Source organism: Sipha flava, unplaced genomic scaffold (assembly GCF_003268045.1).
Source record: "Sipha flava isolate LNK unplaced genomic scaffold, YSA_version1 235_pilon_pilon, whole genome shotgun sequence".
NCBI classification, from domain to species: domain Eukaryota; kingdom Metazoa; phylum Arthropoda; class Insecta; order Hemiptera; family Aphididae; genus Sipha; species Sipha flava.
The window spans coordinates 405186-519220 of NW_020272876.1; the positions used below are offsets into that span (position 1 = coordinate 405186).

Genomic DNA, 114035 nt, shown 5'->3' on the forward strand with positions numbered 1-114035 from the left:
TATAATTATACTTGAATTACAATTTTTTTATACTTATATGAAATAAAACCTTTTTTTAATGACTTTTTAAGTGCTATTTTTTTCTTTTTTAGAGCATATTTTTAAGTTTATTGGGTCATATATAAGCGCATATTTTAGTGCTTTTTAGTGCTATAAGTCCCGAACCTTGCTCATGATGTTTTTCTAGGATCTGTCTTATAGCAAAAATATGATCTGTGTTTGATTTTCTCTTCCTAAAACCACACTAGTAGTTGCCAATAATTTCTTCTGCATACTTTTGTAATTTTCCTAGCAAAAGAGACGACTAATGTTGTCTAATGCTGAATTAAATTTTTTTTTCTGCATATTTTCGCATATTTTGAACATATTATGTTGCTATAATGTTGTTATAATACATATTATTGCTATTGAATAACATCTCACAAGTTTTTGAGAGAATAACTTAATAACATGATAATATTAGAAAACAAACATACATCATGATACAACATTAAATATTTAAATTAGCACCACAATTTCACTTTCATCCTGGTCATAAACATACTAGGGTTCTGATAAATACTCAAAGCTGGGCAAGTTAGTCATTTTTTTCAACTAGTAGAAGTTTAGTTTTTTTTTTTTTTTTTTAAATCAGAAAAAAATGTATTTAACAATATACATATTAAATAAAACATTCGATTCATTTATCTATCTCCTATAAGCTTATGCTTGAGTTGGATATAGAGAGTTATAAAGCGATAAAATTAATTACATAGTATCATATAAAAATAAATATAACATTAAAAAAGAATAAATAATTATCAGGAACAAATACAAATAAAGATAAAATATCACAAATTGGTATAAAAATAATCATAAGAAGACATTTAACATTTATTACATTTATAATCTTATTTTTAGATAGTATAATAATTAGTAACCCTAGTACATGTATTAAAGTTTTTCCATGTTTGTAAATAACCAATCAGATATCAATTTTTTTGCATACTTAGGTGTTACACAAATTATATTTTTTAATTCATTATTCATGGATTTGAAGATAGTAGGACCTAGATAGTCCAGAAATCTTTGACCATATGAGGTATTTGTGTAGGCTACAAGGATACTACTTTTTTTATATTAAGCCAAGAATTTATATTTTTAACTACCCATAATATTGCAAATTTTTGGTAAATTAATTTAAAAGGCAAAACGTTTAACTCTTTATAGTTATGTACAGTTGATCCTACTAAATCTTTTTTACCCAGACATACTCTTATTATTTTATTTTGCTGAAGCTGTAGCAGTTTAATTACATTAGCAGTTGTATCACCCCAAATCTTTATACCATATGGAGAACTGCTTGATAAAATGACATGTATACTATTCTGATGAGGTGCTTAGGTAAAACTGAATGGAGTTTATAAAAATTATGTAATGAAATACGCAAGCGTTTAAGTAAATAATTTATGTGCAGATCCTATCTCAGATGTTTATCAATAGTTATACCTAAATATCTGATACTTTGAACTCTTTGAATTTTTTTACACGTATTATTGTTAGTACACTTTTCAGTATTTTCACAAAAGTGAATTTTTAAGTCACTTAGAGGGATTTGAGTACTATTTATAGTGAATGTCATATAAAAGGTCTTACTGGTATTTAATGACAATTTCCTATTTGTTAGACTTCGAACAACTTTATTTAGCCCATTTGTTGCTTTGTCGTGAACAGATTTCCATGTCGAGTCTAAAAAGAGCAAACATATATCGTCTGCATATGTGATCATCAGGCCATCTATTTTAGTATTGGAAACATTATTAATATATAATATAAAGAGGATTGGTCCAAGCACACTTCCCTGTGGTATACCACAGACAACACTTTTTTTTCACCTAGTATACCATTTATGTTAACTAATTGTAATCTATTTTCTAGGTAACTAGTTAACCAAAGTAGACTTTTGTTTGTTATTCCAAAAGTTGGAAGAATTTTTATTAATTCAATATGATTAACTGTATCAAAAGCTTTTTTTAAGTCTAAAAAGATTGCTAATGTTTTTTCACCATTGTCTAGAGAATTACTTATAAACTTAGTTACATTATATAATGCATCCTCTGTACTTAGACCTGGTCTAAAACCAAATTGATTATTCGAAAGTATGTTGTTAGATTCAAGGTATTTCATTAACCTGTTTTTAATGATTTTTTCTAACAGTTTGGCAAAATTAGAAATCATCGATATTGGTCTATAGTTATTTATTTCAGTTCGATTTCCTCCTTTAAATAATGGAGCTACTACAGCTATCATAAATTTTTCAGGAAATAAACAGTATTTAATACTTAGATTATATATATATATATATAGAAGTGGGCCTAGTATAGAATTAATTATGGTTTTTAATAATTTTACAATTATTTTATCAAATCCGGCAGCTGTATCATCTTTCAGAGTTTTTAAAGTTTGCAAGATATCTGTTTCTGTTATTTTTTCATTAATAATGTTTTCATACGAGTTTCCATTGAGAGGAACGACTTCCTCTGTAGGATTATCTTCTACTATATTATTTTCAGCTAATTTACTGTCTATATCGACGAAAAAAGTTTTGAAAATATTTGCGATATTTTGCGGTTCGACTGTGGAATTTAACATTTATTTATTTATTAGTATTGAATTGATTTATTTTATAAAGCTTTATTTAAGTATTATAGTTTTTGAAACTGTCCGAATTCCTAACTTAGTTAGAAGTTAGTTTTTTTATAGATTAAAAAACTTTTTTTATTGAAATGTAAATAATAAATAATCTAACTTAAATTATTGATTAAAACTGAAAAATTGAATTAAACACCTAATAATTTGATCAAAATGTTCTAATTAGGTAAGTTATAATTTCAATTAATTATTGGTATATCATTAATCAATTATTAGACCATAAAGGATGAAACAAAATAAAAAATATATATATAACAGTATGATAACTTAAAATATTAATATTAAATAAGAATACATGCATATTAATATTGTAATATATTGACTCTTTTTATTTCTAAGCCTAAAACTACATCACATGGTGAAATCTAACCGTGCCGATAAATACTTCTCGGGCACATATGCAATAAATGTGATTGCGATAATCAAACGCGTTAATGTTGGGAAAAAAAACCAACAGTCCTGATTTTTGTTATTTTCTTGGTCCGCATTCTTTATTTTCTTCAAATGCCAAACGGCCATTGACAGTTATTAATTAGTTTCAATTTTCAGCGAATAATAGCACTTTACAATTTAACGATCCGAAAATTACGGTCAACAATTCAAAACACGACGCCATCGGACAAAAAAAAAATGGCGTCGTAACGGTGCCAACGGTCGATATTTTGTTAAAACACGATGAAAAATCAAAAGCTCCGTTTCGACAGAACGAAGGGACATCTGCGAAACGAAGATACTCTCAATGAGTGGTAAGTGTCAGCAGCAACGAATTAGATTCTTTTTTCAAGTACAAAACTATATGACATAGTGTGATCGTTAACTGTGCCGATTTTCAAAACCTCGGACACATTTACGATAAATGTGATTCCAACAATCAAACAACGCGTTAACGTTGGAAAAAACCAATAATCATCTTTTATTTTTTTTTTTCATTCGCATTAATTTTTTTTTTTTTACAAGCCAAACGGCTATTTATAATTATTGTTTGGTTTAAATTTTCAGCGAATAATAGCACATTCAAATCAATAGTTCAAAAATTACAGTTAACACTTCAAAACACGACGCCGTCGAATGACCAAAAAAAAAATGGCGTCGTAACTCCACCAGCGGTCGATATTTTGTTAAAATACGATGAAAAATCAAAAGCTCCGCGTCAACAAAACGACTACATACTCTCAATGAGTGGTAAATGTCAGCAGTAACGAATTAGATTAATTTTTCATCCGACTACCCGACGCACTCCAAACGACTCGAAAATTACCTACCTACTGCACATTTTAATGGAATCAGAATATAACGAGACCATCAGGCGTTCTAGTGGTAAAAACGAAAACGTAAAAACAACGATGAAGATATCCACTCGGTTTAGGTTCAAGTATTATTGTTTTCCATAAATAGCAGAAACAAAAATAAAAAAGTTACAATTCAGCCGAACCACACGAGGACGGGCGACGAGCAAATGAAAAATGAACGATAACTGGTGTGCGGAAGTCGACCATTGTCCCACGATTGAAACGCCAAAACAAAAATTGCGAACCGTACATAACCCCAAAAATATGCGATTGATCACTCGTTATCGACCAGCCGGACGATAGGGCCGCGCTAGTATGCCGAATTTACACTTGTTCTACCAACAGATCGTGCTTTCTTATTACTATTATTTATTTATTTTTCCTTATCAAGATAAAGAATGCATTGAAGCGCGAATTCGTTAACAGAAAACGAGCCTCCGTCTCACAGTGGTATGAACTGTCTATCAATTATCAATATTTCAGCAATATTTTATTGGAATTTATAACATCGCTATGCGAATCGCATACATGTGAACAAAAATAATTGTTGCAACACTTAATGCCCTGTTTTGTTGACATCTATGAAACAGCCATAGGTATATTTTTTGAAACATTGGTGCAATATTTCACTGGAATATAAATTTAATGTTTTCAAGTAATGTGGGTGTATGGAATGTCAAAAATTACGTGCATATAATGTTATATAAATACATGTTAAAAAATAAGTATCTTACCTATAATGAAAAAAATTAAAAATACATGATAAATAATTTCGTAAACAATCTTCAATTGCCAGTCATACATTTCAGATAAATTTGAGTTGTATGTTGATTTATTCGGACCTTTACCATCTGGATGATATACCTTCAAGTATAATTTAGTTATACTCGATTGTTTCACTTAATTTGTATGATAAATACCTAAATATATTAATTCCTACAGGGTACCAAACATTATGTACCTAATGACCAGAATTAGATGACCTATTTTGCCATGACAATCATTATTATAATGACGATATATACGATCGATGGATTTACGCATACAAAACTGATGTATGTATTTGTTAACTGATTATTATTATTATATAAATGTACAAAACATTTTAAATTGTTTTTTAATAATTTATTTCCAAAATATTTAAAATACAGGACTTCCACTAGTATGAAATAGTATGAATATAATATTATTAATATAATTTATAGGTGTAAATGAATTCACTTCCTCATAATAATATTATACAACGCACATATAGTGTAATTCACACTGGTTCACGTTATTAGTTATCCGGAGTTAAATTGTATATTAGTAATTTAAAACAGATACACATTGACTCGGACAAATCATGTGTTTTGAACATTATAAAAAATAAATACTACTTATTAATACTGTCAAATAATTTATTTTGAACATCCGTAACTCGTAATGTACGTAATGTGCGTCTGACTTGGGTGCAACGAAACATTAAATCGAAACCACCAGTATCATTAGTACAATGGAAACATTCCCAAGAGAACTGATTCATTTGATGAAAGCGAATATATGTAGCTACACGTACATGTAACGTTTAGAAATTAACATTCAAGTAAGCATCAACTTTCCATATAGCAATTGAAATAAACACTCGATTGCGACGCACTCTCCCCATTAATCTTTAATCCAGTACGGAGGAAAGCAGTCTGAGGGATGAACACTACATTGTGAGTAGGGTGCATTATTAAACAAATCGACAATGTAGAGACCCCTTGCGTTCACATACGGTGTATTTCAATGTTTAGCAATAACGCAACAATTGAATAAAATTGACAAATGCAGTGGGGGAAAAAGTAAAGTTATATTTGAAACTATTGTTTACTCTACAGCCATGACTACGAGTCGCAATGTTGCGGTTGTTTTACGGGGTAAAACTGAATAATTACGAGAATAATAATACGCTGAATAATCATGTATGTCTAATACAACCAACCAAAAATCATTAGTAAAATTAATAATATTAATTCATTGATTTTTAACAATTATGCGTTTGTTAAAACAATAATAATTATGTTATATTTATTAAAGCATTGTTGAATGTGTTAACGATATATTTAAAATAAAGATTTTCAATCATTCAATTTAACAAGTAAACATATTACAAATTAAGTTAATTTAATTAACAGAATAAGTTTATTAAATCGAAAGACAAATTATTGTTTTAATACTAATATGTTTAAATAGTAGGTGCCAAATATATTTAATGAAGTAACTATACGTGAAGTTTCTACAATGATATGTTTAAAGCAACTTTATATTATTTAAAGGTTTATCGTACCTATATAGAAAAAATTTTTGATTTATAGTTATTACCCTTTCATCAGATAGGATATTGGATTGTATCATATATATATATATATACAGTGGCGTACTCACGAGGGAGGGTTCATGGGGTTTGAACCCCCTCCATTGGCCGTATTTTTTTAAAATTATTCCAATAGTTTAATAATAATTGATTATAATTTAGTGGTTTATACTAGAGATGTAAGCTCGGTAAATTTTTACCACGTAAATTTACCGGTAAGGTAAATTACCAGTAAATTTACCAATTATTTTTTTACAGGTAAATATTATTTTACCGAATATATTAGCATGTGACACCTTAAATTATACGTCTTAACGAGATGAATATTCTTAATATATCAATATAATGGAATAGTTGATATAATATAACTTAAAACATTAAACGTTCAACATGCTCACAACTACTGATAGTGTACTACACTATTACATTTACATAACATATTATCATACTAGCAATTATTATCGCTATTAATAGTACGGTTGTAGACATAATATTTATTTACAGCCGTGCTATTAATAAATTTGATTTTATTGACATCGGCACATCGCGGCCTATGGACTATGACAGTATCACTTGATTCATGGCTGTAGATACTATTATCAACTTTTATTATTTAAAACTTATTGATTTTACATTAATTTGCTTAATAATTTACTTTTTATTTAATTTGTGCCATTAAATATTAAAAAAGTTAAAATGAAACCGCAAGAAATTAAAAAGAAGTATTTTATAGAAGTTAAAAACAAGCGTTATAAATATGTATTTTGTAAACAAACATACAAAGAAAATGTGATTAAGAATGGTGTTACATTTTCAATCTTGTAAGAAAGTTCCTTCGTCCATTAATAAGACAACACCAAATCAGCTTGGTAAGTAAGAATTGGCCTAATTTTTTAAAATACTACACTTTTACTAAACTAAGCTACACTACCTATTAAACTATTAATTAAAAATAAAAATATGGTAATTACATTTTTACACATACCTAAAAATACAATTTAAGACCATTTAAAAATTATGTAAGTATATTGATGTGTTTTATTATTTTAGATACTTATTTTTTGCAACATCAAAATGAGAGTTCCTTGAATAGTAGAAGTGCTATTAAAAATATCCAGGACCAAAATTCTAATTTAAAAGAAGGAAATATAACATCATTTATGGATGGAATGAATTCAAACGAACAAGTAAGAATATTATTACTTTTTAATATAAATTAAAAAGTAATAATAATATAATAATAATAATTAATAATATTATAATATTTAATAATCAATATAAATTGATTATCTGTTACTTTACTTAATTTTATAAATTTTAAATCATGAAGATAAAAATGGATTAAAAATAAATATTCTAGAATTTATAAATTAACCATATTATACATACAAATACAGCTATAGCCAACTTATCTATTAAATATTAGTTAAATTTTTAATATTTTTGCATAGGTATTTATTAATATGACAATTTATAAAATCCAATACTTTTATAACAATACTTATAGTTATGAATATTAAATTATAATTATTAAACAAGTATATCTTTATACCTTTATACATAATAATTTTTGTCCATTTTTATAAATTATTGTATTAGTTAATATACCTAATAACTCTTAATTATATTGTTGAATTTAAAATATTTAAATGAAATCAATAATATTATGAAGATAGCATTGACTATAAATACTATATTATAGTATTTATAAATAATGATAATAGATATCAACTTACTGTATTGTTAGTTAGATATCTGAAATTTGTAAGACTTACTATATTAAAAGAAAAATAAATAAATACTTAGTGTATATAACTTAGAAAACAGTTTTTTTTTTACATACCAAATAACTTTTTAAAAGTATATTTATTAATTATTATTGACTAAATAGAAACATTTATGGAAACTTTTGGCAACAGCTATATATTCAACAGCAACTTAATTTTCCATTGTGGAAAATGATTATTGGATTACATTTTTTAAAGATTTAAGGCCAAGTTTTATTGCTCCATCAAGACATCTTATATCTAATAAACTTCTTGATGATGAATATATACAGATGTCAATTAATGTAAATAAAAAAGTTAATGAAGCTTTTGTGTTTGAAATACAGATAGACGGCTGGAGTAATATCAGGTATATTAATTGATACTATTTTAAATAAAAATGTATATCTAATTATATTTTATTATTTATTTTAGAAATGAACCTAGTATTATTTCTAATTATAACCTATTATTTCTACTGAAATAAAAAATTTAAATCCTTTCACTTGGTGGAAGGGAATATGTGGTAGTTCTTATTTAAACAAAATTGCAGTAGCAATTTTATCTTTGCCTCCATCTTCTGCTGCTAAAGAAAGGTCTTTCAGTACATTCTCATTAATACACACAAAATAAATGAAATAGATTAACAAATGAACATGCAGCAAAATTACTTTATATTCATCAAAATAGAAATAATTTTAAAAATCAAGTATTCCTAAAAATAAACCTTGCAAAGAGAGACAGGTAAGTACAATATACCATGACACTAATGAAATCGATTATCAATCTACACCTGGACCATCTACACCTGGACCATCAACATTCATGGCAACAAGTACACTAAAATCTAAAAATATGTTAAACTTAACTTCTAGTTCTTTCTCAGAATCTTCAGAAGAAGATTGGAATTCAAAAGATTTATTTGATGATTCAGATTCCACTCTATCCTCTAGATCAGACTGGGAAGAATTATATTAATATTTTTAATTTTTATTTTATACTTATTAATTATTTATTATTAATAAGATCTTTTTATAATTTTGGTACTCAGTGTATTTCACCATTTATCACACAATAACCAGATTGGTAAAATGTATTTATTTTATTTTTATTACTTTTTATTTTTATTATTAAATTATAATTTTAACTAATTATAACTCGAGGAAAAGACAAATGAAATATAAAACTAAAAAACTAGAATTTAAATTGTTTTGTTGTTGTTGATGTTATAGTTACCTAATGAATCTGATTTGATTAATTTACAATTTATTTTATTGGTAGGTACATTTATAATATTTTTATTCATAATATAAAGTAATTGAAAATACATAAAAATAAGTCAATAATATAAGTATCAATAAAATAAGTAATAACACTACTAGGGACTTATATAAAATCATATATTAAATTTATAATACCATGAACACCTCACTATCCAGTTAATAATAAAAATAAGCATTACAATAATTATAAGTTCATGGAAAAGTGGATGTGAGGAGTTCCTAAGGGTGTTCCTATGGCGACATACAAAAATTATCAAAATTTACCAAATTCACAAAATGTACGTAAATTTTTCTCTGTAAATTACCAAAAAAAAAAAAAATTTACGTAAATTTTACATCTCTAGTTTATACGTCATTAGTTACCAATATCACGGTTATCAAGTTGGATTGGAGCACGACCATAGAATATGTTCTATGACACGACCGCGCTATCAATTTAACATTTTGGTGACAATTTGTGATAATGTGGTTTTTTAAAACAGTACAAAATTTGAAATTATTATGACTATGGGGGGTTTTGGGGTTAGAGCCCCCACTTTTGTATTCTAGTAAATTTTCAGAGCCCTTCCCGTTGAAAATTCCTAAGAATTACTCAAATACTTCTATTTGAATCCCTTTTAACTTTTCTATGAACATGAAAATATTTGGATAAGTTGTATAAAAGCTGGAATTAATGTGAGAATAAAAAGACTCATATGCGTTTGTCGTTAAAGTTGACTTTGCTGATGCTTGAGCCCATATTTCAGGTGAATACTGAGCTTCTTCACTTATAATTACGTCAACCAAATAATCCGCAAATCGTATCATTCTTTCGTCGTCAGACTTTGATTTCATTAAAAATTGACAAAATACTTCCTGGAATTAGAAATGGTAAACCGTAACATTGAACTAACCATCTACTAATATCATTATTTTTATTTTTATAGTCATTACTTAAACCATTTTGTTAGAAACTTCTATTCCAAGACTGTGTTAAATGAAAGCGATATACATAGAAACTTTAATAAGTTAATAAGTCGGGCGCAGTTTATACTATACTTTTATAACATAGATAAAAATTTGGGTGCAGTTTACACTTTATCTTTTTAACATAGATAAAATTTCAAGTGCAGTTTACAAAAAAAATATTATTTGGGCACAGTTTACCTATGCCCATTATTTTATAGGCAGTCGTATAAATACATTAGAGATTAAAATTCAAAGTTGTAATTTCTATTATTCGGGGCCCTGAGCACGTGCCCCAAGTGTTAAATAGTAAAGATGGAACTAGGCACTTGTGTTGGTTTCTGAGAGTTACTGGGTGACGATGACGACGTCACGGCCCTTCGTCCCTCTCGTCGACGTTCGCCGGTCGATTAAAATAACTGCGCGGCGTATAAAACGCTGCACACTACGCCAACACGCACCACTGCAGTCTACGGTGAGTTCATCGTTTTGCACGCGCGTGTGAACGGAGTGACATTCCGCGTGCACTACTCCGTTGACGTTGTACGCGCGTGGCGGTATACTTTTTCGCGAGGAATTTCACCCCCGACCGGATAAAAATCGCTTTCACGCGCGTTTACGTTTCGCCCGCGGTGCAGTGCCGTCGTCTTGCGTTGCCAATCCGTCGCGCCCTTCCGCGCTCGTGTCACTCGTACGGTATAAATAATCGTAGCGCGCATCGGCGCGGTATTGTTCGTACGCGCGTTCCGGCCACCCCGATAAGTTGTTCGGTTTTCAAATGCGATTTTTTTTTTTTTATTTCGTTTTACGTCCGTACACGTTACGTACGTAGTTTTTTTTTTCTTTTAAATCTCATTCCGGAATTTAATCAACGACGAATTCCGCATGCGCGCTCGTTCCCGTGTGCAGCACGTATGTGTCGAACGGACCAATTGCGTGAAAAATTAAACTGCTCTGTTAAAACATTTTTCACGACCCCTATTGCGTATCCGGGACACCGGCGGGTGGCGTTTTATATTTCTCGAATGAACGGAAAAACACAATGGACGCTCTTCGAATTATAAAATTTAAACCGAAATCAGTCGTGGACGCGCGTTCCGCGATCAGAAATCGTTCGTGTGCCGAGAGTTCGGCGAGTCCAGGGGGAAAAAGTGGAGAAATATCCGTGACAAAGTTTTTAAACGAAATTATGTGTTCCAGGCGTACACCGAAAAACCACATTTAAGCGTTTTATTATCGCAGTTTACACTCGTATAGTTACAAAAAACACGAGACAAACGCCCAATTCATATAAATATGCGACATCGGATCGAACCATCTGCTAGATAAATCCAATTCTAAAAATAATTGTGTTATGGTTCTATACGAATAAAAAATATGAATTTTTAAGTTATGCGAACATTTTCAAACTGAATTTCACGTTAAAAAACGCATTCGGTGCTTATACATCGTGTGCAGTAGGATTGGACAGCGAATATGTTAATGATTCACGTAAAAACTAAAATATATAAATTATACCTATTGATTTCATATATTAAATACAAAACCAAATAGTCATATGCATACGTAACATAGGTGTAATACAGCTCCATTTCCTTGGTACCCCCATTTTGGAATTTCGAAAATCAAATTCGGTTATTCGTTTGTGCTTCGTTTGTGCTGGTTTATGCACTTATTCCCGACGTTTGTGCTTTCATCATTCCCGAGATATTCAAATTTTGTTGTGGGGGTGCCTAGGATATGCTCAGCATCCCCACTTTGGAATTTGAAAATCGAATTCAATAATTCGTTTGTGGTGGTCTGTGCTTCCATTCCCGAAGTTTATACAAAATGTCTGGAAGTTGCCGTCAAATAAGATTTGAATACATTTTTATGCCCACTACCAGAGCCGTACCGAGCTATTTTTTATCTTGAGGCAGAACTGAAGCAATGCGCCTCCTAGGTTCAGGGGCGGATACAAGGGTGACAATGAGGGAAGTTGCCCCTCCACCCGTTCAACAAAAAAAGTATCAAATTTGACTTTTGTAATTAATATTTCATTTTTAGAATTTGGGCCATCAAAATATTTATACCTATCATTCTATTACCCTTTCACTATTACAATTTACTACTGCATAAATAATAGGATTCAGTAATCGTTTTGGTTTTATAAATTAATATAATATTATAATGTAACACTTTGAGTATTAGGGGTAATACATTAACGAGACATTTTTTTCATTAGTTATTTGTAACTCTTCGTTGTAGGCCACAAATAGATTATCAAGTAATACTTTTTCACCATACCGATCTAATTTTAAAAATTCTTAATTTTCTTTAATTATTGTTTTATAAGAACTAATATTATTTCTCTTTAATCCATTTTACCTAATCTATCCTATTCTAGTCCTCCTAGTACATAAAATAATAATAATGATATATCTCAAACATTAATAAATGACAATCAAGAAATTTTGGAAAACTGGAAAGGTTTGGGTTATGATATAGGGGAAGAAAAAAAGAGAACATATCTTTTAGATAAAGACCCAACTATATTATTCTACAATGACTCCAGCCAATGGAAAAATAGAGATATAAAAGTTCTACGAAATGGGATGCATCATGTACAGTACATTATTTACTGGGAAAATTATTTCAGCTTTTTCCATCACTACAAAGATAATACATTGTGAAGAATGTAATTACAAGAAAATAAAATTCCATACTATAATAAATGCTCATTTGCCTACTAACAATTTAAATTTTATATTGGACATTATAAAAAGTACGTATGAAGATAATATTACCATTGGATGTCGGCTTAATGATAACCAAATAAATAATTTCTGGCTATCATTTAATAATTGAACCAATTTTATCAAAGACCAATTTGAAAAAACAAAAGGAAAATTTTGATGTACGAGTGACACTAAATGAAATTACTAAATCATTAAAAATATTTAAAAAAATATACTATCCCAGAAAAATCATGTATTTTATAACCCCTTCAAATAAAACCAACATGGAAGCTATGAGACATTATGTTTTGTTCAATTGGAGGTAAACAGAAAATATTTGGGAAAGATATGATGACTAAATAACAACAGTAGGTACGTCATGCCAGGCTTACTCTCATAAATTAAAATTTTTTTTAAATTAATTTTATTAATTTATAAGTTACTATTTGAGTTATTTTGCTTATGTATATTTATAGTTTCCATAATATACTACACAACATTATTAATATATTATGTTCATTAATAAGTTTTTATATTCTTATATTTTATCTTATACTTGTTTTTTTAAAGTACCTAATGTATGCAAAACTATTTTTTTTTAACTAATTGTATTAATTCCTAAGTGAATTGTCTACAAATGTAATAATTTTTAAGTAAATTTTATATTTTTCAAACTTACTGCATAACATTGTTAATGTCATATTAAATTCATTACCTATTGAGTTTTTTACAGTCTCATATATTATTTTATATAAGTTTAAAATATATTATAACAGGATAATAAAGAAATAATGTACCTACAGTGTATGAAAGTGTATTTTTTAAAAAATATAATTTTTGATTATTGATATTCGAAACATTTTAGTTTTGTTTATGAATATGTCTACACATTTATTAGCAATTCTCATAGTTGATTCAGTCATAATTGGAATTCATAAGAATTTAATCAATGATAATTTGATTATCCAACAAAACAAAAATTAAATTTAGAATAAGAGATTTAGAATAATTAATATTATTAGATTTATAATTTTTAAGCCGAAATACCATTGAATGTGAGAACATAAGGTATACATAGTTGCGATTTTATGGCGATGTAAAAATTTACCTTTTAATAATTTAAACATAATTTAATAAATTAACAAGAATCCTGGGTGTATATATCCATTTTCATATCAACACTTAATTGAATTTTCTAAATATTTAAAAAAAATTAAGTCGTACCAATTTACCGAAAACAGTTTTTTTTTTTAACAAATTATATAAACAACAATAATGAGTTATAACAATAACCATACAAATAATTAGTTGTAACAATAACAATAAATGTTTGTAAAATTTATGTTGTACCAATTTATCAACAACTTGTCGTTCTGCACAAATTTTAAAAATAGGTGAACAAACCAGCATAAATGCATTATAAAATTTGATTTTTGAAACTCTGAGATGAGGGTGCTGAGCATGTCCTTGCAATCCTCACAACAAAATATTAATATTACGGGAACGTTGAAAGCACAAACGTCGAAAATAAGTGCACAAAGAAGCACAAACGAATGACCTAATTTGATTTTCGAAATTCCAAAGGAAGCGGGAGGGGAGGTTCCAGGGAAATGGAGTTGTGTAATACTATACATCACGAATGATTTTTAATTTTATGAATAAAGTATAATAAAATATAAACATTTTGCGGCACCACTTCATAACGTTTTTACGATCATCTTTATAGTTACGAGAAGAATCAGATAAACAATATAAAAATAAAATTATAATTATTATTGATTATTAGACGTATTTAATACCGGTCCGTGGTATTTTTATACGTGTAAAAAAATATATATAATATAATAAGTAGTATACACAATTAAAATCTGCAAGGCCGATCAAACAATGTAAGTGCTTGGCATGACAAAATAATTTGTTAGTGGTTCTATTGCATTTTTGTCAATAGATCTTTTATAATGCGTAGGTACCCATTATTTGCTATGATAAAAAGTTTCCTGAAGCATACAACGAAAATATATATTCACTGAACCATTGTTTCACCAATACTCCAGTAGACATCATAAATGTACACGGAAAAAATAAAACAGTTCAACCCACTATTAAAATAGTAGATTTAACAGTATTTTATAATTGCTATAGAGATAGCTAATGTTAGTGATATTTACTATAATTTCCTAGTTAAGTTATTATAGTCATTCTTACAAGAAAATAAAGTAATTTTTACTAAAATTGTATAGTTAACTGTATATTTTAATTTAGTTGTTCAAACAGTATTTATAGTAGAACACACTGGAATTTATAATAATTAGAACTGGAAGGTTTAGTTCATATCACTGCAACAGAAATTTAATTTACTTTTTTTCGATATCGCGATTCGATATTGTATAAAACCAAACGATATCAATATTCAAAAAAATATCGTTGAAGAACCCTACTATTTACTGTAAGACGCATATAATTTAGACCAAGAAAAGATTTATGGTACTGTCAACTAAACGTTCTGATAGAGATTACCTTCCAAACAGAATTTTTGCCTACGCGAATAGAAATTACAAGCTAATTTGATAATATAGTTAAACGTAACCAGCGGCGGATTGGCCCACCGGCATACCGGGAAAGTTTCTGGTGGGCCGGTAGTCGTACTATAACACTGGGCTGATTTACTTGAATTAAAAATTATTTTATAAAAATGAAGCATTTAAGTATATTGTATTTAATTGTAAGATTTTAATAAAAACCTAGTGTAAACGTGATGTAAATAGTTCTACGAGCATTTAATCCATGAATAAAAGAGACTTTTATGGAAAATTATTATTATTGTATGGTAGGCCGGTCATACGGTTATTTCCTGGGCCGAAATGTTTAGCCAATCCGCCGCTGAACATAACTAATATAAATGAGTTAGTATCCAATAACAAAAGCTATAGTTGTTCCTGACCTAACAAGAAATCACAGTAATTATTACTGAATTTCAATTCCATAGCAGAACTATTTTTTTTTAATTTTTAGTAATTATTTATTATAAGTTGTACCCAGTAGTATATTTATTATAAATCAATTGATGGATATTATTATTTGTTTATGATATGTAGTCAGGGTCGCAATTTCAATGAAAAAATTGGGGGTACTGAAGCCCTTCTATCTTTTTTATGTTTCTTAATGGTTATAAACACCCGCAACCCGTACAATTCAACAGTTAGGTACTAAAATATTTGGTAAATATATGAATATTTCTAAATTTAAATTGTTCACTTTGATTTTATATTTTTATTGCGCATATAACGAATTACCTGTCTGTAAACACAAATGTTTCCTCATATGATCACTTTTAGATTCTGATTGAAGCGAAGGATATAATGGTTTTATAATGATATTTGTATTTTATTTTTTTAACACTTTCGGATAAAAATGCTGGTCCAAAAGTTTTTTCAAGGACCTTTTTTAGATTTTAAATCGGCATGCGGTAGTACTTTAAATAGATAATTTTTTAAATTTTTTTCAGGCGTGAAAAAAAGCTATAAATAAAAAAAATGAATATATTTATACAATAAAAACTCTGTTTTTCTATACATAACGAGTAATGAGTATTTAAATGTAAATTAACATAAACACATTTGGGGGTACTAATTTCGAAAATGGGGTGCTAAGCACACCCAAGCCCCTCCCAAATTACGCCTATGTACATATGTAGTACTAAATTTGTTTCGACATTCATTGTTTCGTCGTTATAACTTTGAACAGATATAATTTCAAATTCCGATTATAATAAAGGCACTCGTAGGAAAAAAATATAAGTATCAGGAACATTGGATGATTTATTTAAGACATCTGCCTAGATATAAATCATGTACCTACATATTAAATTAACAATCGCATATACCTATGTCGATGAATCAACTTAACTGAGACGTACCAAATAGTACAAACACAGCATAAGATGACTTTTGTTTTGAAGTAGATGAGTCCTGTAGTCGTCGTTGTGATTGTGTACATAGGAATAACACAAACGACTTGAGACGATGGTTTTAGTGCTGTATTGTAATCAAACGATTCCATGTACAATATTCCTGACTATTGTTTTTCACGCATATACGTCTACGAGTATTTTCCAGTTGTTTTAAAATACCACTTAAGTCTGGTACACAAGAACATTGTAAGGAAAATAAATAACAGTGTTAAGGTAACAAAATACAAATGAAAACAGTTTTAATTTGTAGAAGGTTTCTTTTTTTCCTTACACCGCACATATAAGATGATGAACGAATTATTTTTTTCTAAAAACCACGGATAATCAATTGTTGGCACGAAAATTATTCCGCTGCATATACCCACACACACACATATTTGTATATTTGTCTTCGTAAACATGTTACATGCCTAAATCACGAAAATATGGTATGCCTACGTAACTTCGCATATGCCGTTCGGTTTTACGAGCGTATACATGTTTATGAACGTGTGCGTGCCTATAAACATTAATGCAAGCAATTTCAACGCTTCTATTATTGAGATATCCGCCCGGTAGGTGCATGTACGCCGTATATTATAACCATGCATAACTACGATATATTCGGTGGATGAGTTGCAAAATTCAAAACGTTCCGATCGTTATCGGTGCGCACAACATGCGCGTTCCACTCATCGTGCCATTGCACAGACTTGGTACGCCGCCGTGCGCATCGCATTATGTATGTACATAATATTATATCCGTCTATTATGTGCGAACGGATCTCGAAGAAAAAAAAAACGATTTGTGACCGTTCGTTTTGGCTGGTGGAATAAATTCACATTCAGCCGCACGGTGCAGCCGGATCAAAATATTTATTAAACATTTAATAACACGTCGATGTCACGCACAGTTGGGTCGTCGTCTAACCTTCAACGCTATTTCAGTCGGACGCGGATTCGTAATGCACGTCATTACGGTTTCGTGAACCGTCGAAATAATACAATACCATACCATACACGCTGACCAGTCGGACGAACACCGTCGATTTGATAAATGTCATCGATTAATCGATTGCGTTACGATACAAGAATCAAGTATCGGTGCCCAGTGTAAACGCGATGATTAATTGTTTACCGATAAATATCGTTACCGTATTCGCGCCTTCATATACACATGTGTAGGTAAATCCACGTCTGCGTGGACACGTAGTTGTACCTAATACTCAGAGAAGGCGACCAGAAAACAATACAAAATTATAACGATAATTCTATTTGCGCAGTTGGCGCGCAACGTACTCGTAACCAACAACGACGACAACTCGTCCGCTCTTTCCGTTTGGTTAAAGCGATGTAAAAATATACTCTACATTATTACGGTACAACGATGATACTTGGAAAGTGTTGTGAAGAGCATACACTGGTAAAGTACTTTGGTAAATAATATTCAAATACTCGTTCTTTGAGTAAATATGAAATAAAAATAAACATTACGACTTCTAACGACAAACCGAGTCCAGATTACACTGTACTACACAAAGTGTTACTACTATCGGATATTCCGAGATTAAATTATTCGACGCGTTTATTTCGGAGATCCGTTCGAATGATTTACGACTCCAGCAGCATCAATTGCATAAGTAATTGATGACTTCCCACAAAAAAAGGCATACATAGTGTTTGACAAATACATGTTACCTTTTCTTTGTTCAGATTATTCTTTTGTGCAGTATATTAAACGTTTTTTTCCCCACCCACAATTTCTCGATGTTCAATCGATGAACATTGATTAGAATAATGAAAATAAACACAGAATATTTCAAAACCAGAAGAGGATAATGAATAATTTAAATACGCTTGTGTGGACGTATTTAACAGTGTGTATTTTAAATGTTAATACTAAGGATATTTTGTTCCTCGAAATAATATTAAATACACACATACTTAATCTTAGATTCCAAGTAAAACCACGACCTTGTAATTCTCTATCATTTTTTAATACAAAACCCAATCAAAAATGCGCTTTTAAAATAAAATATTGTACATTTTTTAAAAATGTATTGTAAGGCGTGTATATAAGAAAAAGGGTTTTGATTTTAAACCCTATCCACGCTCGAAATATTAAAAAAATTGTACATCCCCATTTTAACAATCAGTTAAAAATATGCGTTTTTATATGCACATGAAACGAATATATTGTTCTGTTTCCAATGTTCAAACGTTAACTGATTAATTTATTGTAAGTGCAATAGTGGTTCTATCAACATTTCGGTCACTTCAAGTTTTAAACATAAAAATACTGTTAATTAAATCAGGTTTATGCGACATAAATTAGAATAGGAATTTTTTTTATTTTTGTTTTTATTAAAATTTAGAAGTTATCAATCTCGTCAATTAAAAATAGCTAATAATAATTCAAACACAATTAATTTATACTATAAAGACTAGGAATTAATTAATGAAATACAATTAAAATGTATCAATTTATAATTAATATAGGTATAATATATATATGTGTGTGTAAGTACAAATATATATTTTATGTTTGAAATATATGAAACATATTTTACGTGTTTACTTTATGTTTGGTAAAATTGTAACAAATTGTACTATACCCATTTGTTTATTTCCTATTATTATAAATTAATTTCATTACTTTTTTGTAAATTGCCAACAAAGTATTGATAAAAGTATTATTATTATAGATAGAAAAAATAATGAGTAACTTATTATCAACATGGATAACAACAAAAGTATGATTTGATCAAAGTACGATAATATCAATGTATTCGGTACGGTAATTTATATGCACGGTCCCCTACAAGGACACAACCGGATAAAAGACATTGGCTACGATCTCAATTCGTACAATGCGTGACGACCGAATGCTCACTGGCCACGGGTCATCTAACACAGTTTTCCTAGAGTTCGTATTCAATTTCAGCGAGTTAGTGTTTTACATCAAAATAAAGACATTTAATTTTCACCACCGCTAGTAATTGAAAATGAGGGTACATGAACGTGCATTAAAAACCAACCTTGATTAATGTTGTAGTATGATTATTTTGAAAAATAGAGTATGAACTCGAAGCTGTCAACAATTGAAATATGAATTACAATTTTCTGATAATTGATAATTGATAATGTTATTGATTATTAATTTAAAGTTGTTATTTCATTATCAATATTAAAATAATGCTATTATTACAATTATTATAAGTACTGCGTTACGGTTGTGCGTATAATAAATTCGTTCTCATAAAAAAAAAAAATTATTTTTCTAATCCAAAGTATATTTGTTATAAAAGTGAAGCAAAGTAATTAATTTGCAACGCACAGGGGGTTTTCAGTGCGGGTAACCATGACTAAAATTGAAACAACCTTGTATGTGAATTGAATTGTATTAAGGTAGTGGTACTCGGATCGTTTATCGATATACCACTAAAAGTACGTTCAGCCGAAATTCAAAACCTAATTTTTTTATTTCATAGGTTAACCACTACGTTTTTTTCTTTCGGTATACTAGTTGGACAACTACTTATACCATACTTGATGCACTCTATTTTGGCCGATAAGTTATCGTGTACCATGACCGGTAAACCGGAGTTTACCGAAAAGTGCCCTGTATACCGAATACTGTGTACAAATACAAGCACGATTCAAACGCAGAAACATATTTCATAGTCCACCAGGCAAACAAATGTTTCAATCAGCCACACATCTAGCCCTCCTGTTCAGACATATTCGCTTTTTTGTTGTGATGGCTTGAACGGTTAACGAACCAAATGGTACGCGTATCGGTTAACCTGTCTAAGTTCCCGGACACACGTTCAAAGCCGGTGATTCACGCGTGTATTTCAACAAACATCAAAGGAAATGTAACCAGGTCCCGCTTAAATATTTAATCACATCAAGGCAAACTTAAGTTTTGCCACCCTCTTACTTGTAAATTCTACATTGAATATATTTAATAATATAATAAATGATAAATTATTTCAAATTAAATATTAGAAAATCATTGGAACGAATTAGAAATAAAAAAATATTAGGACAGCTGAAATCGTATGAAATATTTTTATTTAGACGTGAGCTATAACATTTTCATCGCCTGCCCGCCCACCTATTTACGATTTTTCCCTTGTTTTTTTAATTCGTAAATTGCATGACGGAAATCAAGAAGAAGAAGAAGTGGACATCGAACTACTCTGAGATGTGGAATGTTGCTGTCGAAACTTACCATGACCGGAAGAAAAAAAGAAGGTGTATAAATAAGTATTTGCCGAGTGTTCTGTAACGGGTTTGACGATAAGGATACAAGTGGAATATAAGTGAAATATAAGTGAAAACTTCTATAACGTATGTTACATCATTACCTACGTGTATTTTATAAACATCATAATATGCACAATAGACATATTATGCACTGATTATATTATATTAAGCTCCTTTGGTTTAGGTTTCACTTATATATTTTATTACTGTAAGGCTCCGGCCAATAGAGATATTTAAGAGAAAGACAGTTTTCCGCAATTACCATCACGAGCACCTGAAGTCCGTACAATCCTATATTTTCGATAACTTTATTCGTAAACCGTAAGTAATAATAAATTTGTTTGTATTAATAATAATTTAGATTAATTGTTATTTATTTGTAATATTAAGATCCTAATACTATTCATGCTCCCGAGCTATGGTGAAAATATATTCAAAAGAACTAATTTCTTCCCTGAATACCTTATATTTAACGGGTCATCCCCGACCACGTTACAGAACAAAAACAAAGAAAAGTAAACCCAGCGTTCGTTGAACGCGTTCCAACGTTGTAAAGCCGTTATTTGACGTTACGTGCATATTGAATGCTCGGCGGCCTCGCCAAGGTGCCGCGCGTTAAAACGACGCGGGTGCGCACCGACCTAAGTATTCGCAGCAAGTTCTCGCTCATCCACGCTTTCAATTAATCGCGTAGGCCATTTGCACGCGCGATGGCAGGCGGTACGCCCGACCGGCACAAGACCAGCAGCGGTGAATAGTAGAAACGCGCGGGGGTAGGCAAACAGGGTCGGAGGTGAAAACGTGCGCAGGACGATGGCGGGATAGGTGCGAGGTGGCAGCCCGTTCGACAACCCGTGCTAATTGAAATCGGTAACGTCACGTGCGGCAGGGCCACGAGTCGGTGGTCCTCGGTCGGTGGGTGAGCGAGAGGGGGCGGAGACGGACTTCTCTTCCGCGCCGTTTTCGCTTTTGCTTGACGTGCCCAACACCGACCACCATACATTTCTCGACGTAATAATAATTTATACTTCCACTGGTGGTCGTTTCAATAAGCGCGCGTGCGCAAACAACAATAGTTTTTATTTTACTCTCTATCTCTCTCTTTCTCTCTCTCTCTCTCTCATTCCGCGTTATAAACAATTCCGTTGACGGTTCAGAAACACGTGCCAACGACGCGATGCGCATTTTGAACGTCATTAATTTTAAAGCAGACAAAACCTGGCCGTGGGTTTCTCCAGACACATCGTTTTTGTAAAAATTACGATAGGGGAACGGATTTTGTAGTCGCACGGACGTCGAAACGCGTTGTAGAAAAATCAATAAAGCCTTTCGATCTCATACGAAGAAAATACCGAAAATATAGCGACCTAAATGGTGGTACTATATACGCGGTCAAACTCGTTGTTCCCTACACATTTATCCAAAGGTGTGCACGTGATATTATCAATCGCGAGCCTATTTATTTTTTTCCGTCTCTTTTAAGATAATTTATTGTAACATTGTGATTTTTTATTTTTATTTAAAAAAAAAAATGTATTTTCGAAATAACAATAAAGAATAATAAATCGATAAAGCCTAAATTTTGGATGCTACGGTTTCAAGGACGGTTTTTACCCCCTTCGCGTATCCGTAACTTTGCAACGCACGTCATAACTTATGCATAATATAATACTTCTGCTTATTATATTGTAAACGGTAGTAAGACAACATTGTTGTCGCTCGAACGGTTGTTTTTCCGTGTTGATCAAATAACTACTATTGTTGGTGTGTGGCTATTATATGGCTATATATTATATAGTAAATTTTATTTAAATGGCATCGGCTGAGCCGGGCCCCAAGTTTCTTTGGCCTTACGGTGTTGGTAACATATGTTTTTTTTATTAGTTGTGCGATCTAAATTATTATTATTATTATTATTGTTATTATTTTTATATTTTACTAAATCCTACTGTTATCCGACCTGATGGTCTCGCCGTGAAGGTTGACGACACTCATAAAAAGGAGAAGCTATGTAAGTTATGACGAGGTCCGTTACGAATAGTCATTCGTAATTATTTGATTTCGTTGTAACCTTACAGAATGACGTTATAGATATGTCGACCCACCCTTACTCACCATTTAACACTAACTGTTCTGTGCGCCCAAGCGTCATTCACAATCATATTACGTTGAAAAAACTCAAATTGTTTCTTTTTCATATTTTACTGACTTGCCTGATTTTAGTCCTACATTTTGTTGCATAAAACAGCTTATGTTATATACCTTTAATATTGTAATTATTAAATAAAATATTTCATTAAAAGTTTATTTGTTTTTATTTATCTAAAATATATATACACTACACTGGAAATGAATATAATTAATACTTAATTTTTACTCATTACCATTAAGTTGTAACAATTGAAATTTAAGTATATTTGTCTTGATCAATGATGGCTGCAAAAACATGAATGAAAAGAGGGAGCCAAGTCAAAAATAAAACATTTTTTTCTGATAAGCGTATACTACTTATATTATTTTTTTTTACAATTTAATTTATTATATAGGTAAGTGGTTTTCACAAATGAATTAATTTAAATATTTTTGTTATAGAACATTAATAGAACTAAAAAAAAATGTACGAGTCAATTTTTAAAATGCTGCCCTTACTAAAGTGCCGCTCTAGGCAGGTGCCTAGCTCGCCTATACTTTGAGCCAACCATGTACATATAGTTAAACTACAAAATGAATCTGAGTATAAGATAATAATTCAAATATTTTTAAATTGCTCAAATTGTTATTCTTCTCCCATACTATCATCTAATTTAGGAACTTTTTTTGTTGACAATAAGTGTTACAGATGTAAAATATAAATGTTATTTTGTACCAATATCATATAAAAAAGCAATTGTAACAACATTAGTTCGTAGTATATCTGAGTTCTGCTAGTTATTTATATAAAAATTGTTAAAATTTGGTATTTTTTTTATTTATTACATTATTATATTTATTTTATTGATTTATTATATTTAAATATACTATAACATAATTATGTATGTAAATATGTTTATAAAAATAAATAATATTTGATCTTGAAAACAGTATTGTAATTATAATACCTACAAGTTGTTAAGTACCTACCGTTGTCCTGTCCTTTATTTATTTAATTTTAAGTTATAATACTATCACTGACCTACATCAATATTTCAAAGGTCAGCAAAAATTCATGTTAAAAAAAAGATACCCACTTAAAAATCTTTTAAATTTTTGTGGGAATTCAGTAGGAATTTTACAAAAAATCTCAGTATATCTGATGAAATTAAAATCAGTTCATTAACCAGATTCTTGGATTCTTGGTTCATTATTTTAATCAGGATTCATCAAAATATTCGATAGATCAAATATTCCACAATATATCCAATACCTATACTCACTATATTTCTGTATCAGTAGTTGATATTAACTTTTAAAGTCGATGTTTAATAACCTTGTATTCGCTCATATAACGCATCTGATAAGTAGGGTAGGTTAACTATTGCGTAGGTTAGATAGGTATATTAAACGCGTAAAGATAGTGATCAACAGATCGAATCACGGAAGATTTTATAATTTTTGCTTTTTTTCATGTTTAAATAATAACTTGCATGCAACATTATTGTAGTAGTAACAAAAATGTATAGTTGATACAACTAAATAATTGTAACTAAACCTGAACGGTAATAACAACTAAATGAGTAGCTGTCGCTATGTTAACCCATAATTTTGGGTTATATTAACTATTTAAATGATTATCACAACTATTATTTTTTTCCGTGTGTATAACAAAGAGGTAATCGCAGTCGTGGTTATTCCACAGACTAAGTGAAAATAATTATTTATAGCCTATGGGTCTTTCTTGAAAATGTTATTTTCTACGTTTTAGATCAATATTGTAGTGTTCACTTTATTGTTGACTCGTTATAATTACACAGCATACGTTATAATTATTTGGGTAGGTTATTAGCATGATCCATTTTGGTGATCCTGAAATAGCTCGACACCATGACCGAGACGTAGTGAATTTGGTCAGGCCTCGGGGCTACAGCCCCAGCTGCCCTATATATATATATATATATATATATGTGTGTGTATAGGCCCTCTCATCAGGCCTATACATACAGTGCCATATTTAACGAGGGCACAGGGGGGTGAAATGCACTAGGGCCTCTAAAATTGAAAATTGGTCGTTTCGCTATTTTTTAATTTTTTTTAAGTTACTTAAGTTAGTTTTTAAATTTAAGATCTATCCATCGGCATTTTTTCTTTCTTTTCAACACTTTACTACATTATTAGACATCTTTCCCGCACTCGATTTAATGTTAGAGGACCGCAGCTCTGACACGTAGGCAAAGTGAACAGACACTGTTTCGGGCGGTCACCTAGGGGATAATCCCAAAATCAAGTTATCGATGTATTTGCGGATCGGAATAGCTGAAAAAAGGAAAAAAAATATCGACACAGATCGTACATATTACGCAAGTATTGAAGACTTTGCGTGCCATAGGATTTAAACACTTAAGTTAAAACTTTTAGTTTGTTGTGATCAAATATTCGATCGTATACTCGTCGTTCAAAAACCCATTGCATTTGTCCGTCATTGACCGATTGACGGCTCCGTGAATTCCTCCGACACTGTAATCCACCGCTATACAACCCTTCTCGGTATATTCAGTGAATGTAGAGAACTAAACGTAATGAACACATGTGATACAGTAGTGAGAGTCTGACGGTGTCCGTATATGTACGTGCTCAATATTTAATTTAATTTTTTTTTTATTTGAAAATATCATATGGAATATAAAAGTTATAATGTCATACCGTTATCTGTAATCGTGACAAAATGTCATAATATAATATGAAGAACGAAAGAAAAATAAAATATGGTTTCGTTAGGAAACAACACAACATTATCAATCGAGTATGCGTGTTTTACAGTGCGACCGAAGTACGTCACACGACTTTGAACACGATACGCGTATATGGTAAATAATTATATGGCATACAGTGTATGCTCAAAATGTTAGAATGATAAAAACAGAATCGTTTATGATATTTTTTTTTTTCAAGTAATTAATTATGTACATATTTCGTATGACTTTAATTAATAAATTTACGTATTTTATTTTTAATAGATAAATTCAAAGGCACAGACAATAGACAGAAAAAATATGATTATGATCATATAGCACTTAAAATCATTAAAATAAGCATTTAAAAAAGTGCTAAAAACATCATTATAAGCACTAAAATAAGCATTTCGAAAATTTAAAATTAAGCAAAAATATTTATTCAAAAAAAAAAAAAAAAAAAACTATAAAATAAATAAATCTTCACTTTTAAGACTTTAATGATTTTATGGATTTTCTAAGGGATTTTTCTGAAAAATAAAATGATCTTTTTGTTTTTGATCATTCTGATATTTGACACTCAGTTCTATTTTCAGCGTTGGAATATCTATGTGAACTTTACAACAATGCCTCGGACGGCGAATTATTTTTATTTTTAATTCTATAAAAAACGACTTTGCAGGAGAAAAATATAAAAATGTAACAAAAAACTGGTAAAATAAACAAAAATAATCAGAAAAACTGGAAATAATAATTTTTTTTAAAATTGCTGAAAAAAGCAAAAAAAGGCACTTTCAAATTTCATAATTTTACGTGTTATAACTTGACATACACTTCTATAGCACTCTACTACATTTTAAATCAATCCATAAAAATAAGCAAATGCTTTAACCCCCGAGCTCTGATTATGATCATAAAAATCATACACAATTACAATTATTGTAATTATTTTTAAGTGGTTTTTGTATTTTGAGGTTGATTTCATTTTTCTGGTGACTATTCTTAATGATTTTCTGATGGATGTCATAACTTGCTTTTGAAATTTGATATTGTTTTTTGTTTGGTAATTTTGTAGTCTCTTCTTAGATTCTTTCTCTTATTTATAGCTTTACTTTCATCGTGACTGGCAGAATGATTATTTAATGGATTTCTACTTTGAAGAGGATTTTCATTATCAATTTTAATTCTAAGAGCAACGGCAGCACAATTAGCAACATCAATTAAATATGATAATAATACGTGGATGAATGAAACTCAATGACACTTTTATTGGTTAAATAATTCATTATTCTTACAGCCTAACATTAAAGGTAACATTTTTAATATTGGATTTCGATAAGATTCTGGTATATAACCGGCAAACGGACTCAGTTCAGAATTACAATCCTGGTTCAGTTGCACATTTTCTAGAAGAGCATTGTTTTAAAGAAGTAGTTTGTCTAAATCAGAAAATGAAAAATCTATCATACCGGTCACCATCCGAACGATGAGATTTATAGAGTTTATGAATTTCCGGTAAGTTCTCGTAAATCGTATATCGTTCTCGGTATGATAGTGATTGCGTTCATTTGATCACTGGTCTCGACCCTATAACAGTTGACTTTGCCCATTTTCTTACCCATGATGTCCATTTTACGTTGCATCGAAGGTATTTCTTCGTACACCATTCGTCTATGGTTTTACGATCTCATTCGTGGAAAGAACCAGATTCAGACCACGAAACTGCCCAACAGAAAACGAAAAATAATAATTATATCCTCGAACAGTCCTCACGCGAAATGGGAACAATCAAGAAAGGTTAAAGAACGGGGAACACTCAATCGTTGCCAATGTCGTTTCTATCAATCTACGGCAAGCGATAATGCCGTCGTCACACGGTTGCTCGGAAGCGGAGACCCGTGACAGTTGACACGCAATACGAGCGAGCGAGCTCAGTGGTTTCTAACTAAATAATTGATACGTATGTACAATATACACAACACTTCATTATATAATGTACAAATCGTAATTGCTAACAAAACTAAGTGTAAAGGTTAATTTTATTCGTATCCAATACATAGTTTTTATGGTAAAATTTAACAAATTTATATTAATACAAAAGGAACTAATTTTTATTTTAAATTTATAAATAAACATCTTAATAGCAAGTTACACATTTTGATTAATGTTTTTCGTTTGTTCAATAATACATAATATTACTACTACTTTATTCCGAAAACGTAATAAAAACGCGTCGAACAATAATGTACCTACACATATTATATACACGTCATTTTCGAATCGGGCGATATTCTAGGGCACAACCGATCGTTTAATAAATATCTAATAAGAAAAAAAAATATTAATATTAATAAAAATTATAATAGATAAAGTTTCATTGAAAACACGTTTTCTTTAGCGAACAATACAAGACAATACAGATTCAGAGAAATACGAATAGTTCAATACATTTTTGTCGCATCTATTGAATCGTAACATAAATCAAGTATTTATACCTAATATATACATTATTATACATAAAAGTGAATTCTGCATCCGGGATATGGATTGTAGATCGGCATCGTTTAAGGCTAATGTATATATATATATATAATACATTATTGCAATTTAGTTAATCGTTGGTTTCCATGGCCTGAAATACAAATGAAACAGATTTTAATACACAATATATTACAAAAAAAAAATTGTTTTTTTTTTTTAACAAGGTGTGAAATCTTTATTTCACTGTCTAAATATTAATATAATATAATATAACACCTATATAATATATATAATATGAGTTACGAATTGACCGAAACGCGCAGATATAATAGCAAATGAATTATAATAATTCATGCACCCGACCAGCATATCGTTATATACACCTACACAATCATAGGCGAAGCTAAACACTTTTGTTAGATCAGGCCAAATGAAAAATATAAAAAGTATTATTACGTAAAATTAACTATTATTTCCTATAATATAATTATAAAAACAAACGTCAAATGTCTAAATTAAAAAATAACTAATAAAACCGATTATTTGAATACATAGAATAGACTTATTATGTTCTATTATAATCCTTATTTGTACTAATTGTACCTATATACTAGATTATATTATAGTATTATATGAAACGTACAAATGTATACGTTTACATGTATAAATATATTAGTCTAAATAATTATTAAAATATATAATATATACATATTTTTCGTTAGTATTAGGTCAGGCCATGACCTGACTGACCTGACCCGTAGTTTCGTCTATATACACAATAATAATATAATTTTTAAGTATACTGATTCGTTTCACGTGTGCGTGTGCATATTTATTTATGGATACTATAGACAATATGATAAAGTGGGCACGATCTTCAATGATTGTTGAAAAAAATCGAATGTGTATAGAGAAACTAGATTTCAATTCAATACGTACCTACTATATAGTTATGATACCAAAACACGAGGACACCGGAGTAGTTATATAAATGGATTGGATACATATAGACAAGTTGTACGATTAAATGTTCACTCAATATAAGTAATATAAGTAAAATTTGTAAGTATAAAGTTAGATATTGTGTCCATTCTTCTATTTTATACACATTCTATAACATCGAACCAATTTAAAATTTCAATTTACGGTATTCTAAAGAAAAAAGAAATATTACTGTGTGCGTCCAAATTTATCATACATACAAGGATATACAATATATATTATATCGTATAAATTTTATAATTTTTTATAATATCTTAAATATAATCTGCGGTGAAACTTGTACGCGATGTGTGTAATTTTTGAGACAAAAATCATTTTTTTAATGTACAGCTCTATTCGAAATTATTTCCATTACACTTTATGGGTATAGCCTTTGATTATATATTATATTTACATCGAATTATGTAGTAATTAATAAAAATTATAATTTATAAGATCCATTCGTTTTCCAGACGTTTTTTAATGTGTGGATCCTATAGTTAATTTTTTTGTGCATATTTTTTCATACTTAAATGAAAATGCATATTAATTGTTTATTTCTGGATATTGCATAGATGTTGCATATTCTACGATAATAATAATTATTATTATTACAATTCTATTTCTATTCATTAAAATACGTCTGTACAAATATCTACTGTTGGTCGTAAAATCACCATTATAATGTAAATCGATAAGTTATCAATGAATGACGAAAAGTATTGGATTTTCTCGTGGTAAATTTACAATTATCTACACGCGTTTGCAATGGATAACAGTAAATGTACACATGTTTTACTATACATATTGGAACACAGAATTTAGTTTTAGTTTGATCTGTCCATTAAATGTGGGTAGTGTATAGTGTACGGTATATTTTGTTTAAAAAATTATAATTACGCCTTATATTTTTATATAATGCCAAAAGTAAATAAGGTATAACAGGTATGTAAATTAATATCCAAACATATTTAAGACAGACAGAAATATTTTATTTTGCAACTTTTGTTGTGTAAATGTATCATATAACAGAAAATGTTAATTAGCACAACATTTAGAAACTATTTATAAAACATAAATCGAATTGCATGTTGAAAGAAGAAAATAGCTATCAACCTTTTATAAAAAATACATTTAGTCAGGTCAAAAACTAAAAATCAAAATACAAATTATTTTAACAAAGATCTATGTAACTTTATGGTGGTTAACGATATTTCACTTTTTAAATTAAATAATCCAAAGTTTAAATTGTTTTTTTGAAAAATATCTAAAACTTAAATTACCAGATGAATCAACCCTCCGAAAGATCTATTTACTATTATCCTATGATGATGCTTTATATAAAATTAGTAATAAGATGGGGAACAGCCAGATTTAGGTTTTACTCGATGAGACAATTTATGTATACGGACGATATATAGATAGTGTCATTATTGAGAAATTATCAACTGAAGAATATACAAAACCAATCGTTTTAACAGTTGAGCAATTACAAAAAATAATTTTTCGGAATGATTCAAAATCTGTGTTACGTCAACATACGTTAACTATCATAATTTGTTTAAGTCTGGTCAGTGACTAAAACAAGTGTTACAATCTCTGCAAAAAGACCAACTTGGAACCCAAACTTTGAAGCTAAGAGAAAAAAATACTTGACTGCAGATTCCATCTGCTTCGTCCCAAATTCAAATAAAAATTTTCAACAAAATAAAAACATTGATGTAAAAGTTATTACTACGGAGACTTTTTTTGGCATACGGTAAATTTCTGAAGTAAAAAACAACTTACAAACAAAAATGTAGCTATATCCGTGCATACGATGGAGACGTTTTCGATTGGCAAATAAAAAGATATTTAATTAGACTGGTCGCATTAAATGAACGTGCGTATACATGCCGACGACAACACATTCAATAACACCGGCGGACCGCGATGAGACAAACGTGTGTCCGCTCTGGTCATGCGCGCCCGCGCGTGTGTGGTCGCGTCGGTTGCAGCCGCCCGGTACGATCAAACCGCACCGTCGTCAGGATGACGAAAACGACGACGATCAATAGTACCTACCCAAACCAGTGCCGTTCCGAGGGCAGAGCAAACGGGGCACTTACCCAGGGCCTTGTATCTCCAAGGACTTTGCATTTATACAATAATATATATGTTACGGTGAATGATGTAAACGTGGTAAAAGACGTCATTCCCCGGTAAATGACATCATTTACCTAAAAATTGGTAAACGTTGTAAATGCAGACATTCTCCGGTTATTGTGGTCAATCACCAGTTTAATTGGAGAATGACGTTTAATACTTTTATGTCGGTGTGAACGATCAGCGATAAGCGTGTAGGTGCCGAATAAGCTTCATACAACTGTTCGTGTGCCAATACCAGATGTTGATAGAGCACGAGGTTCTCTGCGTAATTTACTTGCTGTTATTATTTCATGCGAAGATGACATGTATAAATTATGTAAGCCAATTTTAATTTGAAAATGTTTATTTAATTTAAATAAAATAAATACCCGAATGTCTGAACCAGGTACAGAATATGGGGTGTTGAAACACAAATATACATGAGCACAAATTTCTCCATGTAAAAAAAAATTTCTAGAGCTAGATGAAGCCATGAAAAAAATTAAAGACAGGGAAATAACATTAAGAGAAGAAGCAGGACATAAAATAGCTGGTCATCAAGGATTTAATCGATGCAACTGCAAAACTGGTTGTGGTACTAAAAAATGTGCTTGCAATGCAGCGGAAATGTTGTGCAGTTCAAAATGTCATAGTAACCAAAATTGTACAAATAAATAATTTGTAATATGCACGTATTTTATAATTTTATTATTTTTTTATTTTAACAATAAATCATTATTATAAATAGTACCTATTGTAAAAAAATCAGTGTATTATTTGAGAATTATCATCATTTACCACTAGTTTTGGTAAATGACATCAATGACCGGTGAAAGATGTACATTTGAATTTAAAATTTGGTTTTTTACATCATTTACCTACATAATCGAATCATTTTGGTAAAAGACGTCATTCACCGGAGAATGACGACATTCACCAATATTCATCTTTTACCGTAACATATATGTATACAACATACCATATATAAATAGATTATAGATATATGGATTGAGGATCGCTATTCTGGTGTACCTATGAATTTCGATATAATATTGTCGGGCCTTAAATTCTAATGATGCCCAGGGCCTTTCAAAACCTAGGAACGGCACTGACCCAAACAGCAGTGTTTATCGTGATAAGTTGTACGCACGAATTATTTTGATATGCGCGTCTTGATGGACTGACATCGGTCTGTTGACAGCACTCAGACCCGGCTCAAGTGTTTAAACAAACATAGGCGAAATTTAGTTTTTGCCGCTCCATACGTGTAAATATGTTGTCAAATATTTTTTTTTATATAATACATAAAAATAGTCCAGGAAAATGCCACTCTAGGCGTGGGCCTTTATCGCCTACCCCTTGAGCTGGGCCTGATAGCACTGTACATGTTAAATTTGAACACCTATGTATGCAGAGACATACAAGTCGGGATATGATGTGAACACACGAATTATATTGTAATTTTGACTTGTGTCGGATTATTTTTATGAAATTTCAAAAGTTTATCCATTATAAACGAACTTAGTAAAAACAATAAGTATTGTTTACGCATTTAAGTATTTGAAATATATTACTTGATTCCAAAAATATTATTTAACTACTGTAATAAGCCCAATGCTCAGCATGATCTAGTAATGTTATATAAAATTATATAAACTTTATATCACAAGTATTAAAAAAGATATTACGCGAAATACATTCAATACATTCAGGGCAAAGGTAAAAACAATAAGTTTTTCACCTCTTAACATGATGCTTTGTAATTGTTGAAACTAATTGTACCCACAAAGTTTAAATAAAAAAAAAAAAAAAAATGCTAAATCATTACATTACCAGTGGAAGGGAATCACACCACTTTGACTGATGTAAATATAGGTGGATCATTTGGCATTAACTAAAAGTAGATAGGTAGTTATGATATAACCAGTGTTAGACTGGTCATTTTCCCTTTTAAATAAATTATTACTCGTCGTGGACATTGTTACAGCCACATCGTCGCGAGTACATAATTCTTTACCCAGAATAAACTGTTCTTTATTTTTGTTTTTACTGTTTGTTATTTTTCTTATGGTAAATTAATAAAAACAGTAATTTTTATAAGTGTTAACATACAAGTGTTTAATTATTTTAAATACCTATCTCTCTCACCATTACGTCTCAAGATAATAACGAACGTGTTACGTCGTTAAATAATTAATGTGGTACCGATCGTAGTGTCCTGCACATGATCACTACACTACCTAATTTTATATATTATTTTATATTATATAATTCAATATTTAATGTATAATTTTTAAGTAGCTAATATATTACTTATAAATATTATAAACCGTAGAATTGAAGAAAAAACATTAGCAATTTCTTGTGGGTGGTGTAGGATGTGTCAAAACAATTATTTCCAACTAAAAACGTTAAATTTTAAAATCTAAACTTTTATTTTTTAATTTTCATAATTTGCTATTCAAATAATTTTATATATATACGGTTTAATTAAATATTAATCAAAAAAAATTGTATGAACTATAATGTTACACCTATTAAATTTATAATTCGTAGTCGTTAATTAATGTATCGTAAATCAATTAATTTTTTGATTAATTTTCGGTTTCTATGGTGTACTTAAACATTTGAGTTTAGTTTTTAATATAATATGAAAAGTGAGTTTCTTTTTTAAATATAGGTCAATTTTTAAAAACTTTATTGTTATTAATATAAAAAGACATGTTTGAATGTTTTATATGGTTAGCTGATTATGGATAATATTAAAACGTGTTTCTATTAAATAGGTTAGATAAGGGGATGATTAACTAGATAGATTTGATACATAAATATGTACACCTCTTTGCAAGACCGAATTTTAGTGAATATTGACCTACTGCAGTAATAGTTTTTAAATTGTTTTGACGTATTTTTTTTTCAAGAGAACTTATCTTAGCCAACAAACCAATAATGAAACATAATTAAAATGTATGTGCGAATAGCAAAATTCTGTAATGTGCATATCCATTGGCTAATGAGTTCACGTCTATATTTAAAATATAACTATTTATACATTATGAATTACAAAATATTATATTTGCTAGGGTGTAAGAAAAGTATAACGCCGTGTCCTACGTAAATACAACAAATCCGATTATTGCAATACGATGCAACCAATAAGAATATTAAAATTAATAAATTGCTGGAAACGAATCTAAGCGTCCAATGCGACTAATGAGACATGACCGTATTGGCTGATTTCATCGGACGCATTTAATCGTGTGTGTTTCAAAAACAAAATTTGTTTTTGATCGCAAATTCGTATGTGATTTTCACGCTTTGTCTGACGTACCTATTATTCAATACTATTATATTAAAATAATATTACATCATTTTTATATTACGTTATTTACTTAAGTTGCTATATTTTTTTATTTTCTTAATTTTAATAATGGAATTATTAATATCGAAAGTGCAAAAAAGAAATGTGTTGTTAAATAAATGGAGCGAAAAGTATGGGGATAAGATTTTCTGTCAGAAGCATTTCGTTTTGTATTGTTAAAGGTATGGTTAGTGTTAATTTAAGCGAATAGTTTATGATTAAATTTTAATTTAATTGCATAAAATAGGTTACAGTTAACAAAAAAAAATTAATATTAATAGTACGTAGTACAGTTAGAGATATACCTACGAATCGATCGTTCAACGAATTGATTAACTATAGCAGTTGTTCTCAACCTTTTTTTGTTCACGGAACACTATTATACATCACAAGTTTTCGCGGCACACCTACGCACTTGACACCAAAAACTTTGGCTACGCGCTAAGATATTCAGTTTCATCAATAGGTATTTTCAATATATTTCCGAATAACAGTACACTTCTAAGACTAAACAATTTTAATCTATACACGTATGATTTATCTGTACAGATAAACAAATGTAAAGAAATAAAATACATTGTGTTTTCAATATTTTTATATCAGACTTTTTTCGCGGTACACCGGTTGAGAACCACTGAACTATAGTATATATACTATATATAGTTAACCTACTGATACGATAAAAGAAAAACAACGAAAATCGGTAACGTTCTAAAGATGAACGTGGACGGTATAACAAAACTGAAATTTGAAAGAATGAAAACATAAATCACTTGTCGCCTTTTAATCGATCAACTATAATATAATATTAATTGGTTAGGCATATAGGCGTAGGCACTGCAATTACAACCGCGATGTACAACTACTACTACTACTACTACTACTACTACTACTACTTTAACTATAATATGATGATAATATAACAATAGCTTGTAAGTTTATTGCAGTAAGTATACATATTTTCACCATGTACATCGATGTTTATATACTCAGAAATACACACACACACACACACAAACATACATACATCCACGAACGTATATACAGAGTTGATTAATATGTAAGAAATATTATAATTTTCGGATTAAAACACCCACGAAACAGGTTTCAGTGGGAGTCGGATCACGCGCGTCGGTGGCTCGATGATAACGAAAAAAAGAATGTAACTTCGTGCTTTATTATTATTACTGCAGTCGTCGGTCGTATAGTGTCATTAAACGGACATATGCATCTAAATAAATCTTTATTATTGCCGTTACGTTAACCTACACGTGAATAGGAAAATCGTTATATACTTACGGCTTGTGCAGCCAGCTGTTCCTCTTCTTCTTTAGTAACCATGACCGTGCTGTGGTTGTACAGGCCTTGGGCCATCAGCTGCAGGGCTAGCGGGTTTTTGGTGCCACTTGCCTTCTTGATTTTCGCCCGTTTGTTCTGAAACCATATCTTTATCTGGGCCTCGTTCAGTCCCAGCTCGTTGGCTAACTCCTGTCTCCGTCTTTCGGTTAGATACCGGTTCTCCATGAACTCTTTTTTGAGTCGGGCCAATTGGTCGCCACTGAACGCGGTCCGTGGTCTCTTCTCGTCCTGTTGCTGCTTGTCCTTTTTCTTCACGCGCCTAGTCCGAGGACCTGCAGATAATAAACAACACCATTCCCGGTTAGAAATATGGAGGCAAACGCGACGGCAAAATCAAAAATATTTTCAGTTAAACACCTACACCAAACAAATAATTCTGTTCAATCTAAAATGTTTAACAACGTTATTGCTTCAACATTTTCGGATTAATTTAAGGACAAAGACAGAGTCCCAGCATATTGTACAATCAAATCTTACGGGTTTGAAACCGATCACTCTGATGCTAAATTTAATGCAATTTAAAATTCGTGTGCGTTTTGTTTGGACGTGTATCTAATTTATATATTATACCTATATATGCGCATGTTTATTATTATAAACGGGTAAAATAACCGGTCGGATGTATCGTGTGTGGTCACATGCGGAAGTAGGGTAATTATAAAATATTGAGATTACAATTTGGACGTAGAGTTTTTAGTAATGATATTTACAATGACATGTATAGTTTAACGTTTATCTCGTGCATAGTGAGTTTAAAAATTTAAAGTCTGTAAGAATCGCATTAACATGTAAAAATATGGTACATACGGCAATTGATAGATGTATTATATTGAGTTGGTGTATTTTATACTTCATCCCGTAAAGTTTAATAGCATCGTAAATGGTAGTAGGTATAATATATATATATAAATGAAAACATATAAATGTTTACATACATATAAACTATAATTGTCGTTAATTTATTTACATTATTATTTAACTTAAACTTGTAATGGTATAGTAAATATAGATAGTTAATGATTTAATCAAATTCTTGAAAAATATCTTTGCTACACCTATACGGTTGTATCTTTATACTTTGTTTTCTTTTATAACCATAAACTTATCATAACCATAGATCTCATAAGACCGTGGATCTCGTAAAAATAATTCAATAGACAGTCAATCTATGATAATTCGAATCTAAAATATATATAACCTAAAATGTTTTTTGAGTTATCTCTATTATACTATTATACATTTTGTATTTAATTTGTTTGTATATCAGTCGAGAACATATTAAATTAAACTGTTGCAATATCAAAAGTCTCACTATGCTACCTCAGGGCTCTGACGCTATTATATAAATCCAGTCTATTTGTTATATAAATTTCAGTACCTAATTTCGTACATTTTAATAAATTATTTATCGAAATTATTTCATTTAACGTGAACAAATATTCTAATATTCTTATAATTTAATAGCTAACTATAAAAAAAAAAATGTAATGGCAGTTCGAAGTTCATATTCATTAGCCAAGACACAAGAAACAAGGTTAATATTTAATAAATTAATTCACTTCAACTACTTGGCATGAATATGAAACAAAATGTTTAAGAAGGATAAGATGTTCAAAAGAAAAATGTGTTACAAGTGTGTAAGAAAGATTTATTTATAATAATATTTATTTCAATTTATTAACTAGTTGATATTTTAAATCTATTTTTGATGTACAAAACTATCTATACGTATAAACATATTCTTGGACATTTATGATATTTTTTTTAATATAGTACAAGTATAGTATTTATAAATAAATATGCGATAGTTATATTCAATTATAATACTGTCAAATCGCGATAATAACTCGAAATTCTCAAGCGGGCACTAGAACAAAATTGTTAATCAATTGTAATCACTTAAAATTTGTTTTCCCATTATACCCTTTTATTCACAACTGTTCTATTTAAAATTATTCTTTTAGTAAACATAATCAATACCAGAAAAATGTAATATAATATAATATATTAATGTAGAATATATTTATGTATATGTCAGAAATATTATGCGTTAAAAGACCTATACTTTTGTTGTCTTCAAATTTCACAAAAAGGATATGATTTTAGCAATTATATTTTATTAAATTATATATACTAGATAAAAAATATAACCTAGCTAATAGTTTATAAATAGAATCACTATGATTTTTCGCTTGGATAATTCTAATCATCTAATATTAATATTTTATTTCAGTAGAGTATCCAGAACTTGAAAAATAAAGTAATTTATCTTTTATTTTATTAATTAATATTTTATACTTGTCTTAAGTTTCGATTGATGAACATATTTCACGAGTGAATCGTTGGATGCTTAAAAACAAGTGCTATTCTATAATATTATCATATTGGTATTTCATTTGGTTTTTTTTTTTAGAATAATTTAATTTCTATAGAACCCTTGCGGTATTTATCACAGATTCTGTAAGCTAAAGGGTAACACCCACGTAAGCAAATTGTATAATTTTAAAGGCACATATAAATTAATATTATTGTATTACATGCTATTTTTTTTTAAGTCTACATACGTATTTAAATCGTAAAAGTTGTTTTCATTTTATAAATGTAAATTGAAATCGTAAGTTTGGTCGATACGCTCAACATGTACGCACGTTACTTGTATTGTCTCCGCTATCGCGTCGTTGCGATGACTACGATTATAATTACGATGTTTGCCTTTATACAACATTTACTTAGTACACAAAGTTCAAGAAATCGTTCTCATTGCGCCAGATATGTCGTGTTAAGGAATTCTATTTAGTTTCTCAAATTCGTCTAGAATTTGTAATCTAGACGTCAAAAATTAAAAAAAAACGTTTATTTCACTAAATCGGTTTGTTGTGCTAACTTCCGATGATTGAAGGGAAAAGTATATACGTAACATCCACAAAAATCTCGAATTATCATCAATGATCGACTTGCATCAAACACGACTTTCAGTCTTCGGTTTCATCGTTCTACATTAAAAATATTACAAATTTCTCTACAGACAAGAATGAATTAACAAGGATCAGCGGATCGCTAACACCTTTACTTGTAATTTTACTTCTTCTCAACTTATTTTACGTCCTAGGAATCGTACATTTATAATTGTAGAACATCTAATGTACACCTACTCTGGTTTCCACACAGTCTTACTTCGTCATCTTTGTCCTTATAGAATTAAAATAAAATACCTTCGCCATTTCATCCTATATATGGATATTTCTGCTGCCTTGTCGAAAGGATATTCAGTGAAACAAGTTTTCAATGTTAAAAACAAAAGCATATGTGCCTATCTAATATTTTTTTTGATCTAAATCTCCAAAATAATATTAATGATGTATATGATACCACATCCATTAATAAACACCAATGCAATCATGGAGAAAGCTCACAAAGTTCATTGTGGCCCTCCACAATGCCACCAATGTCAACCCTCCTACAATCACACAAGAAATGATTGTTACCATGAAATCAGATGCACCAAATGTGGCTATGATCACTTCTCTGAGGATTGTACAAATTACTAAAATAGCGCAGTTAAATGTGCCCTCTGCGTCGAGTGCTATACCGTCAATTTGAAAGGATGTCCAGTATTCAAGTTAGTGTTGGAGCGTCAGGACAATGACCTTTTAAAAACACCCAATCACTGTCTTAAGACAAAATACCCTGCCACAAAGTCTCTTTCAAACACTCCCGCTCTTACCAATTTTAAACCATTCTATGCTTCTGTAGTTTTTGAGTCTGATACTCTTAATATTTTTAAAAATAACAACAATAGTTAATAATCCTTTATCAATAGGTATCTAATTTTTTTTTCCGAACTACCTTCATTAATTAATTTCTTTCTCACTATTCTTACAGCCGTTTTCCAAATATTAATTATATTATTGTATAATGGGTTTTAATTATTTAATTATTCATAACGTCGCATGATTAGCTTATATCATAGTATATAATTTCAATTTTAATTATTTTCGTTTCCTTATATAATTATACTCAGATTTCGTGTGCTCATTATTACTACGCAAATTTTGTATTATACTAAGTCGTGTATCGTGTTATCTATACATATTTATGATACATATACATATATAATTGTTGAATTTAATAGTTTTTACTAAAAGCTAATAAATAACAATAAAAAAAATAATATAAAATTGAAATCGTTTAAATTACGACCTAAACAGAATGAAAAGAAGGTTATATTCGTTAATTATTATTTTATTTGTGCGCACTCGATATAGTTTAATATAATGTATACATTAATACCCATTATAATAATAAAAATAACAATAACAAAGAATGTCTCGTGTGGTTTATTTATTTGGTTTTATATCAAACAAAATATTTTATCCTTGCTATATCCTAATTACGATTGAAAACCTACGCAACTATTGCTAAGAACTAGTTCAATCTAGTTTTCTAATGTAATAGAAATAATAATAAATAAACTATAATCGACGGTACGTTGATTTATTGTCGTTGAATAAATTTTATCGGATTTTCAGTAAATCATTTAGCTCGATGTTTACGAGAAACCCACATCGGTAAAATATGCTGGATGAAAACATTTTTAAATTCAATAACAACTCGCAATGATAGAAACGCATTTCATAATATGAAATAATTTGAACGGAGACAATTCGATTGTAAAATAACAGAAGAGATACACGGAACATTTTTATTGTTAATTTAAGAAAATCAATTTGGTACACATCACCACGTAGTCACTTCATTACTTCGACACGCCTTAATTGCAATCAACAACAGCGAACGTCTTCTTCGTGCACAGACTACAGCTGCGGACACGCTCTTCGTCCATACGTCTTTCATACATCGGACGTATAAATATAAAATTTAATATTATGACAACGAAAATATAGTAATAATAATCGCACATAAGATTGCACGTACGTGTACCTACCTACCCGATAAATATTTACACTGGCTCAATAAATGTGCCTTAGGTTTGATTATATCTTACGATCATTAAAATAAATGTCATGCAGTCTGCGCATAACCATGGTAATGCGTGTACACGTGAGTAATAAAATAAATACACCGTGGTGAGTCATCAGCTATAGGTGTTATTCGAATGGTCAAAAAGAATGTATTACACATTTACACGGGTGCCGGCAATAACATTAAACCCGAGTGTTATAGGTGCATGTATATGTGTATATATACCTAACCATAAAATAGTTAGATAGAGAGAGAAGAAAAGAGACTTCTGGAAAGTTAACTTAAACTAGATGTATGGAGGTCCCCGGAGTAACGAACAGATTATTATTATTATTACATTATGCATGCTGCTTTTTTTAATACAATTTGGATCTTCGCGAGCATACACGGCGATCTGTCAAACCAACGAATCTCTCCGATTAAGAAATACTCGTATATTACACAGGTTCATCATATTATACGCAGTCCCACCCACAGCTACTTTTATTCTGTAGTTTCATCTCGCTTCTCGGCCCATTTTTCGTCACGCTGCTATATACACCATTCTACATATTCGTATGCATATATGATCTAGGAATATATAAATATGTACACGCATATACTTAATATAATGTGTTGATTATGAGGTGGAAAACGAATGATATAACGTGTTTAATGCACATGTTGATGATCACATAATAAGGCAAAATATATACATCTATGAGTATATTTATACATTGTATTTATAAATAGTTATATATTTCAACGTGTGTAGTCTCAAGAATACATTTTGTATTTTTCGTCAATTTCGTACCCGTAAACGTGAATGCAATATAAAAAAAAAAAAAATTGAAATGTAAGATTGATTTTAAACCTAAGCGTTAATCATCTCCCATTTGATTTAATTTTCTGATGTATTTTTAGAAATATACGCGTTGATTAGATTTAATAGGTTACAAAATCGTTGCTTGCAATAACTGCAGTTATTATTCAAACAGAAAGCGTTCATCATTTCCTGTAGCGAAAATAAAAAGCTTAAATAACAGCCCAACTATATTGTCATGTATACGATATACTCGCGATATATTGCCATAACCGTTTCAATGGGTCCAGAAATATATAGGTACATTTGTATCTGTGAATTATAAAATTGTTTGGATCTCACTTTTTTTATCGTTTGGTGTTGACAATCTTATTTTTTGAATATGTCTGCTTTTCATGTACTTACTTCTTCCTATATATGAATAAAACAAAAAAAAAAACAAATATTATAATAATGAAATAATTGGAACACTTAATAATATATAATATATATATATAGGTGGGGTATATCAGTTTATTTTTACTGAGGTAATTACAATTTCGAAAGTCTGATGTACGTATTGTGCGTATTGTATAATTTGCAACAAAAATAAATCTCAAGGATTTAAATGCTTACAAAAAATCGTTTAAATCGCTTAAAACAACAATTTTAATACACGCATGACCCAGATTTGTGTTTTATAATATCACTCCTATCAATATTCAAAATTTTAATTTCCGACAGCAAAAAACTCGTGATACAGACCTCGGGTTTTGGCAATTTAGTCTAATAAGTACATATATAAGTATATGATAATATGTAGAGTAAATACACACGCCGTACTTATTGGACTTATCCTTACACCTGAGTTATTATATATAATTATAGTTTCACGGCGGACGTGAAGGAAAAAAAATATTACTTAGTAATGATCAGGGCTCGTAAGTTGATGTATTTTGCATTTTTTTTTTTTTAACTTTTTAGACGATGTTCTCCTGGTCACAAATATGTTTCATTAGCATTTTTATTTTGTATTTTTTGATATTTTTAGGTCATTTTCCCACATATTTAGTCATTTTAAGTGATTTCACACTAGTTCATTTCTTATCGATCATTATGCTAATAACTTAAGACTTGTCCGATTTTATTTCGCGGATTACATTCGTCGTTGTCGTGTTGTAGTGATATTATTATATCTAAATTTTATTATTTTTTCGTAATATTTTCGAAATGGCGAAAATTAAAACGTCAGTTAGCGCTTGTTTGCATCTCCCAATCACTTCAATGGACGTGGCGAGTTTTTCCAATTATAAATATTTTTAAACAAATAATCGTCGTTCATTTACTTTTTATAACATCAAAGACGCTCTAATCGTACAATGCAATGATTTTGATTTTTGAGTAATTTGTAAGTTTTAATAAATTTATTTAGAATGTTATAGTAAAATATTTAAAAAAATGTATTTTTATTAATTTAAAACTAATATGTGTAATTTTTTAGGAAATTTTTTGTTATTTTTATGTCATATTTACATCTTTTTTAGGTCATTTTTAATGTTTTTAAGGTCATCAACTTCCGAGCTCTATGATATATAATGATATATAATACGTTCGGTTCTTATAATTACAGGTCATAATATTAATTAGTGCAATTTCGTATACACGCATTTATTTACACTAGTATATATTGTTATTATTATTATTAATGTCTATACATAATAATATATTTTGCGTCCGCTGTAAAGCATATACGATTTACTGTTAAATACCGCGATACTCTGCTGATCGGTGTACATAAATAACTAACATTATTTGTATTTTTTTTTATGTTTTTTTATTATTTCGATTTATAACAATAGACTGATTATAATTTTTATCACTGTGCGCGCACGCATTACCATTATAATATAATCAAGGCCGTATCTGGTGGGGGGGGGGGGGGTCCAGACACCCTGGACCCCCCCAAAATTTCTTCAATATTTTATAAATGTTTAAAATAATTTTTTATTTTTTATACTAACATAAATGTTTTCAGTCAAAAATGACTTAAGCTCCAATGATTGACTGTTTTTAGATATTTTTATAGTGTATAATAATAATAATCACAGACTTCTAACCAACTCGCGTAGTATATAGAAATCTGACGTGATAAGATGTCAAAGTAATTTTGCTTATTTGATTTTATTATATTTTAATGAAAGAAGACTAATAAGTCTTATTTTTAACCAAATATCAAAAGTCAAAATTTAAATTCAATAAAATTACAATATACATGTTTTGGACCCCTCCTCAAAAAAAAATTTCTCGATACGGCCTTGAATATAATATCATTATCGTTTTACGACTATGTATAAATGTGTGTATGTGTGTGTGCTGCTGCGGTGAGAACAAATATGACAAAACTAAAATCAGCGTATCTTGTATATACGTTTACTACACGCGTACACGCAGTGAGCAAGGTCAGTACCTCTATACATACATACATTCTGAATTGCTGATGCGGGGAGTTTCTTAAACGTTGGTATGTATTTTTCATTTTCTATCTTCGACGGACAATATACGGGAACAGAAAAACCGAATCGAAAGCCGAAAATGGAACCGTACTGCGCACACGATGATGTTGTCTTGTTGTCTTGGCCGTTTTCAAATATTCAAAGAACCATCGGCAATGCATTTTTCGCGTGCATAAACGGAATAATATAAAACAATTCGAAATAATTATACACATAGCACAGGACCGATAGTCTCACTACTATATATTACACATACGCTCACACACACACACACACACACACACACACGCATACACACGTGTATGTACCTATGTATGTATATATGTATAATGTACGTATAACGTCGGTGTGCGGAATCAGTATGTATATATGTATATATGCGTATACGAGTATACACACATACATGATTCCAATTAAATTAGCGGCATTAATTTGTAGACTTACCAGAAGACCACCCATGGTGTTGCTGATGCTGGCCAGTTGCCTATCGTGTGGTGTGTGTGCATGTGCTGCTCGCCGTGCATGCGCGCGCGCGTTTTTTTTTTGTGTGTCAGTGAATGTGTGCGAGTGAGTTGTGCGTACGTATGCGCTCGCCCGCTCGTGTGTGTGCGTGTTGTATATGAGTTGATAAGTTTGCATAGTGGTCCTTCGGTATTTTATTCGTCCGTACGATCCGTATAAATATATTATAAAATTTATTATCATATACAATTACTTCTTCCTTTTTTTTTTTTTTGTTCGTTTTGTTTGAATACAATACTAGGAGAAATGATACGCGCACGACACATATTATTTTATGAATAATATTCGACTAAATAATTACGACGGTCGCGCATACTATTTGAGGCTGGTACATGTGTAACGTGTACATGTACATTTATAAACGGAATGGAATAAAAGAGTTACGTTTTTAAAAACAACCGCGAAACCCTGATTCAACATTAAATGTATAAACAGAAATCGATTTTAGGCATTCTTATGTATATGAACAATCAATAGCCATTAGTGGGAATAATAAATATGAAATTGAGAAATAAATAAATATATTAATATTATAGCCTACATAACTCTTAAAAATTAATCACAAACGGATATAAACATATGTGAAATAATGAGAGGTTTTTTCATCGAATTATTGAAAACGAGTGAATACAAGCATCATGTTAATTTACTATCATAAATAATTGCACATGCATACGAGTGCGGGTACACCCGGGTTAATATAGACGTATTAAAATTTTACGTATTACGTTATGCACTCTGTAATACACGAGTTTGCTTTTAAAAATATTCGAGGTGAAATCGTAAAGAGATACGTACACACGCTACACGTAAACCGAGTATAACGAGGATAAGGCTACGTGAGCGCTCGTCGTGTACAATGATAACTTTTATAAATATTTATTTTTTTTTTTTTGCACTTTTATAATATATACAATATGTTTTACACGTGAATACGACATAAAATTAGATTTGCATGGCAGTCATGCAGGAACAGGGTACCGATTAGGTGCCCATACACGAGCGGATTTTATAACGGATTTGGTCTGACGGACTAAATCCTTAGGTCCTTTAACGTGTCCACTAACGTGAAAATAAAAGTCCGCTATTTTTCGCGGAGCGAATCCACCAGCGGACCATGTCCGCTGGTTAGTGGAGGAAAATTAGGAGCTCGGGTGTGCTGATCACAAATTGATCGTTTCAGTTCGCAAATAATTATTTTGGTAATAGCGTACGCGTAACACATGTTTACAGATAGATCTCCGGATTACGCGAACCGCCATCGGACAGAGTTCGTGCGATTGTCGGAGCGTTGCTTTTGCTTTACGTACACGTCTTACGTGCGTTATATTGACCGGACCATTTTTCTTCAAGACTGAACAGCGAATACTTTTGTTCTGATCGCAACGGAATACATCTTATGCAAAGCTCATCGTGAGCAACAATAATATAGTAATTTCTTCGTCACAAATCGACGACGCTATGACGAACGATGTATGCGAACGCCGTCACTGCTAACACACAGTAATGATATATTTTATACGTATACTGACCACGCAAGTGCAAATTCTTTAAATTTATAGTTTAACAAACCTCCCACGAGGGTATTATATATAATGTTTACTGCTGCTCACAGTATTATTCTATACGAAGGACTCTCGACGAGTGTGACTGCGTAAACGTGTACCAGAAAAAGATATATTTTCATATAAGACGTGTACACTACTACATAAATCACATTGTTCGGCGAAAACGGAAAACGGATATCTTTCGCGTTTCTTCGTATCCGAAAATATTATAACAAATCGATTGGCCTTGTATAAATGCGATGAAGTAGCGTACACCTATTGTGTTTAATAAGTAAACTGCTAATTTTACCGTGACTTATGACTGCAATGTCCAAATTAACTATGTCAAAAGAACAAACGATTTTAACGTACCGACCGTATGACTACGTATAAATCAAGAATATAAATATGTAAAAAAAAAAAAAAATAATAACTACGAAATAAATGACGGAAAGAAACGTTATATTGCTGTAGTAACATATTATTATAATGTAAATTGTATTAATTACGAATGCAGACAAAAAAGCAAAACGCAATTACGGGAATAATATCATCGTATATTTAATTTGCACGTCAAATTCTTACGGGTAAAGTCGATTCATAAACGCACAGTAGAATATCGCAGTTATACGTACGCAGTGTACGTACACCCCGGCCCAAGCATATGAATAAGAAAATCTAAAATCGATATTCTTACAGTTGCGACTATGGGGGTTCCATTCCATTGGACGTTTCCACCCACGCATTCGACGACATCACCGACCCCTGTTATGCAGATAATGTATAATTGATTATTTATCATAACGTTTTGTAGTACGATGTACTTCATATCGTTCGCATAAGATAGGTCGAACTTAGATGTGAACACATTTTAACGGATGACTACATTTTAAACAGGTTTGCACGCGACCCATGAGTTCTATTAGGGTACGAAACATATTGAAAAACACAGAATCCGTAAAAGTTCGATCTGCATGTACGTATTATGTACATGTTATACTATATTATTTATATATATAATTTACATAACCAAAGGATGAGAGCGTGTTGTAGGAATCAATATATATCTAAAATGAAATATGTAGATTATACTTTTAAGTATAAAATGAACGAAATTTTTGAACGGATGTCCATTGAATATAAAAGTTTCGTTTCATGATATAGGTTTTTATATAATTATAATATTATATTACACAACATTTTAAATATATTAATAGTATACACACTACACAGTGTTTAAATATTTTGAAAATTAGATTTTATAACGAAACAATGTTTGTACGTGTGCGTGCGTATATTAGGAGGCCGAGTTGCGTTAGGTTCTTGCACGTAAACGTTTTTGACATTCGGACATATTGCGCGTTCCCTTTCGCCCTTCAATCACGAACCCGGCTATACGTGTCTACGCAAACCGAAAACATGATATTATATTATGCATGGCGATTCGAACTTTGGCTAACTATGGCAACGCGAGCATTGTATATTACAAAAATACGCACAAGTGCGTGTGTATAATACACGTTCACGCAGCACACACCCTGTAACGTACTTATATCGTTGCAGACTGTGATAACTAAGAAAGGATGACGTCACGGTGCACTGACCGCCATTGAAGCTATTGTTCCTCGATATGATGATAATAATATATTGCGATGATTAGACGGTTAGCCGGGCAATGGTCAACTTCTCGATCGTCGGTCGACTCGCACTTTTTCTATCGTTTTCTTAAACGCTGTTATACAGAGTCTGTACACATACGTTTTGTGCATACAATAACGTTCGTGTTCGTACAACACAGTGGGTATCCTTTAGTCGTTTGCGTTTTTGCGAGTTAATGTTGCATTATGGTAGGTCTCGGTATAATACGTATATGTATTATACTTCTTCGTCACCGTCGTCGTCGTCGTCGTCAATTTATTGCACATTATTTCTACGAAACCGTGTGTGCGGTGGAAAACGATAGAACGTTTCAGTTGGACTCACATCTGACGATTATATCGACACAATACACATACACATCTTAGAACAACAATATCTATATATGTACACATATACGTACATTGAAGTGTGTTGTGATCCGTCCGTCGTTAACACGGTGTAGCAGACGGAAAAGCAGAAATAGAGCATGGATCGTAATCGACCCGCCGTGGTAATGATACAATGTAATAATATCGTATTGTATTGTGTGCCGAGGGTAAAGGATATGGTATTGGATATCACTGTTACATCCTATACATATATGCCTATACGCGCTAATGCGGCGTGGTGATGTGCGTCGTGGAGGATATATACTGTTGTGCGCGTGACACGTCCTTCTGTGTCCTGCTGCTACATTATACACTAAATATTTATACACACACTCCACGGGATCACCAAAAACGCACTGTGCGGCATCGTATACATATAGATACTTGTAACAGGTGGACACATACGTGGATAACGAACGAAATTGGTAATAGAGTTACACATTGTGTATAACAATATGTGTACTGCGGTAATCGAAGGTTTCAAAAATTGCCGAGAAGTATATGTGCACGTACAATATATCTATATAAGTGTCATCATAATTTAGGTTTAACTGTTAAACTATTTTATCACAACGGCCAGGGCCGGCACCAGCAAATATTGACGGGGGAATGGGTTATAAATATACAAATTTGCCGACTACTTTCTAAATTAAAATTCTACGTTACTAATATCACTTAATAATTTGTTGACGATTTCCGACCATATAAATAGGTCATTCATTGGTAGGGAGTATTTCAACCCCCCACAACCCCTAACGCCGGCCCTAGCAACGGTGGATGGTAGGTATTTATGTATAGACTGTTTCAGGTACGGTGTGGGTCTTTATTACGAGTTCATGTATTATTCGTCCTCAGTTATATTTTTTTCCTTGGACGTGCGAAGAAAGACTGAATCATATAATGTATACATGGGTATAAGATTGTTATGATATAATATACGAACGACACACGGGACACACGTGGTTAATTAGTTTAAAACTATCGTTTCGGGAGGTTTAGGCGAACACACACACAGACACAAATCTATATATAAATATACCCTTACGGGTTCAACAGAAATAATTATTTAAAAACCAAAATTCATATGTATTAGTGTGTGTGTGTGTTCGTTTCTTTATCTGTTCGATCGTCCGTTGCGGTATAGATCGATCTCCGTGTGTTTGACACTATATCGTAATACGGTCCTAATGGACGAGTCCGAGCACACGATACACGAAGAACGATGTTTTCCCTATATAAAATACGTTTCTCACTCATTACACGATAATTCGTTTTATCAATCTTATTGTCGAATATCTTTTCCACGTCCACAGCATAACTTATGTCAGTGGCGTTTAGGTTTATATATATATTTATTATACATATAGGTAACAAAACTCGAACCGTTCATAAAAAAAAAATATTTCATTACGCGCTGCAGTAGACATATGATATATATATATATAAGTACATAACGTACATTTACATATATTATTACATTATAATATACGTTTACAGAGGCACGCGAGATATCTAAATAACATTATTTAGTACGTTCTCGAATGGAAGTTAAAAGATTATACATTATAATGTCAAATATGTATATACTATTAAAAATAGTTGACGAACGCGACGTGCATTCTCCTTTATATATTTAACGATCCAAACAAAGTATATTTTTAACTAGATGCTATATGAAAAAAGTACCTCTATGACGAGTCGTATAGTACACTCGCTAACAACCGGTGATAATAATATATTTTAGTCCGATGAGAAACGATTCGCGAAAGCAAATTCTATTGGAGTGTCGATCAACATTGAATATACAATCGTTTTTTTTTTTCTCTTCCGAAGACAGTGTACCGTTTTGTATAACAGAAGAAAAATCAATAAACCTTGTGAGTATTTATATTTTAATAGTACTACGGTTTCTTTTGAAAAGCAATAAAAACAATACCATTCAAGATGAGAAATCCATTGAACGGCAAATGTAAATATGAGCCGTAGCAGTTATTATGGTACCTATTTATGGTACGGATGAAATGAAAAGTGTTCCCGCTGTGTTCCATAAAGATACTAGACTGCGTATGATTTATGAAAATCATCATAGTTTACACCAAAAAAATATAACACGTAAATGACATTATGACATATTGTTGGGTAAACAATCTAGACGGTTTTATTGTTTTTGTATTGTCCCATGTGAATTTAATGTTTTTGTTGGATAAGTGTGGAGTGACGTTGGTGGTCGAGCGAGGTAGCCCGTGAATGTTTCGCAGCGAGCATTTATTTTGTATACATGCAGAGGATGTGAACGTGACATCTCTGATGCTGTATTCACTTATACTATATTATCATTAATTATAATAAAAACGAATGAAAATATAATAGTTGAGTTTTAATTAATATGAAAAAAATGCTTGTAAAACGACGTCATTAGGCCAAACATTAAAAATAAACACACGTATACAATTGCTATACGATTCATGATACGAGTTTCTGACGATGTGGCAATAGATTTTATTTCTGAACAAATTATACATTATACACGGTAAGTGTATGAAATAATACTATAATAAAGTCATTAAATCGAATGAAAAATAAATAAAATAAAAAATACATATCCAACGACATTATATATTTAATCACCATAAAGAAGTTTAGTCCGATCCGAAATTGATCGCATTTAGCATTGCTATTAGACGGTCCATAATTACGCGTAGTATACGATATAATATATATATATTTATATATAAATTGATCCAAATGTCCGTACGCATAAAAAAATAAAAAAACGGTTTTCTATTTACATAAAATATAAATTCCACCAGTTTAATACCCGGCACGTATAATAACAGGCGAGGAATTTTAATGCACCAAAAAATCAAAAAACGACAGCCTCGTTTGAGATTGTCAAACGATCGTATTATTGTTGCGTTATAATTGGTTGACCGTTTTCTCGACTGCAGTCCGTTTTTTCTTTTTTTTTCCTTATTGAACTTTGGCCAGCAGCGGTTGGGATTCCGGTCGATTTATCGCAGAAATCATGTGTGCAGGACCAAGGCCGGATTAAGCACCTATTGGGCCTCGGGGCTGAAATTTTATATGGGCCCTTTTGACAAAACATGCTTTACAAAGCTGCTCGCTACGCTCGCAGAACAATAAATTTTTTTAACTATTTTACAAATTGTTAATCGCATTATAAAATTATAAAATTAATAAGTATATACAATTTATGTCTATAAAACTACTAATTTTAGTATAATAAAAAATGTGTATCGGCTTAAAATTGTTTGGGCCCCTTTCACTTGGGTACTCGAGAAGGCTCCGAGGCTACCCCCCAGGCTAAACACCTCCTTAATCCGGCCTTGCGGAGGACCGTAGAGCACTTTTTCGATCGTTATTCTTCCGAGGTTCCCGCGGCACGGCCGTTTTCAGCGGACAATACAACACAACGTCGTTTCACCTCCAACTGCGACGACGTTATACAATGCGTCGCACGGTGTAGGGTTGCGCGACAAAAAAAACAATAATTTTACGCGGGTGGTCGCGCGAGTAGAATAATTGAAAAAAAAAAAAAAAATAAATTGTGCAGGCTTATACAGCGCAAAAAAGTCGCGTCTGAGTTAAAAAGGGTTGACTGCGCTTGTTCGCAGTTTGATCTTGTATTGCAGTTTTCGGGCGAGGGACGTGTTGTGCGTCGCCACTGCTGCTGCGACAACGTTGCGCCAACGAAAGACTGGTGCAGTGCGCGACACACGTTGCAACGGCGGTGACTTTAAATAAACGCTATAAATATATACGGACGAGCGCGTGCGTACAAAAGAGAACGCGAAAGAAGGAGTGAGATGGAGACGGACGGAGACATGTTGGAACGGTGTGCGGCGCGGAAAGAGAGAGAGCGAGTGAGAGGTGAATGAATGTAAACCGGGAGGCGGTAGGAGGGTGACCGCCTTACATCCGCGCAGCTTCTAATGAGGTAATGTTATGAAGGAGTTAGCGATGTGACATGGCACTGTGGTGGGTCCGGCAGATCTGATGTCTCTATTAGGACCTCTCTCCGCATACGCGCGAGTTCGTGTGCGTGTGTACGCGTGTCCATGTGTGCGCGCGTTTATATGTATGTGCGCGCGCGTGTGTGTGTGTGCGCGCGCGCGCGCACGTCTGTAGTGCGTCTATTCCCCTCGCGCGCGACGTCCGACAACGGAAGACGGGCGGCGGTGGCGGTAGGCAGTGGCGGCAACGAAAAATACTCTGTCGGACCACACAACGCGGTCGTTGGTCGATCACAACGCCGCCGCCGCGTTAACTTGCAGTTCGTCGCAGTCGTATAACTAAATATATATATATATATATATATATATATATACGTATATGTTCATATGTGTGAGTGTGTATACAACATATACGTGTACAAACGCACACATACTTGTACTTTATATAGATAGAGAACGGTATTATTATTATTTTTTTATTACGTATAGTCTTTGTCGTCCGTCGCGCACTCGTTCGCTAAATAACAGTATCGCGCGCGTTTGCGAACAACACACATTATAATAACAGTATACGCTCGAACGGGCACGTTAAAGGCTTTCCGAACACGGTACGATATTCGCCGTGGACGGACCTACGTGTTCAGAGTATTATCGTGTACCTGTGGCGAATTAACGGACCGACGATGTGCGCAAACGGGGTGTTTTTGAACAAACGCAAACGGAAAGCTCTTCTACAACGATTAATCCCTGTGTCGAATATACTGTTATAGTTATGGTGCTTCCGCTTGAATAAATTTTTTTTTTTTTTTAGAACCACCCAATGCAGCTTATAATAAGCTTATAATAAGATATACAGTACATGTATATTATGGACACTAAAACGCGATAACGGTCGCTGAACACGTGTAGATTTGTATAGTTTGACGGAAACATGAAAATGCGTTGAAAAACGTGATCGAAAGTTAAACAAAATTATGCGCGTCTACTAAGGCGACGGCCCGATATTTTTTATAACAATAATAATAATAATAATAATAAATCGTGGCTCCTTGGCGGCGACGCGCGAGCATATACTCTACACAGTGGTGGTTATGACCTCATTAACATAAACGCCAACGCGTCGCCGCCGTTTGTACAACCGTTTATAGTGATGTTGTACGAGGGTCCCTTTTAATTCGTTTCGTTGCTCTTACCGAAATCCGAGTGACAATTATTACGGCCATTTTCAAAATTATTAATTACACACGATGACAGTTATTGCGTTTGTAACGACTTATGTGAACATGTATACAATATATTTAACAGACGATATTACATATATACACGTGATTATATATATATAATTTACATCCCTCCTCCAATAATCATATCAATTGTCATGTTGAGGGAACCCCAATCATGGTTTTATTAAAAAATCTTTTTACAGATTCACTTATTTCATACGTATTTTATCCTTTTTCTACATTAATAATGAACATAATAAACGTACAATTTTTTTTTAAATTAATTGTAGATAATTATTATCATTTTAAAATCAAAAATGTAAAATACTACCAAGTAATTTAAATTACTTTAAAATTCTGATTATATTGAAATGGTGAAAAAAATATAGTAATTGCGTTATGGTCCTTTATAATTTTTGTTTATTTGTTAGAATTGTAATTTGAAATAAACTAGCTACACATAAAATGCACGATAAAATTATGTATACCGAGTATTATTGACATGAAATGATTGAATATGGAACCACCCATAAATGGCTCTTCACTAAAATATTTATACTACATTTTTATTTTTATTTGTTTTACATTTTCGAAAAAAAATTTGGAGTATTTATAAAAAATTCTACTTTCCTAGTCTAACCTGTAATTTAATTCAATAAGATATTTAAATTAATTCTTATACGCGACTACGCATGACCTACAGTTCCGAAAAACAAATTTGTATTTTCGTAAACGTTTTAAGCAATACATTATAATTATTATGTTATTATGCATCACGGACTCGGTTATTTAGTGAATGTTATTTATTTTTTCATATTAATTATCTTCGTATTCTTTACTACCATCGAACAGTACCAGTAGCGTACAATATGTTTGGTGCTTGTATGTCATATTATACATTATGATGTTATTATAACGTTGTTGTCATACAAATTTATGTCCGGGACCCGTATAGCGAGATCATGTATATACACAATATTGGGAAAGAATCGTTCACGCACATTGCGTATAACACAAAGTACAAGGTTTGAAAACACAGGCCACCCGGGTATATGGGCAAGAGGTACGAGCAATTTAATCATGTTATATTGTTATACATTATTACTGTTATTATTACATTAGCATTGGCTTATTTAGGACAGGGCCGTTTCGTACAAGAAAGTCTTTGAGTTAAGTCTTGGAGGTAGCCTTAAGATTGTTAATATATATCAAATAAAAACCGATACATCAAGTGATATTTTTTTTACTACTGTAAAATTTAAGTTAAAATTAAATTTATCAATGATAGTAAAAATGGGCAGTTAAACAATATACGCTTAACAGATTTTCGATATGAATTTCACCAACATTTTATACTAAACATAAAATGTTTTATCATTGTCGTGGTTAATTGTTCTGAATTGTTCTGAATGTATAGTAAAGTTTCTTTGGAGTATTTAAGTATTATTATCATTTAATTTCAATCGTAAAAACAGGAAATATATAATGTAAACTTGATTAATTAATCTATTCGTTGCTTAGCTTCCACTTACTAAACATAGGTTGAGGCCCATCGAATTTCACGCAATCGCTGATTGTTATGTATACTTAATACTTGACGTAGCGTCATAAAATCACACAATATATAATAGGCTTGAGTGTTTCAATAAAATCAGGTTAGTATAAAGAGTTATCGCAATCGCATTGTTGTCGGATGCTTCTGATATAAAACTTTGCAATACGTTATTACGAGAAGGTCTTTACATCATTCATTAATGTGCAACAACCATATTAGTATTTCATTGACGAATATGTTAATTTGTGCTCCGTTATCCATATTTAATAAGTATAAATAAATTATTCGATATATATATGTTCTAAACATGCGCGTCAAAAAGGTTATCGACCTAAATTGATTTCCACTCGTCAGCAAAATAATTTATTGCGTGCGGCCACTGAGCGACCGTCCGTGTAATTTTTAAAACCGTGTATAATAATACCTGAGACACGCGTTTCGTTCGAAAATCAACAACGTGACGTCACACAAAAACATAGACATTGTGCAGATTTAAAAACACTCCGAAAAACAATTGTTCATTTTTTTTTTATCATTAAATTCGTTATTAATATACATACAATATATATGTATAATATAAGTATATTAAGGTGGTCGTTAGTAATAGAGGTATAATTTTTTTTTTCGAAATATTTTATGCGATACCCTTTAATTTTGTTCTAACACATATAAAAATGAAGTGGGTAAATTTTGATCACGATAGATTAACCCTAAGACGGCCCCAAGAGGGTTGAATATTTGAATTTGGGGGTAGTTTTTTAATTTTTTCCCATTATCTCATAAACTAATATTTTTACAACAAAATTGTATAGAGCTTTTATTTTCAATAAACATGTTTTCTATAAGAAATGTCTATAAAAATTTCACCCAGACCTTAATCTTTACAAGAAAAAAATTTTCTTTTTGTTTTTGCAATTTCCATATAGATCAATTAATTATACAACTAAAAATATTTTATACAATTGATTTAAAATTAAATTTTTTATAAAAAAGTATAATACTTAAATACCGATAGATTAACTATTTAGTTTGTATAGTTACATTTATGTAAAATGATTCAGTAAGTTTATTACAAAGAGTTGATATTATTATTACGTAATTTACTTATACATTCTAATCATTGATTTTTGGGCATTTTATTACATTATATGTGTTAAAAATAAAATGTTTAATCGTAAAAACAAAATAAAACATGAGAATATTGTTATCGTGCTATCTACTAATAAAAATAATATGTAGATAAAGATTTATCGCAATATTTGTCAACTTGCAATAGCCTATAATACTTGCTTTCATATTAATACTAATTATTATTCTTATTTCTCTATATTTGGTGTTTGAATTGTTTTAATTTTTTTTTTGTCCGTTGTTTGAGTTGTTTCAAAATGACGCGAAAACAAGTGGTTTTACTTGGGAAATTGAAAAGTCAGATAACTGGTGGGAAATTACCTTCAAAAAAAGATATCTTGAGTGTTCTCTTTTATAATATGCGAATGGTTAATCTTAATTTACAAGAAAGTACATCATTAGTTATTGATAAGTGCCTTATTTATAGGAAAAAAGCTCGTATTCCAACACATCATCGTTCGGACTGTATTGCTAAATATAAAAAATTGTATGAAGATTTACGAACACTTTCTCAGCAAAGATTTACCGCTAAATCTATTAGGCGCCAACTCAATAAACATTTTTAAAATATTCAATAGATCATTTTGTTTTAGGTTAGGTTTTGGTCTGATAACATTCTTATTATCAAATGGTGGTCCAAATTTGAATGTTTCTAATGTCAATAAGTTAAATGTTTCTTAATTTTTTTTAAAAAAATATTATTTATTAGGTTTTTACTTTTAACCTTTATAACTTTTATTTAGGTTTAAATAGTGATACCATTTTGTAACATTGACACACCTTATATTGTCTGATTATTTAAGTAATCATGCTAGGAGCCTAACGGGTGATGTAAAGTGCAGATATATGGAGAAGATTGAAGTTTTAAGTCCAAGAGATCCCTATGTTTTAATGAAGGACTTAAATATTATCTGGACAACTGACTTGGAGATTTTACCCCCAATCACTTACCCTGACATTTTCAATTATTTAGTTTTAACCAAAAGTTTTTATACTTTAGAATAGTTTAAGGCATATAAAAGTTTGGATGCTTACAACTTTTTTGTGTCTGGTTAGGTTAGGAGAAAGTTATAGAAAAAAGTTATAGAAAATATTTTTCGCATATTTGAGAATATATCATAGGTTAGAGAATATTTAGCCCATTTAGCAAATTTTAGAATATTTGAGTTTTGTTTCATAGTTGGAGATTGTACAAACTGTTATCTGCAAACTAACCAATATACCTGGTATATTATATCATATAAAGGTATATTTATTATCATATCACCGTAATGAGCTGGTTTACCTACTCAACACAATAAATTGATTTATCGTTACTACATTTTATTATTATATTCATATTTATTATCATAAATAAATATTACAAACCCATTTTAAAATTAAGTGAACAAATTCTTATGTGATCCAGTTGTTTATCTGTTACATCAGACCGATGTAGTGCATTAAGCCATGACTTGCGCTGTGCCAACAAAAGTGCATTTATATCGGATGCAACATTTTTCCTGACTTTGGGAAAACGATAGAAAGAAAGACCTTTATTGGTTGTCTTGATGAAACACTCAAACACTGCACACAACGTAGGCATTTTTAAAATTTGCATTAATTAAATCAAAACGTAATGGAATACAGTAGGTAAATTTTGAAATCTGGACCACCAAGTAATGATAAGGCCTAATTGATAAGATTCACTAAACTAATCTATATTCCTATTGATTTTTTAAAAGTTCAACCAGAAAAGTGGAACGATCTAGAAGGGTACAATAAAGGAAAATTATTAACGGATTTAATTAAGGTGGTCAATGATACAGCAGAACTAAGGATCAAACTTATGGAGGAATATTACAACAAGTTCACAAAAAATGAAGAGCAAAAACAGTTTTTTTAACAAGTAAAAAAAAAACCATATTTTTTCACCACTTATACTAACAATTATTGATAAATTATAATTTAAAAAATATCTAGGTTGTTCAAGATTACAGAAAGCAATATTCTGGATCTACCAGAGAAACTCTTAAGAAACCATATATTGAAAATAATAAATAAGTATTGTCAATTTTATAAATAATTATTAATTTACTGTTAATATTTCCTTCTATCATCATTAATATTATTGTAAATTCTAAATAAAGTAATTTAAAAAAATTAAAATTTGTTCTTTTAAAATTCCATACGAAAACAATTTCACAGAAAATATAATTTCAAATCAATTATTTAAAAGATTTTTAGTTGTACAATTAATTGATCTATAAGGAAACAGCAAAAAGAAAAAAAACAATAACAGTGGCCATGGAACATATTAGGTTCAATATCATTTTTCTTGTCAAGATAAAGATTTAGGTGACATTTTTATAGATATTTCTTATAGGAAACATATTTATTGAAAATAAAAGCTCTGTACAATTTTATCGTAGGAATATTAGTTTATAAGATAGTGGGAAAAAATTAAAAAACCACCCCCAAATTTAAATATTCAACCCTCTTGAGGCACGTCTTAGGGTTAGTCTATCGTGACAAAATTGCACACACCTTATTTATATATGTATTAGAACAAAATTAAGGGGTCTGTGTTTGAAATTTCGAAACTCCAAAAATAAGGACCACCCTAATATATATGGTTAACAAAAATTAATATAACATCATATATTATATGATGTTATTTTCATTTTGTTTATCATTCCAACGCCGTGAAAAAACGAAGAAAAACGTTACCCGTCGATCGTCGGCCGTCTTTTAGTCACGTGAACATTTTTCCCTCCCCTCTCCTCCATCCAATCGCCAAACACATCGTCGTTGTATACTTTTTGGATTTAACAATTTATTAGTTCCACATGATTTAGCATGGAACACTATAATAAAACACTTTATCACATAAAGACGACGATGACAAAGCAAACTTTGTGGAGAATTTTCACGTAATATACGAGTACATTTTTTCCTGGTCCCCCCCTCCACCGTTCTCTTGTCACAAGGCTGCTGGTACCGGTCTTCATACACTGGATCACATACACAGGAGTGTATCTTAATAAATACGTCTAGGTACGTACGTATTGTTACACGCGAATATTGTGTACGTGTCGAGTATTACACAAAATACGCTTTGACGTTCGCGACAAACGTCAAAATAGAGACGTCGTCGGCTCACCAACATAAACACGGATTATAATTTCTATATTATATTGCAGGTGTGCTGCGGTTATATGTAAACTGAGCACACCGAGGTCAGGATGTACAACTACTATATATTTTAATACGAGCAATATATACGAAAAATTGGAATATTTCGCTGGTGTTTTTAAGACGCGATGACGACCGAAACGTTCCGTCCGAACGACTCAATTACGTTGTACATATATATATTTGTATATAATAAAAGCGTGTCTGCGTGTCAACATTACCGTAACGTATTATTATTACATGCGATATAGTTCCTGACCAGAATTTTTTACATCTATGTACAACGGCCGACGTATGTTTAATTCAAGTTATTGTATAATTACTACGGGGGAAATCATCTTGTGTATCATTTGCATGTTAGTTGGTCGCAGACAATTTAATAGTGTAATTCATGTACGCGCGCGTACATTACACGTATGTAATATGAACATTAATAGTACAGACAGGTATAATATAAATACTTATGTTTATTAGCGAGTACCCTCGGACATACTTATGGTTTACATAAATAGATTTTTTCTGTCATAAATTTATGTCACTTGCGTGAAATATTGTACAAGATTTATGCATAGAGCACATTTCGTTATTACGCAAACAGGAGCCGAGTAAATTAATAAATGTATACGTTTAGTCACGTTACGAATGACAAATGTAAAATAACGCGCCAAGAAGTGGTATAGACATGACTGCTCAAGTCCGGTCACACACCCCTTTTTAACAAGATAACTAACTCTATACCCTTTCCCATTAATGCCCATATATTCACGTATATAGACTTATTATATATGACCCACGCAAATTTGTATATTAATATACGCCACTGCTTTTATACCATTATATTACATTATATCGAATAAGATAGAGAAATACCGAGAGAAATGGGTAAAGTATTTTAAGTTTCACATAAAATATAATTATTCTCTATTTTAAATACTAAATAAGAGAATACGTACATTTTTTATTACCAATTATACTTCTCTAATACCATATAAAACGCTATACTCTGTATGATGGCGAGTATACTGCAGTACCTATTTATACATGTATCGTTACAGTTTATTATACAGGCAGGTCGGTATATATTGTACAGCGTGAAACGATCTACTTTTAATTGAGTTATATCATGTGCCAATGTCTACGATTTTGTATCGTTATCATTGCAATTAGTATATTTATTATTCAGTGTAATAACGGTAATTTAGGTACCAGGAAACGATATTATAACGCACGTTTAAACTGAATTATAAGCGTACAACGAATATAAATAAAACTAATAATCATAATAATAATATATCATTAATCAACTCCATGAATGCACTTACATAATGACAACAAATATTTACAGTTTAAACTGAAGAAGTGCGTATAGTTATTAGCTTTATGCTAAATTATAATGGAATATCTGCGTGAATACACAAACACACTCAATAAAGAAAAAAACATAAAAGTAATAAATGGATATTATTGTACTGTGTTCGACTTCGGAGACAGGAAAGAAATAGCCGTTAATTAGTCATTGATGGGTATAATAATATTAAATATAAGGATAGTAAATACGAATCACATAATTATTAAATGTCTTGTGCTATCGAATTTTCTAGTTTTTTTTTAATTCTCTTTTGTTGCAAAAGTTGGTGAGAATATAATAATATTGCATACTGAATATTTTTTTTATCATTTACTTGGGAATTAATAATAAGACACAGGGACGGATTGGGTATCGAGAGACCGGAGGGGGGGGTCAACTGGACCTATTATTATTAAATTTTAATTAATAAATATTTTTAGTTAACTGTGTTCTCTGTTTTACAACTGTTTTAAAATAAAATTATTACTTTTGATGTATCTAATAATAATAATAATAATAATAAATTAATTTTATTTGTATTTATTTATACATAAACCTACATGAGTACAGGTCTCAACAATGTACCGAAAAATATAAATCAATCCATGTTTAGGTAATAGGTACATAATACACAGAAATCCTAAATGTACCAATATTAGGGTTGCCATACATTTATAAGACGAAACCGGAACAAAACACACATAATTGCATTATTATAATACGAGTATACTTTTTATAGAGCTTTTAATATATTGAGAGGACCATTAATGGCCGGCAATATAATATTTTTAAAATATTTTTGTAAAATAAAATATATTACATATTTATGTGTGTAAATTACAAATTATGGTTTTATTATATATTGTAAATCGATTAAAGGGTCGAAATTAAAAATTAATCAATTCTATATTTCCTCTAAACGTCTAAGACGGGACATATGAACGTCACGAAAATATTTTTCGGGACACCAGGACACGAAGTCCAAAACTAGTGACAATCCCGGTTTTTTGGGACGTATGGCAATCCTAACCGATATCAATATTATTTTTATTAGTGTACACATGAAAATAAATAATAATAATAAATCGCTAAAATTAAACACATTGTTTTCAATGGAACTATTCACACCAAGTGTTTTATTCGTCATATCGAGCGATCTTTATCATTTCCGTTTTATTGTTGGTGGTGGACTGTATATAAAAACTTAAATATGTTTGATCTTGAACATTTTATTAGTGAAATATCTGGGGAGAATAGTATTTTGAATACAAGTAAGTATTAAATATTTAGTAATTTTTAATTAATTTTGGTGTTCAATGGATGAACCCAATAACACTTGCTTTTTGTTTTGTTTCTGTTTTCTTTTAATAACATATATGCAAGATAAATAGTCTGAACATTGTCTAATTTAGATAATTTAATTTAAAAAAATTACAATTCAATTTAATAAATAAATTGAATGTTATACACAATAGTGCTTTTCAACAATTATTTAAAAAATACACGAAATAGCACAGAAAATGGCTTTTCATCACAAGTAACCACGAGGCAATGGTTAGCTATTTTATTTTATTTTATATGTTGGCGTGGTTTTTTTTGTTGACACAAGCGATTTAAAATCGCGTTTATAAACGAACAAACCGACTAGTGTGTAATAATAGGTGATAAGCGATTTTTAATCGTGGTGGTTTTTAATCGCGTCCGCGCGCGAATAGTTCACCTAGTGTGCAAGCAGCTTTATTGTATTATTATGAAATTCGCTCAATACCGTTGTTCATGAAATAATAATGCGGGCTTTCACGATAAGAACTTGGTAGGTCGAAAAACCGCGTTGGACAAAAGACAATCTGCTATATGATGATAACGACACATTCTCTTGGTCATTGTATACGTTTCACATTGGTTATTACGTCCTCTTAATGGTAACTGCAAATTATTGATTTTTTTCGAAAATGTATCAAGAACCCGCAATTTTTGTTACTAAAATTGTGAACTAGATAAAAAAATTAGTATTTAATTATATTGTAATTAAAACCAGGTATTCATTGTCTATTTGTTTTTTCAAAGTATAATTTTGACAATACAAATAGGCGATGGTCGTTTGGGCGAAGGTAATCATCCTGACAGAAAAATAGTCCGTTTGGGCGAATGAAATTATTTTTACCTGTACACTTTGACACTAACGATATCGTTACTAATAATTATTAACCACTATTATCGAAAATAAGATATACATATTACACATATACAGTACAAATTGTAAACCATGACGCTCCATAGCACTGCTGGGTTGTCGCTCATGTAAAATTCATTAATTAATCGTACATTTTAAACATTAATTTCAATATTTCTTAAATACCTATAACCGAACCAGGTAAGTCACCCGCATTTGAACACAATTCATATTTGTGTATTTTTTTATTCATTGTTTTATAGTGTACATCCTATTATTAATTAACCAACCACCTAGACACCTAGACATTATTTTCCCACTTAAGGTGAGTCGGAGCGGAAAACTGCAAAACTGCCAAACTTGGTGTAAGATCCACCCGATAAAACAATATCAACATCTATAAAAAGTACTTATACATATTCGCCCGAATAGACCATATTTTGGGTCAATTCGTCTCAAAAATGAAAAATGTAGTTGAATAATTAAATACTGAAATAGGTACTACTGTATACATTGTAAGAAGAGTGACTACATTTCGAGTTAATCACGATTAAAACCGAAATTGTACATTTCATTGATTGTTCCGTACATATCGCGGACCATGACCGATATCACACGCGCGACCGTATCAACTGACAGATATCAATGGGAGTCGCGCTTGGACAATAAGCACGTGCAATTATGATTACGCGGATAATCAAAAAAAAAAATTGCTTTGTAACTTGAATGTGTCACGGCGGTTATGTGCGAACATGTGTTCTCGTGAGCGTTCGTTTACTCATAGACGTAACTAGGGGGCTAGAAGAGGACTTAGCCCCCCCCCCCATAAATATTCTATGTCATACATGGCATACCGCATACAACATACTTAACCATTAGTAGGTCGCGTGAAGTAATTTATTACCCCACTAATTTTAAACTATGTTTTAATAATATTTAGGTTAGTATGAGAGTATTACGATTTTATCTAGCTTCGATTTTTAAGTCATTATTAGATACTATTAAGTTTGTCGGAAAATTTTCGGAAAAATCCGGTGTATTTGTTTATTCATCTCTTATTTTATTATTACTTTATTTTATTAGTTTTTATAATTTATTATTTACTTTCTATAATATTATTTTATGTGTATAACATGTAAGTACAGCATGGGTACCCATTCTTCTCTTGCCTTTTCTCTAATCTTTTTCATTTATTGTAATTATTGGTACACGTGAAACGTCATTATTTTTATTACTATTTGAACTTGTTTTATTTATTTTTGCTACTATTATTATTATCATTTAAGGTTATATCTCTTGCCCTCATCCTTTCTTTTCCGTACGTCTACAACCCCCGTCGACGTATTGTACGGGATAGATCCTATACATTGATAAATTGTGTACTTCTAATTTAGATTAATAATTTATACATTAAATTATTAAACAAAATAGCATTTAAAATATTATAAATATGTATATATTGTTGAATGTAATTGTTTCAATTTCAGTGAATATTAACTGCAGTACTGTATAACTATGTATACCATTGGAGACGATAAACGGTTGTTAAACCACGCATTATTCAAAATACGTTATAATTTACATTATTTAGCAAAACATTGAAGAACAAAACTCGTGTTAAATCGTTGAACATTGTATTTCTAACAAATTGACGGCGGCGGTATTACATTGAAGATAATAGTATGCAAAATTATGACTCAACTGTACAGCAAACGATATTTTTGTCTGGTCTCGCTTTTTCCATGTTTCTCTCCTTGGATGGTGGGAGAGACTCGGAGTATTTACAAATAAACCACAATGGTACCAGTTTGAAATCCATTGCCACATTAACGTCTTTTCTTTGAGACAGTAGTGGGTTTTTATTGTAAATGCTTTAGTAATTAACGAACCACTATACTATATTATTATTATTTAAGACGTGTTTCCTGCAAATCTAATCTTACTCGATTTTGTGAAACACAATATTTAACCAACATAGGCCACGCATTGTATTTGTTTAAAAAATATTGCAAGGTTGTGGCTAACTTATAGGGCATAATTTAAGTTTTCATGTGTCGACTACTTTCGGAACGGAAAAATGTGACGCCCCCATGTTTTAGTATGAAACCACTACAACAATACAGAACTGCGTACAAATACCTTTTATTATACGATTGCGTACAAAATATATATATCGGCCAATCGTGTATTTTCAATTATACATACACATGCATGTGAGTACTTATAAATATAAAAGTACCTATAATAAAAAAAAAAAAATTATTCACATAAGTGTCTGATGTGATGGTAGCGAGTGTAGGTATTGTGTCGTGTACGTGTACGTAACATACGAACATATATACGCGCTTAAGTTGGTTAATATGAATGAGCGATCGGCAGGTAAAAATCTTTGTCCGGTTAATGGAAATCGGAATGAACCAAAACCAATATTGCGTTTGGGTGGTCTAACGATCACTTGTAGCGCGCTCACGCGCGTAATACTCGCACACGCGCACGAATGTTCTTTGATCGTTCTTGTACACACGCACACCCATACGGACGGACGGGCAGACGAACTCGGCGACACACACAAACACGAATTCACTACTATAATATGTAAGTACATTTCGTATTTCATGTATGATGGACGTCATATACATTTTATTTAATATGCGCGCCAGCTACACCGTTTAACTGTTTAAGTGCAGTTTAAACCGCTGCTGGTCAAGTATATACAGCTGTACAGGTATAGCTGTGGTATTTGATTTGGATACCTCTGGAAATCATCTTAACTATACACATTAATAATAATTACACTCAATTGTATACCATAAATCGATTTGAATGCCATGCGTTACACACACATACACACACACACACTTAAAATCTTATTTATGTACGTTATTACGGAATTATTCATAATTTAATTGTTTCTGAGGTCTTCCGAAATTCTCTAACATATTCATGAGTTTCACTCGTCATCGTGAATGCTCCTCACACACGCATCGTTGGAACATATTACACTAATCTACTGGTATTTTATTATTACATATTGTATATATATATATATATATATATAATGTATAAATAAACAACTACTTGCTTCTTGAATCTTGCGTACGCATTTTTATTGTAGTAAATTAAATATATATCCAATCGCAAAAAAAGAAAAAGTAGTTGAAAAGTGTATCTTGTCCGCGGTAGCTCGTTGCGGGATAGCATAAAAAATTCCATTTAATATCCCGTGGTTTTTTTTTTTTTTTTAATTCAATTTCAACGAAATCTATTCCGCTACGGACAGGACCACTTCGAAAATATTTTTTTAAAAACTTCATTAGCATATAAACATTGCACGTTGTATATATGCATATACTTGATACTTTGTTTTGAAATTAATATAGGCATATACATTAAATACCGGGAATCATACGTTACACATACGAGTACATGTATACACAATATCGAGTTTCAGAGTATTTTTTAGCTTTTTAATTAACTAAATTAACGTCTCTAATAGTTAAGACAGAATTTATCAACGCAGATGACCGTAAAATTAATATTTGGTTAGTTTCAAAATAATCTTAAAATTGTACACTTATACATTTTTATTACGACTGCATGTAGCTATATGAATCGTGGAAACAATGTCTCTTTGTATGCATACATAACTATTTGCTTCAGACGACAAAACAAATACGAAGAACTGCACTCATATTTATACACAGTTATACATACATATAATTATACGTATCATACGTGTAGATATAGGGACGCGTTCGCCTACAGGATATAATATATGCTCGTGACAATTTATAACACTACGCGGCAGCAAGGAAAGTCACTGGTCGTAGAAAGTTACTTGACAAAAAAAAAAAAAAATTGAAGTCTTCTTTCAACGAACACTTAAACAAAGGTACAATATAATATAATGAATATATACGACGAGTGCTATTGTAGAATATATCTTTCATCATCTTTTTCACCTTATGAGGACGGTTTTCTCGTGTAGATAAGTTTTTAAATTTTATTGTATATTCGCATAGGACGTGTATATAATATGCACACGTATTTAAATAATCCACTTGTTCCAAAGTTAATACACCAGATGCAACATTTTTATACATTTATATAAATTATACATTTACATGACCTAAATAAGGTATATACCAAGAGTGACCAATATATTATAATATTTTGTCTACGTACATCGAAAGATTATCGCGAATTTATGTTATCTTATTGGCAAGTATATATTGTATATATACAATTTGCACGAATCGTGTTACAATAATTTGTTCACTAAGCTCGATTAGAAAAAGTGACGTGACAGTGCCAGTATCTGTTCCAGGATTCTACCAGCCATAATTTTTATTCTTATTGTTCAGTCCGTCATCCGTCGTTGAATATTATGCATCGTATCTGCCAAGATAACTTTGTTTTCAGAAAATTAACTTTTGATGATTGTTTTGATTTTGAACGGAGAGGAGGAAGAATTAGTAAAAAAAAACGGTTATGGTTTCATCAGGCATGGAAGAAGAAGCCAGCAGAAGGGGAATATTCTACTCTATATAAGGAGTTGACGGATGATGGAACAAAAATGTTTGAATACAAGTGCTTTAGAATGTCGGAAAATGCATTCAACTTACTGTTAAGCAAATTAGAAATTCATCTAAAAAAACAAGACACATACACCAAAGAAAAGCTATTACACCAAAAGAATGGCTCGCAATTTGTTTGAGGTGATTACAGATATAAATATTATTTAATATAATACAAACCGATTTATTTTTAACATGTAATGAAATACAACAAAAATCATGGAATTTGACGGCGACAATACTGTTTGCGTCGATACGGTCACATATGCTTATATTATAAGCTTATAATATTATTAACTTCGCCGATAGAATCCCGAAACGAGTACGACACGGTCACGGCATTGTTATGTCATTGCTATTTGTAAATAGATCTTTAATATTATCTCATTGACAGCGCTGGCACAAGGGGTGAGCAGAAAGTGCAATCGGAGAGGGCCTCACGCTTCTATTTTGAAGTATATTCAGATCCGGGGCTTCGATAATCATATTGCCGCACTGATCATTGATTATGTATACAGTAGAAGCCACTTATCAGGAACATTTTTAGATCAAATTGAAATACGTCAATTCACTGATTGTTTCTAATATACGGATGGTTATATTTATAATAATAAAAATTTATAATTCGAAAAAAAGTATTAAATTGGAAGTTGACACGCCGTATGCGTGTTCTCTTTAAAGTTTAATAGTTGAATATAATCGAGTCTGTGATAAAAGACTGTTGATAAAAATTACGAAAGTCAGTTGAAAAAACAACGTCTTCAAAAGGAATAAGAAAACGATTCGGGTCAAAATAATATTATTCAAGAACAAGATCTACCGAAGTTACTGAAGAACCTTTTATTAATAAATCATATTTATTAGATGGACAATTTTTATAAATAAACGTATAATACAATAAACATTAGTACACCTACACAATCTCAAGACTATGGTTTAACTGATGATAATATAAGAACTTCAAATGTTACTAGCAGTGGAGTATCCAATATTCATTTTAACGGGGGTGTTTTAAAATTTAATCATCTAATGGTAATTGGGGGGTTCCCCCCCGCATTACATTTATAAATACCATATATTTATATAAATGATTATATTAATGTAAATTATTAAATTAAGACAGTATATGTAAAATCTATAAATTGTATACAACGTTTGTAAGTTTATAATTTGGTGAAACTTAACCTTAACCTAACCTTATCTAACCATAATATACGGTCGATGGGGGGTGTTCTAACACTCACATCACCCTCCCCCCTAAATACGCAATACGCCCTTGGCTACTAGCAATGGCGTATATAGGTTTTCATTTCGGAGGGGGCCGATTATGTATTTGATTTTTGAGTGGAAAGGAAGGAGGAAGCACACTATTACAAAAAAAATTACTTTAACACTATAAGACTTCTTGACAGTCTTTACACCATCAGAAAAATAAGAAACTCAATTTTTTTTAATGATTTATTATTTTTTAAAAGTATAAAAACTATATTGTAATAAACAATTTTTTTATTAGAGTCATTCAAAATTCACCACATATTTTCTTAAAAGAATAAACATATTTTATAAATATAAAATTTTAAATTATCGCATAAGCAAGATTCTCAGTGTCGCGACAAATTTTCGGAAACCCCCAGCATTAAGACATATCCATGTTAAAAATAACAATCTTTAACAATGGTGTTTTTCATTTTGGAGGGGGCCCGGGCCCCCTTGGCCCCCCCATAAATACGCCCCTGGCTACTAGTGTTAGTAAAACATTGTCAAACAAGTATTTTTAAAGTAAAATATAACATGAAATAAGAAATTAGTGCAACAAATCAATATGAAAAAATATTATCCGATGATTTATCTAAATAAAAAATGTTTTTTCTATTTTTATTTAGATAAATAAGTTATCTTTATATTTATCTTTATCTAGATAAAATTATATTTATCTGGGCTCAACACTGATTAGCAAATAGAAACGAATAAGTTAGGTCTTCAATGGATGGTGATTTTCGGAAATCTGAGCCTAACTAATAAATAACGTAATTGTAAATTTATCGAATTACTATTTTTACTTTAAATAAAAAGAGAAATTAATTAAGTAAACAAAAAAATTGTTTCACTATTCACTACGAAAAATTAAAAAATTAAATTTTCAATATTTGGTTATGAAATTACTCTTTTGAATAATAATGATTTTACGGGAACAAAGATTAAAACATTTCAATTTATGCTTCATTTGTGAGATGACCCCGGATACGGGTCCAGTTGTCACTCCCTTACGTTTGCCTTGCACGCACGTTATATTATTATTATTAATTAATATAAAATTGACGTTATTTATTACAATAAACCGTTGCACAACATTTTTAAACCTTTAAAATATACAATTTGTCGTCGCTGCGATGTGGAATCATTTATCGCATGTATTAAAACTTATAATATTGTAGGCATACCCATTAATCATTAATGTAATATTCGACTGCCGCGTGACATTCAAATAATCATTATGTTATATTGTCGTTTATATTATAGCTATTATAGTATCGTATTCAATACGTATATACATACATGTTTATTGTACACGATGATTTGGACGTAGGACGAATGTCGTCGTTCTCGTTTGTCTACTAGTTACATTAAACGAACTCGTTTGTAATCTTATGGTGCATGCCATGAACTTGGTTTTCGTAAAGCTATTATGACTACGTTTAGTAGTAGGTACATAGTATACACGGTAAGTATCTATATATAATATGTACACGCTTATTTAAAATGTACATTCAATAGCTACCAATAATAATAATTTACAACCAGAAAAAAAAGATGACGATTTATTCATGAAACAGTGTAAATCAAAAAGTCCTTTAAAAGCGAAACAACGATATAAATATATTATGTTATTGTGTTTCTCATTGAATTCAAATATATTGTTAATTTATTTGAATTAACGATTTTCACTTGACGTTTTACGACTACTATAATTTTTTTTTACTAATATTTCAAACTGATATTGCGATAAATATATTGTAAGGATGTGTAATGACATGTTATATTTAATAGAAATCTTTTAAAATATAGTATAAAAGCCGAATTCATAACTGAATTATAATTAAGTATAATGTATAACTATATGTTTTTAGTGTTTCGAGAAATATTATCGTGTTTTGTAGAACTTCATGCAGTATAATATAGGCAATATAAATTATAATATAATTATGTATATATTTATATAATAATAAATTCTCTAAACAGAAGATCTAAATTAATTTTAATACACGAAAGCATTGGTCCAAGTAATATTTCATACTCCTAAATCGGTGCCGATGGTTTTCGAGGCCCACAGCAGAATTATGCGGGGGCTCATATATATTAATAAATAAATTATTTATGTAAATTATTTTATTGTATAACTAAATATATTCTATAACTGTATTTTGAACCGTAATCGATCGTCATCGACGATAAACAATTTTACTAATACATGCGTGTATAATAGTGTAAGTACAGCTATGTATAATTGGTACTGTCTTAATTTTCGTCGAAAACAATCCGTTTCCTAAGAAAATCATACGAACACATGGGTCGTAATTTTCGTGCTACTGTGACTATATTAATTTTATTTGCGGATAAAGAGATGTTTGTAATCATAATTTGTGGGGCCACGTGGGTCCCGGTGCGGTCACACCACTTGCCTCTCCCTAGAGATGGCACTGCTAGTCACACATGGAGCGTTTCGTGGTCACATTTTCGCATTTCTGAAACGTTGCGTTTTTTTGTCCAAAATTAAATACACGCGTTTTAATACGTATATTCACTCGATAAGCATAAACGCGCTTTCGACTGCGTTCGAACGCTACAAGACGCAACGGTTCAATTTTATAGCGTCCGTGCGTTATTAAACGCTAAAATTAAACATGGGTATTGCAATATAACTATACACACATTGCGTGGACGATTTTTAAAATTGTGATGACGAAACAAAAAGAAATAGAAGCAATAACATATATATATATATATATCCTATATCATGTACTAATTACAATGTTTTGTGCATATTGATGTACATTATTTTTATAAATGCATGATATATTAGTATCATTCAATTTTATTTAATAATTAATATATTGTCTTTTTTCAATCATTCAGGTTTTATTTATCTAATTTATTTTTACTTTTCGTAAATAACTTATATTTTATATTGTTCACTTATTTTTTTAGCTAATACATAAGTATTGAAACTAATGATTATATAAACTTTAAATTAAAAAAAAATCTCTAATTATTAAAATGCGAGTAGGTAGACGAAAATAAACGGATGGTATCCTAGAACTTTTTTTCAGTTGTATTTATATGTAGCACCCGGATTTTTGATAGTCAAGTACTGATTGTCCTGTTCTCCGGTCTTTCCGATTTCTCGATTATATTATGTATTATAATAATTATAAACAAAAGTAGAGACAGAAAACAAAATTGCTCTATGATCTAAACAATGGTCTCATTGTTAATCATGTGTATACATTGTGCGAGACTTGTAAAACCAAGGCGTTTAGAAATAAGATGTAGGTATATAAAATAGGTATATATGCGCGTACGTTTCCCGTTGACTTTCTCGTACAAACATTTTATAAAATGTCATCGCAGCGTAATGAGAACGCCATGCCTTATTATATTACTATAATCATGCATGTATATCATTTAAATAATTTAATGGTGAAAAACATTATGTACGTGTTTATCGTGTCCCAAAACTGTAAAATGTGAAGTACAGTAGTTTAACGATTCCGTTACACGACTCTCAATAATACGTATACATAAACAATCCATTTACTATTATAAATTGACTAGTAAAAATGTAAGATGCATATATGTTCAGTATTACTGAATCATCCACAACATACAATATCCATTTATAAGAATCTATGGCCAGCGTACCATATTATGTATGAAAATAAGTATAATTGTGTCTTCAACGCCTTGAAATGAACAGTGTTAATCGAGAAGCATCGCGCTGTATACGAGAATGTAATACATAATATACGATTAATATTGTATCGTTTGGAATAAAAGCAAACGACAACGATAACCAAACGGTCTTAGGTATGCGGGGGATGAGGGGATGACATTAATTTAAATATACTGATCACGGCTTACCGGAAGAAGGACGATCCGAGTATCTGGTGCAGTACACCCAGGCCGGCCATTGTTGAGATCCGCCGCCGTCCTTGTCGGCGACCGCGGAAATGGCCGCGTCCACGGAAGTTCCACTGGCGGTAGCGGTGCCAGTAGTGGTTGTTGAGGAGAAGGTAGTGGAATTTGTGGCGGTCGCAGCGGGGTTGATGCAGGTCTGCGAGTCAGAACAGGATAAATCGATGGGCGAACTCGGCGGTTCGACGGTGGATGACGACGATGACCGTCTACTGCTGACCGACTTGTGGTCCGACGATGACGAAGCCGCCGCTGTTGCAGCCGTAGCCCACTCGTTGGCCGTCACCGTGGCCGCAACAGCTACCGCGTTGTGACTGAGTTGGCTGAGTTGGTGCAGCTGATAGTTAAGGTGCTGTAGACGGTCGATGTTGTGTAGGTGCTGTTGCTGTTGGAAATGATGATGATGATGATGTTGATGTTGATGGTGGTAGCGGTGGTTGTAGCGGTTGAAGACTGCAGCAGTCGGCGGGCTGCAACCGGATGTACTTCCGCCGCCGAACTCCGGTCGCAGTATGTTATCTATGCTAAACTTCAACGGTCGTTCGGCCGAGCCGTTTAACCGGCCGCCGGAAATGGGTGACACCCGGTCGTTGCTGCACTCAGTCGAACCGTTGTCGCGGCCCGACTTCCCAATCGATTGGTCACTGCCACTGTTCCGGCGATGAAGTTCAATTGCCATCACCGCTGTTTCGCCGCAAATGCTTTGCTGCAAACAGTTGGCCATCATAGTGCACCCCGCTATGCGATCTACTGCACACAACGTTTTTCTTACTGTCCACCGGAACGGCCTGAATGAATATCGTACGGCGCTAAATACGTAGCGACACACCAATCGTCTGCTTATCTTCCTTCGGTCATCGAGCGCGGCAACAAATGCAACGGTGAGTCGAATGCACCATTGCCATGCGTCCGTCGTGTTTGATCGACGAACCACTGCGTCGTTGTTTCAGCTATTAGAAAAAATAAATAAATAAATAAATACTTAAATAACAATGAAATATTTTAATGGTAAGTACAAAACAATCGTGATAATTAGTTTGAATTGTAAACGTGTGTTCGTTTATATACGAGTATGATTGTACATTGAAAACTGGTTCGAATTTCAAGTATTCAAAGTTAAGACAAAAATTACTAGATTATTATTTTATTAAAATAAATACAAAAAACTTAATTTAAATATTAAATTTTACGTTAGCTTGTGTTATATGTATGCTAGTGGTATTAAACAACATTTTTAATTTACATTTTATAGTTTAATATTATCTAAAATATACACTATTACAATATCAATATAACACCTAAATACCATGAAGTATTGTATAACATAGGTACATTGAAGTAGTATTTTTAAAAAATAATTTAATTTTTGCGTTAAACAAACGAACAGTAACAAAGATATACAAATTAATACAACTAATCGCATTTTAGAACTTGGGTATTATAAATCACACACGTACGAGTATAAGTAGAAAATGTATTCAATGGGTACACATAACAGCTGTTGTCGTCATATTGGGAACGTACGAATGGTGGGAGAAAACTGATATTGTGTTAGCTATAAGACAGTCTCATTCGATCTTGCGGAAATATACTGCGGAACGGAGTTCAGTTCTGAAACAGTGGACTGGCAACTGCGACTACGTCGGTATGTCCATTGCTTCGTCGTAAAATGTACCATCCGAGAGGTTATCATATACGTAGATAATCCGTGCCGGATTAAACATTTGTGGACCCCTAAGCGATTAAAATGTTGAGTCTTACAAAATTATTTTTTACACACAGAAAAAAATAATTTGGTTATTGTAAATGGTTATATTTGTTTCGGTTGGCCAAACTATATGGACGATTACGTTTACTAAAACACTTAGTTAACAGTACCAAAAGTCTTTTGTTGGTCTAAATAATATGTATTTTATAGTGAACCGGTATTCACAACCACAGTGTACGGTTAATATTGTTTTTAACTGGTATTTCAATAGGCCTGTCTACCTTTTACATATTTGTAAGAACAATACTACTAATAATAAAATATTATATGGATATTTAAAAATAGATTTATATCAAAAAAATCACCTAGGCCGCACAACGACCGATTTATGGAGCCGTGCGTGCGTGCCGTGTCGCAGCATTCTCTTGCAAGTCGTAGTACTATCGTATACTGATTGTACAGACTTCATTTGCAAGGCGTCTCTGTTTATTTTAATTTTTAATAATGGACAATTATGTTTTAAAAAACCTAAACGAACTGAAGATTCCAGAAAATATTGTACAATAATTTATAAGTAATATCCTAAAATTAATAATTTATATTTATATGGATTATTCTTAAACCAGTTATTTTTTATTCGCTTCACAGCCGCGCGTACGATACGATTAAGGTGCCTTGTTCGCACAAACCATCACGGCGTACCTACTATCTAAACTCCTAACTAATTTTATGTCTTTACCTAATATTATATTATGTTATGGCTTGGTACATACAGTTGTATATTATAATTTCTATTCTAGTATTCTGCTTAATTATTTGTATAATTAATTTAATACCTACCTAATGTAAGTTCTAAAACATTTTTAGTATAGCATTCATATTTTGACTTATCATTGAAAGAAATAGGTTAGTAATATTTTTAGTTTTAAAGTTAACAAATTTATGTTTTATAACTGCATTTCTACTATGATAGTATCATATTTTTATGTTAAGATAAAGGAGTAGATGAAGAAGCTTTCTTAAGTTTAAGTGAATCTATGGTACGTGAGCTTTGTCTTCCTGTTGAACATCGTTCCAAAATTTTAAAGAGGATTAATGATTTGAAATCAATGTTATCATCTAATGCTCAAGTAATTATAATTGTTTTTATGTTTTCATGAGTTATATTATTTTACATATATATCTTGTAATTTTTAAAATATTAATTTATATACAATATTATTATATTTATATTGTAGCTTTTATTTATGTTTGATTAATATATAAAATGCATTTTAAATTGTTTTTTATTTGTATAAAAATGTACCTAATAAAAAATTTTATTTACTATATTCTGTATCAATTTATTTATTCATATATATATATGCCTACCTATATGTCTTTGTCATTATCTAAAGCTTATTACAAACAATATGATAGTTATTACCATTACCTTATAATGTAGTTGGAAATACTATGTATAACCATATATTAACAATGAGATTTAAGTTGGGACAACAATAGTGAATGGTTGATGGAACTATGTTGGCTTGCAGAATTCCAACCATCAATTTAGGTTACATTACCTTATCATAACAACAAAATGTGTTTGGTACTGTGAACTATGTTGTATAGTAGTCCCTATACCTACCATTTAAAATGGTAACTATAACCACATTGTTTTTTCCGTGCATACATCTTTAACATAACTAACCGATAATTGAAATAAATAGCTTTAACCGACCATTATTAAGAAATAATATCGTGTTTGTTAAATTTTTTTTATTTGCAAAAAAAAATTAATTAATTATTATATTATTTCTATTTTTTTCAAAATAATTGTATTATTATTACTGCATATAACACCTATAACTTAATATATTATTTCATAATGACTTTTATCCCGTAAATCCATAAATAGAATACGGGTTAAAAAAAAACAGACTATAGTTTTCCGTTTTCACAGGGCCTCTTAAATTAGTAAGGACCTAAGGCGGGCACCTACTCCGCCTAATGGATAATCCGGTACTGCGTAGACATATCATTGAAAGTATCATAAACTATAGTAAATACATAATACGTATATATTTTTTTCGAATAAATTTTTTTTTTTACAAAACATCTCATGTTATTAAAACCAAAATCATAATAATTATTTTATATAATAAATTACATTAGTAGATATAACAAAACATTTATAATTAATTTTATTACACTTAATTTTTCAGTTTTTTTAAATTAAATTATTTTAGTTTTCATTTTTTTTTTTTTTTTTTTTAATATTCATAAAATTGAATTTATATTAACTTAATGCGATGGTTGGTATTATACCTCAGACACAAGTTTTTGAACATCGTATAAAAATAAAATCTATCTATTATATAATAAAAACTATGTGGAAAAAAAAATTAAAAATAATAATCCAATAATATTGCAATAATGCTCTCGTGTCACGTATTGACGTATGTTAGGGCCAGTGGCGTAACCAGGATTAATTTAACGGGGATGTTTTAAAATTGAATAGACTTATGGTAAATGGGAGGTCTTACCCCCCTCCTATATTACATAAATAAATACCATGTATTTATATAAATTATTATACTAATGAAAATGATTATATTAAGATAGTGTATGTAAAATCGACAAGTTGTATACAACGTTTATTCAAATTATACTGTAAGTTTGTAATTTAATGAAATACCACAGAATATGGTCGATGGGGGGTGTTTTAACACCCATATCACACCCCCCTAAATATGCCCTTAGTTAGGGCTGCCACGGACCCCCGACATAAGTATCGATGACGCCTAGAGGGCTACGGACTACAGGTTAAGAACCGTTGATTTTAAGTATAAATGTTTTTTCGTTCAAGTGTCAAACCCGGAGACCCTAGAACCTAACTAGAAGGTGTTTAAAGTGAACATGATGCCAAGACCTATTGGTTGACTGTCACCAAATCTCACCCCAAAGTCCCAACAACGATTGGCTTCTTCGATCACGACTACTGTCTTGATGATTACTTATTTGTAAATTATGTTAACTACTTTTCTCACTTGTACTTATTATAAAAATATTTTCACAGATTGTACAGCAAAAAAAAAATAAAGAAAAGTGTCAAATTGTAAAACAATTGTTTTATTACTATGCCACGAAATTTGTAAACAATGTATAATTTATATTATTATATTTATTTACTTATGTCATTCAAACCATTATAATATATTATATTTATTTGTGTATATAATAGTATAATATATAAATGAGCCAGGTGCGTATACAAGGGGAGTATGTGTGCCAGATCCCCCCCAAAGGTTTTTTTAAAATTGTATAAAATAGTGTTCTATATGTAAGAAAATTATAAGGAAACAAAAAAATATTGCAAGGATTTATTGTAAATTATTATTTTGAATTATATATTTTATTATTTATTATTGAAATGTGCAGGTACTTAGGCTTAGGAATTTTCCTTCCATAATAATTTTTTTGCAACTGATCCCCCCTCCCACAGAAAATGTATGTATAAGCTACTGGAATGAGCTATAGCTATACTTAATTTTCTTGTTAATTTTTAAATTACCTAACTAATTTTTAGAACATAAGGTATGTATGTATATGAGGTATATAAAAAATATATCTAATTTATATTAAATAAACATACAATACTTATGTTATTTAAGTATTTAGAACTTGTTTGGAACGTTTGGAACATTAATAAGCAGTTTTATCAATGTTTTTTTATCTGTTTAGATAAAACATATATTTGATGTTTATTGAAACTTAGTTTTAACATAATTTTAGCATGAAATTGACGTTTACAATTTTGTTATATATATATTTATATAAATATAACATTATATGCAAATTAATTTTCGCGGACGTTTGTAGTTCATATTATTTTATATGTATATAATTTGTACAATAATTTATAACGTTTTAAGTAAACTTCAAAGTTTATAAAACGTAAATATTAAAAATTATAATTGTATTAAAAATATTATATTGAAAATTATTAACTTAAGTTGATTTGTATGATTTTAATAATTTTTATAACATTTTATTTTTATGCTAAGTTGTTATAATGATTATGTCATGCGAGCGGGCCCGTATTTAAAAATTTGGCACCTCCGGGCATATAATTTATGCCCTCCCCCCCTCAAAAAATAAATAATAATAATATAACATTTATTATTTCGTCCATAATAACTTATAAATGAAAACCATTTAATAATTTTTTTAATTAAAAAATTATAATATGAAAAAATACAGTTTTTTTTTTTAATTTACAAATTATAACATTATAAAACATGCTATTTTCTTCTTTTTATTGTTTTATTTTTTTTAGGTACATCATCTTTAAAATTAATTTTGCTAAAATATTTTGCCACCCCTGAGACTTTACGCCCTCGGGCATGTGCCTACTCTCCCCTCCATAAATACGGGTCTGAATGTGAACAAAATTTTTTTAATTTTGGGGCCCATAAAATATTTCTTTGTAACAAAAATACTTCCTATTCATCCTTGATAAAATATACTGGTTATTTAACATTATACCTACAACCTTTACATATGTAAATTAAACATAATATTAATTTTTTATTCAAAAGAACTTTAAACTAACATTTAAGATACTATTATATATTTGATAGTTTCTACTATTTTACAACAATCGCTTAGAACATTAAAGTAATTACGATACACGGATTCAAAATTTTTTTTTTTTTAAAGTAAGTTTATGTTCACATAATTTCACTATTAAATTATAATAAAAAATGTAGCCATTAATATCTACGTATTTATAATATACTTTTGTTTATCGTATTATTCTAATATACATTTCTTATTATTACATGTTATTCCGAAATATTTCATTTTAACAAATATAAACACGCATATATTTATAATGGAAGATTATATTGACATTATTTTGGCTACTACTTTTGTACTGAAAATCATAAAATTTTTATATTTATATATTCATAGTAAAATATCTATACATTTTATTTATAATGTCAATATAAGTTTATTGTCTATTAAAGCTGAATTGATTTTAAAATATTTTTGATTCTGATAGATGATATAAATATAAAGTTTATACAACTCCTAAATAGTACTCGTAGAATAATTATTGTATAAAATTTGGAGATTCACAAATTTGTGAACATTTTACACTGTTATGGTCAATATAAAAAATATTTATATTTATATTATTCTTTTAAAGCCATAAATTATTAGGCAAATTATTATTTTTTTAAGAAATATTCTTTCGTTCATGAAATTTTATCTCGTGCTTTTAGTTTGATGTGGAATTTACGCCCAACTCTTCTGATATTTATATTTTGAAATATAAAACGAAAAAGAGTATAATTTTAAAAAGTATGAAATAGTTAATCTGATTTGGAAAAAACTTTCTTTTGTGCACAGAAAGTTCTTAATCATGAAAAGTATAATAATTTAAATATAAAAAGTAAAGCAAGGAATAATAATGTAGATTTGTGACTGGAGAACTAGATTACAAAAAAGGAAAAAATATTATATATAAGTCAATTTATTTTTCATCTAGCTCAAAATCTAAAACTTGCGTCTTACGCAAAAAATAATTTAAATCGAAAAACGTGTTAAGACATAAAATATGTATGTATATGTATCTATCTTTACATGGTAAGTTAATTACTAAAAATAACACATTTTATTATAACGCGTGTTTGTTTTACGGAACGATTTTATTATTATATACGATGCAATAATTATCGCTGGCAAATATTTATCGGTCAAATCTTACTATTATTAAAGCGACAGTTATTAGATTTACAGTTAATTAGTTAATAATAGTAATAATATCATAAACATAGCAAACTGGTGAAATTAACGAACGTAGCAGCACAAAGTGACGCGCTGAACACTAAAATGCTATTAAATTGCTATTCATATAATATGATTATAATATATATATTTCTGTAGATACAATAACCATTAAAAATATATATCGGTACTATAATGTACAATTTTGCCGTTAGATATAAGGAATAATTGACTTCGCTAAAAAAAACAATTGGAAATTAACAATAATAATAAAAATTATATCACTAATTATTTTAAATAAATAAACATTCAAATTATGTAATTTGGTACATTTAAATTTTACCGATGTATCATACAGAATTTAATACATATAAATATAACATAAAATATTTGAAATTGAAAAATTCGGACGTCATTATTTGATATTTTCTCAGGCATATATAATTAAAACTAATTTGACGATACCAATGTGATAAATTTTTACAAATTCACTTATACAAATTATTCAAATATATAACTGCCTGACCTAATGGTTATATATATATATGTACGCAAACACAGTATAGAAGTAGTTATTAATTTTTAATTAGTATGGTGGCAACGGCGACGGTGGTACGACATATATTTCAACTGCTGAGTGTACTAATTTACAAGCATACATATATGAATATATATAGAATAGTGGTGTTGACGTCACATAATTAAAATAATCTCCGCACTCATTATGCATGTCGGCATCACTGCGCAAAAGAATTTCGAAAATGCCGACTTTTCGACGGGTTTTAAGTACCTTTCACATTATGTGCATCTTTATAGTATATATTCTGTACGGAAGATGTATACATATAACATTTGTGTACATATAATGTTTTGCATTTTAGCAAGATAATATTTGATGTGTAGATGTATACTTGTATAACACTAGTGTACCTTCAAATTATATGTGACGGCTAACAATTTATGTATTGAATATTAATATTAAAATAATGACTTTTGTAAATACAATTAGTTATTAAAACTAGATAAATACGCCAGAGATAACTTATATTCTACAATTTAGTACATTTTATTGCCAAAAACAAAATTTTGGGTGACTATTAAAATGCAAATGAGAATTTTACTTATATAGCTTTTACAAAATATGACACGAACATTTAAAAAAATTCTGTACGTATATTCTTATATATAACTCAACATAACACAGGAACTTATAACACACTATAAATCGTTGAATATAACACACTAATGGCCGTAATTATTATAAAGGCACGAAAAGAATTTATAATAAACGGGAAATGTAATACAAAAACAATCGCATATTCGACTTATGTTATAATCAGTGGGGGAACGTACTCGTATTTATAACGAGTAACATTAACGTGTGATAGCAAATTTAAAAAAAATCACGCATTATCGATTTATTCGAAACACACACACGCACACTATATAATGACATAGTTTATTATATCTAACACGTTACCATAACAAAATAAATATTATGGTATATACCCGATCGTGATAATAAATCTATTCAGTATAAAATATTGTAAGAAAATATTATAATACATCGAAAGAAAACTGACATCGAAATACACAATCACGACGGACTGTGCAGTCGTTTGTTCTTTTTTATTTACATATACTAGACGTATACATTTAATTTAAATAATAGGTGTGTAATCCTATTATCGGCCAATAAAAGTCGGCATAGCACATATTTTATCATTAGCGGCTATGGCTCTATGTTTGCGCGGGCACGAGTATGTACTAAATTTATTATGTGTAAAATTGTTCATTCTTATGCTGAGTCGTAGTCAGGGGAAGCGGTGCCTAGTGCCATCAACTTGAGTGTGAAAACTGTGAGGTCGCAAAAATGAAAAATTAAATTATTGTATTTTAGTATTGTAGGTTAGTTATTAAATTGTTAATTAAGTATGTTATGCAAAGTTAAAATCAAAGGGACAATGGAATCAGTTAAAGGAAATGAGTACTTTCAGTACCTACTACAAATTATTCGTAATTTGAAAAATTTAATACCAACTCGTTTATTAATAGTGCGTACGTGTAAAGTCATATTCACTGCTTGTACCTAATTACTTAACAATACTTTATATTTTATTTTATTTTATATTTATAGTTAAAAATTTATAAAAAATTGAGAAAAGTTTAATGACCGATTATTTATTATTATTATTATTATTATTATATTATGATTATTATTCAATATAATTATCAGTTTATTATAAATTTAAATTTAATTAAACTAAATAATATTTTATTTATGTTCAATTTCTATAAAAGGATAGTAATGTTTATAAAAAATTGTTATTTGTTTTTATTAGTAATGATCTAGGTATTATAAAATATTGTGTTTGAAAACGAAAAAAAATACATAAAATAAAAATTCATTGAATAAAAAGAATTTAAATAATTAATAATCGATTTGTTTTTTATAATATAGTATAGGTATTGCGGTCATACAATAGCACTACAAAAAATGTTTAATACGCGTTACATATATATATAAATATATATATGTTAAGCACAGATTCGTTTTGATATTGTTTCTCATATGTTTAATAAATGTTTTCAGCTACTGGAACATTTTTAAAAACATTTTAAAAATTGTAACAGTTTTCGATTGAAATATACGTTGTATGAAAACTAATAGTACAAAAATATATAAAATACTATCAGTACAGTATTCGCGTATAGGTATAGATACCTATCTGTTTCGTTTTATCCATATCAGTAATAAATTATTATTGCGTACGCAGATGACGAAGGTATATTTATTAATACAAAATAAAATAGTACTAAACATACTATAATATGTTATTCGTATAGTGTATGTTTTATAATTCTATTTTCAGACGTGTCATTACGTGGATAAAACAAACATATATTTTTAATCTAAAAATGGCACGAAACTTTTACAAATAAAAGTAATATACATTAAAATAAAAAATAATATAATAATTAATATACGACGAATCGTAGAGCCATTATACTCGTAATTTGATGATTTTATAATATATTCATATATAGTATACTGCTTAAGCCATCCGAATAATTTAAAAAAAAATATGTTCTTACCGTTTAATGTTTTTTATAGTTTTTAGACATGTCTGTATAAACATGGAATACTTTGATAAGATTGTTATTATTATAATTTGTATTATTAGTATAATATACATTTTTAATTAAAAATGTATAAAATGAGCAAATAATACATTTTATATCTAATAATATTAACTTAAAATTCAAACATCTTGTAAGTTACATTTTATTTAGGTAAATTTGAAATTGGTAGTATATAAAAATACTATGTAATATAAAAATGTACAAGTACATTAAAACAAATCAAATGACCGAAAATACTAAAACACGCTCTTTAAATAAAAAAACATTGAAAAATGCAAAACAAACCTGAAAAAATGCAAAATAAAATTGTCTGTTTTTAAGTGTCTGTTGCATATAACAAATTATGTACTATAAAAAAAGTACATAGCCTAAGATCATGGGGAAAAAAATGCATTTTGCATTGAAGTCCGGGTCCTAGTTATTACCCTTGGCTCACGCGATTTATATCTTAAATAAATTATATTAGATAATGTGTAATGCTTATATATAAACATATATATAAAGATTGTCTACTATATATATATATATATATATATATATATATATAGTAGACAATCTTTATAGTAAGGGAGTTACCCGTTTCCGCCAAAAATGAAAAAGGTACGATTCCCGTTTTCACCAAAAGCCATTTCAGCCAAAAAAATTTGGAAACCACTGGTTTTATTTTTTAAGCAATATTGAATATATGTTATGGTGTGTGTAAAAGACATTTGTAATGTATAGGTACACTGATAATCTTCGATAATTATTGATGATCGTTAATAATAACGGTACACTGTTCGATACACTGTATCATAGTTTATTTATAATTCGCCCACAATAATTATCTGACAAATGTTAAATTCTTATATTTCAATTCAATATCTGTTCTGTTTGTCACCAGAATAACAACACCAACACTTTCTTACTTACTTACCGTTCTTAAAATGGAATTTATTGTAAGCAAAAGAGGTAAAACAATGTTGATTTTTGATGGGTTTAAATATTATATTATCAAAATATATATATATATATAAATATATCAAAATTAACAGTGCCCAAAATAATATAAAAAAAATTCCAAAAAACAAAAAAATATTAAACCGTTTAAAAACTACGGAAGACGCAATTACAAAAAAAAAATTCCAATGAAATTAGAATGTACACTTTTGTCAAAACTGTTTTCTTTAATTATAAGATTTTTAAAACCTGACCTATACTTAAGAATGTATTTTTTTAAAACTTGACATATACTTGTATTATAATTTATATTTTTTGTGACATTTTTAAATATTTAAAAATGACGATAAGTGTTTTTTCAAAACTCTATAGAGACAATATTTGGCCTATACTTATTTTATACTTTATAAATAGTTAAATAGAATAGACATATTATAATATGAAATGATGTAATATTTAAAAAAAACTCTAATATAATTGTGCCTATATTCGACAAATATATTTTTATTATCTACTTGTATTAAAATGTATAATGAAAGAATATATAACAATTGTACATGATTCTCAAACATCTTTTCACAAAAATACATTTTGGCGGAAACGGGAATCAACTTTTTCATTTCTGGCAAAATAGGGCTATGCGTAAATCAGGGAACCGAATTTTTTGGAGGAAACGGAACATAACCTATAGTAAATGTATTGAAAAATTATGTCCATGACTTTCTAATTGCACATAAATTAAGGGACTCTTTTTTTATTTAACCGACCAAGTAATGTGTGTCCAGGCCGCCACTTATTGCAATAGTGTAATTTATTATACCAAAATGATAGAAATTATAAGCCATTGTAGTAAAATTAAGAATTTTTTCATTGTTACTCTTTCTTAAAAAAAAAGCCGATACTTAAAATATGTTTGTACAAAAGAGAAAATTATACCTAATAGTACTGCCTGAAATACCTATTTTTAACTATATTAAGATAATTAATAATTAATGTATAGTGTATTATTAATCTAAGAAGATTTTCACAACTATAGTTATAGTAACATTATGTATTAGAAAAAAGGAAAAACTAATAACCCTTGTTATTGATATTTTTAAGTTCCATAAAAAAAAAAAGCTTTCACTTTTCGATATTGTCGATCATAATCAAATTTAAACCTTATAACAACCAACAATTATATCGCATTCTTGTATGAAATATCTTACTCGATTGAAACAATACATTGTAGTAAAATGTACATATTTTGTTTTTATTATATTAGTAATGATATGCGTGATATGTTTATATTGCATTGTATTTTCGTTGTTAATATAATATAAATTATCTTTAATATAATAAGATATAACAATATATGTGTGTGAACTCTACATAATTTAATAAGCCCTACTCATGAATTTCACTAAAAATAACATAAACGCATTATATGTAATCCAAAGTATTATACATTAATTATATACATAAACAAAAAAAAAAAATAACTCGTTATATAGATAAATGATCAACAACTATTCTCAAATAAAAACCATTATTCTAGTTCAATGAAAAACAAATAGACGGAATATAGACGACATATATATAACGACATATTGAATACATTTATTTTTGTAGTAAAAAACATAGTTTAATTGCAATACGTGTAATAATCAAATAAAGAAAGAGTCCAATCTTAGCAATGAAAATTCTGAGAAAGAGTAATAATATTTATTTTTATTAATAAATAATATACGTAAATAAAATGATATGATCTTTCTGATATTTCTTCTATTTCTTTTTTTGCATAACTATGAATTTGTTAATACCTGATTTAATAAATTTGTATATAATTGTGGAAACTTTTAGTTGCAATTCCAGTAAAAAAATAACATAAATCATCTTTAAAAAATTTTAAATAGATTTCTGAATGAATTAATCTAATTAAAATATTTTAGATATGTACTTATATTCAATTATAATAGTTATTTTTTAAACCTAATAAAATATATACACATTAAACTATCTACAACATTACCAAGTTTAATATAGTTTCAAAAATGATATTATTAAATCAATAAAGATCTTATTAGCTAAAAATATAATAAACTAATTGATTAATAATGTAATTAATAAAATTTAACAGAAAACCTTTATAATTATATAATTTTAAATTGGAAATTGTCTATTTAAAAATGATTTCTATTGTAGCGTCACATAAGTATAATTTAAAAATAAAGTCTTTTAGTATTGAATATTAACATATAATAAACAATACTACCTTACAATAATCTATAGAAATATCTATAGAAATTAATTATAGAAATTATAAATACAAGTAAAAAATAAAATAAAACTTCAAAATTAAGTATAGTAAAATTCAGTATAGAGTTTTAAATAGTATATGACAGACAATTTTTATAAGAATAACAGTACCTTAACATTTAAACTCATTCGTAAATGACTAATAATTTAAAAGTAATGAACTTATGATATTATAATAGCATAAGCAGTATCATACTGCTAGTACGTCATTTTTAATATACAAGTACAAAAATAAATAAACCACTATTAATTATACTCTAAGACGATGATTGTAATTTATTAAAATTATTTTAAACAAGTTTTTTTTACATTTGAGATTAATAAATTGATAACATTAAACATTTTTTTTTTTTGTAATTTTGGAAAACAGGTGTACTTTGCTTAAAAGTGACAACATGAAGTTTTAAATGAGAAATGTCAAATTTGTCAGATAATAATTAATATGGTATGATAAATGTATATGAACATTAAATTAAGTACAAATATTATGTATAATTTGAGAATTTTGAATTGTTTTAAAAAAATAAATAAATAAATATTGTACATTTAATTAATTACACTACATATATAAAAAAGTAAATACTTAAAAGTGATACGAGTTTGATAAGTAAAAAATATGATTTAATATTCACAATATTGTATTTGGCTAAGAAATATTTAAATTACATATTCTGTATAAGTAGTTACTTACAAAGCCCTACATTGAATCAAGAAAACCAATATCTATAAATGATTTTCTATATTACATTAATTATTTCTAACAATATAATAGTAATATTTTATCTTGGATTGACAAAAATTGAAAAGTATAGACGTGTACAATAATGATGATGTGGTAAAATATTATATGTAAGTATCCTTATAAGTAGTATAACCTTGCGTATTGAATTAATTAAATCAATTGTATGTTGTCAATCATTTATCAGTATATAAGTATAATATAATATATATACCTTAATCCATCAAACGTTCTGCTTTACAAAGTGATTTGTGATTTATATTTTTCCACACTTTTACGTATTTACTTTCATCATTATTTACTCATACATAAAATATAATCTGAGTGAATGCACACTTAGTTCAAAAAATATGCCTTACATGAATATATTATTCAATTACTAATTAGTTGTATAATTTAGACATTTTTAGTAAAAATAAATAGCATATTGTTGCCTGCAAATGCGTATTTATTATACACAATATGTAATCCTTGGGCTTTTAACTACAGAAATACTTCCAAAGATTTTTAGTTGCAGAATAACATAAATTAAATTATTAATATTTATACAATATAAAATATCTAAAAAATAAATAGTATATATAATATATATATATATATATATATATATATACTATAGGTATGTAATACAAATAATCTTAGGAATATTTATGATTTTTTTAATTTTAATATTTTGATTAGGATTTTGGTTATTTACCATTATGTATAAAATTAATTTATTAAATAATTAAAGTTAAATAAAAATATATTTCAATTATTTTCTATAATTTAATAATATTGAATGAAGAATTAATGGATAAGTGATTGACTATTAATTGACTTTATGGATTATGTATATAGGAAGCCTAATAATGGTGTAATTAAAATCAAATTGTTGTTCATAAATATTAAAATAACCTACATTTTGATTGAAAACTAACATTAAAAATAATTATAATCTCTAGGTTTCTTAGAAAAATTCGTATAAACGTCTTCCGTATTATGAAAGTACCTACATTTCATATAGATTATTTTATGATATAGTGATATGCTCACTATATTAATCTAGAAAATACTGTTTCTTGATTCTTAAAAAAATTAAAAAAATACAAGTAAATACGTAAGAATTAAGATTTTAAAAATCAATATTTTATTGACGTATTTATAATATTATACACCAGCTTATATACACACGTATAATATTTAACTTGAAAAATTACATAACTATATAGATATTAATCTTTATATACTATAAATATAACAAATTCGTTATTTTTACCCCACCTTCTACTTATTTATTTATTTATCTTAAATATAACATTTATTTTTAACATCTATGTTCAAATTTAGTCATGGAATACATTTTGAATTAATGTAGAATATATTTTAATTATATAAAGGTACAAATCAAAAATAATCAATAGTTCAATGGTAGTCGATCTTAAATAGTTACTTTTAATTTAGTGGTTAAGCGGTGAATTCAAAAAAAAAGTTTCTAGATAAATAATAATGGCTATTTTATTTTCATATATCACAGTGTTTGTCAAAAATTCTAGATATATAAGTGACCATTGTTTATAATGAAATACATATCTACATTATAATTTAATAACATTGGGCTGATGTATTATTTATATGAATGTAATTTCCTTTTGGAAGGCTATATTATAAAGTGATTGATTTCGAAGAAGAATTATAAGTTGATTATATCTAGTCGGCTTAATAACTACTTATTGTATTTTCTATAAATACCTAACATTGGCGACTTAACATAAAAGATTATTTCGTCCATCGTCATAACAATAACCAGAATATATATAAAAAAAATGTATAATTACCGGTACGCGTTGTGTGTTACTGAATGCAATGCCGTATACGATGATGCACCAATTAATTCCTCAATAGTTTCCCAATGAGCAATCAACGCTATGCAGACCACACGAGAATGCTGTTGAATCTTCGTTTCGGCGATGTAGCGTTGGCGTGAGAGCTTAATGATGCCATGGTTTTTACGACGACTAGAACGGCATAAACAAAGGTTGAAATTCGTCCGTTGTTCAGGAAAAAAATGATGAAACGACGTGTTGCGGAAAAATACGTGCGCAGCGTACACTTCTGGCCACGATATTAATAATATTAATAATAATAATAATAATAATACTAGTGGTTGTAACGCGTATGCGTGTACGAATGCGTAACTTCTTTGATCTGACTGGAGCGCGGGAGACTAGGTGCACTCGCTTCTGCGAGGACCTGATGACCGGACGGACGGGCGTTCGACGGACGGATGAGGCGGCGGCGGTGGTGGAGCGGCGGTTGCCGCCCCTCGGGCGGCGGGGGCATGGGGGGGCCGAACCGTCAACGGGAAGGGGCGAGGCGGGAAAATGGCGTCGGTCGACAGATCGCCGCCCACCGGGGACCGTGTTGGAGTTCTGTTCCGGGAAGGGGACAACAACGACGAGCGCGTGCGCGCGCGATGGCATGCACACACCAATGGACGTCAGCGGCGGCAACGGTGACGACGGCGTCGTGTGTGGTCTTCGCCGCAGCCGCCGTACTATTATATACATCGCGCGTACCCTCTCCGTCACACACAACACTTGTACATAATAAATTGCATAATATAAAATAAAATAAAACCTTCCACATCTCCCTGGCCTTTTCTCCGTCTCACTCAATCTGTCTCCTTTTCTCGCGATCATCGCAGATGCCGCCTCGGTACAATATCATATTATGTATATGTATAATATAGCTATGTGCTCTTGTCGTCGTTTCGCCGCGGCCGCTATCTATCTGTTTCTCGTGTACATAAATAAATCTCTATACATATATATATATTTTTTTTTCCCCTCGTGTAATATATTTGGAATCACTTTTCGGATTTCTGTTGTGCAAGTGTACGTGCATTAATACACGTAGGTGAATACGTTTTTTCAGACGACGGCAATACACGCACACACGCACGAAAACACACACGGTTATACGGTACACTTGAAAACGACCGCCGCACCGGACCGACCAACATTACCCGCGTTTACATTTCGATCCACGAACGTAATAATAATAAAAATAAAAAAATGACTCGTAGCGTTGCACCGTCTCGCCGTAGCACGAGGGATCCGGACGCGTCGTTCTGACATTCGTTATTATTATTATTTCTATAACAATTTCACGCGTGTTGCTGCGTGATGTACGCGCGTAAGTACGAGTAAATTAGGTATGTTGGATAACATAATGTACCTACGTACAATACATTGTTTTTCGATTTCACCCGCATTATATATACACGACACACGGTTGGGAATGATGTACTCATATGTATAGAAGGGAAAAAATGCAGCTGCCGCTTGGAGCACACACGCATACACTACACTATCTCCTTGTATTAAAACATTATATTATTATTATTATCGTATTAGTACATAGTCGTTCTCGGTGTAGCCGTAACGCCTGCAGCCGATTAATGTATAGGTACCGACTACATCACCTGTGTTTATGTATATAGAATAAATAATTGTAATGCGTCAATAAAATAAATTAATTTCATTAGTAAATGCATACCTGGGTATTTCTAACACGGTTAGGTTCATATTTATCTTTAACTAGATAAAATTTTAGTTATCTAGGCACAACACTGGTTACATGGTTAGGTAGATACAAGTTGTAAATTCCTAATTTGTCAAAACAGAACTCCTGGTCAGGGCTGACGTTACCTTTTGCGAAACCCTGGGCAAAACTTATTTTACCCACAACAATAGTCACCTGTAAGCCACAATTAAAGGCGATAACATTTAATAGGCTGCATCACGATTGCGCAAATTTTCCTTTTTTTACCCGATTAATTACACCACGCCAAAAATTTGCAACCCGATTCCGCCCCAATCCCATTTTACCTGATAAAATCACGGCTATCTCCCAATATGCGAACTACCACAAAAATATGCGGTTTAACAAAATGAACGTGGTCTACCGTAATAATATTAAAAGTATAAATAAAAAAAAATTTAATTTATTAAGGATCCACAAAGCATAATTTCAGATCTCTAAGGAAAGCATCAAAAATATTATCAGATTTATTTAATCCTCACCACCAATACTCGGCTAAGTACCTCTCTAAGAGGTCTTCATCAGTACATCTCATTTTTTTAACGATTTTGAGTAAATAATAATTAATAATAGTAATAGTTAATAGTAAAAGTAAATAATAATGACTGGAGATTCCTAGCTATAGGTAGATCACATAATATTGGTAGACCGCATACTATACTCATATTTAAAGTTACGTAGCACACAAAACGGAGGTAGACTAGGTATTGGGAGATAGCCAAAATCATAACACCATTGCGCATCTTATACTATGTATAATAATTTATGTACAACATAAAATAATGTATACAAATAATGTATACAATACATACTTTCTACATATAATTTTCATATACATGCACTCAAACTTATTAAGTTTCAGGACACGCTAAAATTCGAATGAATTCATACAAAATTACAAAATTAAGTATTTATAAATAACCTAATCTAGTATATTTGGATGACAAATTCGTAGAATCTTATCTCCTTTATCATTATTATAAATAAAGGTGGGTCGGTCACGACTGACCAAATCAAAATGAACGAATCATTCAAGTGACTGAGTCGCGACCGAATGATGTACCAAAAAGTATTCAATCTTTCGATCAAATCGATCTTTAAGTCAAACGACTCTTTTGACGGTTTTTAATGAAACTTTTCTTTCAGACGAAATCGGATCGGACCGAGTCAAATGAAATTTATTATTTAACACACTGTTAAGGACGTTGGTCACACTTATAAGTTACAACATATTTTACACTTACAATTTGCAGTATAATAATATAGTATCATAGATATAGATAATAAACTTATCTTATCTATATATATATATATATATATCTGTAGTTTTATTGATCATTGATCCATGTCCAGGTAATCAGTAATGAGTAATTATTATTTAATATTAAGACTATGTAATTTGTAAAGTATTTATTATTTCGTGACTTAAGTTTTACTACTTACTAGTTACTAATTTACTGTAGGTACTTACGTTATTATATTATATTTTATATATAATGCTGTTAAATGTTAATTAATTGTTAATATTGTTAGTCACACTTGTCTTATAACCATAAAGAAAAGAGCTAAGGTTGCAGACCGACGAAATGACAAATACCATTTTATATTTAATATGCGTTCCGAACCATGTAAGTACTTTTAACATTATTTAGGACCGTTCTGTTAGTACAGGGAAAATTCTGCGAGTTGATAATTATTTTTAACTATCAAATATAAAACCATTCAGTCTACTTTTTTAATTTTCAATAAAAAAAAATTAAATAACCTGTTAATAAAATAAAATTTTCCTTTTTACACGTTGAACTCATTAATTTATAACAACTTTAAATAAAAATATAAATATAAAATAATTTTAATCTTTATTATGATTTAGAAACAACAACTTCTCAACTTTGTCAGTCGTTAGTCTTGACCGTCTCTCCGTCAACATCATGCCAACTTGGAAAAAATGCGCTCGCATGGAACTGATGTGGCTACAACGCATAACCTACGACAAACTAATTGGTAGAGTTTTGAATAAATTAATTTGCGTTCATTCGACCAAACTAATAGATCTTCCGTTCTTTTTAATAAAGGTTCTGCAATGTACCAATTCTAATATACCAGCTACTGTCACATTCGAACCACCACTTACTGCAGTAACTCTGGTATCAAAATCCTTCCAATCCTTCCAAATAGTCTCCGGTCCAAAATTGTTTATTGTTTCTGGTTTAAACTATTGTTTCTGGTTCTTGAGCGTCTTGTCCGATAGGTGAATTTTGTACTTTCTTTGACAGCGATTGATATGCCGATTGGTACTTGTCATTATTTGGAAACCCTTGTTTTTTGAAGCGTGGATCTAATAATATCGATTGCATCAAAACTATATTAATTTCAAGCTGGTCAAAACTTGAATGCAATTTCTCTGTTAGAATTTTTGCCACTGAACAAATTTCAGATACATAGTTCACCATTGCCCTTGAAAATATTGTAACTTTAGATACATAATTTTCTGAACTTATCTCATTAGTTACATCATAAAATTTTTTTAATAATTGACAAAGCACTTTCAAGATCCACTCATCAAATGTGATTGTGTTAAGACAGTGGCGGTCAAACGGGGGTGGATGAGGGGGATAGATCCCCCCATGACCTTTTTTTAAATATTTATAATTCATCCATATTATAAATAATATAATATAGGTATTCATCTATTTTCTATTTAAAAAAATAAATATACTGTACTTATTAGTTATTATACAGTCTCTAGGCTCGAATAAAATTAACAGTTCAAACATAAAACACTAAAATATTAATTGAAATAAAATTTTTAGATTTTTTCATTTTCTTTATAGTTAAATTATAAGAATGTATGAAATTTAAATTTAGTACTTAATGCTTAACATAATATATTATATTATTATATGAATTGTGTAATTATATTATTTTAGAGTCGTCTCAATGGTTTAACCACTATGGTTGTTCATCGTGAGGTTATCAATATAACTGTAGACGAAGTACTGGACGAATTGGCAAAAAAAAACCAGAAAAATAGATTTAATAATATAAATATCATTAATATAATATAATTTCCATGTTTAAAAATAAAGATTTTTATAAATAGTGTTTGTTAAAAATTAATTTCTATGTCTCTATGTACATTTAACAATGTTAATCCATTTAACCTTTCTTCACCTGTTTTATTACGTAAATACGTTTTCAACCTACGAAGAGAAAAAAACGAACGTTCACTTGTAGCTATGGATACTGGGAGAGTAGATAAGTAAGATACACGGAAAAAAATAATTTAGTTATAGTAAATAGTTGGAAATATTTTGGTTGGCCTAACAATACACAAGATTACACCAACTAAGACTTTACGTTGAGAATACTAAAAGTAAATAGTTGGAATTTTTGGCATTTTCAATATAATTAACGGTAATTGCAACTATATTTTATAGTTCGTAAAATATTTAACCATAATGAATGATTCGATTAACAATAAAATAATGTTATAAGTTTATAACTTATTTCAACCACAACTGTATGGTTAAAAGTATTGAAATTGATAAAAATAGTTTTAAATATAAAATTGATAATAAAAATCCTATGGGTAAATCCCATCTCATGTCATCAATACATGGGTGGGTGGTGAGTGGTGACGGGGTGAAACAATTATTATTATGTTGCGATACTGGATAACCTATATATATATTATTATATATTTATATATAACCAATATAGAAATACCTACACAAAATTATTGTTGTTATGTTGTAGTCGTTGTAGAATCTAGCTGCGTAGTCACCAGTCTCTACATACCGCTATTGTAAAGGTATACTATTTTTTTAAATGCTGTACGTTGAAATAATAATTGAATATAATATTATATAAAAATATAATAATAATAACCTCCCTCAAAATTATTACTTTCCACAAATATAAAATTAATTGAAAAATAAATAAATAATTTGATATTTTAGAATTAAGTCATAGGCGTGCGCACGGGTGTGGCTTATAGGGTTATAGCCACACCTGAGACTTTTTAGGCATCTACTTAGGTAAAACGAGTATTACTCACTATATTCTGTAGAGCAAGGTAAAAAATTAATAACAGGAGTTTGTGAGGGTGGATGGTCAAAAACAATAAAAGCTACACCTGAAACAGGAGTCTGCGCACCCTATGAATTAAGTATAAGCATTATAATTAATGGTATAATAATATACATTTGTGTTACCAAATTAAATAAAACAAAAACTTGAACTATTTGTTTTTTTTTTTTTCAAAGAATTGACTGAAGACAATATATTGTGATTGCAAAATAATATTGCACCTTGGAATGAAGTAGCGGAAAAGTGGAAAAGTACATTTCTGTTCCGTTACAAATCATTGAGTGAAAAAGAAAAACATTATTCTTATTTTAGTGATGGTTATCAATATAACTGTAGACGAAGTACTGGACGAATTGGCAAAAAAAACCAGAAAAATAGATTTAATAATATAAATATCATTAATATAATATAATTTCTATGTTTAAAAATAAAGATTTTTATAAATAGTGTTTGTTAAAAAATCAGCTACATCCCCCCACCCATGAAAAAATCATTTGACCGCCACTGTGTTAAGATCATTATTAATAATGGCTAATGTATATAAAACTGGCTCTTTTATTTTCAAAATTCTATCAACCATGTCATATGTGGAATTCCACCGGGTAGGACAATCTTGCTTCAGCTTCAAAACTGAATAACTACCTTGTTTCTGAATATCATTTAGACGAGACAATACGTAAATACTGCGTTTGAAATATTCCATAATGGCCTTTACTTTACTTGGAATGGATACTGGTTTTTGTACATAGGAAGTTATGGAGCTCTGAACGGGTCTAATATTGGTTAGTGTTATTGATGCTGGCCAGTGACGTACGCAGAAGAAAGTTTTGGGGGATGTTTTTGAAAATAAGAACTTTTTTTTTCAATAAACAAATGAAATTTTACTATGAAAGACTTATAATATACTTACATTACTTTTTTTTTAATATAAATATATATTATATTAAAAAAAATCACAAAACTAAATCTAATTTTCGTGAAGTTTTAGCTATTATGTTAAGAATATCTTCACAATTAATTTCTATGTCTCTATGTACATTTAACAATGTTAATCCATTTAACCTTTCTTCACCTGTTTTATTACGTAAATACGTTTTCAATCTACGAAGAGAAAAAAACGAACGTTCACTTGTAGCTATGGATACTGGGAGAGTAGATAAGTAAGATAGAAATTAATTTCAAGATAATACGAAAAACATATAAAAAATTTCAAATGCATATTTTTGAATAATTCTTAATTTTTAGATTTAAGAGCTCTTTACATATTTGTCCGAATGAACATTTTGTGTAAAAAATTAAAGTAAAAGTGCACATTTTTAAGGCAATTTTTCTTCTTTTTTAAGCGCACAAGTGCATGTATATTTAGTACTTTTTAAGACAAATTCTGAGCCCAAGAGATAATGTATGTACATTGTACAGCAATGTCATAAAAACCTTAAAATTAATATTAAGATTGTTATCGAGCATAACTCACCAAATATTCCAAAACCAAACATTTCGGGGGGTGTTTGAACACCCAAAACACCCCCCTGTGTACGTGCCTGATGCTGGCATTACCGAAATAGATGGTTCATCTATATTATGTTCAATATGCTCATGCTCAGTCATGGTATTTGAAGAATGATGGCGTGCAGTTCGATCAAGTGACACTGTTATGTTCTTAGTTTTCATGTGTCGCAATAAAAATAAATTTCACTCAAATTTCACTTTCATTTCAATCGAATAAATTTCCACTTGAACCACCACCATAACTAATTTTGTTCGAGTAATAACTACATTTTAGCATACTTTGGGTCTACTATTGTAAAATGGTTCCAGATGGAGCTTCTTTTTTTTGAAAGCATAATTAAGTTGTTTCACCTTGTTAATAAACATAACAATATTTATTTATTTGAACTACATACTTGAGTAGATAATCCATTGCATTATTTAAATAATGAATACAATGAACTTTTATTTAGTTTTAATAGATAATAATTATGTAATTATGTTAGCAGTAACAAACAATTATTTATTTTATTTTTAAATTAAGGTAGTAAGTATTTTTTTAAATTTAGTTTGATTTTTAAAGTCAACAACAATTGGAAATTGTATTCAGCATTTTAGAATATATATTGTATTTTGTAATATATTTTTTAAAAAAAGATCAATTTAATAACTTTAAAAGATATTCAAATACATATTTTTTAGCATGTTTGTTTTATAAATGTTAACATAATTAAATAAGTGAAAAAAATAATAAATAATACCATGTACTCGTATATCATAGGTGTAACTTAGCAAACATTATTTTATGACAATATATCGTTTACTTAAAGATACTTGGAGACTAAATATACCTAATAAATGCATTTTAAAAAATATCAAGGGGGCAGTTGCCCCCTCTAGTTCACACCTATGATGTATATAATGTCAACTATTTAACAAAATTTGTTTATACAGTCATACTACACTTTTTACTTATACTTACTTTTATGATTTACTAGGTAAGAAATACTTAAAAATAAAACAACCAAATTTGAATTATAAAATTATTGAAAATATATAATATATGAACACAATATTGTAAATTCTGTATAATTCTAAATTATATATAATTTATAATTTTCTTGTACTAATTACAAAAATACAAAATGTTAAATTATTTTGTTTTATTTTTTTTGGTATTAGATAGTACAACCCATACATAATAAGTATAAAATATGATAATAACAATAATTCTACTATATCATGAAGTCTTTAGTCTATTCTCGGGGAAAACAATAATTATCTAATAATAGACAGTATCGATTGTTGATAGCCACCATTGACTACTGAGTTGTATTGATTTATATGTTAATAATAATTACATCTCGTGATTTAAAGATTATATAATATAATCTGTGATGAATGGTGATATCTACTTTCACGATACCAACTAAGGTTTTGTCAGGTATTAAAGAAAACACAAGTATATAATAGTAATCATAGGCAGTATATTAGTATAATATTAAATATATACAATAATAATTAATAATCCAAGACCGTGATAATTATCATGGTTTATGATAACAACTACGGCGTTTTACTACAAACAGTACAATTTACAACATTATCATAATAATAATCTCTGTCACTGATTGACTGATTCATATTTCAAAAGAAAATTGATTCACCTAATGATAAGAACGATATTTGATACAAGACGGAAATGACTGATATGACCGAATCACTAGACTGATCCGATTCAAATGATTAGAATCATTTAAACGACCGAAAATTCCCATCACTTATTATAAACACTGAGGGTCTGTTTTACAATAATAGTTTAAACTCTTATCGAAGTTTAAATTTAAAAGGCCGTATTACAATCGATTATCAATGGTTTAAACCGAAGTTAAACTATTGATTGTTAAACCACCAATATCGGCGAATTAAACTTGGTTTAGAAATTTATCTGCAATTTAATTGGTTGTTAATTAATGTCGATAAAAAATAGTAGTATTATAATAAACAAGATACACTGTGTTTACTCTTCAATGTTTATTTGAATATTTAATTTTTTTGTGTTTTTATGTTATAAATATATTACACAATTTAATTTGCAACGTTATATTCATTGTAATAATAATGGAAACTATTACTGTTAACAACTTGTTGTTTGAAAAATAATTATTATTATTAATTATTCAATGATAATAAATTATAAGTTATCAAATCAAAACACCAGATTACCTAGCTTATCCATTAATTTTACAAACATATCAATCGTATTACAAAAATAAATGCTTTAACCACAGTTTAACTGAACTGAACCAAATCGATAATAGATTGCCAAATACTGGTAATAAGTTAACCTAGGAGTTAGTTGATAACCGAGGTTCAGCTAAACTCGAGTTTACCACTGCTATTGTAAAACAGGCCCTGACATTGCCGACGCCCACGGCAGCTATAATATAGTTGAATGTTATAAATAAATATCGTTATCTTATAACGTGTTAACACAATTAACACAATTAGCTATCGCAGATGTTTCAAATATAACTTAAAATTGACATCACTGGGATGTTGGAAACATCAAATGTTTAGTGGAATCCCGGGCATCACCGTTTTCCGCCAAGTTCGTTTACAGCCTTTTTCCACCACAACAAATTTCAGTTTCTATATTTTTTTTTTTTTGGTCACCCCTAATTGGAAGAATTAAAATATAAGAAATTTAAAATACCTACGGATAGTTTATCGCAGAAAATATATTCACAATCGTGTTTTTCTCCATTAGGGCATTGCAAACGGTCGGTTTTTAAGAGGTTCAGTATAGGCAATTATTTTAGTATATGCGTGTATACTATAGTTGACCTTAGCTATAGATAAAGATAGATTTATAAGATACTAGCTTAATTACCCGGCTTCGCAAGGAACATTCTTGGCCGTGACATAGGTTTTAATGGATTATTACTTTACACGATTTAAAGCCGAGTTTGGTGGTTATGGCAACTGTTGGTGGTTATAAAACGAATAAAACGAAAGTTCAAATGAATCAGTATTGTTGCAGCGCATTTTTATTTTTATTATTATATAGATAAAAGTTGCCGATTACGACGTGCTGAGTAGTTGGCGAAGAGAGGGAATTCTCGTTGTTGAGTTCTGATGCCCATATCGGCGATATTTTAGTGTTATCCGTAAATCGACCTTCGCGCACTACCTACCGTCACGTCCACTAAGGAAAATAATATTTGATTAAGGGGGCTCCCGCATAGCACGTTTTAAGGAGTAATATTTAGGCAACTCATATTACATGTACATTTAAACTGTGTCATTGTATGAGTAGTAAATAAACATTAGTGTGTGTAATACATTATCCCATGCCACTGCCTATCGGTCGACAGTTTTATGGATTCCCGGAACTACGATAATGATATATTTTAAAATGTTATACAAATGTTCATTACTTACGTATGTATGCGTGGGTTATCTTAGGCTAGGATATTTACTTAGGATATTTTTTACGTATAACGTTCACAGTTCAATCAATTTTCAATCACTTTCCTATGTTTGAAACTACTCATGGCCCATTAGATAATATCAGCTCTTTTAGACGAAAATCATATAATTCAAGTATTTAAAATTTGGTGGGATAAATTATTAAATTTTATAAAGAAGGTATCTAAAAAGAATATTAAAATAATAATTATTATTATAGGTTTGTTACTATTATTGCTAATGATTTATAAATATTAATTGTGTATATAAGTATTTGTAATTAATGCTATTATTCATACATTTTAAAGTTATTGGATTTCTGATTTTATTGTTTATAAATATTAATTTTACTTTGCTTTGTAATGTTAGTAGGTATGTAGATCGATAAGTTTAGGTCTAAATAGATCAATTGGTTTACATGGTACAAAGTTTGAATCACACCCGCAGGTATCTGAGGATATATAATTTTTTTTTTTTTTTTGATAATATACTATAGTGTAACAATTGGTGATTAAAAATCGTTAATTGAAAGACAGCAATGCAGAACATTTACAGTTACACATATAGGCGTAAACTGAGGAGGCCAAGGTGGGGGGGAAATTGCTCCATTAGAATAAATTAGGAGGGGAAGTGCCACCCTCTTATATTTAATATACATTGTTTTAAAATAAGTACAAAACAGCTAGTTATAGCTATCACTATTAATTTTTTTTTTTTTAAATCTTAATTTTCAATTTTTGCTTACCCAACTTAATGTTTTGAAAATTAATAATTTTATATTTAATAATATGTAGGTAGTAAAGCGGCGTTTAGCCATGGACACAATTTTCGTTAGATACGTAATTATATTTTTGCACCCCTCCCTTAATACATTTCCAAGTTACACCTTTGGTTACATAGACGTTACTTTAACACAAAATTAACAAAAATTATAATGTTCCATGTTTCATCGAAACTGCCTGATAACATTGCAAGGACAAATTATTGCACAGTAGTATCCTACTGCATAGGAAATTTATTTTATTGCATTTCTTACATTTAATCAGTCGTTACCCGAAATTGCATACATTGCATGCGGTGCATCATGATTGCACAAAAAAAATGCACTATTATTTCGCTCCAATCCCTTTTTACCTGATAAAATCACAACACCATTGCGCACCATATACTACGTATAATAATTTATGTACATTTATGTACAACATAAAATAATGTATAGAATACATACTTTCTACATATAATTTTCATATACATGCACTCAAACTTATTACCTATTAATTCACAATTTTCCTTCCCAATTATTACAGGCTTAGGACTGTCAACAAATTATCATTGCAAACATGATGGCCACTCTCCTGGTACCCAGGGACATGACCAACAAGGTGTTATTGGCCAGCAGACTCTAGGTGGGACTCGTGTACGGCAGGGTGAGGCGGGTCGAGCGTAACATCAAGTGCAACCGCTGCCTGAGCTCAGGTCACGTGTCGAAGAACTGCGGCAGGCCGAACAGGACAAAATGTTGTAGGAGGTGCGTGGAAGACAACCATCTGACAGAAGCCTGCTCAGCGACACGCGATACATGTGATGCGTTTGCTAAAATCCTCACCGGATCCACTGTTTTGGCGAAAGATGCTCAACAAGAGACACCCATCGGCAGACGCGAGAACCCGGAGGCGCCGGCTGTTATTCTGCAATTATCAGGGTCATGCAGATCAACCTGAACCACTGCTGGGCGGTCCAGCAGCTTGTCAGGCCAACAGCTAACGACTGCCTAACTGATGTGGTTCTGGTGTCCGACCAGCTCAAGAACCCTGTGGACTGCGACCGATGGTGGGCCAGCTCGGATGCCAAGAGCGCCATTGCGATTTATGGTACCACAATCCCAACCCCCGTCGACCGTGGATGTGGCGTTGGTTATGCCAGGGTCAAGTTCTAGGAGCTCGTTATCTACAGCTGTTACTACAAGCCCAACTGCAGTGAAACAGAGTTTGACCGATACCTGGGGCTAATGGACGGCTCCATAAGAGCGTACGGCACTGATTGTTCTCTGGTGGTTGGTGGAGATAAAGTCAGCAGTGCGGCGCACAGGCACTATAAGTGAGCAGGAAGACGGATTACCCAATATATGCGCGATAGCGAGCGAGTGGCTTACGTGACGGCACGTAAAGTGTTAAGAACGGCTATCAAGAAAGCACAGGAGAGCTCGTGGTCCAAGCTGTGTGATGAAGTCGAGGCCGACCCATGGGAACTTCCTTATCGACTCATCACCACAAAGTTGTGCCCAAGGCAGCCGATGTCGACCGCTCAGACGCTGAAGCTCGCGACCAACCTGTTCCCGATACTCCCGAGGATAGAGTGACGGACGAGGGAAAGACCGGAGTTGGCAACGCCATCGAACATGGTTACTGAGGAAAAGCTCCTACTCATGGCCTCCAGGCTCCCGAGAGGCAAAGCGCCGGGACCGGATCACGTCCCGAACGAACTGGTCATCGTGGTGGCTAAGGCCAAGCCACTATTGTTCTTGGACGCGTATAACGGGTGTCTGGCGCAAGGCAGATTCCCATGCATATGGAAAACGGCTCGGTTGGTGCTTTTGCATAAAGGCAAGATCAAACTATTGAATGATCCTTCTAGCTATCACCCGCACTCGCTGCTGGATGATGCCGACAAGCTTCTCGAGGCCTACCTAGCTTTGTCGACCGACCTCAGCGATTTCCAGTTCGGCTTCCGGTGGGGAAGGTCAACGCAAGATGCCCTCAGGTGTGTGCTTGACCTAGTGAAGAGGGCTACCGAGGGGTCTTGCTGTGACAGGGATCTTTGCGTGGTAATAGCAGTCGAAATCAGCAACGCCTTCAATTCCGCGTCCTGGGGGCATATCGACGCTGCGCTAAGTAGGCTACATCTCCCCAACTACCTGGTCAATTTCCTGATGTCCTATCTCAGCGAGGGGACGATTAAAGTGAAGGAGGACAACTCGATGTGTGGAGTACCGCAGGGCCCCATCCTGTGATCGATGCTATGGAATATTTTCTGACGGCCTGCTACGGATTCCAGTTCTCGAGAGCGTCCAGTTGATTGGATTCATGGACGATGTGGTTCTCATGGTCAGGGTCCACAACACTTCCCTGCTGGAAGAGTGGGCGAACTTCACGCTCGACCTCATGGGCGACTGGCTTGCCCACCATGGTATGCGCGTGGCGCCGGCAAAATCAGAGGCGGTGATATTGACGAGAAAGTGGGCCTACAGGGAGCCAGTGTTCATTATGAATGGCCAACGCATACCGGTCAAGCCGGTTTTCAGGTATTTGGGACTCGACACCAGGCTGAAGTTCCTCAGCCAAGCGACCATGGTAGCGGACGCGGCCAGGAAGATCATTGCTGCCCTATGCAGGCTTATGTCTAACATCCACAGACCATTGACCGGGAAGAGGCTCTTGTTGCTGTCCATGGCAACGAGTTAGCTGCTATATGCTGCCCCAGTCTGGGAATCGGTAGCATGCAGCATAGCTAAAAGTAAGGCGATTCTCATCTGGACTCGGTAGGTAGCGGCGCTGAGGGCGACTAGGTGCTAAAGGACCGTCCCCGATATGGCGGCCCTAGTCCTTGCTAGAACCCCCTCCCCCACTTACTCATTGAAAAAAGGAGATGTTTAAAGACCAGGGGAGATCACGTCTCCAGGACGATGACACTCAATGCGGTTAGGAAGAGGACGGTGTCTAGTTGGCAGAAGTTGTGGACGGAATCACCCAAGGGACCTTGGACTAGGAAGATCGTCCCAGATCTAGGCAGGTTGCTACGCTGTTCTAAGCTCCGAGCAGTGTCCTTCTACATGGTACAGACCCTCACGAGGCATGGTTGTTTCAACCACTATCTCTGGCAGATGGGGAGAGTCGCCGACGCCACCTGCGCCCAGTGTGGCGATGCCGAAGACTCTGTGGAACACACGCTATTCCATTGCCCACATTGGACGGCGTTAAGGCTGGAGCTTCAGAGGTATTTCCGGGGTCCAGTCCGCCCGGAGGACATAGGTGACATCGTCATGAGCCTTGATGTCGACACCCTTCCCAATGACATAGTTCTTAGGAAAAAGCTAGTTGCAGCTAAAGTGGCAGCAGACAAAATCGTTACAAAAATTAAAAAAAGGGCTCTAGAAACACAAGAATCGACATGCCAAGTAATCAATGAATGTACCCAAAATACTTATGTCGCTTGTCAAGGAGCTCTTCCCAACCAACAAGCTTTAAAGAAGTTAATCAGAAGGAAACGTAATGAAATTAATCAACCTCCGTCAAATCCTACAACTCTGGCTGATCTTGAAATTTCTGAATGTTATAAAATGTATGAGTCAGAACCAGGAAATTTTGAAAACTTTCTGCTTGCTGATAGTGGTTCGGGTGCTGAAAGAATCCTAATTTTTGGCCGTCAACGGAACCTAGAAATAGCAAAAACCTGTGATGATTTTTTTATGGATGGGACATTTAAAATTGCACCAAATTTATTTAAATAAATTTATGTCATTCTAGCAAAAAAATTTGGAGGCGTTCACCCTATTTTCTACGCACTTTTGCCTAATAAATGTAGAGAAACTTACGACAAACTGTTTGGCATGATTAAAGTGTTAATGCCACCAAACTTCAATGCAAAATCTATCACTTGTGACTATGAAATGGCTGCTTTCAAAAGTGTTTCAGAAATATTTCCTACTGCAGAAATACGAGGATATTTTTTTCATTTGGGAAAAAATATGAAAAAAAAATTGGGTGAATTAGGTCTAATAAATCGATATAACAATGAACCCAACTTTTCGTTGTATGCAAAAATAGTTATAGCTTTGGCGTTTATTCCAATTGAAGACATAGATAATGCTTTATTATCATTATCTGATAACCTACCAAATGATGTGCAACCAATTTTAGACTGGTTTGAGGACAACTACGTCGGAAGAATGAATAGGAGAGGTAATGGACGAAGACAGCCTTTGTTTCCTCACGAAATGTGGAATATCTATAACAGAACATTAAACCAACAGGACAGAACTAATAACCATGCTGAAGCAGCTCATCGCCGCCTTCAGACGGAATTAGGTATGGATCATCCTACAATCAGGAAGCTTATAGATGGCTTACGAAAAGTGCAAACCAATTATGACTTTTACTATGAGCACCTTGTTGCTGGACACAACCCCCCAGTGAAATTGAAAAAGTACAGGGATGCCGATCAACGTATTTTAACAGTTGTTCGCGATTATAATAACAGAAGCACTGTCGAATATTTAAGAGGCATTGCGTATAATTACCAAATGAATTTATAAAATACCTATAGAAAATAAATATAAGAGAGTATTAATTATTTAGCGCCCAGCTGTCCTGGCGTCCACTTGACTCGCGTCCACTTGATCCCGCGCCCAATTAGCCGCGTCCAGTCAGCCGCGCCCAGTCGGCGGCGCCCAATTGTCCCATTCCGGATTTTTTTAACTCAGCTGATAACATAAAAATAATAATGAAATCAATTTGTTGAAATTGTTCACAAAATTATCGTTTTACCTTCATATCTAACCCGACTCTTTATGGTTGTTTTTACAGAATTGAATACAATTATTTAACGAATAAAATAGCCTAAACATACTTGATAAAATTCTTCAAAAATTAATCAGCTAGTAACAGCTATGTGTGCCGATGTAACTTCGTATATTCATTATAAATAAAAATGACTCAAATATCGAACTATTTATTTAATTTAAAACATTATATTTTGCCTCCTCTCATAAAAAATTTAGTACCAAATCACAAATGTTCAAATATATGTTATAGTAATTAAAATAATATATACATTTTGCTATCAATTTTATTGGACCATGATGTTGAAATTGTACCTAAATAATATGCGTTATTGGTCATTACAGCTATATTAGTCTTGCTCTTGATATTTAACACTGTCACAGTTGCATAATTCTTTCTGTCTTTTGAATTGTTTAAGTGACTTTATTGGTGTCAATGGAATCCTGTCACCAGATGTTTGTTTACAATCTGGTAGTCGAACAGTAGCGTAGTCGTTGGTTGTAGTGGTCCGAAGCATACAAGCACGATGCATGGTACGCGGCCTCTCCGGTACCTGCAATTGTTTACAGCGACTGTTGCCTTCGGCGGTCGGCCCGACACTCGCACACCTTTTTTTACAGTTTTCCACCGGCATAAGATCTGCCATCGTCATGGGAACTACATGGTCCGTCATGGCCTTGTCGTTTTGACCGAACCGATGTTGTTCGTTGGCCTTGTCATAACCATTATCGGTATCTCCGATCCGGCCCTTCACCCGTTGGCAACCACAGTTGAACCCTTCGGCGGTATCCGATAATGACCGAGGTGTTTGTGACGTCACGGAACGTCTGTGCTGATGGTGGCCGATCAACAGTTCTCGCCGGCCCACGGTCGGGCAGGGAAAATACGGTCGTTCAACGTGATCGTGCTTCCGCACGCAGGCGGCATTGCGATCGGTATGCAGCGCGGGTGAGTACGGCGATCGTAGCCGGTCCGTCATGGCCACCAGTCGCGACGGGTCTCGGTCGCATCGGGTGGCCAGCGTTCGGTTCGGTCGACCTTCGGTCATGCAGAGCTGTTCGCTCGCTTTCAATGCGCCCCGCTCTTGCGGCTGTTCGTGCGACTGCTGTACCTTTTCGTCCGCTCGCTGCCGATGGTTCAGATGTCGCACAAGTTTTGCCTTCCGGCGATCCAAACGGTACAGCTCCGCGTGAATCAGTTCAGTCTCTTCGGCACTGGTCCTCAGCACCCCCTCGTTACCTTCTCGTCGGTTCCGGCAAATCTGTTGTCTCCGGCCGTCCAAAATCCCAGTAGAGGGAGACGATAAGTGTCTGTCGGTGCCCGTCCGTTGTGATTGCTGGGCGTGCTCGCTCCGGTCGTAGTAGTGGTTTTGTCCACAAAAGTGCGCCGCTTCTAGAGCCGGTTTCCCAATCATAATATGTGACTTGAAACATCTCTGCTGACAGTTATCGTGATCCGATGACAGCAGTTGGAGGCGTCGGTTTTTATCGGTGATTTTTTGTACGGTATTCATGCACCCGTTCACTTCTGATGGCCTATAGGCACTAGTGACGCTATTCTCACGGTTACTGCAGTCGTTTGTACGTATACTCTTGCTCACACCATACTCGGCTGTCTCGTAATCGGTTGACTGCGCTCCACTTTCCTTGCCATTTAACTGCTCTGCTCCATTCGTCCGAAAGGGGACCTCTAAACTGCCACCGGCGGCTGTTGATAAACATTTTTTTTCTTTCTTTTGACACGTATTTTTTACTGGAATTTTCGGCGACAAATCGATTTGATAGTTTGATGGTTTTACTATTGAGACGTTTAATTTTTTGACCTCACTGAGGGCAGATTTTTTGTCAAGTTCTCTCTTGCTGTCTCTGGTGCACTTCGAGTTCATCATACCGACAAAACTTGTATATATAACGCGAAATTCGTAAAATAAATTGGTTAGGTAAGATTCATATGGCCCATTATATTTTTTAAAACATAAATAAAATACATTATTATTGTAAATGTAAGTATATCATATATTTATGTATAAAATTACTTGGCAATGAAATTAACAGTATTATTTTAACCAACGAATATAAAAAAACTAAATCGTTACGAGATGCTTGGTCGATGTGAAGAATTGTAATGTATTAAAAAGAGTGTAAACTACGACCTCTTATGCAGTTTATTAAGTAATGAAAATTGGTCTGTTTTGAATAGTACATTAAATATTAACAATCAAATTGATATATTTTATGCAAAGCTACTAAGGCATATTGAAAACTCTAGCTACGAAATTAAGTCTAACTCTAAAAATAAATTCATTAAAGAATGGATGACAAAGGGACTGTTAATTTCGGCTCGTCGTAAAAATGATATTTCTAAACTGGTTAAAAAACATCCTAATAATGTTAACTTACGTGCTTATTTAATTAAATATCGTAATAATTTTACTTAAATTCTAAGAGCAAGAAAAATACTTTTTTACAAATCAAAATTTTCTAGTGCAATCACTAATCCTAAACTAACTCAGAAATTAATAAACAATTTAACAGATAGCAATAATAACTCAAACAATGATACATTCAAAAATAGTATTGAAAATAATGGTCAAACATTTAACCCACAAAAAGATCCAGCAAATATAACAAATATTTTTAATTCTTTCTTCATAAGCGTTGGTAAAGACCTAGCTGTAAAATTCTATAACAGTTTGCTTAATTACGATGTCGAAGTACCAAGTTGTTCTTTTAATCAGCTCTTTCTTAAAAAGATTGAAAAAACCGAGGTCCAAAATATCATAAACAATTTCAAAGACAAAACGGCAGCTGGTTTTGACAAAATTTCAGTTAAACTTCTAAAGCACATAGTTCCGTGTATTGTAGACCCTCTTATCTATATACTAAATATATGCCTCGAAAAGGGCGTATTTCCAGAAAAATTTAAACTCGCAATTGTCAAACCACTTTATAAAACAGGTGATAAAAAAATGTGACAAACTATAGACCGATTTCCATGCTTTGCAATTTCTCAAAAATTTTCGAAAAAATAATTAAAGTTAGACGCACCGCTATGCATCGCACGAAAATGATAACATAAATAATGATAAGTGTTCGCAACGTGAACATAATTATTGGTGGAATTACTGGAACTGAATCGAAACAAACCAAGGCTCGCATACCTATTATAACGTTATATTCATAATGCATATAAATAGTGTATTATATACAATATACATAATACTAAATTAAACAAGTACAATTAAGGAACTACGTCTATGTTCGGCGTAGGCAAGTACTGATAAGGTAATCGACTTTCGAAAAATAATCTTTAAAATAATACATATAACTGGTAAAATAATACAACATGTAATATTAAAAATCACTTCACTAAAATATGCGTAATTCCCACAAAATTATGATACCGGTGGTTTTTCAAAAATATAATTTTCAAACCATTTTACATAGGCCCGTAGCTATGGGTTTCAGGTGTAGTAACACCCCTCCTTGACCGCGTTAACATTATGCCTAATTCTAATAAAAGTAAAAATTGATCATAAACCATGATGAAAACATATTTATCATAACGAAATATATACATAACAATAATGTAAAGCCGGGATCCGGCTTCACATTACATTGTTTTGTCTAATAAACCAAAGCCGTGGTTTTATGTCGTATCATGTGCGATTTAAAATAGATACATATGACAAAAATGTACATTTGAAATTTTAATATGATAAAATATTTAAATACTTTCTCATACAATAGTACATTACACATGAATAGATATTCATGTTTAATGTTCTAATGTGTTTGTATTTGTTGTCGCGATCAGCGCTTATATAAAAATAAATAAGGGTGCCTTCACGACAGGAAAAAAAATAATAATAAATAATAAAAACCAAATATGTGGTATAAAAAATTATAATAAAAAAAAACAAAATAAATAATATAAATAATGTGTGGCCCACACGGCACACACCAAATAATAATATAACAATGTAAATAATAATGATATATAAATATAAATAAATAATATACGGCCCACTCGGCACGCAAACACAAATAGTTTAAATGCAATACGTGGCCCACATGGCGCGCGCAAAATAATAATTCAATTTATAATAATAATTTGCCTATGACGGCACACCGCAGTGTACGAATAAAATATATAATACAACGATATCAATAATGTGGTAGATGCCTATGTCGGCTAATGCAAAATAATACAATATAAATAATATGCCTACGACGGCTGAGGGCCGTCGGCCTTTAACACAATGAAACAAATATGGTCGACCAATACTCACATAACATGTGACTATGTTGAGTGGCTGATTGCATCCACGCGACCGCACCAACCCTGTGACTAGACAAAATGCCTTAGACGGCACACCGCAGTGTATATATGAATAAAATTAGTCACAGAATTGGTACGTGCGACCATCCAAGCACAGTCACCACGAAGATAAAAGCCGTTCTGCAGCCCGAACGATGACACAAATGACAAAACCACGTTATTCACAAGGCGACCGCTGGTATACTACAAACAATGAAAAATTATAACGCTGGACAATATCTGATTGCCTCGAACGATACTTTACCAGACGGTCGAATCACAAAACAAAAAGGAGTGACGAAAACGTGGTTTCACTAAACAATTGACTGCAGACACGGGAACACGGATACACTAAAGTTGATGTGCACAACACGACGACCAAAAAACGAGAGCGAGATGGGTCCGACGACATTCACCACGAAGGCTAAGGCCGCCGGACACCGCAATGAAGATAAATGTCTCAGTGCCACCACACTAAACCAAAAAAAACACTAGAACTTACGAAACTTTGTGGCACTGAGTACATGACTTTTAACTATACAAAAAACATAACCGAAAATATGAAGAAAACGTGGAACAACGAACATTTACGCGCGACGATAACAGCGCGATTACGTGCCCGGCCGGTCGCACACGGAGGCTTATCACCACCGCCGACGATGGCTGCGGACACGCAACGCACCGCTACACATCGCACGAAAATGATAATACAATACAGACGAATTACAACACCTTACATTTATTTCGCGGCTTATGGCGCGAACAGTATTCTTGTACAATAAAGTATACGTAAAGTATATATTCTGCTGTGTATAATTTTGAATAACACCCCCCTTTTAAAATAGCTAGCTACACGACTGAGTTCACCAACCTTCTCACCAGTAAAATTATCATTATAACATTATCAACATAATAATGTACTTCCAAAATCGCAAAAATGTTCTCGATATCGCAAACAATACTCAATAGCGCCATACAATATACCCTGATACTTCCTCAGTTTGAGAAGTATTATATCGACCATGATGCTCTGCTTATGGTTTTCTGTCAGCCTCAATAACAATCTTAAATTCAGCTGGATTGAACGGCATCAAATCGAGTGCATTCTTAAAACGTAAATGTATGAATGATTTCTATGCAACATATATTGCAAATTATATAATATTTGTTTATCTGTATTGGGAGCAATAGACAAACGCCTTTTTGTCATTTACTGAGTCACCCATAAAATATTTCTGTAAAAACTTTGGTTCTTTTGTACCGGTGGGCATAGGCGTAACTAGAGTCAAAATGTTGGGGAGGCTATAGCCCTAATTAAAACTATGAACTAAAAATAACTTATGGAGGACCTCATATATATATTATAGCACATATTAAAATGTTAATATTCATACAAATTGTTCCTCTGTAACATGAGAATAAAAAACTAAATCATTTCATAGCTAATAACCTAATTTAATTAGTTAACCCTACATTGAGCAAATTAAATTTTATGCTCAAAATTTTTTTTTAAAAATAATAATTTTATGTAAATATTATACAACTATACTGGAAAAATATTTTTTTTCAAATAAAATACATTTTGAGCCTAAAATTGGCATTTTTGCAAATGTATCATAAATGATACATTGCGCATTAGCGCTAATTATTACTTATTTTTATAGACTGACAATATTCAAATCTCATAAGTAATTTCCATCAATTTGTTATTTTATTGTTTGATAAATATTTTTACTATCAAAAAACATAATAAAAAAAAAAGTAACAGTTTAAATAGTTTAATAATAATAAAAATAATAAAAATTTAAACCTTTTTTCTGTCTACAAAAGACAAATTAATAACAGTTTATACAGTTTAATAATAATAATAATCACAACCTTTTTTATGTCAATAAAAGTTAATACAAATTAACAATACAAATTAATGACATTTAATATTATAGAATTAATAATAATAATAATTAATAACAGTTTATAAAGTATAATAATAATAATAAAAATCACAACCTACAATTTCTATTAGCATTACAACAAAAATGGTTTCTGCATTTTGTACAAATACAATAAGAAAGTTTTCCACAGCCTGGTAATTTACATCGAAATCTTGTTTGAGTAAAAGTTGGCCAGTGATCAGTTAGGTCCAATCTAACATTTTTGGGTGGCATTGTATTATGATGGGGTTTCTTTCTTTTAAGTTCTATCTCTTTTTCTAATAACTGTGAAGATGATGCTGATGATGGACGTCCACGTTTTGGTGTAATTACCTCTCCTACTTTTGTAAGGCTTGCGGCTACTTCAACTCTAAAATCAAATAAAGAAATAGTTGCTTTTCTACCATGTTCCATTTCAACTCTTCTATAAAGTATCCATGCATTTACTATGGCAACGTCTATTAGGTGATACCAAATTCTAATATACCACTTTTTTGACCTCATTTTGATTTTATATCTTCCTATCAGTGAATCTAATAGATCAACACCCCCCATGTGTCTATTATATTCTTTTATAATATTAGGGCAGTCAATTTTAATAACCCTTTTAGACTTTTTATCGAATCGATTAATTGTATCAATTGGTTGTATTCCACAATATGATGAAAGAAGAGATACAATTTTATTATCTTTCCATACAACAGATGTAATGGGAGTATCATTAAAAACGGTTATATATTCATAAGCTGTACCACGAGGCTGTTTGTTTAAAATTTTATCAGAGGGAAATTTACAGTTAGGTAACCTATTTCTACGTACAGTTCCTAATGTCTGTATACCTTTACTAGCCATGTAAGATATTAAAGGTATAGTGGTATAATAATTATCGAAATACAGTCTATAGTTATTATTTTCCGGTGTAATCCTTGATAATCGTACCACGGCATTGGCACTAGCCATCAAATCTGGTTCATCAATAAGTCTATATTTATCTTGGTTTTCTTGGCCGGTATAGAGTTCGAATTTATAAGAAAACCCTTTTGAACCGCACAATACAAAAAATTTGTATCCCCACTTGTGGGGTTTAAGTGGCAGATACTGCTATAAAAAAGCTATGAGCTTTTGTTGAACAAAGCTGCTCATCAATAGAGAGATCTCGTTCAAGGGGTATGCTTGAAAATTTAGCATTTAAAAAATCTACTAATGGTCTTATTTTAAAAACTCTATCATGATCAGGATGTTCTTTGGGTAATGCAGCATTATTGTCATTAAAATGAAGATAGCGTCGGATTTCTTCAAAACGTTTCTGACTCATGACATCTTTTATTGGGGAAAATCCAATTTGATTACTCCAGTATCTACGGACATTTGGAATTTGGACCACAGAAGTAAATATACAAATTCCAACATACTTTTTTAAATCATTTATAGTCAGATGTAATAATTTATTTACATTAGTTTGACTACAATATAAATGGGTTTGATGCCTTATTTGTTAATATAAATCTTCAGAAAAAAAATATGAGAAATAATCCAAAGAAGTCTTTAAATTTTTTATATCATTAGGAAGCTCGACATTAGTATGTTCTAAAGATTGTGGATGAGGACAATAGTTCCCTTTTTTCCATTTTATGGCTGAAAGTTTAACCTTTAGTGTGTTGAAATTATGTACATTATTTTGAACAGGTTGGGATTGATTAGGCAAAATGTTAGATTCTTGTTCATTTGGACCATTAAAATTATTGAACTCAATGGGCAAATTTGCAATATCTAAAGTGTCATCAAATTCATTCAATAAATCATCATATTCCTGTGGTAATATTAATGGTAAAGTGTTATTTT

At 31.0% G+C, this 114035-nt stretch overlaps 2 protein-coding genes across 3 annotated transcripts; both read right to left on the reverse strand.

The window, feature by feature from the left end:
- Positions 1–28228: 28228 nt before the first annotated feature.
- LOC112683756 (homeobox protein engrailed-2a-like) lies at positions 28229–90023 on the reverse strand. 2 transcript variants are annotated; one of them, XM_025554917.1, is made up of 5 exons: positions 89566–90022; positions 73089–74092; positions 45417–45422; positions 36365–36696; positions 28229–28747 (listed from the first exon to the last, which is right to left on the reverse strand). In XM_025554917.1, the coding sequence occupies exons 2-5, from the start codon at positions 73867–73869 to the stop codon at positions 28727–28729; spliced, it is 1140 nt and encodes a 379-aa protein (XP_025410702.1). In that variant the 5' UTR covers positions 73870–74092; positions 89566–90022; the 3' UTR covers positions 28229–28726. The 2 variants fall into 2 exon arrangements, with proteins under 2 accessions (XP_025410702.1, XP_025410703.1); XM_025554918.1 differs by lacking the exon at positions 45417–45422 and having other exon boundaries at positions 28660–28747; positions 89566–90023.
- Positions 90024–111296: 21273 nt separating this feature from the next.
- On the reverse strand, positions 111297–113508 carry LOC112683777 (piggyBac transposable element-derived protein 2-like). The gene is made up of 3 exons (XM_025554933.1): positions 113325–113508; positions 112413–113230; positions 111297–111395 (listed from the first exon to the last, which is right to left on the reverse strand). Exons 1-3 carry the CDS (start codon positions 113506–113508, stop codon positions 111297–111299), a joined length of 1101 nt encoding a protein of 366 aa, XP_025410718.1.
- Between the last annotated feature and the right edge of the window lie 527 nt (positions 113509–114035).

Coding starts and splice junctions, on each gene's coding strand:
- LOC112683756 (XM_025554917.1), bottom strand. CDS start 73,869: ATGATGGCCAACTGTTTGCAGCAAAGCATTTGCGGCGAAACAGCGGTG. Junction 28,748..36,364: donor AACAGCTGGCTGCACAAGCC/GTAAGTATATAA, acceptor TTTGTATTTCAG/GCCATGGAAACCAACGATTA.
- LOC112683777 (XM_025554933.1), bottom strand. CDS start 113,508: ATGAGTCAGAAACGTTTTGAAGAAATCCGACGCTATCTTCATTTTAAT. Junction 113,231..113,324: donor CTCTATTGATGAGCAGCTTT/GTTCAACAAAAG, acceptor GCGGTTCAAAAG/GGTTTTCTTATAAATTCGAA. Junction 111,396..112,412: donor ATACAATGCCACCCAAAAAT/GTTAGATTGGAC, acceptor TATGTTGCATAG/AAATCATTCATACATTTACG.